General features: G+C 47.0%; 6 protein-coding genes across 9 annotated transcripts in view; 4 read left to right on the plus strand and 2 right to left on the minus strand.

The window, feature by feature from the left end:
- The window catches only part of GHITM (growth hormone inducible transmembrane protein), an 18,656-nt gene extending 9,913 nt beyond the window's left edge, over positions 1-8,743 (plus strand). For both annotated transcript variants that reach the window (XM_043596744.1, XM_043596745.1), the window contains exons 7-9: positions 5,036-5,224; positions 5,853-6,024; positions 7,299-8,743. In XM_043596744.1, coding sequence (XP_043452679.1) covers positions 5,036-5,224; positions 5,853-6,024; positions 7,299-7,383 — 446 coding nt within the window. In that variant the 3' untranslated portion in view covers positions 7,384-8,743. The remainder of the gene's footprint in view (positions 1-5,035; positions 5,225-5,852; positions 6,025-7,298) is intronic.
- Positions 8,744-16,990: 8,247 nt separating this feature from the next.
- Positions 16,991-26,065, plus strand: CD2H10orf99 (chromosome D2 C10orf99 homolog). Its single transcript, XM_043596746.1, has 3 exons — positions 16,991-17,929; positions 19,771-19,860; positions 25,113-26,065. The coding sequence occupies exons 1-3, from the start codon at positions 17,860-17,862 to the stop codon at positions 25,196-25,198; spliced, it is 246 nt and encodes an 81-aa protein (XP_043452681.1). The 5' UTR covers positions 16,991-17,859; the 3' UTR covers positions 25,199-26,065.
- Positions 26,066-33,940: 7,875 nt separating this feature from the next.
- Positions 33,941-56,260, plus strand: CDHR1 (cadherin related family member 1). The gene is made up of 17 exons (XM_043596747.1): positions 33,941-34,080; positions 34,682-34,777; positions 35,735-35,880; positions 36,858-36,908; positions 38,095-38,184; positions 39,390-39,476; positions 40,705-40,821; positions 41,911-42,054; positions 43,870-43,948; positions 45,280-45,380; positions 47,972-48,175; positions 48,673-48,825; positions 50,345-50,509; positions 51,004-51,071; positions 51,541-51,769; positions 52,902-53,159; positions 53,845-56,260. The coding sequence occupies exons 1-17, from the start codon at positions 34,026-34,028 to the stop codon at positions 54,379-54,381; spliced, it is 2,580 nt and encodes an 859-aa protein (XP_043452682.1). The 5' UTR covers positions 33,941-34,025; the 3' UTR covers positions 54,382-56,260.
- Positions 56,261-58,411: 2,151 nt separating this feature from the next.
- On the minus strand, positions 58,412-68,194 carry LRIT2 (leucine rich repeat, Ig-like and transmembrane domains 2). Of its 2 annotated transcripts, none has more exons than XM_043596752.1 (3): positions 68,083-68,194; positions 63,065-63,846; positions 58,412-61,334 (listed from the first exon to the last, which is right to left on the minus strand). In XM_043596752.1, coding segments are annotated over exons 1-3 (1,545 nt in total). In that variant the 5' UTR covers positions 68,085-68,194; the 3' UTR covers positions 58,412-60,573. The 2 variants fall into 2 exon arrangements, with proteins under 2 accessions (XP_043452687.1, XP_043452686.1); XM_043596751.1 differs by lacking the exon at positions 68,083-68,194 and adding an exon at positions 64,124-64,545.
- On the minus strand, positions 67,383-120,724 carry LRIT1 (leucine rich repeat, Ig-like and transmembrane domains 1). Of its 2 annotated transcripts, XM_043596749.1 has the most exons (5): positions 120,628-120,724; positions 88,156-88,296; positions 76,918-77,384; positions 72,300-72,605; positions 67,383-71,098 (listed from the first exon to the last, which is right to left on the minus strand). In XM_043596749.1, the coding sequence occupies exons 3-5, from the start codon at positions 77,357-77,359 to the stop codon at positions 70,134-70,136; spliced, it is 1,713 nt and encodes a 570-aa protein (XP_043452684.1). In that variant the 5' UTR covers positions 77,360-77,384; positions 88,156-88,296; positions 120,628-120,724; the 3' UTR covers positions 67,383-70,133. The 2 variants fall into 2 exon arrangements, with proteins under 2 accessions (XP_043452684.1, XP_043452683.1); XM_043596748.1 differs by lacking the exons at positions 88,156-88,296; positions 120,628-120,724 and adding an exon at positions 80,858-81,054.
- On the plus strand, positions 83,450-94,106 carry RGR (retinal G protein coupled receptor). Its single transcript, XM_043596753.1, has 7 exons — positions 83,450-83,576; positions 85,157-85,313; positions 86,442-86,563; positions 89,253-89,406; positions 90,818-90,935; positions 92,902-93,015; positions 93,459-94,106. The coding sequence occupies exons 1-7, from the start codon at positions 83,498-83,500 to the stop codon at positions 93,588-93,590; spliced, it is 876 nt and encodes a 291-aa protein (XP_043452688.1). The 5' UTR covers positions 83,450-83,497; the 3' UTR covers positions 93,591-94,106.
- Positions 120,725-121,896: the final 1,172 nt, after the last annotated feature.

Genomic DNA, 121,896 nt, shown 5'->3' on the forward strand with positions numbered 1-121,896 from the left:
TATTATGTGCTGTTTTTGTTTTGGTAAACAGACTTCACATGACTTCACAATCTCAGTTTTCAACTCTCTTCCATTAGGCCTGAGGTTATTCAACCATAGATTTTGTCTATGGAGTTTTACAGGACAAAGTCCTTGTGATGGAGGGAGGTGGTCCAGTATTTTCTAGTACCAATAACCTGCTTTAAAAAAATTTTTATCCAAAATATAATATGTATACTTCTAAAAATGTAGTATCTCTTGAGTGCTATCTGTAAATATTTAAGGATTACTCAGCTTCAGGACAACTGCATATCACAGTAGTATACAGAGCTTTTTGTTTTTAAGTATTAAGTGTATATCCTTTCATTAAAACACCAAAATCCTCACCATCTGAGTTTAGCATTTATGTTACAGTTACAATTCTCTGGATTATAGTATCTTGTCCAGTGAATGGACTTTTGCACCTGTTTCCATTTTAGACACTTGAGTTCCTTGAGAAAACTGGTTCAGCGTTTTTACCTCTGATAAGTAGTAAATATTTAGTGACTTACTGAATTAAAATAGTCATGTTGTTTCAATTTGAGCTTAGAATTAAGGGCTTTCTATCTGGGTTGCTTAGAAAACTCCTTTTAATCTGATACTGTAGTGTATAAATTACTTGAGGTATTTAATGTATTGGAGGGGACCCCCAACACTACCCATTTGTTCAGTATTTTTTTAGAAGGAGTCATAGGACTCAGCATATAGTTGTACTCAGAGCTAAGGACATCAAAAGGACACATGACAGAATCTGGAGAAATCCATCCACAGGCTTTCAGTGTGCTCCCTCCTTCCTTTGAGGGGACCTAGTAAGGATGTGTAAAGTGCAGTAACATACAGTGTTTCTGCCCAGGGAAGCCCGTTAGAGACTTGGTACCCACAGGCTTTAATAAGGGCTAATCATGTAGGCACCCTCCTAACAACTACCAAAATACAGATTCCAGAAGGAAAACAGACTTTCAGCATAACTCTTAACTGTTTGCACAAGTAGTCTAACCCTGCCAGAGAATGATTTAAGTGCCAAGTTCTTAAATTCCAGCCAAGGACCAGCCCTCCAAGCAAGTCTTTGTAGAGATAACCTTAGGCCTGCTATGCTAAACCTTCCCTGCACAGCATGAATGCCAATTTTTGCTTTATGCTTCATATATACCTACCTATTTTAAGCTATGCAGGCAGGCATTAGTATTCCTGTTTTGTGGATGAGGAAGCTAAGTTATGTGAGGTCAGTATGCCAGGAAGTGCTGTATTATTTCTTCAAGTCTAGCCCTGTATCCACTTTTTTTTTTTTTTAAGAGAGAGCATGAGCTGAGGAAGGCTAGAGAGAGGGGGAGAGAGAAAGGATCTGAAGCGGGCTCAGTGCTGATAGAGAGCCCAATGTGGGGCTTGAACTCATGAACCATGAGATGTTGACCTGAGCTGAAGTCAGATGCTTAACCAACTGAGCCACTCAGGCACCCATGTCCACTCTTTCATTCACTGGAATGATTGAGCTGAGAACTGAAGGAAGCTTAGGTGACCCAAGGGCACCCCCTCACAGTATTAAAGGGACATCAGAGTTGGCTTTTGACCAATATTAACATCCCAGTGCATTCCATTTTCATTTTTCATCCAGACGTTTAGCACTATGCAGATACAGCTGTGGTCTTCATCAGGACTAAGTGATACTATGCAGGAATTACTGAAATGATCATTGGAAAACTATTCTAATTGTGTTTTTCCCCCAGCTTTATCAGGATGTAATTACCACGTGATACTGTAAGTTTTCAGATGTACAACTGGTTGATTTATACATTTATATATTACGTAATGACTACCACCATAGCATTAGCTAACACCTCCATTCCGTATTTACTGTTTCTGTTTTGTGGTGAGAATACATTTAAGATCTGGTCTCTTAGCACCATTCAAGTAGATGATACAGTGATAGCTGTAATCACCATGTGTATATTAGGTCCTCAGATTTGTTAATCTTACAATTGGAAGTTTGTACCCTTTTACCAGTATCACCCCATTTCCCCTACCCCATTACCCCTGGTAACCACCACTCTATGCTCTGTTTCTCTGAGTTTGACTTTTTTAGATTGCACATAGAAGTGACATCATATGGTATTTGTTCTTCTCTTAGTTCACTTAGTATCATGCCCTCAGGGTCCATTCATGTTGTCAAAAATGGCAAGATCTCATTTTTTTTTATGGCTGAATACTACTCCATTGTGTATATACACCACGTCATCTTTATCCATTCACCCATCAAAGGACAATTTGGTTTTTGTATCTTGGAGATTATAAGTAATGCTGCAGTGAACATGGGAGTACAGACATCTTTATAAGATCCTGGTTTCCTATCTTTTGGTTATAAACCCCGAAGTGGGATTGCTAAATCATATGGTAATTATCGTTTTAATTTTTTAAGGAACCTGCATACAACTGGCTGTACCAGTTTGGTGAATGTTAGTTTTTGTTCACAATAATAATGGTGAGCTATCTTTGTTAGTTTTGTAATTAATAATGTCCTTAAGCAGCAGACATCTATTACCATTTAAGATTTTTATGAGAAAGTATCATTGAAAAATCTCTGAATAAACTTTTTTGTTTTGCTAAAGCTACAGGGAGGCTGGGCCACAGCTCCCCACACCATCAGATAACCAGCCCTTAGAGAACAGGCTCACGAAAGAGCCAGACCGTGGGGAACAGACCTTTGGAGGGACCTCCCTAAAGCTGACAAAAAGTCCTGGAGGACCAGACCCCCAAAGGCCTCAAACTTAGGGGCTACTGTTCTGAAAAGGCCAAGAATCAGGTGCCCACACTCTTTGAGGACCCAGATACTGAGGATAAGTCTCCCAGAGGGCTAGAACACAAAGAGCCTGATTGCCAAAGAGCTAGGCCACGAGAGTTGTATCTCTCAGAGGACCGTGGCATCTGGGATGAGACCTTGGCACGGCATGGTGGCCAGGATCTCTGGAAGACCAAGCCGCCAAGGGCCAGACCCCCCAGTGGTGCAGCTGCTCTAGAAAACAGTGTGGAGGTTCCTCAAAAAATTAAAAATAGATCTACCCTATGACCCACCAATAGCACTGCTAGGAATTTACCCAAGGGATACAGGAGTGCTGATGCATAGGGGCACTTGTACCCCAATGTTTATAGCAGCACTTTCAACAATAGCCAAATTATGGAAAGAGCCTAAATGTCCATCAGCTGACAAATGGGTAAAAAGAAATTGTGGTTTATATACACAATGGAATACTACGTGGCAATGAGAAAGAATGAAATATGGCCCTTGGTAGCAACGTGGATGGAACTGGAGAGTGTGATGCTAAGTGAAATAAGCCATACAGAGAAAGACAGATACCGTATGTTTTCACTCTTAGGTGGATCCTGAGAAACTTAACAGAAGTCTATGGGGGAGGGGAAGAAAAAAAAAGAAAAGAGGTAGGAGAGGGAGAGAGCCAAAGCATAAGAGACTCTTAAAAACTGAGAACAAACTGAGGGTTGAGGGGGGGGTGGGAGGGAGGGGAGGGTGGGTGATGGGTATTGAGGAGGGCACCTTTTGGGATGAGCACTGGGTGTTGTATGGAAACCAATTTGACAGTAAATTTCATATTAAAAAAAAAAAAAAAGAAAAGAACCTCCAATGAACCTAACCATGCAGAATGACAAAACCAAAGAAGTGTATCATTGCCGTTGAGGCCACTCGAGAAACTGTCTTTGACAGGGTCAGCCCACACAGGAGAGGACCATTTGAGGGGCAGGCCATGGAAAACAGGACCACCAGGCTAGACCCTGGGGAGCCAGGGGAGGATTGGGCTCCACAAGGGGGTGCTGTGAAAGCGTGATGAGGGAGGCAGGGCCTCATTCTTGCTCCCTGGTACCAGCTCTACCTCCTGCTCCTGGCCCCCTCCTATTCCTGGCCATTGGTGGCTAATGGGGTCAAGAGAACCTGGAGCAGAGAGCTGGCACCAGTATAGGGAGGGGGGCGGGGGGAAGGACACTTTTTCATCCTCTGCCTGTGGCTTAATGCAAATTTTGGGACAGGGAGTTAGTTACCTGGGGCAAGTAATGTGGGGAGCATGATGGAGAATAAAGGTTTTTTTGTGGATTCTGCACAAAATTTGCTAAAAATGTTGCTGTCAGTTGCAAAACTGATGGGAATCCTAATAGAAATGTCATAGAGGAATTTTTATTCAGTATTTTTCTTACAGCAAAAGCTATTTTTAGTTGTTCATTATCATGTGATAATATCTTATTACTTGATCTAGAAATGTTACTTTCACAAAAGAGACACACTGTTAAAATTATAGGATGAAGATAGCTCCTATTCTGAGTTAAACTCTGCACATTTAATGTGTAAGAAGAGGGCAGCTTGTTCTACTGAGCACTGAAATAATGCCTTATCTGAGATTTATTTTTTTTAATTAAGGTGTTCTTTTCACCTTTGCTGATTAAATTATTGGTGCCTTTCACTAATTTTCCTGAACTTGTTGATAAATATCTGACAACTAAAATTACTGTTTACAAACTGAGCTGACATTCCCTTCTACCCAAGGAAACAATGGTGTCTGTCCTTGAAGTTCCTGCATCTTAAGATTAGCATCATATATGCGTTCTCTAATTTTACTTTGTTCCCATTTGGCAGCAGCAGGTTTGACCTTGAGTTAGTCATTTTAAGCCTTTTTGTCTCAATTCTTACATATATATGAATTTTATGAAGAATACCAGTAGGCTCACACACAGATAATGAACCATGTAGAATTTGATAAAGTTATTAAAACGCCAAATTAATGTTTGTGTTTTTGAGTTGAGACTGTTTAACCAGGTATAGTGTTGTGATTTTGAATTTGGATAGCCACAAGTTTGGGGTGTGGAATTTGGAGGTAGTATCACCTAAATAAGGGAGAGATGTTGTAGTCCTGTTGTTTAACCATAAGGTACATGATGTTCAGATGGTGTGTTAGTTACAAGTGGTGTTTTCTTTCTGGTTCTTACTTAGTCAATACTTAACTACTTGCTCTTTCTCCAGGTGTAATGGGTGCAGTGGTGGCTCCACTGACAATGTTAGGGGGGCCTCTTCTCATCAGAGCTGCATGGTACACGGCAGGCATCGTGGGAGGCCTCTCCACTGTGGCCATGTGCGCACCTAGTGAGAAGTTTCTGAAGATGGGAGCGCCCCTGGGAGTGGGCCTGGGTGTCGTCTTTGTGTCATCACTGGGTGAGCTACTGCGCTTTGACATTCACTTCTTGGTATCCGAAAACCATTGATGTACTCAGCTATACTAATGGAGGGAACTTATTAAGAGTTATTAAAATTTTTTTAATGTTTATTTATTTTTGAGAGAGAGAGCATGAACAGGGGAGGGGCAGAGAGAGAGAGGGAAACACAGTATCTGAAGCAGGCTCCAGGCTCTGAGCTATCATCACAGAACCTGACATGGGGCTCGAACTTGTCAACTGTGAGATCATGACCTGAGCCAAAGTCAGATGCTCAACTGACTGAGCCACACAGGTGCCCCAAGAGTTATTTTAAAAAGTTTAAAAGACAAACACTAATTAGACTGCATTTTCTTATTTGGCATCATGGTAAACTATTTTGGGTTTCACATAATACATCTAAAATGGGAAAGTTCCTCTGGAGAACATGCAAGAGCCTTTCTGTAATGTGGGTAAGTGACCCATTACAGGCATAAGTATCATGGGTTTGGACTGAATATGCATATAATTACACGGTGCATATAGTCAGTCTTTTTCCTATCTGTGCAGTACACTAAAAGGTTTTTTTTAAAGAAATGTTAATCATAAATCCAGTTAGAGAAGAGTCCTTTTTTCTTTTTTCCTCCCAGGATCTATGTTTCTTCCACCCACCACTGTGGCTGGTGCCACTCTGTACTCAGTGGCAATTTATGGTGGATTAGTTCTTTTCAGCATGTTTCTTCTGTATGATACACAGAAAGTAATCAAGCGTGCAGAAATAGTGCCACCATATGGAGTCCAAAAATATGATCCCATCAATTCGTAAGTAGTCTTCATGTCTTGTCTCTGTTACACAGGACGTTTGTGTTACTATGGTCTGTTTTGTTTTATGGTTGTATTAGTTTCCTAGGGCTACCATAACAAATATTACAAACCGAATGGTTCAAACCATGGAAATTTACACTCTTGCAGTTCTAGAGGCTAGAAATCTGAAATCAAGGTGTCATCAGGCTTGATACTTTCTGAGGGCTCTAAGAGAATCCTCCCTGCCTCTCTTCTAGCTTCTTGTTTTGGCCAGCAATCCTTGACATTCCTTGTCTTATAGGTACATCACTCCAATCTCTCCCTCTGTCTTCACATGGCATTCTTCCCGTATGTCTCTCTCTGTCACCTCTTATAAGGACACCAGTCATTTTGGGTGGAGGCCCACCCCATTCCAGTATTAACCTCATCTTCCCTCCTATCTTGATTATATTTGCAAAGACCCTCTTCCCAAATAAGGCCACATTTACAGGTACAGGGATTAGGATGTCAACATATCTTGAATTCAACCCACAGTAATGGGTTTGTCAAATTTTACGATCTCTGTTGTTGTTTGATCTATTGTATCTTTTTAGTAAGCTATGTATCCACAGAACATTTGATTATATTGTAACTAAGTTTAATTTAGATATTCAGTTAAGTCCAAATATTTACCTACTTTTGTTAATTAGCTTTGTGGTGCGGTTGTTATATAACAACACTTTTTTTCTCTTTTCTTGGCCTCTCCACCAAAGTAGGTTATTTTATTTAAACAATTTTGTTGGGTTTCATGTTTTCTATCACATTTTTACAAGTAATTTGTTTTTTGTTTCTTTGAAGGTAAAATTTAATGTTTTTTTTTAAAAAAATGCTGCTGTAACAGATATATAACAGGTTTTGGTTGGTGGTGGGGGGTTTCCTTGAGGGGATGTTTAAAAATGCCAGACTTGTGTCTAACACATTTTTATGAAGGTGCTACTTTAGTTTTGTTTTAATTATTTCTTGGCCTATCTTACAGGGTGTTTCTGCAAGATACTACACTCATAAGAGAGGGTCAGAGGGTAGAATAATGATTTTTAAAACTGCCCTTTAACATTTCAAAGATTAATCTGCCAAGGAAAATCTTGACTGTTTTCAGAGCCTTCCTTAGTTGGCATCTTTTCTTTTTCTGATTTCCATTTCATATGCTGTACCTATGACAAATAGTATTGCTTTTCTTTTCTAGATTAAGAAATAGTTCTTTTAGAGTTATTAGAATTACATCATCTATAACAGGCCGTAATTTTCTTTTCCAGGATGCTGGGAATCTACATGGATACGTTAAATATATTTATGCGAGTTGCCAGTATTCTAGCAACTGGAAGCAACAGAAAGAAGTGAAGCAACTCAGCTTCTGACCTCTCCAGTACCTCGGATATCTTGTTTGTTTAATAGGGGCAGGTGTTCACGGAATAGTTTGTATAAGCAGCTTTCACTGATATGTAGAAGATAAGACTTGTCAGCAGGTTTCAGATGTTTGGTGATTTGATGCTTCAGGTCTAGCTTTCTCTTCTAAAGAATAAATTCAGTTGTTCTCTTCCAAATAAGCACACACATTTCCAGTTTCTCAAGTGTGAGTAATTCTAAAACGTTTTAATGAATGTGAAAACTAAGGTTTGTGTTGTGAGGATTTAACTGTTCTGTTTTTAAATTTATTTAAGTGAAAATTAGCAGATTTTGTTTTGCTGCATATTTTTTGAAATGCAGAAATATTAAGTAATGTCATAAGTGACGTAGAAGTTTGGTAAAGGGACCAGAGAGAAGCAAAGGATCACCTTCAGTCTTTCTTTGAATACTTAGCACTTGTGTCGGTGGTGAGCCAGTGAGAGGGGTCTGGCTCTTTGGAGACAAATTAATCATTGCTGTTTTCACATTCATCTGTTGAACTTAATCAAAAGCATTGAGCATAAACAAAGATCTAGGTGATTCATTCTCCCAATGTTCCTTTCTTTCTCAGTGCTATCTTTACAATGTAGAAGTGATCGTGTTTGGCTTTTCATTGTTTGACGTTGTTAGGACAGTTGAGAATGTTAATCATCTGGAGAATTCCTGACATGTAGTTAAATATGTTTAAGTTTTACTTTTAAACCTTACGGAGCAAAATATCCTTAAAACTCTTCTCAGGATGAAACATTCAAAGCATGAAATCTGTTGCATTTTCAAATATACAAACACAGTATTCCTAATTGCTGAATTTTCTTTTGCATATTTATTGAAATGTTTAAGAGAATATATGCTTGCCTTTCTTCATCTCTTCAGGCTTTGAAGCTTTTATTAGAAAAGCCTGTTTGTGGCTTACACTTAAGATTATGAAAGCAGTTTTTCTCTCAGGACTTGGTTTCTTGCATTCCTCTCAGACTAAGCACTAAAAACACAGGAGAGCATAGCTAGTCTTTCTTCATGAACTATATCAATCAAAACTATAGTGGGCAAAGTGTTTTGTTAGAGTTTCCCCCAGCAGACTTTTCCTTCTCTTCTGCATGGGCGATTACTTGACTGTTGTGATATTGATAAGTTTTTTTGATATAGAAGAGTTATTTTTGGAAGTTCTTAATGAATGAAATAAGTGTGTATGATTATTGAGATGATTGGTGTTTTTGACAAATATTTATTACAGTAATCCAGAAGTAACTATTCTAACCACCTCAAATTACATAGAATGCTTATTTCTGAATTAATAAATGTTCCAGCCAGGTGGTGATTGGTCTGTAATTTTTCCAGCTGAACCATACGCATACTATTTGGATAGAGGATTTGTTTCATGTGCTGTCTTACCCTAGTATGTAGAGTACAGGGTGATTATGACCACAACACTTATAGCCAGACTGCCTTTAATTGAACCCCACTTCTTCCACTTATTTCTTAAGTGACCTTGGGCAAATTACTTAATCTCTCTGTGCCCATTTTTGAAGATGGTAACAGAGCCTCCCTCGTAGGATTGAGGTTCTGAAATGTGTGGGCATTTAGCTCTATAAATGCTTCAGCTGCGGGTTAGGGGGTCAGGGTGGGTGTTGTCTTGAGAAAAATCTTAAGTGCCAAATTCTGTTTTTTCCCTTCTCTACTTTAGTTCCTATACACTGTCAGTGTGGTCTTAAAGGTCTTGTCTTCAGTCACATTTTAGAGTCCAAAGTTTATATCCCTATGTTATGATGGTATCACATAAAACAAAATGCTATAATTTCAACAATGGGTATCAGGCAGAAGTTTATTTAGAAAAATAAGGTATGTCTTTTTTTTTGTTTTTAGTTTATTTTTCAGTTTAGTTTATCACAGCACTTTTTCTGACTTTGCTAAGACAAGGAAGACTGCAGTATAAAACGTGAGTTATATAAAATGTGAATACTTACAAAATAAAATATTATAATAGATCTAAAGTGATTTAAAAAAAAAAAAAATCACTAGTTCCTAGACTCCATTAACATGCCATCAAGGTCTTTACTTCACATTCCTAACAGGGAAGAGTGAAGACCTGCACATGGATAGGCTTTAGGCAAAAAAGAAAAATATCTGTTCTTTATGTTCTAAAACATCCCCTGAAGCGTTACAGGATAACCGAGATATATAGTTAAAAAATAATCACACAGGTGGCACCTGGGTGTCTCAGTTAAGCATCTGACTCTTGATTTTGACTTAGATGATGATTTCACAGTGCGGGAGATAGCATGGAGCCTGCCTGGGATTCTCTCTGCCCCTCCCTGCTCCAAATAAATAAATATTAAAAATAATAATCACAAGGCACTTGGGTGACTCAAGTATGTTAGGCATCTGACTTCAGCTCTGGTCATGATCTCACAGTTTGTGAGTTCGAGTCCTGCATCAGGTGGACTTGAGCCCTGCTTTGGATGAGCCCCGCTTCTGTGTCTCTCTGTCTCTCTGTCCGTTGTCACTTGCGCCCTCTCTCAAAAATCAAAAAATAAAGGCCCTTTTGGTTTTTTAGAATGGTATCCTAAACATTCAGTCAGAAAACAGGAGTGTGGTGGGGTACCTGGTTAACTCAGTTGGTTGAGCATCCGACTCTTGATTTCAGCTCAGGTCACGATCTCACGGTTCATGGGCTTTCTACTGACAGCATGGAGCCTGCTTGGAATTCTCTGTCTGCCTCTCTCCCACTTGCGCGTACACTCACTCTCTTTCAAAATAAATTTTAAAGAAAAACTTAAAAAAAAAAAAAAAGAAAAATCATGTGTGTCAGGTACCATGGTGCCTGAACCCAGGGGAAACATGGTCCATTAGTGAACAAAGCTTTTTGTTTCTAAGGTGTGCCAGGAGGAAGTCTTCCAAGAGAAAACAATTGTTTCAGCACATAGTAAAGGGAGGGTGTTTGACACAGCCTGAGTATGTTGGAGGAAGAGTAGGAAAGCAGGGAAGGATGGCAAGAAATGGCAGTTCGCTAGAAGCCTGATTTCCTGCTCACAACAGGTGTGTGTTCTGCGCCAGGACCTCGAACCCTTGAATGTTTTCTACGTACTTGAAAATATTAGAACGTGGGAAGAAAGGCAGGCATGTTTCCTTTAAAATTGTTCATCTGGACAGAGGGTGTGTGCCCATGTTAAAGTTCTTGAAACTGAGTGATACCCAAGATTTGTATCATTCCAGTATGGCAGGAGGGTACAGATAACGCTGTTAATTGCCAATGATTCAATTGTATTATTATTGTATGCTAAGTCCTTTGCATAAATCATAAGATTGCTTTGGGCTAGGTACTTGATATCCCCATTTTCCAAGGAGTAAGCTGAAGCCCACAAAAGTTTGATATTTGCACAAGGTCATATGGCTGGCAAGAAGGGGTAGAGTCAAACATCTTAGTCAATCAAGCTGGAAAGTTCGATGGATGCCACAGGGCTGAAATCCTGTTTGAGAATCAAAAGCACTGTACAAATTAAATAGGTTGAGATTTTGCTAAAAATGCTTAGAGTGTTAGAATGTTAGTGTTTATAAAAAAAAAAAGGGGGGGGGCACCTGGGTGGCTCAGTCGGTTAAGCGTCCGACTTCGGCTCAGGTCATGATCTCACAGTTCGTGGGCTCTGTGCTGACAGCTTAGAGCCTGGAGCCTGTTTCAGATTCTGTGTCTCCCTCTCTCTCTGACCCTCCCCCGTTCATGCTCTATCTCTGTCTCAAAAATAAACATTTTAAAAAAATGAAAAAAAAAGTTAACGTTTATCAAAAGGGATTGGTTCCAGTATCTGAAGAATAAATGGTAATCATGTTTTACTTCCCCAGATCCTATTTGTTATATCTAGTACCATAAACTCCTTTACTCAATTGCTTGGTCAAACGATTTTTTTAAGGTCAATGTAATCAGTAAGATGGAGTTCTCCCTAAATACACTCAATTTACCTAGCAGTCAGAATGGAAGCCATTTTTCAGGAAAAGATGAAAGCTATCACCTTGGAAGACTTGGCCTTTTGTAAAGAAGTTCAGGAAACTGGAGAAAGTTTCCCCAGTATAACACTTAAAAATTGCAAAAGGAGCATATTGTGGCAGAAGCAAAGATGAAATCAATTAGGGAAGAGGGATTATATGGGCCATTCTAGCCAGTTAGCCTGAGGGCAGGTGTGCAGTCTGTCCCCCTCTGCCTCAGCATTTCATTCTGCCTCACTCATGGCTTGTATTTGTATTGCTTCCTCATTGGTGGGGTGTTCTCCTAAGGGGCCACCGAGTCTCATAGGTGGTGGGGGTACTGCAGCCTCACTGGATCTAGAAATAGAGAACTGATATTTTCTAGCAGGACCAAATTGCCATTCATGCTCACACATGAGCACACAAGTTTAGGAACAATTTTTGAAAATTTAAGACAAATGCTTTCCACTGAGTACTTTGTAAAAGTTGCCTAATCACCTGGATATGTCAGCTAGCCACCATCATACGTCTTTCCTTGTGTGTGAACCACCTGGGCTGCTCACCTGTATGCCCCAGAGTGGTTTTACATAGCGTCACCGAGCTTCGTGAAACAAGATTTACGTGATGACTTCATAGGAAGGGTGTTTGTTCTAGGTCTTAATTTTTATTTACTCATTAGTCATGTTGCCTCAATACCAAGAGCTTTGTTTTTTATACTTCATTTCTGAATTAATATGAATTTTTTGCAAAACTAAACGATCTTAAAATCAGTGGCATTTTAGAATTAAAAAACATTCCAGTAGTTGATCTTCCCATTTCTAATAATTCATTGTCCTATAAGAACGGGGAACTGAAGGATTATCTTTCCATAATTGTAGCGACTTTTACTGATGATTTAGAGGAAATCTTCCACAAGAAGATACAAATTAGCTCCACACCCAGTTACGTAAGTCATGCAGGTTGAATGGACTGATTTCCCAGCAATGCAAAAATGCTTCCAAAGCAGGACTAGTGGGAGTTGAGAAAGTGTTAGTGGTTTGATGTGATCTAACTTCATAAAGGAGAGTGAGGGATTTGATAGGTGCAGTTTGCTATTCTGAAGGAATTAACTCTACCAACTGTGGGGGGGGAACAAAGATGAATGAGAAACTTTCTGCCCTGGCGTCCTAGCTGGGCTTGAAAAATCTGTAAAACAGCATCTGATGGGCAGAAGCAGTGGGTAGTAGCCAGGAGAAATCTGCGAGTGAAAGAAGGCCGGTGGCCCTGCTGACCTTTGAGCAGTGAATGTTGGAGACAGAAGGTCTCCAGTGGGAAATTTAGGGCCCAAACACAAGTCACTCTTCTAGGAGCTTAAGTCAACAGAGCCCTCTATTAGGTACCATGTAGGTCAAAAGTGAGAAATAGCGACAAATAACCCAAGGTAATTGTAAAGTCATCTAGAAACTACAAAAACATTATCCAGACTAATTGCTACAGGAGTTCGGAGAAAGGGGGCAGTTGGGTGCATGCCCACAGGAATGTAGGTGTCCACACACACCAGCACAGAGCTTGGTGCCTGGAGGAGGCTCCTTGCTTGAGGGAAGGGGGATGTTTGGGCAGCCCCGACATGCAGCATTATGGGAGGTATCCTGCCCTACTTGATGGGAGCCCAGCCTTCTCTGCTTGCAAACCAAATGTGCTTGTGACTCTGCTGGTGTGCTCACAAATTGTCACCCTTACCATACTGGGTGCCTCAGGAAAGATGGGAGTATTGTCACCTACTTCATTGAAGTAGAAGAGTCATGTACAAAGAAGATGGGGAAATCATGACAAGACTTTCACAGGTGTTAATTCTGAGTAGGAAAAAAATGGCATTTGGTAGGAAAATGGGGTGTTGTGTATCTTTGCCAATATATTATAGCTGTCCCTAAGCAATTTTTTTTCAAAAGGAAAGTACTTCTGGAAAGAAAGTACATTGGAAAACCCTAAAAGAAGCTTCTCAGGTTTTAGGAACTTAGTGGAAAGACCCAGAAAGCAGAACATGTCTCCACACTGCGGCCTTTGGCACGTCTCCTTTCAGACGAGCTGGACCCAGAGCCTTCGAGGTCCCTGTAGCCCTGACACGCTGCGTCCACAACAACAGGCTTGAAGCTGACGCCAGGATGACAGCTCCGGCTGCACCTCGAACACCCGCCCTGTCCCGGTGATGCTAGATGGGGGGGTGAGAATACAGAAAGGTGACACCTCTCTTCTGGGAAGCCTGCTGCCAAACCTGCAAGGCGCAGAACAGACGCTGACAAACAGGATTCATCCCAACTCTGCGGTTCTCTCGGCTTTAAGCACTGGCAAAAGTGGACAACCTTGACATTGCCCTTCCTCCCGCCGCCCAATTCTCTCACAATTGTTTTCCCGGTCCTCACCCTCTTGGTCAAACTTCACATTTGTAATGGGCCTGCTCTCAGTCATTTAGACCTGAATTTCAGTGTCTTTTTCTTTTTTCTTTTTTTTTTTTTAATTTTACCTGAATCGAGGCAAGAAAAGACAACCATTGTTCCGCGTTAAAAAAGCGTCCTACATCCTTGAACACAAGTGGGAGGCTGGTATTGTTTTGGAGACCGGATGCTGTTGACAAAGGGAAGGAAAGCTATGTACCTGTCTTCTGGTAATGGTCCACCTAATCTAACAATTGTTTTCATGTAGCACGACACTTTAGCATTACCCTCTCGTCCAAAGAATCTGTTTCTCTCCAGCTTCAGCTACTCTTTTACTGAGAAACAGAGAAGTTGAGCAATTTGTCCAGGTTCGCACAGGCTAAGACATGGCAGAGCTCTGGTTAGAGCTTGGACCCCAAGGCTCTAGAGTATAGGGGAGGTAGGAAGACAGAAATTGTGGACAGGGGTTCTGAGTCCCCGGCTCCAGGCTGAAACCACAGGGCAGGTGTGAGGTGATGGGGGCAAAGGGCCCAGACCTCCAGACACACAGAGACAGAGACAGGAAAGCAGCCAAGGGATTATTCCTATCAGGTAGTGGCCTCACAGTTATTCCTGTACCCACATGAGTGGCCACAGGATAAAAAAGACCTTGCCTTCTAGTCTCCCTAAGGTGCCTTTGTGGTGTGGAAAAGGTGACATTCCAGCATGACTCCCACGGAAGAGCCCGAGGCCTGCTGACAGCCACTGTGGTGAGGTAGGGTAGCCCACAGTCCTGGCTACAGGGAGATAGCCCACCCCCAGAGAAAGGACGGTGGGAGGATGCACAGCATTGGTGAGAACCAAGGGGACCAGTGAGGGCAGGGGTAGAAGGAACACTGCCTGCATATACCAGTCTTATTCCAGTAGCAAGAGGCAGTGAGCTGGAGGCTTATGAGGAAGTTCGGGTTAATTGTAAAAAATAGAGGGAGCTATTGGTTTCTTGTACAATTTGGGGGTGGCAGGTAAGCTAAATAGTAACGTGGGTTATTTTCGACTACTTTTGAGCTCTCACGGAACCAACATTAGGAAAAAAACCTCAGCTTTGGAGTCAGGCCGAGCTGGTTCCAGGTGAGAAGTTGCCATGAGTGTTTTTGTGAGGGGAAAGGAAACCTCACTTTCCCTTGTTGCAAGATGAAAATTCAGTGCCTGCCTCCCTGGGGTTGGTGGGTGGGAGGATTAAATAAGACAGCTGAGGATCACAATGGTGTCTGGCTCCTTCCTCTATTGTAAACTGATCTGCAATTTGCTAAGCAAATAAAGGAGGGAGAGTCATTTCTGATCAATTACAGGATTCATAAAACACGTTTGGAAAAAAAGTGTGGCAACCAAGAATAAAGTGTGGGACACAGGCCAAAAATGTTCTACCTGTAAAGGGCGGGGACACTTCAGGCATTTTCCTAATTGACCTTAGAAATCACAAATTTGACTTGAAAATTTTTTTCTTCCTTGTAAATTTCCCTGAGTGTCGGATGTGTCTCCGGAGACTTCTCAGGAAGGCTTCCAAGTGTTTCAAAATCATCTTTAGATAATTTATTCAAAGCCTCAAATATTATTTTTTGTACCCAAACTGCATATGCTTAAAACTAACAGGTGTTCCTGTTAAAATGCTTCTCATTTTCACTTCTCACAACCCAACATGAGATTTCAAATATTCTAAAGAGCCAGAGGTGTTTCTTCCTTTTTTAAAGTAAGAAGTTGACAACTATCCTTGAAATGTTAAAAAAAAAAAAAAAAGCAGCTGAAAATTTGCGTACAGTGATGGTCTCTGGGGAGTGGGGTTTTGGGGGAAACTGATACTTTATACCCAGTGTTATCTAAATTAGTTCGGGCATAGATAGATTGCTTCGGCAATTTTTCATAAGCATTCAAAAATCAGGGTGGAATTCTGACATCTGAATCTATTCTTCCCGTTTAAACATATGTTCCCAGGAATAGCTGCAAATCTCTGAATCCTATGTGTGAGTGGCTAAGGAACAGAGCCCTGGAGACAGCCAGTTTTGCTGGCCCTTAGCTGTGTGGTAGGTACCCTTACAGCTCTGATCTGTGGTGAGAAAAAAGCTGTGTTGAGAACCTAACGTCTTTCTCTGACTCCGCGGCTGAGTGGTAGAGGGTCCTGAGAAATCCAAACAAACCTCCCTCTTCACTAGCCTGAGAGTCTAATTTCTGCACCACTGCTAAGCAGTTAGAGTTCAGATTTGGCCTAATCTCTGTCCCCTTTGGCAGATAGGTTGCTCTTTTCTCCTCTGATGACACTTTGCCAAAAGCAAACAGGAACCATGCCAATGCAAAGACTACCTATTACAACAGGTAATAGGTGAGTGGTAGCCAAACGTAAGCTGTTGACCAACTTGGTGGTGACCCCCCAAATGACCTCACATAAAAATAAAAGTGGCATTAGTCCTTGATGTAGACCATGGATACAATCCTAATTACAGGAAGCATCGTTGGGAAACCGCTGACTTTATGGACCTGTACCATGCCCTTTGAGAACAGTGTGCTGGCTGTCAAATGCAGGCTGAGGACAAGTCCCACCCTCTTCCTGGCCCTTTCCAAAAGTGGCTGCTCCAAAGGCTCTCCTAAGGCACCTGGAGTTGTCCCTGGTAGGCCCCCCGGGGTCTCCCTGACCATACCCTCTGCTATGGCCACTGCATGCTCAGCACAGCCTTCAGGATTCAGAGCACAGCTTGGAAAGGGAATCAGACAGGGGCTGGGCAGGTGCCTAACATGATATGACATGTGGTTCTTAAGCCCAGCAGCCCAACCAGTTTCTTTGTGTGGATGTGAATGCATGAAAGCTGACTTTAAAAAGATATCCCCAACTACTGATTTGCTTACCAAACTGTCCCAACACATGGTCTAAATTGTATCTCTAATCTCTAGCAAGAGAGGAGGGCCAGTGGAGCGCAACTGTTAGCCAGTCTCGGGCAGCAGGGAATGTCTCGATTGGCTGCCAGGAACCAGCAAGGTCCTGGGGGAGCTGAACCAGACACTGGCATCTTCCCATGTGCCCTTCAAAGCTGGAAACCAGATAGCCAGTTGGCTAGAAGGGCACACTCATTAAGGCAAAGGACAGATGGCCATGATACCACAAGGGCAAACACAAATTCTGAGTATCTGCATGGCTTGCCTCCACCAACGGAAGCTCCCTGAGGTCAGGCCCAGCGTCTTCCATGTCTCCCGGGCCAAGTGCATGGCCTGGCCCACAGAATACGTTCAGTGAATAGGTGACAAGCAGCCTTCTGCACCCACTGGCAGACTCTTCCCTATGGCCACCCTTGTAAGATGTTTGCTTCTCCACACATTTGCTCAGGCTGATCTTCTACCTGAAGTGCCCTTTCACTTCATCATAAACATCCATCAAGGTCCAGCTGCAGCCCCACCCCCTTAACAGCTATATGGATATCCACCAAGTTGCACATGGCCTCTCACACATGCCCTCACTCATGCTTGTGCCCATTTCACAGATGGGAAGCAGACTCAGAAGCATTCAGTGGCAAGTTCCAGGGTCACACTGCTGATAAATCCTGTGCAAAGCAAGAGCTCAAACCCACATCATCTGATTCCAGGCTCTCTGCTCCCTACATTTCACCAATTGCTTAGAAGTCCTCCCTGAGGTTCGCAAAGAGTTTTATGGTCCTCCTGCCCCATCTTAGGAATGAACAGGAAGATCTGTGTGTGATCGAATTATTACTGACACTAAAAGTTAACGTTCAACACTGGGAAGTGGCCCTTCCCTGGCAGGGGTTTGCCACTCTGACCACTGAAGCCAGCTCTGGGAGCTCCCGTGGCGGGGCATTTATAGCTCTGTGTGTTACAGTTCACTAAATACTCTCAACTTCTCGAAAAGCTGGTTTTTTCCTCTTGGGAGCGGCTGGCTCTACCCTTTATAAGAATTGCAAGCCTGCTGGTGCCCTGCCCATTGGGAAACACCTCACTCTGTCACTCTATAAATGTCTGAGGTGGCCCCAAGGGAGGACTTGTGCGGCACTGCTGTCTCCCCAGGACGTGAAGTTCCCACCACCCCACCATGAGGTTTCTAGCCCTCTCCAGATGGCTCTGCATCTTGCTCCTCTGCTTCTCCATCTTCTCCGTGGAAGGTAGGGCTGTCCCCCCAAAGTGCTGGTTCCCAAGCAGGGAATGCAGGGCCTGGGAAGGTTGGAATCAGAAAATGTTGGAGGGCAGGCCCCCAGCAGGCAGTCCTGGGCCTGGGAAGACAGGCTCTCACTCCTGAATCTGTAGCACCTCTGTATACAGTGGCGGCACCAAGGGGTGGCCTGGGAACTTTAGACCCCATGATCTCCATCTGTAGCTCCAGTTCCCCCAAACCTACACACCAGCTATGTGAAGGTGATGTTTACCATGCAAACATGCAACCTCCTGGCAAGATTCTTGCACCTAAATCCTACCTAGCTAGAAATTCTAGAGCCACTCTCTTGTACTCGTATCATGCCTGTAGTACGGTGAATTTTGTGGAGACTGTGTGCGTCTGAGCATCCCAGCAAACAGCTGCAACAGATGAGATGAGTACGGTGTGGTGGTGGTTGGGGGGGGGGGGAGGCATGTTTGTATGTGTTTAGAAGTGGGAGAGATGTTCCCTGTACCTCGGTGGATATGAATATTTAGCTCTCCTGCCTTTGTTTCATTCAGGTTAGCTATTTTGAGCTTTTTCTCTTGCCTAACTCTCTAGACACTGCCTACTTTTATTATTTTTTTAAGGCAATTATGGTTAAGAGACTCTTAAATACTGAGAACAAACTGAGGGTTGATGGGGGGTGGGGGGGAGGGGAAAGTAGGTGATGGGAATTGAGGAGGGCACCCCTTGGGATGAGCACGGGGTGCTGTATGGAAACCAATTTGACAATAAATTATATGTTAAAAAAAATAAAAAAATAAAAAAGTACCATCCCTATAAAAAAAAAAGCAATTATGGTTATTTTAACATTTATTGGAGTTGGGAGCATAGACAAATAAATAGATAGGGTTGAAAAACACCCATATCTTCATGACTCAGGAATATAGCCATGTTTAACATTTTATTTCTTTTCAATATTGCAGACAAGCATTTTTGGTAATTGATATATCTCTATATGTTAAACATTATATCTTTTTAAAATCACTATATTATTATATAATCACCAAAAATACTTACTGTTAAAATTATTCTGGAAGCATTTACACCAAAATGTCAACAGTCGTCATGTCTGAGCACTAGGATGATAGGAAGTATTTGTTTTCTGAACTTTCTGCAGTGAACATTGCTGCATATGTAATACAGAAAACAGTGATTAGAATTCCTCATAAACACAGTCCAAAGCAATGCAGTTTATCAGACCTTTATTTGGGGGCATGCTAGACGTTGCCACTGTTACCTTAATGAGAATTCAATGAATATGAATACCTTTCCCCATAAAGTTTCTAAAACATTTAGGAGTATTTCTGGCATATTCTCCAAATAGTATTATTTAAGTAATATTTTTAGGTATAACTTGCCATCAAGTGTGCTATGATGAATTTCATGCTTAGACATGTAGATGTTCATAATTTTGCACTATTTTAAGTATGTGGTAAGAGCATATGTGTATGTAAAACATTCCTTATATTTAAGATTATTTTCTTAGGCTAGATTGCCAAAGGGAGAATATCAGGTCAAAGGGCATAGATACTTTGAGTGAGGATGCTGTGTTTTGGACAGGGACATGAGGAAGAGAGTATCTGCCCACAATGACTTTGTTATTTCTGAAAAATAAATCACCTCCAGGCCCACACTTTCCCCAGGCCCTCCCACAGCCTGGCTCTTCCTGAGTTTCCTTCAATAAATATCTCTGACCTCTGTACCTTGGGAGCGGAGGCTGACTCAAGTCATTTGTACACAGATCCAACCTCATGGTGTCCCCAACACACTAAGGAAGGGCCTCTGCCCCTCTGTGTCTACCCTCAGGGAGAAGGCATTCTAGGCATCTTGCCAAGCCCCGGAAAGGCAAGCTTTGCTGTTCCCGAGTTCCTAGTCCTGTCCCGATGGCCCAGAAAGGTAAGCACCCTGTCCAGATGGTAAGAGGCTCTGGGGAGGCCATGGGACAGGCCATATATGTGGATCAGCCCTCACCTGTGCCTGGCACAGAGGGGCCACACCAGATGTGATCTTGGCCTCATGAAGCTTCCGCTCTAATGTGGAAAAATGCAAAATTAATCATTTTGAACTGAATACGTTCTGTCAAGAGAAGAACAACATGCAATTAGAAAACGGTACTGGGAACACCCCCGGCCTGGGTGGGAGGCATCAGAGGAGGCCGCATTTGAGACCTGAAGAAAGGCAGGGAGACAGAGGGGAGGGTTCAGGCAGGGGAAGCAGCAGGCATGGAGGCCTGAGATGGGCAGGAGGGAGCCACGGAAGACAGAGAGGCTGGTGAGTTGCAAGGTGTTCATGGAAGCTACTACCCAAGGTAGGGCTGGCCTCATGAGCTGCCACATGAGGAAAGGTGACCAGTGGGTGGATGGGACTCCCAGGCTCAGAACATCCCAGAGATGAGGGCAGGCAGCATGCGTCTCAGGAACCAGGCTGGAGGTGCAGAGCCAGGGTGAGGCCTGGAGGAGCAAGACTGCCCTCTCCCACGAGGCCCCCGGGGGCCCCGGCTGGTGAGAGAGACAGCCCCGAAGGAGGCTGCAGGTACCCAGCTCCCAGCACCAGCCCAGGCTGAGGGCCAGCTGGTGCATGGGAGTGGCCTGGGTGTGAAGTTAGCACTAGGAGACTTCTGCTGGCCTTGGGTAGGAGGGCCCCACAGCCTGGTGCATGCAGCCCCCCAGGGAAAGCTGCAGAGCCTAGAGCCAGCCAGGCCTGACACTAATCCAAGGCTCCTGCCCCCGATTCTCCACAGCTAAGGTCTGAGAAGGCCCCAGTCCTGCTGGCACCTCTGAGACCATGGCCTAGGGAGCCCATGACCAGAGCCAGGTCCTCCCACCCATCCCCCAATCCCACCAACTACCAAGAGTCCTGTGCACAAAGCAGGAGCTTGGGTATGAAGGACAGGGAGAGAGAGAGAGACAGCACTCCTTAGCCTCTGGCCACCTTTCCAGAGAGGCTGACAGCCCCTCCCTCCAGACTGGCATCACATCCAGCTGCGGTAAAAATAACCCGTTCTCACACCCTGCACCCAAGTGTGAAGCACCCGCCCAGGAAAGGTGAGAGGAAGTGCACTGACAGGCTGACTGCAGCTCTGCTCTCCTCTGAGGCCCCAGCCTGGTGAAGGAGGAGGAGTGTTTCCATGAAAGAAATAAGGCAAAGCCGAGGGAAGGGAGAGGTAAGAGTCCCTCCCTACTGAGTGAGTCCATCCCCAAACCCTTCCCCAGGATGGATGCACTCACAGGAAGCAAAACGACGTTAGGGATGTGCGTGCACATACACACACATGCACACACGCACACACAGATCCTAGGAAACACAGCCAGTTAACTCCTTGTGCCCAGTACAGGGCAGCTGTTTTGTTACTCACTCAACACTTTAGAATAATCGAGGTGCACGGATTCCATGTTGACTCTGGATTTCTTTCAGTGTACGTACATATTTTTAATTCCATTGCAGAAATTTGCAAACAACTTAGAACAAAAAGAGAAAAATAAAGCTTTTTATCGGGTCTTTATTGTACAATCTCATTTAAATCTTTGGAACCACATCAGGGAAGCATTGTCACCATTTTACAGTGTGGGAAACTGAGGCTCAGAAAGAATCTGAGGCAAAGCCAGGAGCCCGGATGTGTCTACCTCTTTCCACTACAACAAACTGCCTCCTCCATAGAGAGCAGGTCCCGCAGCATGCTTGTGAAGACATGCGCATTCCCAAGACCTCAGATTTCCCCAAAGCAAAGCGCCATCTGGGTTGGAATACCAGCTCCACCACCTGCTAGCTGTGTGCCCTTGAGCAGGTCGCCCAGCTCTGCTAAGCCTCAATCTCCTCATCTTGTGAAAGGGTATGATCCCAGACTCTACCTTGCCAGGCTATGGTAAGAAGACAGTGAAGTCATGACTATAGCCAGGCATTACCCGCATAAACATGCCTGCTGGGGAAGTCAGAACCCTGCCAGGGCGCCTGAAGCGGGAGGTCAGAAATTTCAACACTGAAAACCAAGGCCCGTGCCTTCTTGCCCGGGCTTGGTGGTTCCACCCACCATTTTCTGGGCCTGATCCTGGGGCCGGGTCATCAACAACAGAGCTGCTGAGCATGCCAAACTCTGGGAATGTGGCCTCTGTCCTCTGGCCCCCCGGTGTATAAGAGTGTCTGCCTACCTGTCCAAAGAGAAAATAACCAAGGGTGCCTGGAGGATGTCCCTGGGCTGACAATACCAGTTAGACCTACACATGACAGTGTGGGACTCTTCAATGTAAAGTGTCTTTCCTGAGCCTTGGTTCACACATAAGTGCAGTGCCAGGCCCGTGGGGATGACAGGACGTGGCAGGCACAGGATCTTGGGTCGGTTCGACAAAACCATCTCCAAAAGTCAGTGGGCTGAATTTACCACGTTTACCGATTTGCTAAACAAAGCTTTCTCCAAAGTATTTGAAAAGTTTGTGTCAATCTGTGTAGCAGCGTGTCATAGCAACATTTTTTTCGTGGAGTGTTCAGTTTGTTAACTCTTAGTGCTGGACAGGCATCAAGCTTAGGCGGGGGGCAGAATGACAGACCCCACCTAGGACCTCTGTCAGGCCATCCTCCTTCCAGGTGTCCTGAGGTTGTTGGTGAGGAAGCTCCTGGGCAAGACTGGGGAGGTCTTGTTTGAAGACCCCTGGAGCCTGAGAGTGTGCCTGCCCCTCCCACAGACTGCCTGGGACCTGAGAGCTCTGTTCCACCCTCCCTGTTTTGAAGACAAGCAAAATTACTTGACCCACAGTGGGAGATGGGGGAGAAGAGGCCCAGAGAGATTCCTCCCCCACCAGGGGGTTATCCTTGTCTTCAGAAAGGGGACCAGACTACCCATTGAGGACCACCAGCGTGATTACTTGAGGGTTTTGGCAACTTTGCATGACACCTGGGTTGACACAAGAGCCAGTACAATGGACCCTGGAAGGGAAGAGGTGAAGAGGGTGCCCCACCCATCCTATCCAGTGGACCAATCAGAGGGTCTCATATCTGTAGCCTTTCTCCTCCGGGGGTTATATCCATTAGCCGTAGCTGCGTAACTAAACACTCCCAACTTCAGTGGCCCAAACTACATGTATTCTCATTTTCCATGAATCTGCAGGTCAGCTGAATAGGCTCATTTATTCTTCCAAGGGTTGGATACACCATTCTGCTGACCTTGGCTGGGCTCTCTCACATGTTTGGGGGCCAGTGGTCTGTAAGTCTTGGAGGGTCTCAGTTAGGCAACTGGACCTTCTTCCACATGGTCTCTCATCCTCCAACAGGCCAGCCCAAACTTCTCCACAGAAGCTGCAGGGTTCCACCTATGTGAGTGAAAGCACCTAAGCACCTCAGAACTGGCCCACCTTTACCTCCACTGCATTCAGCTGGCCAAAGGAAGTCACTGGGGCAGCTCAGATTGAAGGAAAGGAGAAGCAGACCCCATATTTTGGTGGGAGGAGCTACAAAGTCACATTGCAAAAACAGGGTGGAGAATTGTGACTATGTGTGCAATAAGTCAACCACAGTATTTATTGTAGGAGCCAGAGAAGAGAGTCCTGGGGATCTGAGGAGGGTGGACAGAAGTTGCAAGAGTGTTCAGGAAACCATGGTCCCCCATCAGAAATTCTAGTGGAAAATTCTCATGACATTATATTAATAGAAAAAAGTACTTTACACTGTACCATGATAGTACCATGACTATCACTGTTGGAAGATGAAAGCACTTTCAAATAGGAAGAAAAAATACAAAGACAACTATACCAATGTTAGCACTTATTTATGATTGAGACATGAGGCTATGGATAAATTATAATTAAATTTATTTTTATAGCTGGTGGTTATATAGCAATTATTGTCTAACACTTACATCTGCTAACTCATTTAATCCTCACAATCTTAAGAGTTAGATAACATTACTACCCCCATTTTTACAGATGAGGAGCCAAAGCACAGAGAGGTTAAGTAACTTGTTGAAAGGCACACAGCTAGTAAGTAAGTGGTAGAGCTGGGGCTTTGAATCCGAATACTCTGGCTCCAGATTCTATGTTCTTTTTTTATTTTATTTTATTTTTTTAATGCTTATTTATTTCTGAGAGAGAAAGACAGAGTACGAGTGGGAGAGGGGCAGAGAGAGAGAGAGAGAGAGAGAGAGGGATACACAGAATTGGAAGCAGGATCCAGGCGATCCAGTGCTGACAGCACAGAACAGGACTCGAACCCACGAACTGTGAGATCGTGACCTGAGCCAGTTGGACACTTATCCAACTGAGCCAGCCAGGCGCCCCCAGATTCTATGTTCTTAACTATCATACCACATTGCATATAGTAATAATCTGGAAACAGAAGGGGGGAAAAAAAAGAATAGTCTCATCACAACAATTTAGTAATCTTCACATTCATTTGTGTTTCTTTTATTTTTTTTTCAAGCAACCATGTTCATCCAGTTTTATTTTTATTGTACCTCACTTTCTTACTTTTAAAATTAATGTTACATTGTGAGTATTTTTTTTCTCTTGCTACAGTCTTCATAATCACAGAATTTTCTCACGTTAAACATTTCCATCATGATGAGATACCATAAGATAACATACCTAACTTACCATTTCTCTACCATAGAATATTCAGATTGTTTCCAGAAGTTGTTTTTCTGGTATTCAAAACAAAACTATGAAGAACAGTTTAATGCATGCCGGTTCTTTTTTTCTTGTGGATTATTCCTCCCACAAGTGGGACTGGTTTGTCAAGATGCAAACATAGCTTTGAGACACATATTGCCTGCAACTCGAAGTCCAGAAGGAAATAGCCCGAGGAGTCTGAGGGCCTGCAAGTGACGTGGGCAGACCCTCCTACTGTGGCCATCAGAAACCAGACCCTTCAACTTTAGTGGACTCTTGTTGACAAAGCCAGTTTGGCACATAAGCCTCCTTCTCTCCATCTGATGCCAGTAAATCAGATTTCTCCCTGACAGGACTGAAATAACCTGAGCTGGTCATGTTTGCCATGAAAGCCCTTCCTTCTGGGTCTCCGGGAAGGAGATAAGATCTGATTCTTGCCTTGATTTTTAAAAACACTTTGAGCCTGGAAATGAACGTTAATTGTGTTCTCCCCTTTCTCCTCCCCCACTCTGCCTGGCTCTTGTCTTGTCTTACCTGTCCATTGCTCCTTCCCAGGGCGCCACGTGAGGATCTGCAGACAGTGCAAAGTCAAGCCAGGGTCCCGCACTTGGGTAGTACCTGGGGCTCTCCCGCAAGTGTAATGCTGCCCAAACAAGTCGGCACACAGGTTGAGACCCTCATGCCCAGTGCCTGAGGCACCCAGAAGTCTCAGGTTCTCTCAGGATGCTCCTCTTGAAGCTGGGGCTGAGGGCAGAGATGCCAAGAGCTTTGGCCCATGGAAGCTTCTGCCCATGAACCATAAGCCTCTTCTCTTAAAGACACAACATTTCTTCCCTGCTATGTTGGAATGTGCTCACGCTGCCTTTTAGAAAAGCCTGAACCAGAATTTTCTGAAAACCACAACCTGGATACAAAGGTCAAAACGCTGGAATGCCTGTCTTGCTGTGTGGCCTTGGACAAGTAACTTAGCCTCTCTAGGTGCATGTTGGCTTCAGAGATGTAAAGTTTAGAGACCGAAAAACCCTCTAAGGAAGACCATCAGTCACTGGCACCAATGGGTTTCACTATGCTTTTCAACCTTCCCGGCAGTGAGCTGGGATGTTGTGGGGCTTCACCTTGGTCAGCAAGGGCCCTGAGAAAGTTCCGGAATTCTAGATGCTAGTCCCACTCATGCCCCCCACTTTCCGAGTTATTCAGGCTCAGCCCACCTGGTCTCAGTCCCCTCCTGGCCTCTACAGTGTTGACAGTCAAGATTCCACTGTGACTTTTGACAGCTACAAACTCAGACAATTCTGATCCTGCTAGGGAGCAGGTAACAGGTCCCCAAGAGCAGTGACCAAGACTGCATCCTGAGGTACACACAGCCCTTAACCGTCCCACATCCGATGGCCTCTGAAGGAACCCCTTCCTAACTTCCTAATGTGAATCTGCTGGAAAGAACACTGAAACAAAACAAACAAAAAACCCCAAATAATAAATAAATAAATAAATAAATAAATAAATAAATACACAAAATGCACATGCAACATCCATGTTTAAGAAAGTCACTGATTAGGAGGCACCTGGGTGGCTCAATCGGTTAAGCGTCCGACTTGGGCTCAGGTCAGGATCTCAATGTTTGTGAGTTGGAGCCCCGCATTGAGCTCTCTGCTATCAGCACCGGGGCCTGCTTCGGATCTTCTGTCTCCCTCTCTTCTGCCCCTCTCCCTCTCTCTCTTTCTCTCTCTCAAAAGTAAATAAACATTTAAAGCAACAACAATGACAAAAAGGAAAGTCAGTGATTGGTGTCCCCGGGTGGCTCAGTTGGTTAAGCATCCAACTCTTGGTTTCAGCTCGTATCATGATCTCACGGTTCATGAGATCGAGCCCAGAATCGGGCTCTGCTCTGTCAGTGTGCAGCCTGCTTGGGATTCTCTCTCTCTCTGCCCCTCCCCTGCTCACATGCACTCTCTTTCTCAAAATAAATAAATAAAAGTTAAAAAAAAAAAAAGAAGTCAGTGATTGGGCCTGAGCCACAGCTTTCTGCTAGAGGAAACCCGTGCCCCAATGCCTCTCCTGAAGGCCACTCCTTCATCATGAGAAAATCTAACTAGGAGAAAGGGGGTGAGGACTACTGACAATAACAACGCTCTTGGTCTGAAACACCAGGACTCAAATCCCAGGCCTACCCAGAATTGTCTGTGTGACCTGGGCAAGTTGGTTCCCTTTTCTGTAAAATGGAGACCCCAGCACCCATCCAGAGGACTGAAAGGGCACGGTGAGTGATGGAAAGTACCCACAGAGGGCATGGCACACAGAGGAAAATGGTTCAGGGAAGTCCCTGCCTTCCCTGCCCTCACTGGGGACTATGCTTCTACCCACAATGAGCCGGGGTTGTGACTCAGAAGGAACAGATGGCCAGGTCTAAGAGGCTCATCTCTCCGGTAAAGCTCCCTTCTAATCTGATTCTCCCAGGAAGGTGAGAAGCCCTCCCCATGCCACCCCACAGTCTGTGTCTGAAAGTGCCAGGCCCACAGCTTCGAGGATCGATGGGTGGAAGTTCTCTGGCACAGGGCTCTGGGGACAGTGGTCCTAGGGCAAGCCAGAGTCCTTACCTTGTCCTAGGCCAGACCTTTCAATTCCATACAGAGGCTGCATTCATGGGCTGGTCCCTTCACTCACTCACCTGTTCCCAGGGTAGGCAGTTGTCCCATCATGCCAGCTTCTGAGGCTCAGACATGAACAAATGCAGTCCTCAAGGGCTGAGAAGCACCAGGGTGTGAGCCCCGGGGCATAAACAGAGGTCTGGGCACAGGAGGAAAAAGATGAGCTGATGCTTGGGCTGAATTATGGGAGCATTCCAGCTGAAGAAGGGATATGTGTGTGAGCGTGCAAGCATATGTGTGCATGCGTGCGTGCGTGCGTGTGTGTCTGGGATGAAGAAGAGGAGCAGCAAAGGCCAGGCAGAAGACTTGAGGGTTTGAGGAGAATTCACAGCAACTGCAGGAAATGCAGGGAAGAAGGGCTATTAGGAGGAGGTGGAATGAGCCGGAACTAAGGCAGGGCCGAGGAAGGCACACAAGAGGAATTTGAGGGGTTTCCGAGCTGCAGTGGTGTGGCCTTGTAGACTCAGTAGCTGGGGCTATGGAGACAAGTCCACGGTGAACATTCCTGTGCTGTGTCAGACCCTCACCGGGAACGCCCTTGGCGAGGTGAACCACTCAGCTACTAGCACTGTGACAGCTGACCGTTCAACATCCTTGTTCCCAATCCTACCCCTCTCCATCACCACCAAACTCCTGCCCCCTAACACACACACACACACACACACACACACACACACAAACAAAAGGTAAAGAAAACTGACATATAACTAAACACATGTACTTGAAAGTCAACAGGAAAAACAATTCAGAGGCCATGTGTCCGGCCACTGAACCAAGTCTAGCCTTCTGCTCAGGAAAGCACAAACCCCAGGAGCCTCAGCTTCTTTCTCAGGTAGGAAAGACCAGTCACTTAATGTACACAATTAAAAGAACACAGCAGACTGTTGGGGGAAAGAGGAGGCTGTCTCTGTGGGGCAGGAATGCAGTGCTCATGGCTCTGAGCCACTGGTGTGCAGGAGACCAGCCTTGGGTAGGAAGGGCAGTGACCCCATGGGACCTTCCAGGGATGCCAGCCCCTCAGAGCAGCCCAGACCAAAGGTGGGAGGCACAAAAGGGAGCTGAGGGCTCTGTTCCCACCCTCCCTGACTCTGGAAAGTAAGGGGAAGTAAGGGAAAGCCTGAGACTGGTTCCCAGAGATTCCTGTGCAGAGCTAGAGGCTGGCCAAAGGCCAAACTCTTTCCTTCCCACTCACCTGTGGGATGTCACCTCCAGAAGTTGCAACATCAGATTTTAAATTTGGTGGAAGAACTTCACTCTCAAAGGGTAGACTGAGCCTTCAGGGAAAGTCTGACAAATAAGGTGATTCAAGGCTACTGGTGATCCCATGAGGATTCCAAACATCCACAAGGGACTTCAATTTATAAAACTTTAATTCTTATTTTGCCCTTACTTGACTCCTTAAGAACCTAGACTGATTGACAGTTTACACTAGTGTCATTAGAGAAAGTGTGCGGTCCCCATGGCAACTAAAGGGGCTCACACTCTGATTAGGTGGGACATGTGGTATCGTTGACAGTGCACAAGCTTCCCAGATTTGGGTTCAAATGAGGGTTCTGTCATATGCCTGTTGTGTGACATTAGGGAGGTCAGGTGACCTCTCAGAGCCCCAGATTCCCCACCCGTAAAATGAGGCTGTCACAAAGGGCTGTTAGGGAGACTAAATGAGACAATGAGAAGCGCCTGGCTCTGAAATAGAAGCCAAGTGGTGGTCACAGGTCTGTTTCCAGCACATTAGATGGATCCAGGTGTCTCCCCGCTCCCTAACCCCACTCAAGATTAGGTCCCCCTGGACCCATTTCATCTCCAGCTATAATCGAACCTCTGGTTGGGCACCACAAGCACTTTACAGCCTCGTGGACTCACCCCTTCTGCTGATTCGTCTCTGAGCTTATTTTTGGGTAAACTGTCCAGAGTAGACCACTTTCTGGAGCCTTCCAGGGCCATGCCCTAACTGGTTAGTTCACACAGGATCCCACACATGACTCCCCTGACTGGCTCCGCAGCCATTTTCCCTGCCTTGGACGCATCGTAAAACTTCTAGGGTGTGAATGTGTCCAGGGCTCTGACCTGGTCTCCCAAGCAGTGGCTGCACCTTGTCTGTTTACTAGCAGCCTTGTAACAGGCGGACAGGTCCAGAGGCAACCGGCAGACTTGTTATCAACAGCCCAATCTCTGGAAATAGTCTTTGACTCATCTGCTGTTTAATCTGTCAAACTGCACTGCCCCTCAGGATTTGCAAAGTGTGAACCAAAAGGTGGGAAGTGTCAAATTACAAGATATCGAAACAGAAAAAAAAGTTCTGTTTCACATCAAAATGCAGCCATTTTGTTTGCTCAAATCAAGGTTTAAATATATTGTGGATGTGAACACGTATACATGTGCAGCGGTCTCCACCGCTGCCTGTTGTCTTTCACTCAGCCACTTCACACATTTCAGCCTTCTGCCTGGCTCAGCGGGCATTTCAGCTTATGCTGTACTGGGGCTACTCCAGTCTATCAACTTAAGGATGGATGGAGTGGGGAAGCACATGTCAAGGCATGAAGAGGATTAGTTGTTGACCATGACCAGGAACCAAGACTTATGTCATTGTCAGGTACCTCTTCATTCATTCATTCATTCAGCTGGTCAACAACTACCCATTGAGGACCTTCTACGTGACTGGTCCTGTGTAAATACTGAAGAAACCTATGCATGAAATGGTCTCTTCCTTAAGTGGTTCACAGCACTCTGGGGGAGACACCAAAGCAGACAGATTATAGTACTAAAGTCTTTTAAGGATCCTGTCAAGGTCTCAAGTAGGGACCAATTCTGCCTGGGGGCAGAAGATGCCAGAAAAAAAAAGGAAAACATTCCGGGGGAGAAGATATTATTGCTGTGTCACCTACCTAGACTCAACCATGAGGCAGACTGGATAGCAAGTGAGAGCACTGCAGGGTGAAAAACAGGCAACATCAGGGTTAGAGCTTCTGCCCACCTGTGTGGGTGTCGCAGTGACCAAGAGCCAGCATTGCAACCCAGGAGGTTGATTCAGTGGGTACCTGTACCAACTAGATGGGTACTGGGGAACAGGTGACAGCCCCAGACTCCTGCATAGTACCTCAGTTAGGGGAACAGGCAGGGCCTTAGACAGGGGAGGAATCCCAGCTCCATGTCAGAGGAGACAGAGACAGCCACCTTACACATGGCCTGCACACAGCAAGGGGACAAGTGAAGGGGATACATTTCAGAGTAGGTGGTGTCCCGGGCTCCCCAAGCCTGCTAACCCCAGAGCCCGCTGCTGTGGGAACGGACTCCCGACTTCCAGCCAGGTGGGTCCACCCTGGCCCACAACCACAGAGGACAGTCATCAGGACCTCCCCCGGGCTGGGATAAATAGGGCCTCACAGTCATGTCCAGAGAGAGTACATCCAGGCCTACTAGGATCCCTGGGCCCTATGCCTTCATGCTCAGTACCAAATTCCGCCCTGGACAAGGGCTTCCCTGTCATGAACAGTCATTGTTCTGGAATTCAGCAATAGGACCGAACAGCTCAGGATGCCCAGTAGGTGGACAGAGGTCAGTCTGCAAGATGGTCTTATCACAGACAGCTAGGGCAGAAGCAGGGTGCTAGGACCAGTCCTTTGCTCCTCCTACTTCAGGGTCCTTAGGAAGGTGAGCCCGAATAGCAGACAACTGCTCTTCACCACACCCTCAGCCCTGGGAGGAGCCTGGAGAGCTGCTTGCCCAACCTCTCTCGGTGTAGGTGTGCATGTGCTGGGCATGTGTGTTTATACAAGGAGATGGGAAAGGATTCACACATACAGGGTATACATGCATGTATATGCAAATGGGAACAGAACTTGGTGGGTGGGGCATCCGTGTAAACACGTGTGCATGGAAACAAGGCACCATGGGTTAGCCCATTCAGGTAGATCAGATGGGGGCAAAGAGGTTACAAAAGCCTGGGTTGGTGTGCTGGCAGAGAGCTAGAACATACTTGCATGCCCAGGCAGGCAGCTAACACCTGAATCCGCATTTACTGACAGCTGGACCAGCTGCTGTACATCTACCTGAGGAAATGCTGTCAGGACTTGACCTTGAGATGAAACGGATTTGGTATTTCACGGCAGGTGCCATGGTGAGGAGGCTGTAGAAGAGAGGGAGCTCGTCACCCTGCAGGGGTGATAGACATGTGGAAGACAAGGTGACGTGTGTCCGGGGCTGCCCAGGGTCTGCAGGTGAGGGTCAACCCCTCTGTCTCACAGCAGGTGAGCCCTTCCCAGCTCTGATAAACTGAGCCTTTCACATAGCCTCCAATTCCTCCGTACTAAAGGTCAAGATCAGGGTCCATGGTGAGAACCTCCATGAGGAACTGTTCTTTTCCCAAGTTCTCAAATGCTTTGAGGACAAGGGCAGATCTAATGTGACCAGCTTGTCCCAGTTCATCCCAGACCTTCTTAGTTTTACCACTGAATGTCCCACATCCCTGGAAACCCCCTCAGTCCCAGGCAAACCAGGACAGCTAGTCATTCTAGCAGATCTGAGCCTGTATAACTGAAGAGGGGGGTGGCCTCTTTAAGGAAAAAAATATATATGTAAACTACAAACACAAAATTAAGGCTATGGAAGGGACATGTGAGCAAGGGGCCCAGAGCTGAAGCATCAGTAGCTTCAAGGTCATCTTCCTCTGTTACAGAATGTTTCAACTTTTTTTGGAGCCAGCCGAAACTGGATGTGACCCTAGGCCCTGTCCTTTCCTGGCTGTGTGAGGTTGGGCAAGTGACTTGTCCTCTCTGTGCTTTACTTCTTCCTTTCTAAAGCAGGGGCAATCACACCAGAAGTTGTGTTGGTTACACAAGATAATATGGGTGAACACACACACACACACACACACACACACACACACACACAGCATAGGAGGGGATTCCTTCACTATCCCTCTCTGGTGCAAGTCTGTTGACTGAGTGAACTGAGGAGAAAGAAGTCAAGGCACCAGAACCACGTGATGAGGAGACAGGCAGACAGGACACGGAAAGCTGGTTTTTCTCAGCACACTGGCAAGATGTTTGCCCCAGGAAACCCTGGCTCTGCCTCCAGCACACTGGGTGATCTACAAAAAGCCCCAGTCCCCTCATCTGTATGTAGGACTTGTGGAATGGCCCACCTTGGCCTTGTCCCAGCATTTTGAGACAGAAAGATGCAGAAATACCTGTGCAATTTAAAGTGCATTTTCCAGCCAAGGGCCAAGCCTGAGGGGATTCAACAAGAGGAGTTCTGGTTAACTGGGCCTGAAAATATCCCAGTACTCTGGGACTACTGATTTATCTTCTTGTCCTGAATCCCTAACTCTTGCTACCTGTGGATCAAGGAGGTCTGGCCTTGGGGGTGGGGGATGTTCTGCTCCTGTGAAGGCCCCTGGGGAGAAATATTGAGACCCCAGCCATGGAGGCCTCTCCAGGAAGCACACAAAGGGGTCTCCTATTTCTGTAGATATACCCCTCCAAGGCCATCCTGGGGAGTGACAAAGCTTGGGCCTAACGTGACCTCCCTGTACCCCCCATGAATAGAAGGGGGACAGGCGGCTTCTCTAACTGAAGTCCAACGTCAGAGCAAGAGAATGAGGGTCCAGCCTAGGGAAATCTCTCAACAACAAGAAGGCTCCTGAGTTTCCCTGCTTTTCCTACTTATCAGCATCCAGGGCCCTCATAGCAGTGCCCTGCTTTGCCTAAATGTCCTTCAGGGATACGGGGCTCGCTACTCCTGGGGCCGTCCATACCTGTGTTGGCCAGCTGTGTTAGCAAGTCTGTCCAGGATGCGGCTTGATTCTGTCTTCACGCTGTTCACCCTTCCTTACAAGGCTTGAATGGGTCTGCTGTTTCTCCATGGTCACCCATGGGGACAGGGAGTGAGGCCAGCCTGCTGTCTGGTAACTTCTGCCTCCCACCTTAGTGGAGACTTGTATGCCCTCCGTGCTGCTTACCACATATATGGACCCCCACTAGTGTTCACACTAGTGACCCCACCCGCTGGGACAGCTGGCCTGGCCTGGCCTGGGGGAGAGGGCAGGAAAGATTTGAGATCCCAGAGAGGTGGGGGCTGATAACCCCTCCGCATCTGCCTCCCCTCCCTACCACAACCCTCCTCTTTGTTTTTCATCTCACCCCCACCCCAAGTCTTCAGGGGCACCATCCTAGGAATCCGTTTGCCCCTGGAGGGCAAACCCGCCCCCTAGTCGAGACACCACCTTTTCTTCCCTGCTCCTTCCTCCTCTTGGGAGGGAACCCTCTGGTCTCAGGCTGGGCTGTTCCTTGCCCGCCGCTGTTCTACAGCCTGGAACGCTCAGGTTCAGAGAGTGGCAAACCCCCTCAAAGTCACAGTGCAAGTTCAGGAAAAGGGATAACTCCAACAGAGCCCAGGCCCTCCAGAACTTGGGGACCGCGAGAAGCCCCAGCTTCCAGTGCCGTGCTCAGGGCAAAGACCTGGCCCCTTCCCCAGCTACAGAACCGGGGACCCCTTGGCGCCTGCGCTCCAGACCTGGGCGAGGGGGGCGTGGTAGGAAGAGGAGTTGGCAGTGACCACTCCCGGTCCGCCGGCGGCTGGAAACCGGTACCCAGAGCTTAGCGCGCACTAATTGGTCTCTTCTGGCGGCGGCGGGAGCGCTCCAGCTGCGCGGGGCCGAGCGGTGTCATCCGCTTAGCGCCCTCGCGCCACCCAGCGCGCCCGCCCCGCGCCCCTCCCGCCGCCGCCCCCACCGTCGTCTCTGCACTCCGCGCGGCCCGGGGAATGCTCCGCGCTCCCGCGCCCGGCCCGGCTGCGGCTCGCGACACTCTCTGCCCGCGGAGACATGAGGCGCGGCCCGCGGGCCGCCCTGGCCCTGGGGCTGCTGCGCCTCTGGCTGGGTGAGTGGGTGCGGGGCCCCGCGCCCGGGGTGGGGGGCGAGGCGTGGGTACTGGCACTGCCCGGGTGGGCGCCGAGACCGAGCTCCGGGCAGCTCACTTCCACAGTGGGACTCGGGCTGGGGGACCCGGCGGGGTGGGGTGATCCTTCCAGCTGCCCGGGCTCGGCAGGTCCTCTGGAGAACGCAGACTTGGGGCCAGGACCCCCGCTGCCCTCGGCTTTTTCAGAGCAGGGTGGGAGGTTTGGCGGCTTCTCTGAAGGCTGCTGGGGCAGGGGAAGGTGTCCCAGCTCCCAGTGTGACCTTGGCCAGGGCACCGTTCCTCTCTGGGCGCGGGTTCCCCGTCTGTCCCTTGATGGGTTGAGATTGGCCGCTGCCTGCGTTCTAAGTGTCCGCGATGGTGCGCGTCCCTGACAAGCCAGAGCAAACCCTGGGCGTGAGGGAGGTGGCGGTGGCGCTCTCCGGAGCTCCCCAGCCCCAGTCTGTAGGCGTGCTGCCATTGGGGAAGAGACTACCAGCCCGCCCAGACTGGGACCAGACGTGTGACCACACTGGTGCGAACCGGCCCTTCCGTGTGTCTGTTCTCCTGTGTGTTGTCTTCCTAGCCCAGGCCAATTTTGCCCCGCACTTCTTCGACAACGGGGTGGGCAGCACCAACGGAAACATGGCCCTGTTCAGCCTCCCGGAGGACACCCCTGTAGGTGAGGAGCCCTGGCACCAGCCCCCTGTTGGTCCCCCGGAGGGTGGCCCGCGTTCCCCTGGACACAAGGACTGAACCCGTGATTCCTCTGTGCCTATGGAGACACCCCGTGCCAGGCTGTGGGCCCTCCTGGGGCACCCTGTTTGTGCTCCGAACTCCCTAGGGCAGTTGCAGGAAAGGAGGTCACGGCTGTCATGGAGACCTAAGCCAGTCCAGTCCTAGAGGCCCAGCTGCAGGTCCAGAGACAGGGCTGCCCCAGACAGCAGGCAGTAGTTGGTAGCGTGATGATAACCCCTGGGGTTGGCCACAGCACTGCCCCTGACTCACTGCGTGACCTTGAGCAAATATACTTACCTCCCCGAGCCTCAGATCTTTAGGCTTTAAAGAGGCCTAAGAACATCCAACTTGCTGGGATACTCATGGGAAAGGGGGAAAAGCGGAAAGAGGAGATTCTCCCTTCTCTCTCTCTCTCTGTCAGGGCCGAGAACTCTGAGCAAAAGGATAGCAGTGTGAAAGAGGCACCTATTCAGAAATCCCCGAGGAGCTAATCCAGGCGTGGGGGCACAGTGCTGCACAGTCCTGCCTTAATGGCTTCTCCCTTTTCTCCCATTCGCCATACCCAGGGAACCCCAATCTTGGCTGCTGGCCCAGTCATCACTACCAGGCAGAGGCCCTGCAGTTAGGCACAGCAGACCTGAAGCTCCTGTGTCATCTGTATTATAGATTACAACCTGCACAGTGGCTGATACTCACCAACAGTTATGAAGAATTATCATAAAGAGTGGGGAGCAGCCAGCAGGGGTGAGGCCTGCAGCAAATTGTCACTTCAGGGCAGTGCCTTTGGCACTGAATTGAATATCCACTTTATAAACAGTTGAATCCTTGGTCCTGAATAGATGCCGCTTTTAGGAAGAGTTGGGTCCCAGATTCTAGTCTCCTCTTCTGTGTCTCTCTCCAGGTTCTCATGTATACACCCTAAACGGGACAGACCCTGAGGGAGACCCCATCTCCTACCACATCAGCTTTGACCCCAGCGCTAGAAGCATCTTTTCTGTTGACCCCAATTTTGGAAATATCACCTTGGTTGAAGAGCTGGACAGAGAGGTATGGGGAGGCATGAGAAGTGATGCCTGCCAGGTGTGCAGACAAACCTCGGTGGGCTAGAACGTTCCCTTGAGCTCATTCCTGGAGTGGTCTTGTAAGCCGCAGAAAACTGACAGCAGATCAGGACTGGAAAGAGTGTTTTGGTTTGGTTTTTAGTGTAAACTTTATGCCCAACATGGGCATGACCCTGAAACCAAGAGTCGCGTGCACTACTGACTGAGCCAGCCTGGAAAGAGTGGTTTAGAGAATGGGTCTGAGTTGGGTAAAACTCTACCCCTCCACCCCTCTGCATCGTTCTGAACCTACAGGTGCCAGGGCATGGGCTCCCTTTCTCTTTTGAGACCCCTCACCTGGCTGGTGGGCCTAGCTGACCGCATAACTGGACCTCCACCGTGGGGTTACTGCCAGCTACGGTCCAATGGCAGACTCCACCAGCCACAGGCCAGGGTAGAGAACAGAAAGGTTGGCCTCAGAGACTTCTGCAGGGACACAGAGGTGGAGGTATGACAGTGCACCCCTCCCTTGCATCCCTGGGGACTTAGTGACCTCAACATTCTTCCTCACTCAGGTCCCACCATGGACTCAGGAGTGCTTGAGACACTGCAGACCTGGGCTGTAGAATATGGAGAGGCATAGGAAGATAAGGGGAAGAAAGAAAAGAAAAGGGAAACATCAGCTCCCTGGAACTTCCACCACACTAGGTTAGCATCTGTCCTCAGTCTAGCAGGGGAGCATTCTCTCTTGGTGCCTCAATAATACTGAGGGTTTAGGAGAACCCCTGATGTGCCAAGACCTGAAACAAGGTCTCAAGCATGGCCAGAGGCAGCTTTTGGCCACCCTGCCTTGCACCAGGACTCCCTTGAAATGCCCAGGTCTGCTCTGGTTGGCTCAGTGGGGGCAGGGAGAGCTCCCCCCAGCCTCAGGGTCCCCAGATACATCAGATTCCCATACACTCACTTAATCTTTATGCTTTACAGAGAGAGGATGAGATTGAAGCCATCATCAGCATTTCTGACGGCCTGAATCTGGTAGGTGCCCCCGAGTTGCCCCCCCCACCCCCATCAGCACTAGCACCCTGGGCTTGACCACAGTTCCCCCTCCAGTCTCCTAGGGGCTCTCTGGCAATCCCAAGCCCACAAGACAGGGCTTCACCGAGTGAGGCCAGTGGGGAGGCTTTCCCATCTGCCTCTTCCAACCAGCTCCTGCCCATTCACCCAGGATTAACACCTGGGTACCCAGACTCTAGCTTCTCACTCACCTCCTTCCCCTCAGCCGTCACTTTCGCCCAGCCCTCACCAGTGCCTGCCAAGATGATCACAGGGGTTTCTCAGCTTCCAGGCTACCTGACCCCAGTCCATGTCTGAATTTCAGCCAGAGCTATCACTGTGAAATGTTAGACCTGGCCACAGCCCCACTCGGGAAGCACTAACAGTAGGCCACTACCCTCAGGATGAAATCCAAGCCCCAGTCTCGCATGCAGGGTCTCTCCATCAGGCACTGTCTGCCTCGCCCACCTTCTCTACCACATTCACCCTCCCAACCATCTAGCCATAAATCTGCTTATATTCTCTGAACTCTTTGCCTTTGCATGTGTTGTTCCTTCTTCCTGACATACTTTTCCACCTCTTTCCCTCTCACCTGACAAACTGTTGCAGAGTTTAAATCTCACTCCTGCTGAAGTGAAGTGAAGCCTCCCTGCTGTCCCCTACCACAGGCTGAGCTAGATGCCCTCTTTTCAGGGCCTCTGGGGACACCCTCCTATACCATGCACCCACAACCCCACAAAAAGGGGGGGGGGCATTTACCTAGGCCGTGGTGTACATGTTGCCTCGAGTCATGTAATGCATGGGCCCTGCCTACAGTACCTGGCATGCCACTGTTATCACCCTGAACAAGATCACCACCTTTCTTTTAAATATGAATTTTGCCCTGCCATCACATCCTGCAAAACACACACCATCAGACTGTGCCTTCTACCTCTGGGATGGAACACAGTGCTTGGGACCACGTGGTTGCTTAATAATATTTGTTACACGAATGAATAAAAGCAGGAAGGAAGGAGGGGAGGAAGAAGGGGAGGAAGGGAGAGAGGGGGAGGTGAAGAAGGAGAGACAATGGGCAGAGACATACACCTGGGGCATTAGAGACCACTGTCCCTTTATTGCCCAGAAAGTCTCAACTGCCCCAGTTCCTGTCCCTTTTGTCTCTTCTCAGGTGGCAGAAAAAGTCACCATCCTGGTGACTGATGCCAATGACGAGGCCCCCAGTTTCATTCAGGAGCCCTACGTTGTCCAGGTTCCTGAGGTAAGCAAGGGGCCCCGAGGCAAGGCCAATGCACTCCCACCCCAGATCCGTGGCCTGCCCTTTGGGCTGCCCTGTGACCTGACCAGGGGGACCCGGCCCCCGAGTGAAGAGCACCCATTGCTCCCTACCTTCTGGAGAACCCTTCCTCTACATGTCCCCCCACCTCTGTTGCCATCCCTCCCACATTTATTTTTATCCCAAGGAATGTCCATTAACCATTTTCCATTATAATCATAACGTACATTTATTGTCGGAATGTGAAATATGTAGAAAAGTAGAAAACAAAGTCTCAGAAATCACCCTCAATCCCTCTAGATTGAGACAACATTGTTAAATTTTGGTGTAGTTCTTCCCAGTCATTTTGTGCTTATTGGATTTATTTTGTTTGCTTTATTTACATCGCTGTGACTCTATTAAACATACACTTTCTGTATACTGTTTCTCACTTAATTTACAACATAAGCCTTTCCTCAGTAATTGTAAAGTGTAGGTAACTATCATTTTAATAGTTTCCATTTAGTGCACATTCCATCGTGTACCAAAGTATTCCTTTATGTTTGGATATTTAAGATGCTTTAAAGTTTTGTTGTCATAAGAAACATCAAATTCTGAACATAAAACGTCCATATAGATAATTAGAATGATTTCCTTAAGACATGGCCCAAGATTTGAAATGCCTAGGTTGAAAGCAGGAGAACCTGGGAAGTTCTGGCTGCCAGATTGCCTTTCCAGAATGGCATGTATTTGCTCTCTCTCCCCTAGGCTGTGGGAGAGGGTTTGTCTCCCCATCCCTCACCAACACTGGGGATTCTCCAATTTTTTTAATGTTTGCTAATTCAGTAGGAGGAAGATATTTCATTTTGGCTCTAAATGATATATATGTGATCCCTGGTAATGCTGAATGTCTCTATTTATTAACCATTTCCCCATTTCGTATTTAAGCCCTTTGTCTGTTTGGAGTCTTAGTTTTGGACGATGTTTGTTTGCTTCTCTTCTCCCCTTCCTTCTTTCCTGCGCTCACTTGGACTTTGGCCTGTCTTCTCCATGGGTGCTCCCTGGTTAATCATCACCTCTTCACCTCTTTTTAGCCCTTCATGCCCTAATTGCACCTTTCCATGGCTCCTTTACCCTCAGTCCCCTGAGCATTCTGTCACTGCCTCGGAACTGATCCTCACCACCCCCCCCCCGTCACTGTGACCCCTCAGGACATACCTACTGGGAGCAGTATCATTAAGGTCCATGCGGTAGACAAGGACACGGGTTCTGGAGGGAGTGTCACCTACTTCTTGCAGGTAAGGAGGGGCATACTGGTCATAACCAGAGGCCTGGACTAGAGAGGGACACCTGGATGGCCACCGCCTCCCTCACCAAAGCACTTAGGTCCGGGTCTCCACTATTCCCCAAAGATTGTCAGAGAAGTCACATCAGACTCACAGGGACATGAGAGGGGCCTGAGTGGGAGCCATCTTCCCCTGACTGGCCCACGCTGGCTCCCTCTGAGTTCCCCTGCCACCCTGTCCCTGGACCTCCGGGACCCTCAGCTCTCCACCCTCAACCTCTTCCCCAGGAGAGGCACTGGGCACACTGCACCCACACGGGGTGGAAGAAACCTGCCTGGGCCTAGAACTGTGGAGATCTGTCTAAGGAGGAGCAGAGATGTGACCCCCTCCCCCATCCCACCTCTATCCATCACCCCTCCACCCCACCAAAGGCAGAGACCCCTTCCTGAACCTCCTCCTTCTCCCTGGGTTCCACAGGAACCAGCTGCCCTCCACACAGCTGCCTCTTCTGTAACTGTTCCTCTTCTTTCCACATTTAGTCACTTGCTCTCACAATTGTCAAGGCAGTATACCTTGGTGGCTAACAACACCGGTACTTGAGAAATCCCCTGGGCTCCACATGTACTGGAGAGATCCCACTGCCTCCTCATGGGCCCTTCAGCCTGTTATCTAACCCTCCGAGCTCACTTTCCTCATGTGTAGAATTTGAAAGATGAAAGCACATCTTCATGGATTCTTGTGAGGACTAAATACGTGCACAGCTCTGATAAATAGCCTGTGACATACAGTAACCCTTCTTCCAGATTGAGGATCATCTCCTGTCCCCACCCACCTTCAACCCCCACCCCCACCCCAAGCTTCCTGGAACTGGCTCATTGTCACTTATTTGCTGGGGTTGAAAGATCCTGAAGGCCCTCTCCATCACAGTGGCTTCTGAGCCCCACTTCCTCTAGGTTACAGCGCTCTGCTGGCCATTTCTACCTGCTGGAACCTCCAGGCCAGAGCCTAGCTGGAAGCTGAGCAGCAAGAAGTGCTAAGGCGCTGCTGGAAGCATGCTGAGGGGCAGGAGGGGGACCCTAGGGGCCAGAAAGGCTGAGTACCCTGGAGGTTAACCTCAGCCCCAAGGCCAGAGTTCCTGTGACGAAGGCCAGTGAAGACACCCTTTCGGTAAAGCAAAACAGGCACTTCTGGGGTGGCCTGGGTCCCTCTCCGAGGACCAGCCTTCCCTTCACTCTTACAGAATATGCACGCCACCAAATTTGCCATGGACCGCCACAGCGGTGTGCTGCGCCTCCGGGCTGGGGCCACCCTGGACTACGAGAAGGCCCAGGCCCATTTTGTCACTGTGGTTGCCAAGGTAACAGGGCGGACTAGGGAGCATCTGGTTTTTCTTCAACCTTTGTCAGAGGAAGCTGCCCTTGGATTGGAAGAGTTGGGTCCTATGAGGGAGTGGGGGAGGTTTGGAGGGCCGAAGGTAGGATGGGGATGGGGTAGGGGTGCGGCTGCTCAAAACCTCTGTTGAGTGGACTCTGCCCAGACAGGGACATAGTCTCCAGGGAGGCTGGAGTCTTTGGGTTGCAGAGGGCATATTCCCTCCTGGAAGAGGGTGTATGCCCCATCAGGACTGACGAGCCAGGGTCCCCTCTGGAGGACTAGGTGGCCATGGCCTGGACACCCATGCTCCCTCACATCTCCCATGAACTGGCCTCTAGGCACCTCCCTCTCTCTGCCTGGGCTTGCTCACCTCACCTGTTCCTCTTTGTGTGATCAGTGACCCTTCATGAGCCTCGGTTTCCTCATCTGCCCACCCATGAGGCTTAACTGAGTTTCTCATACTTCTAAAGTGCATGGTGTGGGACCTGCAAGTCGGCAGGTGCTCAGCCAAAGTGGCTGCTCTGTCCCCTGAGGGCAGGAAACCCTAGCTGTCCCTCTAGACCCAGCATTTTCTTTTCCAGGAAAGGAAAGGCCCCTGCTGGTCACATATTGGCCACAGGCCATCCCACTGCAGCCTGCACCACCTGCCCAATACTCCACCGAGGGCTGGGCTCGCTGGGCACACACCTTCATTGTGTAGACTCAGGCACGGGCCCAAATCATGTCTTAGTAGGTCCTTAGGTGTTGGAGGCTTGGTTCCTGGTGGGAGGGGGAATTTGACTCTGACCCCCCTCCTCTTCTGCCATTTGTCGGACATGATTTCCCTGGAGAAAGAACTCTCTTTTCCAAAGGAACACTTTTGAGTGCCTAGTGCATACCAGGCACTGACTAAAGACCTCCATGCATCATCTGATTTAAATGATCCCCTTATGAGGGGGAATTATCTCCAGGTGATACAGGAGCAAACAGAAATCAGAGAGGGCAGCTGGTCCGGAGGCCAGTAAGAGACAGAAACCAGATTGTACCAGGAGTCCAGAGCCCAACCTCTCTTCACTCTCTGCTTCTTCCCCAGGATGGTGGAGGGAGGCTTCGAGGGGCTGATGTGGTGTTCTCAGCCACCACCACGGTCACAGTCAATGTGGAGGACGTGCAGGACATGGCCCCTGTCTTCGTGGGCACACCCTACTACGGCTATGTGTATGAGGACACCCTTCCGGTGGGTGGCTGTCCCCTCATCCCAGTGTCCCCTCCAGATGCCACTACCCCTGGATCCCTGTGATTGGCCCTGGGTCACCCTCTTCACATGGATGGCTCTGGACTGACTCAAGCTCAGCCCATGAACATGTCCTTTTGCCTGTGGGAGTGTAGGGGGGAAGAAGCAGGGGCAATGTGTAGAGCACCTGCCAGGAGCCAAGACTGTGCCATGCCATTTCTTCACTCATTCAAACTTACTCAAACCCGGCTGCAAAGGTTCAGCCCCTCAAAAAGGCTGAGAAGAGAGGCTGACAGGTGGCCCATGGCTGTGGTTTGGGTGGAGCCTTTTCTACACCTTGTGGGGGCAGTGGGGGGGGGGGGGTGAGATTCCTTTGTGCCTCCCCAACTCAAAGCCCATAGCTTCAGGTCCCTCAGACCAGTAGTTCTCCCACAGTTTGATGCCGAGCTCCCACAACCCTTGTCAAATGTCATCCACAGGTGTGGCTTGTCCCGCAAGCCAGGCTCCAAGGCCGGCGTCAGCTTCCTCCCCCTCAGAGCAGTCTTTGTCCCTGGTGTTTGGGCTACTATGCTTATCTTTGGGTCTCTTAGGAATGGCACTCCCCCTGGGCCTGGCACCTGATGCCCAGCATCCCCTCCACCCCTGAGCCCTCACCAGCCCCCCAGCACCCAGCCCATCTCCCCACTGTGCCCTTAGCCCTCTGCCTGAAATGTGCCTGCAGACCTAATACACCCCGCCTTTCTCAGGTCAGCCCAGACGCTGCTTTCCCTGACATCTTTGGTCGAGATGGGAGCTCCCCTTCTCTGGGGGATGCACACCCCTCCTTGGGGTACCTGCATGTATTTACATGCCCCCTCAGCTCAGCCAGACCATGAGCTACCTGTAGGCGGAGACCAGGTTGGGGCCAAACCCCATACAACCGCAGCTCAAGGACTCTGGAACTGAATTGCAGTCTGAATTTTTCCTCCCCAGGCTCTGAGTATTCTAGGATCTATGAGACAATGCAGATGCTCACTGAGGACCCCTCACGTGCTGGGCCCAAGCTAAGATACCGCTTCTCCCAAAGCTGGCAGCCGAGTAGTAGAGATAAGCACAGAGTAGAGGGAGAAATGCCGGGCGCCGAAGACAGGCCAGGGGGAGGCCAGCTGTCCTGCTGAAATCTAAGGGCAGACAGCGTTGCTCAGGGAGAGCAGGCGGCATGTGGCAGTCAGGAAGCAGCCATGAGTGTGGACAGGCCGAGGAGAAGTGCCTGAGGAGGAGGCTTAGAAGGGGGCGGCTGGCTGAGATGGAACAGGCTTGCTGGCTGTGGCATCGCTGCCCAAATCTGTCAAATGGCACCCCAGCCAGGGCCACAGGAGAGCATCCTGGTTTCTGGGCTTTGCATTGGACCCCTCTGTGCCCAGCTCCTCTCTCACCTGTCTCTGACCTCTCCCCACCATGTACCTCTGCAGGCAAAAGGTGAAGGAGGCAGGGAGGGTGAGGCTCGAGGGTAGGACAGTAGAAGCCAGACTTGAGTGTGGCATGTAGGAAAGAAAGGATAAGAGGAGGAGGCCCACTCAGGAGGCCTGAGTGTCCCTGGGCAGCCGTGTGCTAACCTATGTGGAGGGGAGAAACAGAGCTTGGGCTGTCTCTCCCTCCAGCCTGGGGAGGTCAGTGGGTGCTATGATCTCTCTGCAGAGCAGGTGTGGGGCCACACAGAGGCCTGGCCCTTTTCTTGGATGGCAGTGGGGCCTCCTCTCTTATTGGGGCAAGTATCTGGGGAGGGGGGAACCCTATCATCACCCAGCGACCTCAGGCAGCTGCTTCTGTTCCCTCAAGGGCTCGGAGGTACTGATGGTGGTTGCCATGGATGGAGATCGGGGCAAACCCAACCAAATTCTTTACAGCCTCTTGAATGGTGAGTCTGGGGAAGCTTTGGGGACAGGCCCATCACTGGGCTGTGGCTTCTACTCCCTGGGCGACCAGAGTGAGCTTTCCAGACCTCTCTGGTCCCTGTTTCCTCATCTATAGAACCAGAAGTACAAGATGCATGAGACGGGCTGGGTCCATCTAGGAGGTGATGAGTCTCCTTGGGCATGTGCTCCAGACCCTGCTTTATCACTCTGTCCAGCAACAAGGAGAAACATGGGGTTGGATTGGGGGACTGAGAGCAACACTGTGAGGCACCAACTCATGTCCCTTCACCCTAAGCACATGCTGATTAACAAGAGGGAGTGGCAACATTTCTTACACTTTTAAGTTACTGTGTTTTTTATTGTCATACTTTAAAACTTCTGGCCTAGAGCATATAGTTGAATTAAAAGAACTAAATGCAACGATGATATGGTATTTCCTACTACTAGCTCTGTATATGGATGAGCAGACTGAGGCTCAGAGAAGCTAAAGGGCCATGCCACATTCCCACTGGACTTGAACCTAAGTCTTCTGGCTCCAAGTCTGTGCTCTTTGCACAACTGAGCAGCAACGGAGCAGGTCAAGCCGGCCCAGGTGGGCTCTATAGCCCCTGGTAGCTGGTCCCTGCAGCACCAGGCCCCTTGGTGGGATCATCATGCCTGGTGCCTGATTGCAGACATGCATATGTCTCTCTGTTCTCACTCAGACACCATTGCCTTCCCAACCCTTTCCCTTAGGATATGCCTGGTGCACACACTCCTTCCAGCATGCCTGAACATGCCACCATCACACACAGGCTCCTTTCCCCAGGCACGTGGACCCTTGACTGCCTCTCGTCCCCTCCCCTCCACTTCTGCAGCCTTTACACAATTACCAAGCACCCCACCCCCACCCCCATCTCTTCTCTTCTCTCCGTCTTCTGATCTACCTCCTATAGCCTCTGGCCTCTTTCTTCCATCCCTCCCTTTCTCTCCTCTTTCTCCCCTTCCTTACTTCCCTTACTCTGTATCCGTTTCTTCCTTTCTCTTTCTATCACATACACACACGTGCATACACACAGCACAGAAGAGAAGGAAAGTTCTATGGAACCTGAAACCAGACTCAGAAGTGAGTTTAAGTCCCAGCTCTACACTCGCTGTGTAATCTTAGACAAGTTACTTAGCCCTTCTGAGATTCAGTTTCCTCATTGGCAAAATACAGATGATAGAATTAGGTCCTATAGAGACTTCAGTGAGGTAACGCCCGAGGATCACAGGGCCGGCTGCCTGGCATGGCTCCCCTGCGCCTTCCCTGGCCATGTGTGGAACTGCAGGACACATCTTTCCTCCTTGACAGGGAGTGACGGAGCCTTTGAAATTAATGAGACGTCTGGAGTCATCTCCGTCATGCAGAGTCCTGCCCAGCTCAGGAGGGAGGTGTATGAGCTGCATGTACAGGTACCCTCCCTCTAGCTTGGCCTTTCCTCCTGCCCTCCGGCCGTGGTGATGCAAACCAGTATCCCCACCACCAGCCCACCCTCCACCCAGGGAGGGAGCTAGATGTTGCTCCAAAGAGCACCCACGTCACATAGCCTGCGTGAAGGCTGCAGCAGACACACACAAAGTCTCTGGAAAGGGGAGACATGAATTCACAAGGAAGTAGGACTGAAGCAGCAATGCCTTGAGTATGGGTAAGACCCAGCAGGTGGACACTGGTGGAGGGCATCGCTGGTGGGAATGGGGGCGGAGTGCAGGCACTGTGGACTAGGAAGCCCCATGAGATGAGGCTGGAGGTGATGTGCACATGATGTACTGGGGAAGCAGCAAGGAGTCATGGGACAGCAGCAAAGTGTTTAGACCACATGTAGACAGAGAAAAAGGTTGGATCCCAGGCTGGAACTGGAGGAGCAAAGGCCCCAGATACGAAATATAGGTTTTTTTCCCCAGAACAGAGCCAGCTTTGTGGCATGTGGCCTGTGCAGTTACACAGGGACCACTGTTAGAAGAGTCCCATGCTGGGTGTAAGGCTCTGCTCTTGCTGTCTTGAAATTCTTAATAATTTTTTAACAAGGGGCCCCATATTTTCATTTTTCACTGCACATTATGTAGCTGGTCCTGCCCAAGAGCAGTAAAGAGCCATTGAAGGGTTTTGAGCAGGATCAGGGAAAAGCTCACTCTGGCTTCTTTAGACCAGGATGATTCTCAGATTTAGAGAGTCTGGCAAACAAAGATTTCCAGGACCTAGTCCTGGCAACGGGAAATTGGTGTGTCCTTGAGAAATGCAAGACTCTGCATGTTGTGAGCCCCCAGGTGATTCTAGTCCAGTCCCAGGAGAGGGTTTGAGAACACTGGTCCCAACTTGAGTTTGGAGGGAACTGGGTGAGAGGCAGGGAGGCAGAACCATTCGTCAAGGTGATAAATGGGGGGGTGGGGGGAGGGCCTGTGCAGATGAGGGGAGGTGGAGTGGCATAAGGAGACAAACTGCAACATATGGAGGAGGCAGACTCCACAGAATGTGACTGTAAGGAAAAGGAGCGACTGTAGTGACTGTCGGGAAAGGAGAAGGATGAGGGATCTGGGTGGTACCATGCTATCAGGGGTGCAGGAAAGGAGGCAAGTTGGGTAGGACAGACATGGGGCATTCTGCTGTCTCTGGGATGCTCAGATTGAAACACACAAACTTGTGTATACAGGTGTGGAACCTGGGGAGACAATGTCTGCATACAGGTGGCTGTAGAAGAATGGGTTTGGGGAATGGAGTCACCTAGAGGATGGCTGTGGGGACAGAGGAATCACTGGCCAGGAACATAGCTCTGGGAGCATCAGAGGCTGAGTGAGGCAGGAGCAGGTGAAAGAAACCTAGGAGAGATCAGAGAGGTGGACGGGAGCCTGCAGAAAGCAGAGTCCCATTAGCAGAGGGCTAGAACCCTCAGGAAGGCAAAAGAAAGTGGCAGTGCTACACGCAGCATGGAAATTAGTGTGAAGTGTCTCAGTTGGGGATGGGCTGAGAGCTGAGTGGGAATTAGGAAATGGAGACAGCAGGTGTAGGCTTCTGAGAAGGGAGTCATGGTAGCAGCTGGGGTGTGATGAGTGGTGTCCGGGGAGCATAGTGAGACTAGAGCATGCTTCTAGAACAAGGGAAGGGAGGTTCTTGATTGTCTCTGTCACATGGAGTGGTTCACACAGAGCCTGTGGATTCTCAGCCCTGGCTTTGCAGCCTGTATTAGTTATTTGTTGCTACATCTCCAAACCTCCCCTCTCTGCAGCCTCCACCCCTGGCCAAATGGACACCAGGACAGAATGTGGCAGAACTGGGGTTTGAACCCAGATCTGTCTGGCTATAAAGAAGGGCCACTATGGTGAGATGGAGAGACTGCTGATTAAGAAATCAGACACACCTGAGTTCTTCCTAGTCCAGTTCTGCCACTCACTAGTGTGTGGCCCCAGGTGACTGCTTCACCCCTCTGTGCCTCATCTGCGAAATAGGATTAGTAACAGCACTATATTGTTGCCTATGGCTGTTGTAACATTACCACAAGCTTAGTGTCTTAAAACAACACACATTCATATCTCACAATTGCTGTGGGTCAGGATTCCAGGCTCGGTGTAGTTGGGTCCTCAGATTCAAGGTCTCTTGTTGTAGCTGCCATCAAACTGTCAGCTGGGACTGGATTCTCATCTGAAGGCTTGACTGGGGTAGGATTGTCTTCCAGGCTTACATGGTTATTGGCAGGATGGAGTTCCTAGTGGGCTGTTGGCTAGAGGTGACGATTAGCTCCTTGAAACATGAGCCTCTACAACATAGCTGCTTGTTTAATCAGAGCCAGCAAGGGAGAGAGTCTGCTAGAAAACAGAAGTTACAGTCTTTGTGGTCTAATCACCAAGTATATCTCATCACCTTTGCCATGTGATATCAGAAGCAAGTTGCTAGGGCAGGCCATACTTAATGAGAGGGAATTACACAAAGGCATGAATACCTCAAGCTGCGAATCCATGGGGCCATTTGGAGTTGCCTGCCACACAGCAATAGCCACCTGTCCCTATCCCAGGTGACTGAGGTCAGCTCTGCAGGGATCCCAGCTGCCCAGGCCATGGTCCCAGTCACCATCAGGATCGTGGACCTCAACAACCATCCGCCTACGTTCTATGGAGAGAGTGGACCCCAGAACAGATTTGAGCTGTCTATGTATGAACACCCACCTCAGGGAGAGATCCTGCGGGGCCTTAAGATCACTGTCAACGACTCAGACCAGGTGTGTGGTCCTGCCCTCCACCCTGTCTTCCAAGAAGCCAAAGCTGAGAGAGTGCACCAGTCTTCACCGCTTATGTCCCAGGGGCCTTGCAGGTGTTAAAATGGATGAAATGATGGTGTAACCAAGAGACAGACGTGGGAGAGTAGCTAACCAAAGACCTTTAGGTTAGCCTAAAGACATTTACAATCAATTAAAAAGTAAAACCAGTCAAATAAAAGCCCCTCTATATCTGATCTTGTAGAAAGGCATTTGTGAATGCATCCTGTCACCTCCTATGCCCAGCAGAGGGCCAGGCTGTCAGTGTTTGGGACCTTGCTTAGTTATCATAGTCTGCTAAATCCTTCTGATCCTTAATGGCCTGACCTATAGAAAGAAATAATAATACTCACCTCCCAGGGCTAAGGGCATATGAAGGTTTCTTGCTTAGCATGACTATCTAATGAGTTTCTATTCTCATTCATCTTCCCTGTTTCCTCCCTCCAAACACTATTCCCCAGGGAGCCAATGCCAAATTCAACCTGCGGCTGGTGGGACCTGGGGGCATCTTCCGAGTGGTCCCACTGACAGTCCTGAATGAAGCCCAAGTCACTATCATTGTGGAGAACTCAGCTGCCATTGACTATGAAAAGTTCAAAGTGCTAACCTTCAAGGTAGGTGATACTTTGTACTGTCCTGAATGGGGGTAGGGGATGGTCCTAGGAGCTCATAGCAGCTCCTGGATTCATTCCTGAGGGGTCCTTGTCACCCTCTGCCCTTCCTGGCCCTCCAGTTTCCCTCAGCCCCTCTGCCCTTCTTGCTGACTGGGGGAGCAGGAGTGTGGGAGAAGAAGAAGGTGCAAGAGACCTCTCCACTGCTCACACAGACTCACCGCGTTCCTGGTTCTAAATTAGGACTGTCCCCAGGAATGCAAAGGTGTTCAATGTGCCCTGTTCATAGATTGAGAGAGAAAAACTATTTGATTATCAAGATAAACATATTCCTCATATGCATTTAACATCTGTCACCAACTCTGATAAAAATTTTAGCAGAAGATGAAAAAAAGACTCCTTTGTATCTGTGATTATTTAAAATTATACACATATATAACTAATGCATATTATATATAACTATGTAAATAATATATATTAATAAAAATGAAAAACAGATACCTCTTTGATATCTAAACTGTTATAATTATTTATAATTATACACACATAACTCTATAGCCAACATCATGCTTTGTGTTCTAAAACCAGTGTGTGAAGTCAGAAGCAAAACATGGATGCCTGCTACCACCACCATTATTTAGTACTATTCCTGGAGTAACATTATTCCTGAATAAAGAAAGGAAATAAAAGGTATGAGTATTAGAAAGGAAGGGACAAAATTATCATTATTTGTAGGTAGTGTTATTGTTTGCTTAAACAAATCTAAGAAATGTTTGAAAAACAGAAACACATCAAAGCTGCTAATGTGATTGATTACAAACTTAATACACAAAATTGAAGAGTGTTCCTACATATGAATAATAGCAAAGAGAATAATGGAATAAAAGTTTCTCCTTTATAATAACAACTAAAAGATAAAATTCCTAGGAATTAGGCAAACAGGAAATACACAGCACCTAAATGATAATGAACACAAGAATTAAACAAAGGGATATAAAGAAGGCAAGATATGTAAAGGTGCACCCTGTTTAAAAAATGCAAATTCTCATCAAGTGAATAAAGAATCCAATGTCGTTCCAACTAAGTCTTACCTGGAATTTCCTTTCAGATGGCGAGAAGGTTTGATATAATTACATGGGTTTTTATCTGGAGGAATAAATTTCTAAGAATAGTCAGGAAAACAGAAGGAAAGAATATGAGGCAGGAACTTCCCTAACAAATATTAAATTATATTATAAAACAAAGTAATTTTTGAACTTGAAACTAAAAAGGAATATGCAAATCAATGGGACAAAAGAAATTGGCCCAAATACAACTATAAGAACTTCAAGAAAGCAGGCTTTCAAGACAGTGGTCCTTAGAGGCGCCCCTACAGGTGATGTCAGGCATCGCAGGCTGGCGGCTGAGAGTAAGGCAGGGCCAGGCAGGTGGGTGCAGGACCAGTGCTGAGACAGGAAGGGGGGAAGGCTTTCTGCCCACTGACTGCCACCCAGACAGGTCCTTGTTTTCCTTCCTTTCCCAGCTCCTGGCCATTGAAGTGAACACTCCGGAGAAATTCAGCTCTACAGCAGATGTTGTGATCCAGCTCCTGGACACCAACGACAATGTCCCCAAGTTTACCTCCCACTACTACATTGCCAGGATCCCTGAGAATGCCCCAGGGGGCTCCAACGTGGTGGCTGTCACAGTGGGTTGGGGGACTGGCCCAGGGATTGGGTCTGGGGTGGGGAGTCCCTACTGAAGGAGGCCTGATGAAATCAGACAAACCGGGGTTCCAGTTTGAATTGCAAAGCCCAAACTCATTAACTGTGTCCTTGGACAAGCTCCCTGAACTCTCTGAGGCTCAGTTTCCACTCCTGTACAATGGGGACAACAATACCCAGGATTATAAGGAGGACATAGGCATAAACCCTCAGCTCAGGGCACAGGATTCATCTCCTTCTCTATCCTCATTTACAAAGAAGGGATACATGTCTTCCAGATCTAAACCTTTTGTTTCCTTCAATAGTTGGTTTCCTGGGCAGATAACTAGGGCTCCAGAGAAGACCTCCAGATCAGTTTCTCCCCAGTTGGATAAACCCCAGTTCCCTTGTGTTGCCATTGAAAGCAACCCTCAGGTATATTAGCTGCCAATACGCCCTGACAAAGAGCAGGTGCCACTTGGAGCTCTCTCTCTTCCAGGCTGTAGATCCAGACACAGGTCCGTGGGGTGAAGTCAAATACTCCATCTATGGGTCTGGGGCAGACCCGTAAGTACATCCAGAATGCTGAACAGGGCCTCGGGCAAGGGATTTGGGAGGCAGGGGGGCAGAGGGGATCTGTGCGGACGGCAGGAAAGGACAGGACCTGGGTTGGAGAAATGAGCAGGAGGGCCATGGGTGAAGGGAAGCAGTGGAGAGCCTGGGGCAGAAGTTCTGGGATCTGAGAGAAAAAGGGTCATCATGATGGCCTGGAGCTAGGGAGGGCAGGCCCTGGGAAGAGAGGGAAGTGCTGTGAGTCGGGTTAAGTTCAGGGTTAATAGGTGGATGAGTAGATGGGTGGGTCAGCACCCTCAGTCAGACGGCAAGGTGGAGGAGAGGAGCAAGTGGGAGAAGCTGCATAGTGCATCGAAGGCAGCTCATTCCTGCAGTCCACTCTGTGTGTGTGTGTGTGTGTGTGTGTGTGTGTGTGTGTGCACGCGCTTATGCACACACACGCCGAATTCCCTATGCCCGGCAGCTTCCTGATCCACCCATCCACCGGGATCATCTACACCCAGCCCTGGGCCAGCCTGGATGCTGAGGCCACTGCCAGGTACAACTTTTATGTGAAGGCAGAGGACATGGAGGGCAAATACAGTCTGGCCGAGGTGTTCGTCACTCTGCTGGATGTCAATGACCACTACCCTCAGTTTGGAAAGAGTTTCCAGGAGAAGACCATGGTGCTGGGGACCCCAGTGAAAATTGAGGTGAGCTTTGAAGGCAACTAAGGTTCCCTAAAAGCCTTGTTTTAGCTGTTGCAAGAGACACTGTGGTGTAAGAATTTATTTTAATTTATTTAATTTAAATAAACTTCAGGGGCACCTGGGTAGCTCAGTTGGTTAAGTGTCCAACTTTGGCTCATGTCATGATCTCATGGTTCATGAGTTCAAGCTCTGCATTGGGCTCTGCACTGACAGCTGAGAGTCTGGAACCTGCTTCGGATTCTGTGTCTCCCTCTGTCTCTGCCCCTCCCTTGCTCTCTCTCTCTCTCTCTCTCTCACTGTCTCAAGAGTAAAGTTTAAAAAGTAAAATAAACTTTATTGGCTTCCCCCTGTGAGCAGGGGATATTAAGGTACCTTATATATCCCCATCCCCACCTCAATCCAGAAATAACCTCTAAGAAAAAAGATATTATTGCCACTTTACAAAAGAATTGAGGCTCAGGCAGGTTTTTTTTTAAGTTTATTTATTTATTTTGAAAGAGAGAGAGCATGTGAGCATGATCAGGGGAGAGGCAGAGAGAGAGAGAGAGAGAGAGAGAGAGAGAGAGAGAGAGAGAATCCCAAGCAGGCTCCATACTGTCAGCTCAGAGCCAGACACGGGGCTTGCATTCATATACAGTGAGATCATGACCTGAGCCAAAATCCAGAGTCAGGCACTTAACTAACTGAGCCACCCAGGTGCCCCAAGGCTCAGGCAGCTTAACTGTTTGGCTTGCCTTTGTTCACACAGCTGGTCAGCCTGCTTTCAAAGCAATGCTATGCTGTACTGTCTTCCCAGTATGGAAAAAATTTGAACTCTGAAACCCAACATACTTGACTTTGAGCTTCCCCTTTTTTGATGTATCCATCCTTAGACAGGTCACCTATCATTCAAGCTTTTGTTTTTTAACAATACCTACTGCCCAGGCTTGATCTGAGAGTGGAATGTACTAATGCATGTAGAGGGCCCGGCACAGACCCTGAGTCACTCAGTACTTCCCCCAACTCCAGTCCACTCACAGTAGGGTTAGGACCATTTCCCGTCAACCCAGCAAGCCAAATAAGATACACTGGGTTAACCATGGCGCACAAGTATCATTCTCGAGTCCCAACTCTGTCTGTCCCTCCTCACATGCAGGCCACGGACCAGGATGCAGACGAGCCCAACAACCTGGTGGACTATTCCATCACCCACGCGGAGCCAACCAACGTGTTCGACATTGACACGCACACAGGGGAGATCCGTCTCAAGAACTCCATCCGCTCCCTTGATGCCCTGCACAACATTACACCTGGTGGGGACTTCACGTGGTCCCTAGAGGTGCAGGCCAAGGACCGTGGCTCCCCATCCTTCAGCACCACGGCCTTACTCAAGATTGACATCACAGACACAGAGGTGAGTACCAAGTCTGGGTCAGAAGAGGCTCAGAAGACCAGCTCAGGCCTTGCTGAAACACGGTTAGAGGAAGAAGGGACCATCTGCAGCCTTCCTCCAAAAGGCACTCAACGCTAGCAAAGGCTGCCTGTGCCATCAGACACATAAGCTTTGGAATCAAGTTGAAAGCCTAGTTTCAACACTTATTAACAGTGTGACTTTGGGCTTTGCCAAGCCTCCACTTCCTTTCCTACAAAATGGGAAGAGTGATGGTTCCTTCACATAGGGGTTAAAAGGCATAAGTAAAATCATTATGTGTAGTTCTCAGCTCAGTATCTGGCAGAAAGTCATCATTAAGGGGTTCCTGATATATTTGGGCAGATGAAGCCCTCCATAACTAAAGGTAAGCCATACCCTAATCTCTCAAGTAGAGAGTCCAGCTAATGTAGGAGTTTTAAATCTGAAAGAGGTTGTTTGCGTCATGCTCTCTCTCTGTGCATTTTTCTGGAGAGCTGTATGCATCGCATTTTCTCTGGGTGCATTTTTTCTGGAATGAAACCCCTGGTGTTCATCAGATTCTCAAGGGATGCTTGACCCCAGAAAGTTTACACACCATCAGGCTTAAGGGAGCTCATGACCCTTGCTCTGTCCTCCAGGGACCAGGAAGGAACAGCAGAATGCAGTTAGGGGGGCTTCTCTCTTCCAGATGCTCTCTCGGAGCCCCATGGCCGCCTTCCTGATGCAGACCAAAGACAACCCCATGAAGGCTGTGGGTGTCCTGGCTGGCATCATGGCCATCATTGTGGCCATAACCGTTCTCATCTCCACCGCCACCTTCTGGCGCAATAAGAAGTCTAACAAGGTCCTGCCAGTGCGGCGCGTGCTCCGTAAGCGGCCCAGCCCAGCACCCCGTGCCGTCCGCATCGAATGGCTCAAGTTCAGAAGGACCAAGGCTGCTGCCAAGTTTGTGCTCAAAGAGGATCCTCCCAATGAGAACTGCAACAACAACAGCCTAGGAAACACACTGCCCCCCAAAGCCCCAGCTCCCCCTCCACCACCCACAATGGCGCCCAACATGGGCACAGCCCACTGGACTGTGCCTACAGTCTCCGGCTCACTCACCCCTCAGCAACCCCAACGGTCACCAAAACCCAAGGTGGGAAGCCCCATCCAATCAGCTCTGGTCTCTGAGCTCAGGCAAAAGTTTGAGAAGAAGAGTGTGGGTAATAAGGCTTACTTCTAGCATGTGTCTTGTGGGCCCTAATTTCCCAACCCCAACTATCCCACTACTTGGGCCATGCTCCCCACTATCTGCTCCCTAGGGTCACCTGTGTTTTGTACAATGATGTAAGCCCCATATCCACGGCTCTGGACATGCTTTGGACAAGGGATTTCTCTGTTTATGGGATGCAACTGGCAAATACTTCCTCATCACCCAGATTGTTGGCACAGCTGTGATGCTCCCTGTTCCACAGAGACTGGGAATAGACAAAGAGCCAACTCTAAGGTGTCTACTACTCACCAACCTCAGACCTCACAGTCCCTCAGGTCCTCCTGGGGCATTAGCATCCTCAGTTGAGGAAGAGGGCCCTGGCCACATGTGACAAGGCCAACCAGAATCTGGATCCTGAAGCCTCCAGCTAAGAACAGGAGCAGGAAAAGGAGGTTCAGTTCTGGCTAAGGTTGTGATCAGTTGACCCTTGCAGGCTGTAGGAGAGCAAATGCATCAGGGCAGGGTGGTGATGCACTGAAAACTGATGCTGACTGTGGGGCTATTCCTCAAAGTCATTGGAAAGATGTAGGATGGTGTCTGAGTAAAGACCGTGGGCCCCTGCTGTACATGTGTGGGACCAGAGACACAAAGGTATGGGATGGCCCCAGCCAGAGCTGTCCCAGGCAGGCCCAGAAATGTCCAAGCTAGCACCACGGTGGTAGTCCTAGAGGCATCTGGAAGAGCCTCAAGACCCCTCCCCAGGGTGCTGCCCCTGCCCCCCACCACCCAGGAGCCCTTGAAAAGATAGTGCAGAGCTGAGATCTGGAGAGACTTTTGTTTTTATCCAGCTCTTTTGCTCATGTGGTATAACCTTGGGAAAAGCTGTTTAAATTCCCTGATCACTTCCTTCCTCATTTGTAAAATGAAGAAATTAAGTCCTGGCTGACTCACTCACAGGTCCAAGGTGAGGACTGAAATAAATATGTGGTGACAAGGGCTTTAACCAAGTGCAAAGCAGCACAAATGCAGAGTATTTTTCTGCAGGCCAGTTCTCTGGGCTGCAGCTCCTCCAGAAAGTATTAGGAGCCCTTCACGCCATTCTGCCAAGCACCCCCAGGAGGTCCTGTGCAGGGTTTGAGTACAGCCCCTGACCTGTGGCAGCCAGACCTGGATGATGTCATTGCCCTTGACTCAGGCTCCTCCCATCCAGTTATGTCCCACCACACCCCATGCAGCCCTGGCCAGCCAGTCAGAAAGGACCAAAGCCGGGCGGTACATCCGTTTTGCCAAAATGACAAAAACGAGCTTCCACAACAGGAGCAGTGCTGGAGGCCACACAGCTGGTTGGTAGCAGAGACCTGGTCTGAGGGCTCCTGACTCCTTGACATTTTCCTTTGGCCGGGCACACCTTGTCAACTTGTGACAACATCCCCCAGGAGAGAAGACACGCAAGCCTCTATGTTTAATGCAGAGAAGTTCCGCCCAACTTTAAGGAAAGCTGCTCTATGGGGAATCTAGACGTGTGCAGGGAGAGGGAAGTAGAGCAGTTCTTTGCATCTTGCTCCCCTCACTAACAACCGCTCTACAGTATCGTCAGTGATTTTATTTATACAGACTATATGCACATGTGGTTTTCCTGATTTCTGAGTCTGTGTTTTGAGGTGTTACTCAATTACGCTGGTGTGTAAGCTCCTTGCTGGGCTTTCTGCAGTCCCCAACCCAGAGTGTATTAAGAGGTGATTTCTAACAAGCTGGGAGTACAGACTGAACCAATAGGCATTTTGCAGCCTGTATTTCAGGAGAGGGCTGTGCTGGCTTATGTTTTCTCTCCACAGGGAATACACCATCTTTACATTTTGCATGCAATCAACCTCTTTTGTAAATGGTGAATAAAGTCTGTTAAGCAAGGGCCCAGCTGACCTCCTGTTCCCTGCTTACATGGACATTAGCTGACTCATAGAGACCAGTCTCCCTGGCAGCCAAGCTCGGCCTGCCTCCTGGCTCCTTCAGTGGGTGAATCCATCCAGCCTCTAACCCCCAGATCTGACTCTCTGGGGGGCTGCAAAAGTTTGTCCAAATGGCCATGCATATACCTCTAGTGGTAATACATTTACAGGGTTTGTCTATCTAATCATGCCCCATCGTGGGCCTGGAATGGGCTTTTGTCCTGAGCAGCAAAAGCTCCAGCAGGGCTGCTTGGAAAGGAATGGGCTCTGGAGCTAGAACTAATTTATCTCTCATTCCAGCCCAGAGAAGGCAGGGATTGGGCCTGGTGTGGACGTGAAGTCCTGGGAAGAAGTGTAGTCTCTGGGACAGCAGTCAGGAAAGCCTCTGGGCTAGAAGGTCAGGCCAGCATTCAGGCTCTGGGAGGCCATGGGCTCCTGGACAAATCCAAAGCTTGAACCAAGGTAGAAACAGTCTTGGAAACTGCACCTGTGGGCAACCTCCTGCACTGGGAAGTATGGGGAAAGTACCTAGTTGCTGGCAAGAGCCATACTGAGAATGAACAGGAAGGTGTGGCTAAACCTAAGGTTCCAGCAAATGTGGAGATACTGGAAGTGACCCCCAGCCAGTGGGAGTGAGCTGGGCCAAGTTCTACTGCATTAGGGAGTGATGGGGCCGAGGGATTACCTGCCCAGCCACAGGGGACAGACCTGGACTACAAGCCGGCACAATTTTAAGCCTCCAGCTAACGAACTGGGAGGCAAGGGGTGACAGATTAGGCAGGCCTTCCCACTTCTGGGTCCTAAAACACTAAGTGGACGTTCAGCAGATGTGTCTCCAAGGAATCTTCAGAACAGCGTGTGTTTTTCCTATGGTTGAGGTCAGACTTTTTAATTGTATGAAATAACATGGCGCTTTACAATCTGACAGCCCTGAGTCTGAATCCTGGCTCTGCCGCTTAAGTGTGACTTTGGGCAAGAGACGCAATATTGCAGACGCAATAGCTCTGTGACCTGTGCAGCTGAGCATCTGCGTTCTGAAGGAGTTAGGAACTGATAAGACTGTCCCTAAGAGAACCCGGGGGACTCTGTACTGAACAGCTGTCCCTCAGAACCCAGCTGGTAAAATGTGGCAAGAGCTGGGGCACAGCCAGAGTCTCCTGCTTCTATAAGGATTTCTACAATTCTGCTACTCTGAAGCCTGGAAGCTTTGAAAGAAGCCGGGGTCAGCCCACCTAGCACGGATGTTGGCATCTGTTGGCAATGGTAATGCTTCTCTGATAGTCTTCAAGGGCCCTGGCCATGGGAGGATGGATGGGGAGCATGGGGAAGATGCCATCGAGGAGTAAAGCTGCCAGGCTGCCATGTGGACACAGGGAGGGTCCCTTAGGAGAGTCACAGAAATAACTGGGTGGGGTGGGGGGTGGTGCTTTGAAGGGCCTAGTTTCCAGAATAAAGTGGTTATGACTTCACCAACCATAAATTGATTAATAAAGTAAGCGACTTTATTTTGTAGCAACAGGCTGGTGATGTTGGGGCCATCTGTGTGACATTATGAAATTGTGCTAATGCATGTTTTTAGCTGAACGAGGTCCAGCCATTTATTTATTTACCAATAATTTACTCAATCATTCTTTTAATAACACATGTTCTGAGCATACTGTCGGTGCCAGGCCGGGTATTAGGTGTACAGGCTCCAACATACCAGAAGAAAGGAAGAAAAAAGAAAAAGGACAAAATCCCTTCCTCAGGTTGACAATAGCAGAGGCCTGGGGCCAGCAAAGGCTTCATTCTAAAAGTAAGTCACCCTGCTTACAAATGACTTCTGATCCAAAGGCACTCACCTTAAAATTACTTGGCCTAAGCTCAAAATAGGTAATATTCCCAAGAGCATAACAAATGAATCTGAAACGATAGCATCTTTTAAACATTAAACAGAAAAGAACACTAGTTAAACATTAATTGAACAGAATGTGAAGGGTATTACCATAGATATCATATTATTACATATATATTTATACATATACACACACACATAATCCTAGTAAGATCTGATGTTCCAAATGGCCCAGTCTGTATATTGAGTCACGTTGAAAGAGAACACAGACGGACACGGATGCTTTCAATGGTGTTAATGTTTATTGTGATGACATTTATTGTGTGCCAGACATTGTTCTGAGAGCTTTCCATGTGAAAAGTCATTAATCATTGGGAAATACTACCCCTATGAGGTAGGTAGTATTATTATTCCCATTTTACAAATGGGGACAGTAACGCACAGAAAAAGAGAGTAACTTGCGTAACATCACAAAGCCGGTAAGAATTTAAGCCCAGGAAACTGAGTTCCATGGTCTGTGCCTTAACGTGTCCCCCTTCCGCTGTCACATCGCCTGATCGATCTGAATAATACGCATCTTTACCCTCGGAATTTTTAAAAGGTCTCTCTAAGGGTGTTAAACTAATCAGATTCCCAGAAATACTCTCTAGACCTTGTTCCCTCTGCCTAAATTTCCATGTTCATAGGAGTGGCTGAATGAACACTGGCCCTGCTCACTGAGGTACTCCTGACTCTCACTGCTGTATTATACTTGTCCTCCATGGCTCCTTCCCCCTTCCTGTCCCTTCTGTCCCGTGCCTGCAATGAAGATTTCTTTGCTAGGAGTGGAGGCCAGAACACCTACTGCTGCCTTCATGGTAGCCCCAGGCTCCTTCATAATTGCTGTACCCTCCAAGACCTGTGGACAGCTTCTGATGCTGTTGGAAGAAAACACACAGAGGCCAACAGGAGTACAAGCTCTTGCCTTTTGCTCTGACCACTTTTCTTCAAAATTTATCACGGGAAATTTCTCATGAACAAATTCTCTTCTGCATTACATGTATGAATGTGTTGTCTATATACATATGTATATATAACTATATATGCACATATATAATTTTAAAATATATGTTCTTAGGTGTGATAATGTCTTTGTAGTTATGTTTTTTGAAGGCTTGGAGGAAGTGATACTCGAAATGGACTTGGAAGAAAGAGTAAGAATTGGTGGGGAAGGTGGGAAGGAGGGAGGAAATATTTCTAGGGATGTCACAGGGAGGCCAGTTTATACTCAACAGTCTCCAGGGGATTTTCCTGTGGCTAGTGGAAAAGCTGCAAAAGACAGACGTGGGTTCAAACCCTGGGAAAGATTAGCAACAGCAGGCTGCCTGGAGGGACAATGAGCTATCTCTGGGGTTCATGGGGAACCCTCTACCCCACGTACACCCAGATAAGAGGAGACAATCAGCTCTCAGGGGTTTAACAGGAGAGCTTGAAACAATAGGGGAAGGGAGTAGGGGTTATGTCATCACTCATGTAGCAAACATTTGTTGTGCTCAGCACTGAGATGCTAGGGACACGGGGCTAAAAAAACAAGCCTGAAACTCAGGATGTCACAGACTAGGTACAAATCGGGATTCTGTAGCCTCCCTTTGTAAATGATGACAATAATAATAATTATATAGTCATATGATTTTTATATAGGTTCTATTCCTTCTGGGAATACAACTCTACTTTCTAACAATCACTGGAGCATGAGCCCTGGGCTACAGCCAGTTTCCTGTTCCTCAGTGCTGATGGCCCCAGGCTCTCACGAACACCAAAGGACTGGTCACAGGAGCACAGGCACCCGCAAATAGAGAGTCACATCACCCACCGGGTTCTCACTGCCCCAGAGGGCAGATCTTTGGAATATCAAACCTATGTGATCTCATTGGGAGTTATCCAGTAAGAGGAAGAATAATACTTTCTGAACAATGGAAGACACAAGAATATTGTAAAACAGACATTTAGAGGAAACAATGGCATTTGAGCTCCCGTCAGGGGGTGCCTCCACCAGCAGCTAGATGGGTACACAAGTAACTTTCTGGGCTTCAGCTTCTTCACCTGTAAAAAAAAAAAGGGGGGGGGGGCAGAATTCTACCTTTCTCCAGTAGGATAACACATGTGAAATGTTATGTGTAAATGTTACAGAGCTATATATATGGAAAGAGTAACATTTATTGATTTCCAGTCACCATGTATAATAAGATAACTATTTGGACAGGACAAAGCTCCATTGCCATCCCTTCTGTGAAGAATTGTGTCTACCTGATCATTGTGTCAAGTTCAGTGCCTGGAACAGAGTAGGTGCTCAATAAATACTATTGAATGAATGGGTCAAGCCAAGTAGAGTTGCCACAGAGGGTGGGTTTAGGGATTAAAGGACCATGATTCCCCCCACCCCCTGCCCCCAGCCTGAGCTGTTCAGCCCCTGTCTTCCTCTCCATCTTTCTCTTCATCCCCGTCATCGTCTCTGTGCTCCAGGCGGTCCTCACAGACAGCTATGTGCTCTCTATAGGAGCAGTCCCTGTGCTGTGGCACAGCACGGGGGCACCTGGGAGCCTTCCTGCGGTGAGGACAGCAGTGCAGCCCCCACTCCCTGCAGCTGCAGGGGGCCTGGGCTGCCCAGACGTAGGCTCCCACAGGCACCGCCAGCAACACAGCGCACAGGACCACTGTGATGTGCAGGAGGCGCTCCCGTCCCTCCAGCTCGCCATGGTCTCTGCCCGTCACAAAGACCACACACCGGCCCCTGCGTGGGGGCTGGCCCCCCAGGCTGAGGCATGCCTCATACTTTGTGCTGGGAAGGAGGTCATCCACGGCGTACGTGTTGATCCCGGGGCCGATGTGGACCACCTCCTTCTTGAGTGTTTCATCTGATGCAATGTAGAGGGTGAACCATTTCTCCTCAGGGGTGTCAACCACCGCAAACCACTCCAGCAGAATCCCATGCACTGTCTGCTTGACGACCCTCAGGTCAACATAGGCATTGCCATCTGAGGGGAAAAAGGCAGAATGGGGCACAGACAGGGTCTGGGCAGGCTGGACTTGGAGGGAGATGACAAGGGTGCTCCTGCCGATGGAGTTGGAGGCCACACAGGTGTAATTACCCCTGTCCACCAAATGGGCAGCAGGTATGACCAGCTCCGACAGAGCAGTATCTTCTGCAGTAGATGAGGTCAACACTGGGTGGGGAGAGAGCAAAACAGTTCCAATAGATATTTCTCTGACAGAAAGCTGGACAGCATTCAGCAATGCTAATTATTATTATTTTTCTGAGCTGAAGGTGACGATTTATTAAGCATATGTTTGGTGCCAGGTGTTTGCCTCTCAGCACCCCTGTAAGGTAAGTACCCCATTTTTACACATAACAAGTTGAGGATTGGAGTGATTAAGCAACTTGCCCCTTGTGAGAAATGATCAGAGACAGTGACTGATCTGGAACCTTGCTCTTCTGCCTACGGAGACCACATTGTCAACTTCACTAGCTGCTCCCACCACACTACCAGAAGCCTCACTGAGCCAACATCATGGTTTCTGGGAGATCTCTTGCCACCGTGTGATACTGTGAGCTTCAAGAAGGGTCTTTTTTGCCTGCCAGGTATAGAGAGGCTCAGAGTCTGGAGCCAAATGCCTGGGTTCTATCCCTTAAAAAGTATATGGTCCTGGACAAGTTGCTAAGATTCTCTTGGCTTCAATTTTCTCATCAGTAAAATGGGATGATAATAGTATCCTTTACGTAGGTTTGATACTAAGTGCTTAGTGCTAGCTGTTGTTATTACTGAGAGGATACATATAATATGGTACCAAAGAAACTGACTTCAAAGCATTAAAAAAGACATGCATGCATCTCACGGCTTTTAAAAAGGCTACAACAATAAATCCTACATTTCTCCTTCATTGGTATTTAACCTCAAGCCAATAAGGTGTGATCAAAATGATGGGGAAAAATCAACAGTTCAGTTAGTTAGGTATTTTTTAATCTTCCAGTGGTTTTTCACTATGCACAACAAATACATGGATAACTGACTATATTTCTCAAGTTTTACTCAGATATTTCTAGTTGTCTTCTAGACTTCAGGATATCCCTAGGGAAGCCACCCCTGGCCTGTGATATGTCCCAGTGCTGCAGGGTAGCATTAAAGGTGATTCCATCGAATGTATGAAAGCAGACCATAGAATTTCAGAAAATGAGAGGCAGGTTTGAATCCCAGTTGTGAGGCCCATGGAGGTCACTTCCTCATCCAGGGTCCCAGTAGTACAACTTTAAGCCGATAAGGTCTGAACAACACAGTGGTGGCAAGTGTAAAATTCAGTCTATATGTAGGAATTTCCAACCTTGCCCAATGGTAAGAATTAGTTGGGGAAAGAAAGAGGGGAGAAGAGGGAACTCTTGTTAATTTACATTATTCTTACGTCCTCCCCTGGACACAGTAAATCTGAATTTCCAGGGCAGGAGCCTGGAAATCTTATTTCAAACAAATACCCCAGATAAGTCTGCTCCAGCAAATTTAAGAAATAAGTGATAGTCTCTAGAATGAGTCCTAGTCAGAAATTCTATGATTTAAAAATACATAGTATCGTATTTTGCATCTAGAAGACTCTCAGAGAATATATTTGTTCATGTATAATTTTATAATATTTATAGAATATGTTAAGCCAGCTCCAATACATATATTTACATATATACATGTATATCCTATAGGGATCTGTATGCAATCACTTAAAATCATGCCAATAGTGGAACTATATCTTGGAAACTTTCCTGTTGTGGTGAGTATAATTTAAGGCTATCCCAATCTTCCCCACACCTTTATTTCATGATTGACCCAGTTTAGAACCTCTCTACTGAGGATAGGGTTGCAGTAGACCTCAGTCTTTCCCAAGACACATTGAGAGGGTCCATGTGGCTTACCATCAAATTCTCTCCACATGCTCAGAGGATAAGTCCATACAATGGTTGGTGAGGGACTGGCCTGTGCCAGGCATCTCAAGGTCACATTCTGTCCCATCTGGATGGTGACACTGGCATTGGAGGTTGAGATCTGTGGCTTCATGCAAACACTGAGCTCAGTTTCATGAAAAAGCTGCCCTGCTTTGGAGAGAGGGTGTTGGCACACCAGGTAGGAATTCACCAGGATGACCGGAATGCTGTTGGACTTTACAAATTGGACAAGTCCCCTCAGGCGACAGTCACATAGCCAGGGGTTGTCGTGCAGTGCCAGCACCAAACTGGAGTGAATCCTGGCTCCGCAGCCAGGCTGATGGGGTTTCTGGTAGGCCAGCCAGTTCGAGAAGACGCCCTTGGATACAACTGTAAGCCTATTGGAGGATAGGTCAAGGTAGGCCAGATTGACCAAGAACTGAAGAGCCAGCTCAGGGAGCACGTCAATCCTGTTGTGTTTGAGATCCAAGACCCTCAGAAGAGGGGTGGCTTGGAATGCTGTCCATGGCACTGAACGAAGTTTGTTCCCCTCCAGTCTCAGCTCTTTCAGTTCTGACAGGTGCTCCAGGGCTCCTAGGTGTATCACAGTGATGTTGTTAAAATTAAGCCAAAGGTATTCCAACGTGCTCATGTTGATGAAGGACCCTTGGGGTAGTTCGAATAAGGGTGAATTTTCAATTCTCAACCGCTTTAACTCTTCAGGAAGTTTCCTTGGGATCATTCCCAAAGAGGTAGACATGCACTGCAGAGCCCTGTACAAGAAACCACAAAATCTTTAAGATGAACATCAGGGAAGTGAGATCAGGTTTATTCTGGCACTAGATGTATGAATTAGAAGAAAAAAATATATATGCTATTCACTTGAAATAAAAGAGACCCATTTTGGTAAAAGTGCACAATTCTCCAAAGTTCAGCACCAACTAGAGATTTGCTGATTTCCTGCCAAATCTAGGCCTGTTCCCACTCCACAACTTCCCCAAATAAAACCCATCCCCTACAACCTTCTGGCATCTCGTTAGCACAGCGCACCTGCCGAAACTGTCCTCTGAGCAGGTACATCCTGGTAGACAGGATGGCTGAGCTGCATAAGAATCCAGAAAGACCAGAACTAGCAGGCAATAGTGAGAAACTGAAGCCATATTCCCCTGTAAGAAACTACCTTGCAAGTTTTGAGTAAGTATAGTCCAAGCTTCCGAGTGGCAAATCCTATTATTGGTAATCCATGGTGATGTAGGTCAGCACAGCAGTGGCAAAGTCCCTGGATGCTCTGAGGTCTATTATGGCCCAGATCACAAGCTCAATAAGAACTCATGAAGAGAGAGCTATGTGTCTTAACTAAGGTCACAAAATTTATCCTTTTTCTAGTTCTCAAGTCTAGAAAGCAAACTCTAAGCCAGTTGTCCTATTCAGCAATGATACTGTCTTCCCTCAGTTTCTTACAAAAAGATCCAAGAAACCAGCAAGTAATACTATCCTGAGCACTATGGTTCAAGTTATTTGGCCAGAATCCATCCAATACTTCATCACAATTGGCTCCTGAAAGCTAGAATTTTCAACAACTCTCTAGAAGTGAATGCATGGTAGGTAACAAAGATGTGACCACTCCCATCTCTGGCTTTCTCTCCACACCTGGCATGATGGATTCATTCCTCTACTGTATTAAGGCAGCTGTTCTTGCCACTTGGATGACCAGAGACAGAGAAGCATCATGATGCAGAGGTTAAACCACAAGATTGTGTTTTCTGATTAAACCAAAGTGTGTTTCTTATCCTGGATCCTGAATGCTGTGTATGCCACATGATAAAGGCTTACATTTTAAGGTGAGATATATGTGGTTTGGGGTACTTTGTCACTCTGTAATCATTCAACAAATATTGGCCATGTGCTCTAAACCACACAATTTCTAGGTGTCAGGAATTCACTGGTAGACAAAACTTCATAGACCCTGTGGGGTCTTCTCTCTAGCTTATGCTTCCTTGTCTTGAGATCTTTGGAAAGTCACTAAGCTCCATGAATCTCAGTTTCTCCCCTGAAAAATAGGGAAATTAATAAACACGTCATAACATTTCTAGAAAAATTTGATGTTATATAGAATAAAGTACCTAACATACAGTAGATATATTGATTCCCTTCCCACACCAACAGACTCTTGAAAAGCAGAAAAGTCTACTTCCCTATTACTTGGGGTATTTCCTGGTGAATATTGAAATTCCATGAGTTCCCTTAAGACTCATGATATACATCATACCCTACAAAAGGCCTCAAGGAAGAAAATCCGCTTAGCAGTTAACCAGTGAGGGGGGAAATGGGTCACCAACTAAGCTGATTACACTCCAGGCTTTCTATCCAAGCCAGATATATTTGCTTGAGTTTTTTGTCTAGCTCTACAATCTGGATAGATCTCTGAAGTTCCTCTCAAGGTAGAAATCAAAACAAAGAGAGTGAAATGGGTGCAAAACTTGTGCTAGACATGGAGATGTGCTGCCTAGAGCCCCTTCAAGGAATAAGTCGATGCTCAGCTGCAAGGATTGCTTGCATGAGGTCATACCCTTCCCAAAGCAAACCACATATAGCAACTGAGGGTGGGGTGCCCAAGGGCCCGGCCAGTTTGCCCTGATGGCAGACAATTCTGATTCTCACTCCAGAGAACTTGTACCAGGTTGGCCAAGATTTTTTCAAGCTTGCTTTTTGAAAAAAAAAATGTGATTCAATTCACTGCATCACAACCCACTAGTGAATTCTTTTCTCACCTCAAAATGTGGGGCCTAAAGAAATCTTCATCCCCCACAATTTCTTCCCTGTTCATCCCATGCTATCCTCTTCAAATGAATCCAGCTGAACCTAACTTTCCAGTGGTTTGATGAAAGCTTGAGAAGAGTATCCCCTGGCATGTCATTGCTGGACTCATGCAGGCCACTTCTGCACTGCTCCTTCTCCTCTCCTGACCCCTTCATCTCCTGGTTTCCTTATTTGGTATATGGGCAACTCTATGTTTTCAGTTAAGGTAAGAGACTGGGGCAATTAAAGCTGGGTTATGTCATTTACCTTAAATAACTAGTGGTTAAGTGGTGTTCCTAAAACTCAAGAGAATTAACCACAAGGGGAAGGAGTTTGAGAATATGACACCCTCATCTCCCTTTCAGTAGGATGTGTTCAGGAACTTGGCTGTTAGAATTATTAGTAGAGATAGTCATGAGAGAAGAGACATTCTGTTTATGAAATAATTAGATATAAATAGCCTCTGTGTGGTGGCTCCCTGGCTAGTCTTAATAGAACCTTAATAAGAGAGTTTTCTATCTATTCATTTGGAAAATGGCACCCTGATGTTAGTAGAACTTTGGGATGGCTCAGACAGAGAACTAGGTGACATATCCAGAAGCAGACATGCTGTTTTCCCTCTTTTCAAGCTAGTGCTCTCTCTCAGTCTTCCATCTGCTGCCAACCCCATCTGAGATGTCTTCCTGGCTACCCATGCTAATGGCATGTCTGTGATGGACATACAAATGACTACATTCCCAAGCTCCCTTGAATAGGTGGGCTTTCCAACTAAAATTCTGGTTAATGGCATTTTAGAGGAAATAATGTTTTAAAAGCCCCTACATGATTCTCCAGGTTCTCTTCTCCCTTGTTACAGCAAGTGTTAACATTCCAGGTGGTGGAGTCTTCATTAGCCTGGGCCCCTGAGTGAATAAATGGAGCAGAGCCTACCCTCCATCCACATTTACCACAGACTGAAGAGACTCTGTAAAGGCAGGGATAAACCTTTCTATATTAAGCCACTGAAATTTGGGAATTGTTAGCATAGCATAAGCCTAACCTATCCTGACTACAATACCTTTGCAATCAAATAACATGTTCAAGTACTCTTAAGTTTGTTTTTGTCTCCACTGGACTATATGATAGTTAAAGCAAACATTTCCAGCTCTAGGATCTTTAAAGGCACTGGTCACTGAGTAATTTCAATACCCTACATCAACTTTCTAGGATACAATTTCTGTTACTTGCCTTTTATACCTTGCAACTTACACATGCTACTTGAGATAAGTGGCATTGGACATACGCCCTGCTTAGGTTAAAAGAAATATAATTATGTTGTAGTTAGAAAAAGACATGATGGAGATGCCACAATCTCATTAAACCTCCAAACAAGGCTTCCAAGGACACCATGCTGTGGGACCACCCTGGTGTAGGTTGGTCTTCATCACTGGGAGACAAGAAATTATTTTCCCTGCCCTCTAAAAGGTTTTCAGGGACCAACTTATACTAATCAGACTCATATACCAAAAGATCAATATATAAACCAGACATCATTTTATTTTTTAGAGCGGGAATTAATTTTTTTCCAGTTACGTGAACATTTATGAGCATAATCCAGGATGGTTCCCCTCTACAAGAACAAACCAGGGAAGACAGAACACACAAAGGAAGACTGACAAGATGGAAATTGGGAGACTGACTATCTTTGGAGTCATTCCATCCAGACCCACTAAAGCAGGTCTTAATGAATTATTGAAAAGTTTGAATTCTCTTTCTCTCTCTCTCTCTCTCTCTCTCTCTCACACACACACACACACACACACGCACACACACACACACACATTCACATGATGTTGAATAAATACTAACAAATTCTTGCTTTCAAGTTCCTGAATTTTCTTCAAACAAGGTTTAATAAAACTGACTGGATGTTTATTGTCTTTGGGCCATTAATTTTTCAATCTTAATTGGCTCAGCCAATCATTTAGAGAAAACATCTTAATCATTTCAATAGATGGCTGCTTTCATCCACTTAATTTGTTCTGATTTGGGGAGTGCCTATCAATCTCATATAGCAAACAATCAGAATTGAGTCTTGGGTCTCAATAGCAGAAAAGTCTTAATGAATATACGTTGGGGTTTGGAAAGCTACCGCCTGAGAGCCAAATCCAGCCTGCCACTTGTTTTTGTAAATAACATTTTATTGGAACACATCCATGCCCATAACTTACATATTGTCTGTGGCTGCTTTCACACTCCATCAGAAGAGCTGAGTAGTAGTGACAGAGCCTAAAATATTTACTATCTGGCTTTCTTTACAGAATATGTTTGTTGACCCATGCTGTAGACAATGGTTTTGTCATCTTCCAACCAAATAATTTCTCTTACCAATGGCTATGGCCCATAAGTTATAGTCAGATGTACCCTCCGAGTGATGGGCAGAAAATATCCACATATGGAAATTCCATACTCATGTGTACTGGTGGTCTTATGGTTCCTACAGTTTTCAATGACTTGAAAAAATCCATTCCCATAATGAACTTGCTGTAGATCATGTTGTAGAGATCAACACTGAATAGTGACCTTCAGCTTGGCCAGAAAGTTATCAAAGACTTAGATCCTCCAAGAAAATTGATCACTACCCCCTACAAATCAGTCAACTCTTTGGGCTTCAGTTTTTTCATCTGTAAAATCAAGCAGCTCATACTCCATAATGGGTTGTTGTAAAAATCAAATAAGAGAAGGCAAGGAAATATGTTGTAAGGTCAGATGTTGTAAGGTCTTTTGTAAATGTGAGAGGGAGTACAGTAACTTTAGGCGATACCAGCAGGATAGTTCCCTGGGATTGCTTGCCGTACCCAAATTTTCTCCGTTGTTGTCTAGAGGCCTTGGCACCAAACACCCTGAATGCTCCCCTTATGAAAGCCTGGACTTGTAGACAAGACACAACATTGACCCTTCTGCTGGAAACATTCATCTTCACCTGTTCACAGAGGTGTCTCAGAGGCTTCCCAACTTGAAGCAAACTGAACAGGAATCCCACCTTGAAGTGGCCTACTGAGTAACTAGGAAAGCCCTGAGACACCCTCAGGAATGCAGGTAATGTCAGTAATCCTAACAAAGACTGCTACATGGGAACAGAGGTGAGCTGTGTGCCAGACAGCATTGGGTGTACTGTGTCGCCCACCACGGAGGGTCTCTCAGATTCCTCCAGCCTGACATCTGAGAGTAAATGAGCAGTGGTCTCTTGGGCATCATCCAAATCAAATTTATTGCAATTCACTGAGTTTATTGAAATCGAATGATTATCTCTAGGCAGAATGGCACCCAGAAAAAAAATGTTAGAATCCCTAAGTGTACACAGTGAGGGCACAGCGTGGGTCTGTGTGTGTGTGTGTGTGTGTGTGTGTGTGTGACTATACAAATTTGGCTAATGCATCAAGGGACTGCGTGTGTGAGTGCCTATGAGTTAGCATAAATGTAATCAAGATGCAGAAGAGGGGCATGGTAAGGACTGTCAACCCTGGAACCAACTGCCTGATCCTGACTCCAGAACTGCCACCTTCTAGTTGTGTGTACATTGTGGGCAATATAGTGGATTAGATCACTGCTCGGCAAACTATTTCCCGCCCCCCATCACCTCCCTGGCAGAGCTGTCCTTTGATGCCACATGAAAGTTGGGTTTGGCCATGGGACTTGGCTTTGGCAGAGAGAATATGGGCAGAAATGGCAATGTGCCAGCTCTACAGCCAAGCACTTAAGAGACATTGCCTATTTTTGTTCATTCCTCTGATATCATCTGACCTCTCCGAGAAAGACTGCCCCAAGTAGCCATTGACCCTTCATCCTGGGCCCCAAATAGAACTCATGAAGCAGAGACACCCTGGTCAACCCACAGACCTGTAGGTTGGGTGAAAATAGTGCCTGTTGCTGCATACCCCTGAGATTTTGCTTTTATTTGTTACATGGGAAAAACTGACTGATAGAAGCAAGTCGGTTAATCCCCGTTTCTTCTCCAGGAAAATGGGAGGGCCTTCTGCAAAGGGTTGTTATAAGAATTAAACAAGTCAGTGTATGTAAAGCACTTAGAACACTTCCTGGCACATAGTAAGTGCTTAATAAGTGTTAGCTGCTGTCACTGTGTGCACACGTATGAGTAAGCAGGAACCCAAGTGGGCAAGAGTGGGTGAGTGTGGGCTCAGGTGTCAGAGTGAGCAGGTGAGAGTGGAAGACAGAAAGTAGATGTGGCAGGTGTGTGGGCACCTGGAGGGGAGCACCCCCCTCAGCAGAAGTACTCATTGATCCGTCTGCCCCCCCTGCCCACCAAGACCTGAGAGTCCAGGCTGGAACGGGCCGAGAGGAGCCTGTCGGCCTCACTGAGGCTGTGCTGGGACAGCTCCTCAGAGCCATCCTCGCTGTGGCCCAGCCTCTCCAGGTTGACGTAGGCCTCGGCGGAGCCCCCAGAACGGCACTTCTGGCAGCGCCTTCGCAGAGCACCGCAGCAGACAAGCAGGGTGAGGGGCAGGGCGATGACAACAGCCACGCTGATCACCACCACATTGATGAGCCGCTGGGTGGCCTCGGCGTCTACCACCTCGTCCGTGGAGAAGATGACACACTGCTCCTTCTGGGGCACCAGGTCCCGCACACAGACACACGCCACGTACTTGGTCTTGGGCACCAGCCCACGGATGGTGATGCTGGTCTTTCCAGGCGGCACAACCACCCTCCGCATGCTGCGCTGCCCAAAGACAGCATAGAGGACACTGAAGGTAGTTATGCTCCCAGCCTGGGGGGCCTTCCACACCAAGGTCACACTCTGGTAAGTGTCTCCCACCACCTTGAGAGACCTCACCATCTGGGTCTCCTGGCGTCCCGCCTGCCCGTTCAAGCGTTCTCCTGGGATCCCCATCTGGAAGTGCTGGAGGGTCAGCTCCTCCTTCATGTTGGACACAGGGGGCCCAGTGGCCAGGACAGCAGGTCCAGGAATGTCAGGGACATGCCTGGCCACCATCTTGTTGTACGCGGCAGCTTCCGCCCCCTCACCTGTCCTTGCCCACAGTGCCCCTGGGCTCCCACCGTGTTCTGTGGAAGCTTGGGGCTCAGTGACGGCCAGGGAGATGACAGTCTCAGAGACTCCCAGGAAGTTCTTGGCCTGGCAGATGTAGTCTCCTGAGTCAAGGTGGGACACAGCAGGCAGGCCCAGCAGCGTCCAACTCGTGCCATCGCTGGCAACTTCCTGATGCACTGAGGGGAAAGAGGCATAAAGCAGGAAAATGAGTGGGCCCATCTGCCCCAAGCTTCCTCCTAGGGTCAAGTTCATGGCCCCTGGACTGTGCATACTCTTGTATACATAGGAGACCTTGTCATCCTGAGAAACCACTGGGAGTTACTCAACTTTTCTTAGACTAGCCAAGGGGATCAAGATCACCTGGGCTCAAATTTGGGGAGACCTAGGCTCAGGCTGAGTCTCAGGATGATCTGCCTTCTAAATCTGTATTCTTCAGGGCCCTGGAATCCTATAGAACGGACTCCTTAGGGAGGCAAGCTGTGCTCTGTGGGGGAAGGTGGGTCAGGGTGAACACGAGACAGAGCCCTAGGCGGAAGCACATTGCCACCCTGCCCAGACACACTGCCACCTCCATCAGAGTGTCTTCGACTTTGTGTTTTACATAATGAAGCTCCTTATACAATGTTTGTTTGTCAATTGATTTCAAACCCACAATCCCAGAGCAACACTCGCCAGCCTAGTTGAAGGAGACCCCGAAGGGAGCTGCGAGGACATGCGGTTTTCTGGTCATGCACTAAGAAACGATCACTCCTCAACCCCTTGCCTGCACGCAGGTAGGCTATGACTCTGGTAAACCCCACCATCCTGTACCAGAGATGAACCATCTCTGTCTACACAGCAAAAATAACATGGGAGGCTGTGTGCTGTAGGCCAAGCTTTTAGCATCTCAGATTCTGTTGACTTACAAAACAAAAAGGATAACCAGGTTGTTCTTTAAAGTTCAGTGACATTATGCACATAATGTACTCAACACCTAAGGACTTCAATAGATGGTAACTCATATTATTAATCACTCCTAGTGAAACTGGCTTAACATTCACAACTTGGAAACTTACTATAAATATCAAATACACTAAGAGTATCTTCCACCAAAATGGCAGCATTTTGTTCCTCCCAGGGTGGGCCCTGATCAGAGTGTCTTCTGGAATATGTAGGGCAGGTTGACAGCTATTGTCATCATGGAAGCCACTGTCCCATGTTCTGTCTGGGCAGAGCCTGTCTACCTCCACTCAGCCACAACAGGAGTAAACAGCCTCGCTCAGCTGACCTCCCTCTCCTCGGCAGACCTGACCTCCCACCAAAGATGCTGACATCCCCCCCCCCCACCCCCGCACTCAGTCTGCAATCTCAGCACCACAGTCCCTGTAGCTCACAAACCTGTGCCGTTGAGCGGATACCCGTTGGCTCTCCTCCAGCTCATCTCCGGCCCAGGGACCCCAGTGGCCCCACAACGTAGCAATACTGCACTGCCCAGAGGGGACCTGAGGCTGGCTACCCCTGGACGGATCTCCGGACTCTGGCACTTCCTCAGTTCCAGCTGGCTGAGGGCCACTCCGGCCAGGCTGCGCGGGCTGGCACACTTCAGCCTGGCCTCTATGAAAGCCAGGTTTGGGGCCCAGCCTTCCAGGAAACGGGCTAGGTCATAGAGGCGGCAGTCACATACCCAGGGGTTGTCCTGCAGCCCTGCAGGGATGAGAGGGTAAGAGGTGAGCTCTCGATATTCATATCCCCATGCCCAGCCCCCCTGCCCCGTCAGGGAGGACAAGGCATATCCTGAGCTCAGAGTCAGCAGACCTGGCCTCCAGGTCCAGCTCCTTGCCTCTCTAGCTGTGCAACCTTAAGGCTGGTTCTTCAACTTGAATGATAGCAGTACTTCCCTTTCAGGGTTGCTATAGGCATAAATAAAAACAAATCCTGTTAAGCATTTGGGTAAGCCATACAGCACACTGAGAAAATTGGCAATTACTGCTGCCATTCCTGGACTGACCCTTTCAGGCTACTGGTCAGGCAGCGAGGATTTCAGCAATACCTGCAATATGCCAAAATAAATTTCTCAAAATTCTTTGTGACCCCTGACCCTTGATCCCTGTCCTCTCAGTTCAGTGTGGAACTCTCAGCATCACCCCAGTAAGGAGGGTGGCTCTGACATTGGTCCCTTTGATACAAGCTCAAAAGGGGAGGAGTGAGGAGGCCAGGAAGTCAAATCCTATGTCATATCCCCAGCCCTCTTTACTTTAAAATTGGACTTATTTATAAAGATGACAGTAGGTCACTGCACCCACCCTTCTACATCCAAGAGCCTTCTACAGATACAGGCGTATCATGTGTCCTCATACCTAAAGCACGATTCCTTTTTACATGTTTGCATTTCTGAAATACGGAATGAATTCATTTCATGTGGTGTCTTTTTACCCCCAAAGATTGTTATTAAATTTGATAGTATGTCTAATAATCAAGGGCATATTATTTATTTGCATGCATATATTTGATTATTTATTTGCATGCATATATTTGATATATTTGGAAGGGGAAATGTAAGGTTTGAGGAGGTCGCATATACATCTGCTTGTACATGCGTGACTCTCAGGTCCTTCTGAACACCAGTTGGGAGGATACCAGTTCCTTCTTCTATCCATCCTCACTCCATCCCTCTCGTAACCGCTACCCTGTGTCACTGGTTAAATGCATTTAATGATACATCTGCACCCCAAGAATCATGAGCACCCAGCTCTGGTGGTGAGCTACCTGGCTTTCACCTCTTACAATTGAGCCCCCAAAGAATGAATGCAAATAGCAAAGTTAAATGACAGGGAAACTTTTACCCCTAAGACTGGCAGAAGTTAAATCTTCCAACCATTTAAATTATTAGCCTTATGAGGGAATAAATTTTCATCTATCTTCTTCCCTGCTATGTCCCCAGCACCTAGAACCAAGCTCCCACACTGATAGGCACTCAAGTAAACTGGCAGAGTGAACACCTGCATTTGTGGTCTCGCACAGCACAGGTGTGGGGTGAGAATTGGCCCAGCCACTTGGAGACTATTAGACTGATATTAAACTGTCTAATGTGCACACTCCATGACCTATTCCATTTTTCAGTTCTTATCCTAGAGAAACATTTGTCTACGTGCACAAGGATGCATTGTCAAGAATGTTCTCTGTATCATCATAGCTGTTAATAAAATAATGGAAACGATCTAAGGGGCCAATAAAGGGAGAATGGCTAAATTAACTGTAGTATAACTATACTATTAAAAATTATGCAGTAGTTTATAAATAATGAAGCTGATCCATTTGTAGCAACTTACAAAGATTTCCAAGACCTATTGTTGAGTGAAGAAGTTAGTGCTGGTTGATATAAACAATATGACATATACAATCTGAAACTTTATGTAAAACACAGATAAAATTTCTATGTGTATGTATGTTTATATATGTATGTGTATGTAAATGCATTATTTTTTATTTTATTTTTAATTTTTTTATTAAAAAATTTTTTTTAATGTTTATTCATTTTTGAAAGACAGAGAGAGACAGAGCACAAGCAGGGGTGGGGTGGTGAGAAAGAGGGACACAGAATCCAAAGCAGGCTCCAGGCTCTGACCTGTCAGCACTAGGGCCCGACATGGGGCTTGAACTCACGAACCACGAGATCATGACCTGAGCCGAAGTCGGATGCTCAACCGACTGAGACACCCAGGCGCCCCATAAATGTATTATTTTTAAGGAGGCTTCACACCCAGTGCAGAGCCCGGCGCAGGGCTTGAACTCACAACCCTGAGATCAAGACCTGAGTTGAGATCAAGAGTTGGACGCGTAACTGACTGAGCCACACAGGCACCCCTGCAAATGCATTCAAAAGAGAACATGCAAATGAACGTAACAGTGCTACCTGTTAGAAGGGGGAGAAGGATTCGGGATCAGAAGAGGGAACAAAAGGGTCTTTAGCTTTTTCTATAATATTTTAATTTTTTGTAATGTTTTTATTTATTTTTGAGACAGAAAGAGACAGAGCATGAGCAGAGGAGGGGCAGAGAGAGAGGGAGACCCAGAATCCGAAGCAGGCTCCAAGCTCTGAGGCTCCAGGACTGTGAGATCATGACCTGAGCTGAAGTTTGATGCTTAACCAACTGAGCCACCCAGGCACCCCAGCTTTTTCTGTAATATTTTAAATGTTTACATATAATCATGTGTGAGTTATGTAATTAAAATCAATGTTAATTTTCTGTAATGAATTATGCCACCTGTCACCCTCATGGCTAGGTATGAGCTTTAGGCAGGAAAAGAGATGGTTCACCTGTTAAGACATTGGTTCATTACAAACAAGAAGGAATCAAAGAGAGGGGGTCAGCTAGTATAACCATTCAACTCTGCTTTGGGCAACTGAGTCGCAGGGGGCCTTTTCCTGGCTGCATGACCTGGAAGATCGCTTGTACTTCATTTTCCTTATTTGTAATATTGGGTGAATACCTCTTGCCCTGGCTGCCTGACATGGTCATTGCAGTAAAGTTATCAGATATTTCATATATATGTATGAAATTTATATAGCATACATATATTGAAAAGGGCATTCAGTTAAATGTTATTTTCAAATAAACAATTTTTTTCCCTGTGAGTACTATCCTATATATTATCCTTTATCAGATGAGAAAGTCTGCAGAGAGCTGGAATGGGGCTTGCTGTTCCCTGCCCTGTTTGCAGGCAGTGAGGCTTCTAAATATTCCCTCGTTGAGAGACTCTCCTGGGCCTTGGGGCAAGAGCTGCCCCAAACCATTCTGAGACTGCTCCAGCCCCTGGTGCTGGACCCTATATGAGCCAAGGTATGTTCCAGGCACATGCTGCTAGGAGGGCTCTCTTCTGATACTATCCACCCACTCCCCACCACCCACCCTCTGCCACAACTCCCCATCCCCTCACAGGACAGAGGAAAGAGAATCAGTCTATCTGACATGAGCCTTGGGCCCAAACCGCTACTTACTAAATCTCAGGTTGTGTTTGTTCATCTGTAAAACAAAGGACATTATACTTGCACTATCTACCCCCTGGGATATGGTGAGGGTCAAGTTCTGTGAGGGAGCAAGAAATTTAGGGAAGCTTCAGTGCCACACTAATGCAGATGGCCAGTAAGGACTGACCAGTTAGCAAAGAGTTAGGACCACCTTCCATCCATGTATGTGTACCTAGTGCTTAGAGGAGACTGTCAAGGGGGTGGGGGTGTTCACATGTTTTGAAGATTGTTGGAAGTTGGGTTTCCTGGAAGCAGACTCTGAGATGAACATGTGCAGCATGTTCATTAAGGAGGAAAGGAAGGAAGGAAGGAAGGAAGGAAGGAAGGAAGGAAGGAAAGAAGGAAGAGGGAGACACAGAGTTGAGAAGTGGGCCTGGTGAATCCCTGGGGGACTCGGGAGCTGAAATAACCCATCAGAGTCATGCCAAGCAGCTGGGTCCTTAGACTCTCACCTGACAGGTCTTTGGATAGGGGCTGTGTCCGGAAAGGATGGGTGGCTTTGGGCAAGGCTGCTCTGCAGCTAAGGCTGTCCCTGACAGGGCTGGCAGCTGAAGGCCACTGCTGACAGTGCCCTCAAAACCTGGGCAGCCAGCTCTACCTTGACAGGGACCCAGGTGGCACACCACTGTGCCTGCCACATGTACCTACTGTGTGCTAAGAACTGTCTTTTACTTGCAACTCCAACCTTTTGAGATAGATGTTATTGCCATTCTCTCTTTACAGAAGGGGAACCAAGGCACAGAGAAGCTAAGCAATTTACCCCGGGGACACACAGCTAGTAAGAAGCAGCGCTGGGATTTGAACTGGCAGCAGCTTGAGCTCCAAACCTGCCAGTGTGTGCCTCTCACTCAGTCTTCACTCAGATCCAGAAGGCAGGCGTGATTTCTATTTTTCGGGTAAAGAATCAAGACTCAGAGAGGCTTAATAACTTGCCTAAGACCCGCAGGCTCCCCAAGCTAGCTCCAAGTGAAGGATACCGCCCCTTACCTAGCACCAGCCTGGTGTGGTGGCCGGGAAGGAAGGGCCCGGTCTGCAGGTGAGCCCAGGTGGCCAGCAGCTCCTGCGGGAGCCTCAGCAGCTGGTTGCTGGAGAGGTCGAGGAAGGTGAGGTTCCCCAGGAAGCGCGCGGCCTCGGGCGGCACGGCCGAAAGGCGGTTGGCCTGCAGGTCCAGCAGCCGCAGCTGGGGGGCGTCCCTGAGCGCCGCCCAGGGGAAGGCGGCCAAGCGGTTCCCGGGCAGGCGCAGCTCACGCAGGCGGCGCAGGCCCCTCAGCATGAGGCCGCTGAGCTCGCTGAGGGCGTTGTAGGGCAGCCACAGCTGCTCCAGGCGGCCCAGCGGCCTGAAGGCCTCTCCGGGCACCTTGCGAATGGCCGTCCGCTCCAGGCGCAGTCTGGAGGTGTCCGGAGGGACGGACGCGGGGGGCAGGGTCATGTCGGGGTCGCTGCACACCACCGTCCTGGTCACAGAAATGGGGGACATTTGAGCGAGGGTCCTGTCGGGTCCGCGATCCTACCCCGCTCCCTCCCGGACCTTCCTTCAGGAGGCTTCCCGGTCTGCACGGGAACCGGGACCACCAAACCCAGGCTCCAGGCTGAGGTGGGCCCTGGAGTGGCGCCGCGGACGAGCAGACTCCGGATTTCCCTTTGAGGGGTTCTTGCTTTGAGAGCCTTTCGCAGGGGTCCCAGAGGGCCATTTGGTCCTGTCCCTGGCTGAAGGACCTCTGTGTCCCCTTACAACTCACACCACCTACAGTGCATTAAGAATGAATGGTATTCATAAATCTTGAGATCATTTTGAGCATTGCATCACTGCATATATGTGTTAAAAGTGTTCCTTTGTTAAATTATACCTCAGTTTTTGTGATATTATTTATATGACATATATGTAATATCATATCATACAATTATATATATAACTTGGGCATCAGAAATGAAGCCATACACTCACTGGGTGCCTCAAGCCTCCCCTGACCCGGAGGGACCACGAGGTGATTAAGATGTTTAAGAGCTAGGACTTGGCCCCTGCAGTTGGATTCATATCTGGGCTCTCTGCTTGCTGGCTGTGTGTCCTTGAGTATATTATATAACTTCTATTTTCCTCAGTTTCCCACAACCTCCCACCACCTCCCCGAGGTGGTTTCAGGGTTTAAGTGAGGTCCTGCTGTGTACCAGTTCTGCAGACCTGTCATCTGGAGGAGTGCAATGCTATTTATTGACCACTATCAAAAATTCCTGCATCCCAGCGCTGCAAAGCTCCTTGCAGTGATCCCTCTGCCCAGACAGTGACCTCCTAAACTTTGTTCTATTAAGTTTGGCACTAAAACAGAGGATAGAGAGATAAAAAGAAGCAGGCCTTGCCATCCAAGAACCTACAGTTCAAGGCTGTGTTACGTGCCGTCTCGGAGAGAGCAGCACACCCACATAAGGTAAAAAGGAAAAGATTCTCAAGGAGATAAAACTTGGAGGCTAGACCAGAGGGACCCAGCCCTTGTGCAGCCTATTTCATCTAGAGGGCTTCTCCGCTCACACTGGAGCAGGTGGGGGCAGTGGTCACGTTTTGCTTTGCTAGGGGACCTTGTTCTTTTTGTACTGCTCACATCAGGACTTCCTGATGTAACACACACTCTGCCAGCATCCATCAGTTCAGCCTGAATACTCTATTCGGAGTTGACTGGCTGAACTTGACTTGCTTTTCCTTGTCAGTGGCACAGGGGCTCCCACCCACTCACATTCTTCAGGTATACATGGACGCCCCTACTGAGGGATGGGTGCTATGGAGATTCAGAAGAATATCAGACTCATAGCCCCTGTCCCTATACAATAGCTTACAATCCAGCTAAGGAAGATATCACTGGTGGCAGTGATATTTTCAATGATAATGGAAGTTTGACTGTTGCAAAGAGGAAGGTCTGGATGTAGGAGGGAGGAAGGCAGTTGACCAGAAACATGCCCTGAAATTTATCAAGGGAGGGATCAAAGAAACCACTAAGAAGCCAGCAGGAGCCAACAGCACATCTGGTGGGGCAAACTGGGCATAAAGAACATGGGAACACTTCTGTCCTGGTGCCCAGACTGGGCCCCCCAAGGAAACCCCAGTATCCACAAGTACCCACAAGTTCATGATCGTGGGAGCATGGAGCATAGGCAGGTCACCCAGGCTATCCTGATGTAAGGTTGGAACCCTCTGACAGTCCCTGGTTGGAGGTGGGCTGAGGAAGGCATCTGGGACGAGGAGGAAGCCTCCGTCTGACTTTGCTATCTGTGCTTGTGGCCATTGGGGACCTCAGGGCCTCCTATAGCCTTTCCTGGCATCGTTGCCCTCATAGGACGCTCCATGCAGATGGGCTGGTGCCTATCAGTCATGGGACTGTCAGGCAGGTGGAACTGATGGTAAGAGCTCTGGCTTCAGAGGAAAGATGGCTACTGGCTGACATTAGAGCCCTGGAAACTGACCTTGGAATTTTATTTTCTATCTTAAGGCTAACCTGGTATCACAAGCCCTCCCCTGGTCCCTGCCCATGACAGAATTACCAGTTGAGAAGAGATCTGGAAATGGAACCAAAGCTGTGGGTTCTAGGACCAGGTCTGTCACTGATGCTGTGTGATTCTCAGCCCTGTGCTTTCTGTAAGTAGCAGGAGAGGCTCTTCATCACCCTAGTCACACTGTCCTTGGCCAGAGGCTATTTCCTGGCTGGCTCAGGGCTTAGCCCTGGCTTTTTTTGAGGATAGAATCCTTACCTCTGATGATCCATATGAATTGGACCATCAGAGACTTGGGTCAAAAACGGAGTTCTTGTTTTTCAGACCACACAGGGTATCCTTTCATGGGGGGGGGGGGGTGACTCTCCATTCTTTCCATCCCCTCACACCCGATCAACCCAACACCCATTGCCAGGATCATTGTAAGTGTCACACTGATAACACTGCTGCCCTGATCAGAAATCATCAGTGGCTCCCAGCACCCATCTAAGACAAGGGAGAAAGGGAGAATGGAATTCTAAAATGTTAAAAAGATGGTAGGAAAGGCCCTGAGCCAAGGACTGAAATTCATAAACAAGTTGGGAAATGCGATGGTCACTAGTGGATAAGTTGAAGATGTCAGAGAAAAGATAGTCTAAAGACTGCCAAAGAGAAAAGGAGAGGAGGCCATGGTGGGAGAGCAAGGGTTCACAAATCACAGTGGCTTTGGAACATCCCATGGAAGGGAGGAGGAGAGGATGGAGGTGCTCTCAGAGCTCAGGTAGGGCTTGGGGAAAGTCAAAGAAACGGCTGAGGATATAGGGGTGCTTGCTTGCAATGGAATGGGCACTCCTGGGCTTTTGGAAAGCCCGTAGAAATATGTTGAGGCCGAGGCTCCTGGGGGATGGGCCAGAGGTGCCCCAAAGTGGGAAAAACATGAGGAGGCAGGTGGTCATATTCTGGGTGGGGTGGTAAGAAATACCTGGGCTGTACTGGGTAACCCCAGAAGCTAAGGCAAGAGAATGGAAGAGGCCTGGGAGAAAAGGGGCTAGGGAGATATAGAGAGAATGGTGGAATAGAATGGAAGGAAGAAAGGAAGCAAGGAAGGAAGGAAGGAAGGGGGAAAGGAGAGGAAAAGAAAGAGGTAACAGAGAGACTTCTCATGCCCTTTGGAGGGTTTCCCTCTACCAGGATCCTGGAGGAGGACTCAGGATGGATCTCCTGGAGTGGGCACACTGTGTCCCACCCCTGCCCCCACGTGTAAAGAAAGGGACTTGGTACTTCCCATGCCCTGCTGGCTGGAAGACAATGGAAAGCAGACCAGCCCCCTAGGACACTTGGGCCTCAAGGGCCTGGAAGATAGAGGTCTCACCCAGCCATGTTCTGAGGGCCCTGCATACAGCCCTCCCAACCCAGCCAAGCTGCTAGAGGGAAGCGGCGGGCTACCCATCCCACACACCTGGTGACATACCTGGCCTTGCTGCCATCACCCAGGACGTGGAGGCTGCAGCTGCATTGAGAGGGGCAGGAGCCGTGGGCTGGGGGGTGCCCCCAGAGGGCCAGGAGCCAGAGCATGCCCACTGCCACCCTCATGGCTCCTGGCTCCTCTGTAGCCCCGGCAGGGGCCTGTCCCTGGACTGCTCTGTCGTCCCAGCCCAGGAAGCCCAGCAGCTGCCCACTGGCTCATCAGCACCCCCCCCGCCCCCGCCTGAGGCCATGGGATAAACACAGACAGACTGGGGATTAGGGAGGGGAGCCCTGGCCATAGCACTCAGCCGCTTATTACTCCTGGAATCACCAGTCCTAAGGGAGAGGGTGGAGGATCCTCTTCCGTGGCAACAGCCCCAGACCCAGAGAGGCCAGGGTGTGGCAAGGTGGGGCAAGTGGGCAGCCACCCAGGGGCAAGTGGCTCCTGCACTGGCCAGCTTGGCTGTCCACCTGCGAAGTCGCCTCATGCCAGCTAGGCTGTGGGCTACATGGACCCTGCAGGGGTGCCTGGGCTCAGAGAGGATGAAGACAGACCTGGCCTCTGATGAAGGCCATTGGAAATTGTCTCCTGTGACACTGTTTTATAGGGGAAAAGCAATGAGATGAAGGTGATAAAGACACTAGAAAGAGACCAAGCTCAAGGACCAGGCCAGCCTGGGTTCAAATCCCAGCTCTTCCATTTATAGGCCGTGACCCTGGATAAGTTACACGGTCTCTCTTGATGTGTATCCTCCTCATTTGAAAAAGGGAAGTAATGTTACTCTAATCAGGGTGTTTATGAAAATTAAACCACCCAAGTTTCCCAGATTTTGATGGCCTGTGGTAATAGAAGCTCCCTCCTAAGTAGTAAGCCCACAATTTCACTGGCACTTAAAGTCACATGCTCTTAAAGGAATTGGAAAGATTCGGATACTTGATATGTTTGACCCCCAGGCTCTGCTCTCTGGTCCAGCATGCCCTACCTAGCTCCTTCAGCTTTTCCAGAAGGTTCCCTAGTGCCTGGTGCCTATAGACGTAGGCAGACCTAGACCAGTGAGGTGTGACCAAGGCAGATACTTAGGGCCCCAGTGCACACATGAAATGCCTAGCTCTGTGCCAGGCCAGTTTTGACAATCTTGGCTTCTAGGAAATGTTGGTTCCCATCTCTTCCTCTCTTCCAATCCATTGGTTTTCTCAATGCTTGCCACCTGTCCCTCCTCCTTCCCAAGCCAAAAAGGGTGACCATTCCCACATCTCTGCCTTTTCCTCCTTCTGTTGGAGATGCCTTCTCATCTCTGTTTGGCCTAACTGAGCTCTGGTCTTGATTCCTGGCCCTATCCTGCTTTCCCATCTCCCCTTAAGTCTTCTGCAGTCTTGCAGGCATGAAAAAAAAACTTGACACATGTATGAACCAGTAATGCAAGGTAGAAATTAGGAAAAGGGTAACCGTTTATCAAGAAAGTTTTCCAAGAGGATGTGGGCAAGCACTGTGAGGTGGTTAGGCTTGATTAGATGGAGGTGGGGTCCAACGGAGGAAAGGCATGGGAATAGAATGAGCCGCTAGACCCGGATCCCAGGGGATAGGAGACCAGGCTTCTGTTTCAGCTGAACTCACAAATTACCACATGACCTCAGGTCAATTCTAAACTGCTTTGAGCCTGTTCCCTCACATGACATGCAAAGGATGATGGTATCTAGTTCATGGAATTGCTGTAGGAGTCATCATAAGGTCAGTTAGCATAGTGCCTGGCTCTTAGTGGGGTCTCAACATTAACTATATTGCTGATAGAGCTCTGGACCTTGGTTTCTTTATCAGAAAAGGAGTTAAATCACTCTAGACTAGTGTTTCCAAATGTTACACCATTGGCCAGTGTAGCTTGATAACAGGACCTCATTGTAGAAGCCAAAGCTCTTAGTGGGGTCCTGGGCCACTAAGACAGCAGTCCCTCTGTCCCAAGCTAATGCCTTTGGGAGATTTTTATGCTCCTATAGCTTAAATGCCCTGTGGGAGTTGGGCAGTGCAGCCTGGAGGCCATATCCATGATGTATTTTTCTGAGACTTAGAAAGGATATTTCCATTGCAAAGAAGGAAACTGAGAAGACCCCAATGGTCCCACCCCAGTCCTGATAGCTGGTTAATGTCAGGTTCTGAAACACGACCTCAGTCTCTAGTCCCAGTTGGGATTCTTTCTGTGACAACGGCTGACCTGTCAAGCATCATCCTTTTCCCAGTTGCTTGTGAGCACACGCATGGAAGGACCTGGCTCCTGACCCAGTCTCAAGCACAGCTGCCACTCAAATCCCTTTTTCTGCTCCCCACCCTTCCCTTGGTTATGCAACTCTTTTCTAATTTGGCTCTCAGCCACACACCATTTGGATTCCGGGACTTTAATCCTGCCTGATTGGGCTGAAATGAATGAGACAGGCTTCCATTCCCGCTTCACAAAGGCTGCACTGTCCAACTGGTGAATGGGTTCCTTCTTTTGGGGCCAAAAGCACAGTTTAGGGCAGGGGGCAGCAAGAAGGAGCCCGAGGTCTAGCATAATCACCTGCTTGTGCCAGCACGTGAAATGGCCCTTTAAAAGGTGGAGCTTGGTTTTGGTGCGCCAGAGAAGAGCCAGGCTGGCAGGGAGAAGGGCCGAGCATGGCAGAATCTGGGTCCTTGCCCACCGGCTTCGGGGAGCTGGAGGTGCTGGCTGTGGGGATGGTGCTGCTGGTAGAAGGTGAGCCAGGAAGGACCTGGGGTGGAGCGGGCACCCAGTGGGCTCCCAGAACTCAGGTCACAGCCATGGAGCTGACAAGGAGAGGTCCCCAAACCCTGCTCCTCTGTGCCTCCACCCATGGGGCTTCTGATGGGTGCACCTGTAGGATGCAGGCCGCGGTCTGGGAGAGCAAGGCCCAGGGAGTGAGGGACATCGGCCCAGAACATGACCAAGAACCAGAATTCAGGCCTTTTCGTGTCCCACCGGCCGGGAAAAATTTTAATCCACTCCCCAGAAATCCTGCTAAGAATCTCATATAAGCTCAGGCCTCTGGTAGGCTCTGGAGACAGACAGCTCTGTCACCTCCTGTTTGTGTGACTATAACCCAGTTCAGCTGGGGTCTCTGACCCCAAGTGGGTGGTGGTGAAGGTTAGATGGGGTCATGGGTGTGAAGCGCTGGCCTAGATAGACACTCAGGATTTAAGTTCATTTGCCCCCATCCTCTCCAGCTCCACATTTCTCCCGCCATCTCTGTTCCCAGCCCTATGCATTTCCATTCCAGGGGCCACAAGGTGTCTGCCTCAGCCCAGAATCCCTGAGATGCTCCCTGAGGCCAGAGTTAGGACTGGAGATCATGGTGCTGGGTCAGTCCACGACTAAGTTATTAGGGAATGCGGCCCTTTTCACAGCAGATCCAGAGAAATAATCAGCCCATTTCCTCTGAGAGCTGATGATGGAGAGGGAGGGGCAGCCACCAGGCTGGTCCTGGAAGTTTGGGACACCACTGGCTGGGGACCCTGCCCCTTTTCCTCTCTTCTGGGAACCCTACAATCTAGCATCCCTCTCAGTCCTTAAATGGACCTGGAAATTTTACCACATTAAACCTTTGCACATGCTGTTCCCTTTTTCTAGAATGTTCTTCCACACCCTGCTCTCCTAGTAAACACTCGCAATTTTGAAGATAGGATTCTCCCAACTCCTCCCTTTCAGTGGGGAGGCAGGGTTCAGAGAGCAGCAAGTGGGTGAACAGGCTAAAACTAGAGATCTGGTCTGCCTGAGGTCACCCTCTCAGACTCACCTCATTGCCTGCTCCTCCAGGAAGCTCCCAGATCTCCCCTCAACCTACCTCTCCCAGGCTGTCCCTGACATTGCTCTTTGAACAGCCTCAGAGTGGCATTTTGGAATTAAACAGACCTGAGTCTGAGTCCGGCTCTGCCACTCACCAGCTGTGTGCTTAGGGCAGGTTAGTTAGTGTCCCTAAGCCTGCTTCCCAGCTGTACACGGGGAGGACAGCATCCAGGTGAAGACTGAATGGGAGGATCCACAGAAAGTGCTCGGCCTCATGCCCAGCCTACAAGTGTCAGCAGCTGTTGGTAACTGTGACTGTTCCAGCATGAATCATGCTGTACCTTATTGGTTTATTCCTTATCTTTGAGTTGGGGTGGGACAGGATGTACATCTTATGGCCTTTAGAGTCCGAGAGCCAGCGATGTCTGACGAGCTGCATCAGTAAGGTTGCTGAGGCTCCATCCACCCCAGGCCCCCTGTTCTGACCCCAGGCAGCCTCTCCAGCCCTGACGTCAGCCATCCCTTCTTTTCAGCTCTCACCGGCCTCTGCCTCAATAGCCTCACCATCCTCTCTTTCTGCAAGACCCCGGAGCTGCGGACCCCCACCCACCTGCTGGTGCTGAGCCTGGCTCTGGCGGACAGTGGGATCAGCCTGAATGCTCTCGTGGCAGCCACATCCAGCCTCCTCCGGTACCAGCCCCCCCTGCCCCAGTCCCTGAGCTCAGGGGCCCAGCCTGAGCTGGGTGTCGGACAGCCAGGACAGAGGCATTCTTCCCACCTATAGAACACTGCAGGGGAAAGGGTGGGCAGGCAGCATAAGGCTAAATCTGAGTTCCAGACTATCCCTGAAGAACCAGGGCTGATTTCTAGAGTTGCTCAAACCCCACCAACAGAGCTGGATGACTGTAGGGATTAAGAGCATGGACCCTATAACCAGGCTGCCCAGATTTGAGTCCTGGCTTCAGTATTTCTATCTCTTGGCTTCTTCTAGAAGTTGAATATTATTGCCTAACTCGTACAGCAGCTGGAAGTATTAACTTGTTATTATGTGGAAGTAACTTAAATGATGCATGGCACCTAGGAAGCCCTACCTAAGTGTTCGTAAAAGCAAACAGGATTTTGACAAGTGTCTAAAACCTTATGTGCAAACCATGATCTTTCAGTATGGTGTCAGGTGTTTCCAAGATTGTTTTCTTAAGCAAACTGAACATTCCTGCTCTGGTTTCAGGCGTTCAAATAGAGGCTGGAGCACACCTGAGTGTGACGCTCAGGGCTGACCAGTCTGTGGGGTCTGAATCAGTGACAATTCCTTATCCTGATCTTCGCCTGCTCCTTCCCAGGCTTAGGGAGGAGAGCAACAGAAGCTGTTTTGGTTGGTTGGCCCATGGAGCTAAGAGCTGGAGCCCTCAGCTCTACCCTCTGGCTTAGTCTTCATCTGCTGTCTGACCTTGGTTCAGTACCTTTTCCTCTCTGAGCCTCAGTTTTCCTATCTATAGAATAAAGGCATGGGCTTTCCTCCTGACTACGATGTTTCATTTCCCATGCTGGAGGCTTCTGGCCACACAGAGAGACCCTTGGGTCCTACTGAGGTGCATCAAAAGACACTGAGCCCAGGGTATTTGCACTGGGCTCCACCTATTCACCTTGGGGACTTGACCTCTGAGGCTGCTGTTTCCTCTAGGAAAAACAGATCATGAAGCCCTCTTCTGGGGAGCTGAGCCAACATTCAGGAAGGTGCCCTCCAAGCTTCTGAGGGGCAGGTGTGGGAGAAGGGCAGGGACAGAGGGAAGGGGTCACTGGTCCCAGTGTCTCCCACAGGCGCTGGCCCTATGGCTCCAACGGCTGCCAGGCTCATGGCTTCCAGGGCTTCGTGACGGCATTGGCCAGCATCTGCAGCAGTGCAGCCATCGCCTGGGGGCGCTATCACCACTACTGCTCGCGTACGTCTTTGGGTTCCTGGACTGAAGGGACATCTACACAGTGAGGGTGGTCAGGACAAAGGTCTACACTGTGTTACCCAGTCCAGGGGAGTGTGGGTGGGTGTCTGTCTGTGAGTGTGTGGTGTGGGCATTCAGGAAAGGAGGGAGGCTGGGAGAGTGGACTTGAAAGGAGCTGAGGCACCTGCTGGAAAAGCTGCCTGTGCCCTCAATGGAGCCTCAGGCAAGTCAGGAGTCCTCTCTGAACCTTAGTCTCCACTAAGAGCAGATTTTTGTAACCAACCTCCCAGTTTTTGGACATCAGATGAGATCATGGATACAGAAAATGCTCTTGCAGACAGGCCCTGTTGGGGGGCAGAGAGGCAGTGTGTGTGTGTGTGTGTGTGTGTGTAGCTGGGCATGTGTCCCTGCACCTCACACTTCCCTAGGGCCTCTGCCATGCCAGGGCGTCATGAAGCCTAGTCTGGCTCTGGATTTCCCAAACTGTATTGTCAAATATCACCTTCATAATTGGCCACATCCATGTACCACCTGCTCTGTTATTTACTCAATTTTTTTTTTCTTAAAAGTGATTCACTTTGAAAAATTTAAACACCTGCTTTAGTTTCATCCTCAACAATATCTGTGAAATGACAACTTTGATGTTCTTATAATTTTAGCACACAAAAAACATGTTCACCCACAGTCCATCTAGAATCCCACTCACCTCCAGGGATATGTGAACATACTTTGGGGAGCTGTGACTCAGCTAACCCTCATTGTAAACCCCCAACTTGCAGACTGGGAAGCGGAGGCTCAGGGAAGTTAAGTAGCTTTCCCAAAGTCACACAGCTAGTAGAGGCCGAGCTGGGATTGGGTATGGCCTGGATGCCTCCCGGGGGGGAGGGTCACTCCCTTTGTCTCCTGGGCCCCAAGTTCTGAGCTGTAGCTCTGCCTGGCATGGTGGCTACTGTGGTGTCCATGGCCAGCATGGCCCGAAGCATGGGGCATGGCCCCTTTGGAATCTGCAGATCTGCTCTCGCCACACACACATACCCCCCTGCCCTTGGCAAAGTCACACACCTCTCTCCAGGCCAAAAAATTGCCTTTGTTCTTATCATTTCTAGTGGCAGATTAGCCCCACCTGCCCCAGCTGACCATGGAGCTCCTCCCGGGCCACTCCTATCCCAGCCCAGCCCCCAAAGCTCCCTCGGGCCATCGTGTGTGCACATGCATACACATACATGCACTCACACATGTGCACATACACAATGCGTACCTTCTCAGACAGCAACAGGCTTCTCCACCTCAACATAGAGCAGTTAGTCCCTATCCAGGGGTCCCTAGAGCAAAGCCTTTCCTGTGCTGGAAGGCACCCTGGAGCACTATGGAAACAGGGAAGGCGAAAGGAGGGTGTTGGAACTTACCTACTCCATACTGGGTGACCCTGGGCATGTCACCTTGATCATCTGTTTCCAAAGCCAAAAAAGCGACACATGGGACATGGTACATATTAATTATTATGTCCACAGTTAGGGGGAGGGGCGTCTTAGCTCAGGCTGCCATGACAAAATACTATATACTGGATGCTTAAACAACAGAAGTATATTTCTCACCATTTCTGGATGCTGGGAGTCGGAGATCAGGGCACCAGCACAGTTGGGTTCCAGTGAGAGCCATCTTCCCGGATTGCAGACAGTTGCCTTCTTGCTGAGTCATCACATGGAGAAGAGAGATCATCTCTCTTTGTCTTCTCTCTTAAGGGAAACAATCCCATCATGGGGGCTCCACCCTCATGACCTAATTACCTTCCCAAGGCTCCACCTCCAAATACCATCTTCCGGGGATGAGGGCTTCCCCATATGAGTTTGGTGGGAACATTCAGTCCACAGCAGGGGATGACACTCAAGCAAATTTCATCTGGGGCTGTATCAATGGAAGTAAAGTGTCAAGATGAGGGTGGTTGTAGATCTGTTCTCTGCTGATCAAACCCCACCTGGACTCTTGCCTTCTGCCCTGGGGTCTTGTCTACAAAAGAACATGACAAATAAGCCGTATAAGGAGGCACCTGGGGAAGGCATTCTGAAGCTAGGTCCAGGAGGAAGCACTGGACGGGAAGGGCTGGATCAGGCTGCCACAGAGAAGGGACATGGAGGAGGTCAGGTCAGTGGGACTGGTCATGGCAAAATATGCTGCCAGGACCAAGTGCAGTTATTGGCACTGAGATAGGACCCTAAGCCCCAGGTCAAGTGCCCTCTTAGGGTATCTTGGAAGCAGAGACAGTGGCCTGCTTCTGAGTAACAGCTAAGCACGGTGATACATCCAGCCTTCTGCCTCCCTCCCTCATAACCCTCATCTGAACCACTACCTATGCTTCTTTACTAAGTTGGTTTTGGAAAACACACCTACTTCTTTGCTACTCCCTCCTTTTCTGTCCCCAAAAAAGATGGAAAAGAGAGTCTGCAAGGAGATAGATCTTCACCACCCATTATCTCTTTTATTCTCCATAACAATCCTCTGAGATAGGGATTATCATTCACATTTTGTGGAGGAGCAAATGGAGGCTCAGAGAAACTTTTAACTTGCCTGAGGCACTAAGCTATCGACCTTCAGAGCCAGGATTTAGGAATATTCTGTGTGATCATGAAGTCCATTGTTTTTCATTTTGCCTAGCTATTACCTCCTCTCAATCCTCCTCCTCTCTCCCATTCAGGCAGCCAACTGGCCTGGAATACGGCCATCTCCTTGGTGATCTGTGTGTGGCTGTCTTCTGCCTTCTGGGCAGCACTGCCCCTCCTGGGCTGGGGCCACTATGACTATGAGCCGCTGGGGACGTGCTGCACCCTGGACTACTCCAGGGGGGACAGGTGAGGTGGGAGGAGCAGCTACAAGTCTCCCTTCCTTGGGAACCTTTCTGTGAGTCCTTTCAACAACAGTGTCACAGCTGAAAATCCAAGTGGGGAAATGTCAACATTTGCCAGTCAATCTCAACTCCTTAGTTATGACATCCACTTGCAAGTGGACAATGGGACTGGGGAAAGTGCATTCTGAAGACTGACCAAGTGATGGGCATGTTATACAAGCTGGGGTGTAGAGTTGTCCCAAGAAGGGGCATTACCCAGTGAGCTGTTGACCTGTGTCAGTTACAACAGCAACTGAGCCCGTGACCCCTTTGCCATCTTCTTCATGGTTAGTTGTCCCAGCTCTGACCTGATCAGTTTCTAGGGTGAGCCGTGTCCTTTGTTCAATAGATTCAAAAATGTCTTTGCATTGGGAGGGACCTCCTTGGCATAGAGTTCAGTTCTCGGAATTTCCTGAGCATCTACTGTGAACAAACCCTTGGACCTAGTCCTAGGCGACAAAATTGATGCACGATGGCCTCCACCATCATGGAGCATATGTCTAGTACTGCCCCATCCACAAGGCTCTGGGGACACCAGGGCTTACACCCTTTAGGGGACACCTTGGGGAAGGGTCCAATGGGCTCCAGCCCCCCTCTTGCTTCTACTAGGGTCATGTCGCATTCATCTGCTTTCCATGTTTACTATGTTTACTCATGAAGCATCTGCCCCTGATGACAGTCTTTCCAGGTGAAATGTACTTGAGGACCCTAGGTCTGGCCCAAGTGTCTCTCCAGGGTGCTCCCTACAGATATCTCCCCAGCCAGTGTCCAGTCCTCTGGCAGCCTTTCCTCCTACCCCTCCTTAGTGGGCAGCACCCAGAATGGGTAACATTTCTCCCCTTCACAGAATGGGAATCTACCTCCTTGTGACTCCCACCTGTTCCTGGTCAGCCCTCCCACCTCCCCATGACCCTACCTAGGACACCAGGCTCTCCTGGCAATCCTTCAATGTTTTCTTCAATGACACAGCATCCAGTCTCTTTCTTATTTGTAGACCCCTTTCAAATCCCTCTGCCAGGAACACTCTTTGAATGATCCTTCCTCTTGGTCCATTGACGTATCTTCTATTTGGTAAACATATTTTCCATTTTCCATGCTTGGGGCACATAATGTGAACAAGACTGAGCACTTGAACTGCCCAACAGCAAGTTGAAGGAGGACTCTCCCTCATTTCAGCTCTCTGGCTCCTAGAGGCAAGTTCAAGGAGGGCCCAGTGGCTCCCTGTCTCTAAGGGGAGTCAACCTGGGACCCAAGAACAACCATACTCTGAGCACTTGTCTGATGAGAGCAGTTCCCTACCTGTGACTGTCTAGCACAACCACTGATGAGCCTTCCCTGAGAGATGGTCCTGACTCCTCTACCTACTCTGCCTGCAGAAACTTCACCAGCTTCCTCTTTACCATGGCCTTTTTCAACTTCTTTGTGCCTCTCTTCATCACATTCATATCCTATCGGCTCATGGAACAGAAACTCAGAAAGACTGGCCACCTCCAGGTAAGGACCAATTCCCAGAGCAAAAGAAATCTCTTTGTATCTCTCAGGGAACATGAGTGATGTGAGAGACAGTAGTGAGGGGTTTTCTGTGTTTTCAGTGATCAGGATAAAATTCAGCTTTCTCAGAGCTTTGCGGGGGTTAGAGCAGGAATGCACCCTCCCCATTGCTGGGCATCGTTAAAACCTGGGAGGAAGGGTCAGGACTGCTTGGACTCACCAGACCCCATAACCTTGAACTGGGTCACCCTGTTGGACACCATCCATGCTGTCACCTTTCGTTCTTTCCAAGGATTTGAGGGTTGGCACAAAGTTACATGTTTTTCAAAAGCTTCTTTTAAATTGCTCCCAAGATGTCTAATTTACCCACAACATAAAATCACACCCGCAAGCACATTTTTCCAAGAAAAATAATTCTTCAAAATAAGCTCTCCTGGCCATTTCTGAATCTCTACATTAATATTCCCTTTCCACAATTTTCTTTTGTCACCTGGACAACCTCTAGAGATGAGCCTTAACAAGCACTGAAATTTCAGAAAAAAAAATCTGATTCCTCTCAAAGGAAGGTTTTGTTATCACTATGTCACAGGGTGGAAAATTGAGGCTATGAGAGTCTGTTAAGTAAGTAGCCACAAGCTCCGTAACTAGTAATAACAGAGTTGGATCAAACCCGGGTCTGGGACTCCATGACCCAAGTGGTCATAGAGCGCACAAGAAACACTCAATCTTTGTTGAGACACTCAATCTGCCCTGATTTCTTTTTTTTCCCCTGTGAATTGGAAAAGGACTGTACAAATCGATTTTAGCCAGAGATCTAAGTTGCCCCCAGTCAGCAGGAGGAGGAGGAGGACTGAGGGGGGACCAGGATTCTGGCTCTGGGCTGTTGCTCCCCTGCCCTCACCTCCTCCAGGCTGTCCTTCACACTGCCCGCCCAAGCCCTGCCTGGGTGCTCAAAGTTGCCATGTTTATCCGAGGTTCAATGGGCCAAGAGACAGGGCTGCCACACCGATTTTCTTTTTTCTGGCTTGACTTGAAACCATCAGTTCAGGAAGCATCAGCAGAGGTCTCTATGCATGGGCCCAGGGACTTCAGCCAAGAGGAGAGCGGTTTCCAAGTGACACTGTCTCCGCCTCAGCCCCGCCCCAGGAGGACTGTTTCTCTTTTCTTTTTTCCTTTCCTTTCGTTCCTTTCCTTTCCTTTCGTTCCTTTTGTTTCCTTTCGTTTCCTTTCCTTCCCTTGCCCCCCCCCCCTTTTTTAATGGGGGGCAATTCAAGAGAAAAAATCTCTCCCAACTAACATATTTTTATTCCATGAAAAAAAAGTGTCCTCTTTCAACTTAAGTCACCTCCTTTCTTAAAGGGAGACGCGGTCAAAAAGAAAATAGGCACTGATATTGAGCTTCAGCTTTTTAACATCTGAGTGTGTGTGGGAAGCAGGCAACTTTCCTCCTGAAGTTCGATCGCAAGTCGTGCGCCTCCCTGTGGCCAGAGGTGGCAACACAGGCCCTGCTCCCTGGTTGTGTCTCACACCTTGGAAAGCCGCTTTGAACCCAGGACAGGTTGGCACACCAGGTGGCTGCAGCTGCTGATGGCTGATGGGAGCTGGTTCTGGGACTGAGGTATGGGGGCAGCTCATATGGGGAGCCTCCTTCACACATCCACACTCCCAGAGCCCGGGGTTCCTCAGAAGGAGTGCAGACCAGAAAGGAAACTCATTATCTGTCCCCTAGTCCCCTGCCTCCAGGTAAGTCAAGCATGATCAAGCCATTTTACAGACAAGGAAATGAGGTCAAGTAAGCTTAGATGACAGGCTTAGGGTCCCACAGCTTGCACGCCAGAGAGGTCCGTGTGGCCCCACAGCCTGATCACACGGCCCCGCCCTGCTGAGTGCCCGCCTGGTCCCTAGGCGTGTGGGGCTGCAGTCGCCTGAAGCAAGTCAATGCCTCCCTCCCATGACACTCTCTCCCCAGGTGAACACCACTCTGCCAGCCAGGACACTGCTGTTCGGTTGGGGCCCCTATGCCCTCCTGTACCTATATGCCACCATCGCGGATGTGAGCTCCGTCTCCCCCAAGCTGCAAATGGTACAGACACCTCCCGCACCCCAAGTTAGAACTCTCTCCATGTCTGTGTCTCTGTCATGCCTGATCTCTCCCTCCTGCTTTATGGCCTTCCGCTAGTCTCTTTCTCTCTTCCTTTGAACACTCATAATGCATCGGGAATTTGCTTGTCTCCTGGGTCACACGGGGCTGCTGCTTGACATTGCTTAGGCCTCATGTGAGATGATGGGGGCAGCCAGACTCTGGGACCAAGGCTGAGACCGGTGCTCGGGAAGGAGGGCGTTTGCATGCACCACCCGCCCTCTGGTCAAGATAGCCTTAGGAGTTGCAGAATTAAGCCATGGACAGAGGACCGGTGGCTGCAGTGGAGTGGGGGGAAGGGCGGGGCAGGGCCAGGGTCGCCACGTGGGACCAGGGAGAGGAGCCGAGGCTGTGAAGCTTCTTCCCTGAATTTTTCTGTCACGCAGGTGCCGGCCCTTGTTGCCAAAACGGTGCCCACGATCAATGCTATCAACTATGCCCTGGGCGGCGAGATGGTCCACAGGGGGATTTGGCAGTGCCTCTCACCTCAGGGAAGCGGGCTGGACCGAGCCCGGTGAGGTTCTCCGTGGAGCTGCTCAGACCCAGGCCCACCCCTGACACCCTGGACCGAGCCCGGTGTGACGAGGCTGCCCTGGGATCCTGCCCGGCAGCCTCAGAAGCTAAGCTCCACACACTTGCCCGCTGACTGCCCCGACGGCTCTGTTGGGCCTGGCCCTAGGTCGGACACCAGGGATTCAGAGAGCAACCAGGCCTCGTGGGAGGAGCTGGGACTTTGGAGCCAGCCAGACCCGAGTTTCCATCACAGCCCTCGAGACAGAGGCCGAGAGACCTTGGGAAAGTCACTCCCTCTGAACCGAGCTTCCTGACCTAGAACATAAGGCCTCCATGGGGCTGCTGTGAGGCTTAAGCAAGATAATGTATACGCACCATGCACACAGAAGCTCATCGAAACAGCTGTCGGGGCTCAGAGTCTTACATAGAAAGGGGTGAGAGCGCCAAGTCGCTTGTGGGAGGGCAACCCAGGCTGTCCGCGTTCAAATGCCGCTTATTAAATTGAGATCTGGTGCCAGTGACTGAGTCTGTCTGTGCATCTGCTTCCCAACTTGTAAGATGTGACGACAGAAATGGTGACTTCACCATGCAGAAAGCACCGGAACGTTACCTGGCACATTCAGGGCTCACTGAGAGTTAGCCGCCAGCACCTGCCAGTCAGAGACAGCTAGCTGCAGGTTACTTAGTTGCCAACATTACAATTCAAGACAATTCATTTAAAAGTCCAGATGTCCGAAGATGAGGCCCCACCAACCTGGAGGAGGCTCCATGGTGACAGTTTGTAGAGCTCAGGGCAGCTCTGTCCCAGTGCCCAGGGTTCGTTCCCTTCCACCAACTGTAGCTTTATATTCCCTGCAGAGCCTGCAGGCATCTGGGCCTGTGACAGTGATGCCAGGGTCCCCTCCGTGTATGTACATCTCCACCTCCAGCAGAGTCAGCATTTCAGGGACAAGGTGTGGCAGGTGCGCAGACCCGGGTGGAACCCGTTGTCTTAGAGGGAAGTGGAGAAGGTTGGCAGGGAGACAGTGGGCTCTACAGAAGGTCTGATGATGGAGAGCCAGCTGCCCCAGGCACCTCGGATGCAGGAAGGACGAAAGCTCCACCTCCGGATGCTGAGCAGGGAAGGGACAGGTTCCCGGGGTGGGGGTGGAGGGGTGGGGGATAGAGTGGTCATGAGAACAACATCTGGGGTCCCTGTGCACCAGGATGTGCCTCTCAGCTCTGCAGATGCAGGAGATCAGACCACATAAACATAACTCACAAGAAGTCTGCTCCAAACAGAGGCCAGTTCGGTCTGTTGTGAAACCAGGTGGAGTGGGTAGGGAAGCAGCCTGCCCACAGCACTGTTTCCTAGACCATGCCCTGTGCCCAGTGCTGTAGAGACAAGATGCCACTCAGTCTCATTCCAGCGACCAGTCGGCTCTGTCATCGGCCCCGGAGTGGGGACTGACAGGGGAAATCCTGGGGCCTGAGCTGTGCTCACACACAGGCTGAGCGGGTGGCCGCAAAAGTGATCATGTCCAGAGCCCAGAGATTCTGACCCTGCCCCCACAGCCCATGGATCCTTAAATTATCTTTACTGGGGACCCCCTCTTCACTCCACAATTATAGACTCTAACCTTGTAAGGTGGGACAAGGGAGCACAGAAGAGAAGGGAGGTGACTCCCAGACTCAGAGAGAGAAGGAAGACAAAGAGGCTGAGGGTGCCCAGCAAGACTGGCCAGTGTCCCCAAACAGATCCTGTCCCACCTGTGCTCAAAGAGCAGGGGAGGAATGCAGGTTGGATGGGCACAGTCAAGGACACCTGTAGCTCAAACCCTGCATCCCGAGCCTGTGTAGAGGGGGGAAGGTGGGCTCAGGGCCTCTCCACCCTGCACTGGGCTGGCGGGAGATGGCAGGGCTGAAGCAGCACCCCATGGGGAATGACCAAAGCCCCAAGTCCACCCACACCCCAGCCTCTCACTCACGGAATGGGTTTAGGGAGCTTTGTCACCTTTGAGTTTTTTTGCCCATGTCCCAGAGCACTTTCAGGGTCTCGAGTCCTGGTGGACCCTGTGTGCAGAGCCTGTCCTCTGCCCTCCTTGCCACCACCCTCCAGCATCCTGCCCTCAGGGACCAGAAGGACAAGGGAGGTGAGTCCTGCCTCACACCCATTTCCCTGCAAGCCCGTGGCACCGTCACTGGGAGAGGAATCAGAGCCAGGCCCAGAAGGCGGTCAGTGCCTTAAAAATGTTAGAGCACAGCCCCTAACGCCCTGGAACCTCCTGAGGCTCCTTTCACTCTGCCTGGCCCCCACCCAGGCCCATTCACAGCGCCCAGACTGCTGATTTTCTAGGGTGACCATGTGTCACTTTTACTATCAGGAAAACATACGAAGAAAGCAGTTACTTTTGTCTCCTTGAAGTGTTTGTTTCCTGGTCCCTTCCGGTCATTGATTTTGGTGAGAGTCCTTCCCCACCCCTTCGCTCTCCTGCCCCCTCAGGCTCCCGTTGAGCAGTGTCTGCCCCAGGTCTCTTTCCTCTGTTCACGTACATGGCCCCTGTTGCCACTAGTAGGGACAGTGCCCTGCTCCCCCCACACAGACACTATGGGCTTTGCGGGACATGCCAGCCTGGTCCCCCAACCCACACCATCCACCACTGGTGCCATCATGCTGTCCCCAAGTTCCTGCATGCCAGGGGAACCGGACTCCATGGTGGCAGGGAACCAAGGGCAAGGAGACATTGTGTCTGAGTCACTGTGCTGATGGAGTGATTTGGGCCTGAGATCCTTTCCAGTCACCTCAGCCCTCATATCTCTTCCTGGCCTTTGTGAGTAAAACCTGTGCTAATGTGGCTAAGATGTCAAAAGCAGAGATTAGGACCCCTCTGTGTCCAAGTAAGTGGAATCAGACACAGTAATAAGCATTCCCAACATCACCCAGAAGTTTTTCTCAGAATCTCTGCAAGTCTCTATGTCAAAACTAAACTCTTTTCCCTCATTCTAGACAAATCAAACATGTCCTCTGAGTGTCACTGTACACGTGGTTTAATCATGTGTTTCAACAGAATTGAAACGGGGAGCATTTCAGCCCCATTCCGTATTTTCCAAGTTTCTGTGGCTTGACTTGGTAACCCACGTGCCACCATTATTTTTAAAATGTAACCTACAGGGGAGGAGAGCCACATGCGTGCCCTCGTGTGTGGTGACAAGGCTCCAGCCCTGCCATCCCCTCCCTGGGTGGCCCTGGGTCAATCACGAGCCCTCTCTGGCCTATCCGTTCCAATCTTCTCAATTTGAGCAGGCTCTGACAAGGGCAGAAGATTTTCAGACACTATCCAAAGTCTCTTTTTCAAACAAGATCGTGTTATGGATCCTATGTTTTTGGTCCTCCCTAAAATTCATATGTTGAAGCCCCCCCAGCCCCCAACGTGACTATATCTGGAGATAGTCTTCACAGACATGATTAACTGAGGTCATAAGGGTGGGGCCCTGATCTAACAGGACTAGTGTCTTTGTAAGAAGAGATACCAGAGATTTTTCTCTCTCCTCTCTCCCCTGAGCATATGCATCAAGGAGGGGCCGTGTGAGGACACAGTGAGAAGATGGATGTCCGCATGGCTAGTGGGGAGCTCTCACCAGACACCAGCCCTGATGACACTTTGACCTTGGACCTCTACCTCCAGAACTATGAGACAATAAATTGCTGTTGCTTAAGCCTCTCGGCCAGTGGTATTTTGTTACAGCAGCCATAGCAGACTAATACAATGTTGCACCAAAGCTCATTGTTGGAAACAGATGACAGCAGAGGGGATGGAGTGCCTGGCTGGTGCCACTGCTCCCTAACACCCAGAGTACTCACCCAGTCTCACTTCTGCAGAACCTGGAATTGTATGAAACTCAATTTATAAGGCACAAAATTTGTTTTCTAAGATTATCTACCATTCTCAGATCCATTTATTTCAGAGTTGACTTTTGCAAAGGAACATAAGTACAGTAGAATAATATCCCCCAACCTGCCCCATCTGGGAAAGATGGCTCTGCCTCCTGACAAATGGACTTACATTAAAGTCACAAACAAAATAGCCAGTTATCTCTGAGGTATAGGAATGTACAGTCTCTGGTCTCCTCCCTCAAAGTCCCCACTGGGACCATTTTTTTTTCTGGGGAGGAGAGGGACTGTGTGCCCGATTTGATTAGCAAAAAAGGAAATATGACTATAGCCTAAACTATGGTCTATATTTTTGCTCAAAAGTAAGGGGATTTTTGCAAATTTTCTACAAATAGAAATAAATTCAATAGCAAGGTAACAGGCCTAATTTATGTGTATCTTTCTCCTGGCCATGGAATCGATAGGATTTCTGTTGTTTTCCCTGTTAGAGACACTCCTGGTTCAATTTGCTCAAATAGAAGCTTACTCTCCCTCCCACCAAACTGCCTCCAGTATTATTTTCCCTATCTCTGTAAATATCATTACTATCTGTCCTGTCATATAAGCTAAATGAAAGGAAAAGGAGGGCGGGGAAAAAAGCAAAGATCTGATATGCATAAATCCTGGGCAGGTTAGGACAGCGCAGTGCTTAGCTTCTACCACAAGGTGGCAGTGCTAACTCAATGATAAATTGATCCTGCGCGGCAGCCCTGGAGGTGCCTTTCTGAAGAGCCTGGGAGTTTCCTGGTGAGGCCACGTGGGTGAATTCTTGATTCCTGCAGGATCTCAGGCAAGCTTCCTTTTCTGCTCTTGGTACAGAAGCCTAATGTGTAGCTGTTTTCTACCTCTAATGATGATATGATTCCACATCTCTTCTTGAAGGAAAAGAAATTTCATGCCCGTTGGCCAGAGCGCGCGCGCCCAGATGGCCCTAGCAGAATTCCCCTTTTCTTTGCTTACAGAGCAGTGACTGGGGAGTCTAGCAAATGTAGACCTCCAAAGTCTTCCTGCACATAGGATTTGGTTAAGAGGTCTGGCTCGAGGTTTTGCCTCTGTCTTATCATAATTTCTCACAATAACTCACAATTTCTATGCCCAGAGAAGCAGCTCAAGCCTCAGCAAATGTGCTGTAAATGGCCATTGGTGATGGTAATGTTTCTAAGGTAACGAGTCCTGGAAAAGCCTTGCGTGAAGGCCAAAAGCACAATCCCTAAATGTTCTCTCTCCTCTGGGTTGAGGTAATTTGCTGTTTCCCCCTTAAGCTGTTCCCTGGCCCCGACACTGTCCACCTGTTCTTCCATCCAGCTGCTCCTACAATGGCCTCCATTGTCTCCCTGCAAGGGCTCCTCAGCCCAGCTGCCCTTCCCTCGCAGCTGTTGAAACGCATGCAAGTCCTTTGCTCTTCTAGGTGCAAGGCAGCAAGGCAGCTTGAAAAGCAGTAAAGTTTGAGTATTGGAGAGACCTAGGCATGAATCCAGGATTTGCCTTTTATTCAGTGTGTGACCAAGTTGGAGCAAGGTTCTTATGGCTAAATTGTTCCACTTCCACCAAAATGGACTCACCAGGGTGGCATAATTTAAAGCACATGGCACGCAGTGGATGGTCAACAAATATTAGATTCCCTCTGTCAGGGACCTTTCAGCTATTCCCTGCTATCCCCTGATTTTTCTTATTAGTCACTCAACAAAAGGGTACACTCAGGAAAATTATGATGACTGTGTGACGATTATATGCAACATGAATCAAACCTACTACCTCATTTAATTTCCCACACATCCTCAGAAACATAGGTCTCACACTTGTCTGCACATTTGAATCGTCTGGGGCTTGGTGATTCATCAAAGTGTGGTCCCTGGAACAGAGACATCAGTTTTACCCAAGTGCTTGTTAGAAATGTAGACTCTCAGGCCCCACCCCAGACCTCCTGAATCCAAATAAGCTTTTCAACAACCCCCCCCCCCCCAAGTGTAATTTGTGTGCAATTAGAGCTTGGGAAGCATGGTGGAGCTTTACAGACTGCGGATGTCTGGGTCTCTCCCACAGAGACAATGATGTAATCGGTCTGAAGAACTGGCTGGTCTTGAGACTTTTAAAAGCTCCCAGGTGATCCTAATGCGCAACCAGGATTAAGAACCACTGATGGGGGGAGGGTGTTATGGATATCCCATTTTACAAAGAGTGATTTAGCTGAGATTTACTCTGAGTCATCTCTGAGGCCATTCTCTCCTGTTTTATGTGCACATATAACATACTACACACATAGGCATATTAGTATATAAACACACGTAATATATACAAATATGCATATAATATATACACGCATGTACATGACATATGCACATTACCACGCTTGTGCATATGTAATATATACACATGCATATTGATATATGTGCACATATGTATATTAATATATACACACATTCGCACACATTTTTTTTCCTTCACCTCCATCTTGTCCTATAGCTTGCTCTCATCTTTCTGTTACTAATTCCCCAAATGCCAACGATCATAGACCTCAGCAGGAGATCCTCAGCCCAAGGCTTTTTGTTTTATTACCATGATATCGTTTATAAGATAATAGGGTCAGGTCTTATAAGTAATTGAGAAACTAAAGCATAAAAAGGTTAAACAAACTGCTTAAGTTCGTACAGTGCATGAGGAAGCTTCCTGGATCAGAGACTTTCAGATTTCAGTGCTGGCAGTGCATGTCAAGGTGGTAGAGAGCCTGGTTTCTGAAACCATAAGGTGCAAACCACTACCTGGGATCTTGTTAAGTGCAGACTTTTTGAGGAGGTCTGGGGTGGGGCCAAGATTCTGCATTTCTAACAAGCTCTCAAGTGAAGCTCTTGCTACTGAAGCTGTGCTGTGTTCGGCCAGAGCAGAGCACGATAACGTGATCCCAACTACCTGGCCTTCCCTTCCCAGCAGCTGACTGGAGTGGATGATTGAGACCCATGTTGAAAGGCATGCCAGTGACTGTGGAGATCCACTGACCTCCATGCCAGACCTCAGCCCACCACTGGGTGGTGCTCTGGCAATACCTTCCTAAGGGTTTCAGGTTGCTGAGCAGCTCTTGGATGTTGATTGACAAATGTTTATTGAGCCTAATTATAAGCCGGGACACAGTTTAAACAAGACAGGGTCCTCATGAGCAGCTTACATTCTAGCAACAATAAACAAGTAAGTGTGTAAGATAGATCATTACAAATTGTGATAGGCACTCTGTAGAAAATAAACAAGGGATAAGATAGGAAGGTACTGGTGAGTGAGTGGTCAGGAAAGACACCTCTGAGGAGGGATATTTGAACAAAGACTTAAAGGATGAGAATAAGGCACTCAGGTTGGGGGGGGGGGGCGGGGAGCATTCCAGGCAAAGGGAACAGCAAGTGGGATAGGGCTTGGCTGTTCAAGAAACAGAAAGATTTGTGAAGCTAAAGCAGATGGAATCAAGGAGAAGCAATAGGAATGCAGGGACCATGCATAGGAATGCAGGGAGGGGCCCAATGTAGGATGGGTGGAAGGTGGTTGATAGAAAGGATGGCTTAGGGTTTTGTTTAAGAACAACTTAAAGTCTTTGAAAGGTTTTAATCCTTGAAAGTAGGAAAGTGATGGTGGTAATGTTAAGAAGTGAACAGATACGATGTATGGTTTTGGAAGCAAATATAACAATTTGCTAGTGGCTTGAATAAGTCTATTAGTTTGAATTCTTTTGATTTTAGGTAACAATCAAACCCAATCTTAATTTTATTCAGAAAATAGGACCAACTTACAGACTTATAAAAATGAAAACTATGATGCAGGTGGGCTTAAGGCAAGCTTTGATCAGGCCTCTAGCCTTATTTTTCTGATTCTCAGTCCTGTTTCATCTGTCCCCCACCCTTTGTGTGTCCATTTATCCTTATGCTGACTCCATACATGTTTGCAAGAGCAAGACACATACATGGTTGTAAGATGGTTTTATTTGCATGGAGCAGGGGCAGGCATCATTTCCAACAACTGTAAAACAAAAATCTTGATCTTGGGATTGACTGGGAGATCAGAGCGTCGGCTTAATACCCCCACTGTACCTCCACTGCCAGTGGACTGATTAGCTTAGATGGGAGTTACTGGAAACAATCAGCATGGATAAGGGATGAAATTATCTTAGTTGTCTTGGACCAATGAAGGTATGGGTGTGATCAATCCTACCCAAATGGCATAGGTGCTACATAGTAAGGAAGAACCACATGGATTTTGAGGAGCAATTTATAACTTCTGTTGTTGTAAACCATATTGGGTTTGAAGGCATGGAAGAACATGCGAATGACACCTAAGTTTTTGGAGGTGTCATGCTAAGATGGGGAAAACCAACAGACTTGGAGGGGAAAAAAAAAACCAGATGCCTCTTAGATATTCAAGTATCTGAGTCCGGTGAACATTTGTAAACATGAGCAGGAACTAAAGGGAGTTGTCCTGGGTGGAGTCACTCATATCACATGACATCCCCTAGGTGTGGGACAGAGTGACAAACTTCAAGTCAGTGTTATAGTCTCTCCCTAACTCCTAGCCCAAAGATTAGCATGAAGAGATGGGTGGCCTACGATTCTGATGAGAGGTTTAGGGCTAGTGATTCTCCAAACCAAATAAAGCCATGGAACACCAGTATTCTGCTACTAAGGGGATAGATGGAGGACCTCAGTGAACAGGTGAATGAAAAAATTTAGAATGAAAAATCTTTTTCACATCTTTTATTTCTGTAATACTTCGAACAACCAGAGGAGGGAGATAGGAAGGGGATTGGAGCCCCAATTTTTAGATGAAAACAATGACATTCACACAGGTTAACTGATGACAGCAGATCTTATGTTTGAATCCCACCCTCTTGATTCTAAATTTAGCCTCTAAACTCTATAGATCCAAGTATCTATGATCAGATAAATTATTCTTGGAGATAAGAGATGTACCTGACTTCAGACAGCACATGCTTAGGTGTCTTTTTCAATGAGTTCTCTGTAAGGTGACTTAACAGGGTCACAGCAGATAAGATGGAAAGAACCCTGGGCTCCCAGTCAGACCAACATTCACCTTGGAGCTCTGCTGCTCCCTCTTGTCTGACCTTGGGTGAGTCATTGAATTTTACTGGTCTGCATTTTTATCTGTCTAATAACTGGTTTGAGTTAGGTTAGTTGTTTTCAAACTTTAAAAATAGTGTCTTTTTATTCTTTTTAAAGAAAAGCCATACTAGGAAGTGTAAGTAAATTAGAGAGATCCTAGCATAACTCGTCCCCTGACCACTTCCCCCAGGACCATCATCCTGAAAGTTCTAGCAACCGCTCTGTTTTGGTTTTCAGGAATCTGTGGGTTGCCTCCCTTTCTAGGTAAGTCCTGGGTTTTCCTAACTTCCCCAGCTTTAAAGCCTCCAGTCCTCCAAGAAAGCTGCGTCACAGTCCGTCTCCACAACTGGCCAGCGCTATAAGCAGCAGATGTTTCCTGTTCATAGCTCTGTTAGTGCGTGAGCTCCATGGAAGAAGTGCCCTGGTTGTTCTGCCTGCCTGTGTTTCAAAAGAGGCTTTTGTGGAAGCTCCAGCATGAGGGAGCTGAAGAAAGCATTGTTCATCAGTTGTTGATAGCAGGTGGATTTGCCAAACCCTTGCTCAAGTTAAACAGGAAATGATTAAAGTTTCCTGGAGTTGGGACAGGCAAGAATCATAAACACTCATAATCATGAGCAGCATTGCCTGATACTATACGATACTATACTATACTATGGGCTTTACATGTGGCATCCCATCTAATCCCCTGAACCATACTAGGATCACAATATTATGATCTTAAGTATTATTATCCTCATTGCATATATGAAAACTAAGGCTCTAAATGATTATGAAAACTGCTTCAGGGCACTATTAAAATGTGACACAATTTGGATAGAAATTCCCAGAACTGTCTAAATATAAACGCAAAATGGTTTTTCCAGGATACTCTAGGATTAAGAAATAAAGCCATAGCATCGCAAGTCAACATAAAGTTTTTCTCAGTGGTTACCTTCTTTGGGGGTTCAATCACTCGTCCTTCAACAATAGCCTGCTATTTATCAAGCATCCAGATTTACTCTGGAAGGGAAAGATAAGGAGGTGAATAAGACACAGTCCTTTCCCTCTAGATGCTCACAGCCTAGCAGAGAAACAAAGTAGTTCATACACACCACTTGTTACAAGTGCTATAATAGAGGTTAATTCAAAATGCCATGGTGTGTCAGCAGGAATGATGGAATTAAGGGCCACTGAAAATCTTCTCCTCCACAAAAGCAATGAGAACACTGGCAAAGAATTAGAAAATCAGTGTTTTCATAACCCTGGATTAACTAAAATCGTCCAACAATCCACGAAGTGTTTATTGAGGAAACTTCCCTGAATCTCATTTTCAATGGGAAATTATAAGGCATGAAAAGAAACAAGAAAGTATGTCCCATACCTAGGCAAGCAAGTGATCAATAGAAACTGAGAAAGCTCACATGTTGGACTTACTAGACAGACTTTTTTTTTTAGTTTTATTTTTTTTTTTGAGAGAGAGAAACAGAGCACGAGCAGGGGAGCAGCAGAGCAGGGGAGCAGGGGAGGGGCAGACAGAGAGGGAGACACAGAATCTGAAGCAGGCTCCAGACTCTGAGCTATCAGCATAGAGCCTGACACAGGGCTTGAACTCATGAACTGCGAGATCATGACCCCAGCCAAAGTCAGATGCTCAACCGACTGAGTCACCCAGGCACCCCACTAGACAAAGACTTTAAATCATATATTTCAAACATGTTCAAAGAACTAAAGGAAACTATGAGATTAATGTCTTTCCATGTATAGAATATCAATAAAGAAAAATTTATTGGGGCACCTGGGTGGCTCCGTCAGTTAAGCATCCGACTTTGGCTCAGGTCATGATCTCACAGTCCGTGAGTTTGAGCCCCGCGTGGGGCTCTGTGCTGACTGCTCAGAGCCTGGAGCCTGTTTCAGATTCTGTGTCTCCCTCTCTCTCTCTGCCCCTCCCCTGTTCATGCTCTGTGTCTCTCTGTCTCAAAAATAAATAAACGTTAAAAAAAAAAAGAAAAAAAATTATTTAAAAAGTTAAATAAAAAATTCTAATGTTGGAAAATACAGTAACTGACATGTCACTAGAGGGGCTCAACAACAAATTTGAGCAGGCAAAAAAAAAAATCAGTGAACTTGAAGATAGACCACTGGACATTTTGTACTGTAAATAATAGAAAGACAAAAGAATTAAGAAAATGAACAGAGCTTTAGAGACCTGTGGGACACCATCAAGAATATCAACATGTTCATAATGGGAGTTCCAGAAAGAGAGAGAGAGCGAGAGTGGGGGGGGGGGGGCAGGAAGAATATTTGAAGAAATGATGGCCAAAATTTTCACAACTTTGATGAAAAACATTAATCTACATATGATAATCTTTTAAAATTTTTTTCATGTTTATTTTTAGAGAGAGAGAGAGGGGAAGAGTGGGAGTGGGAGAGAGGCAGAGAGAGAGACAGAGAATCCAAACCAGGCTCCATGCTATCAGTGCAAAGCCCAACATGGGGCTTGATCTCACTAACAGTGAGATCATGACCTGAACCAAAGTCAGACACTCAGCCATCTGAGCCACCCAGGAGCCCCCATATCATCATCTTAATAGACATAGAATAAACATTTAACAAAAAGCCAAGATCTTCTTATGATAAAAATACTCAATGAACTAGTAATAGAAGGGAACTTCCTCAAACTGATAAAGTATATCTATGAAAACCCACAGTTAATATCTTAGTTAGTGGTGAAAGGATGAAATCTTTCCACCTAGGATCAGGAACAAAGCAAGGATGTTCACCCTCCCAACTTCTCTTCAACACTGTACTGGAAGGCAATTAGGCAGTTTAAAAGAAGTAAAATGCATCCAGATTAGAAAGGCAAAAGTAAAACTATCCTATTTGCAAATGACTGGATCTCATATATAAAAGTTCTAAGGGTGTCACACACATACACATACACACATACACACAAATAAAAACTATCAGAGGTAATAAACAAATACAGAAAGTTTGCAGAATACAAGATCAAAATAAAATTAGCAGTTGATTTTCTATATACTAACAGAAAATAATATGAAAATTAACTTAGGAAAATAACTCCAGTTATAGTAGTATCAGAAATTAAAAAAAAATGCTTAAGAATAAATTCGTTAAAGGAAGTATGAAATGTATACACTGAAAACTATAAAATATTGTTGAAATAAATTAAAGAGGTTCCTTTCTCTCTGCCTCTCCCCACTCATTCTCTCTCAAATAAATAAATAAATAAACAAACAAACAAATAAATAAATAACTTTAGAAAGAAATTAAAGAGGACGCAAGTAGATGGAAAGACAGGCAATAATCATGGATTAGAAAACTTAACATTGTTGAAGTGTCAATACTTTCCAAATTAGTCTACAGATTTGCTGCAATCCTTATCAAAATTCTGGCTGACTTTTTTTTTTTAATTTTTTTTTTCAACGTTTTTAATTTATTTTTGGGACAGAGAGAGACAGAGCATGAACGGGGGAGGGGCAGAGAGAGAGGGAGACACAGAATCGGAAACAGGCTCCAGGCTCCGAGCCATCAGCCCAGAGCCTGACGCGGGGCTCGAACTCATGGACTGTGAGATCATGACCTGGCTGAAGTCGGACGCTTTACCGACTGCGCCACCCAGGCGCCCCATGGCTGACTTTTTTTGCAGAAACTTATAATCTGATCCTAAAATTCATATGTAAATGCAAAAGACCCAGAACAACCAAAATGATCTTTAAAAAGAAAAATGTTCGGAGCACCGGGGTGGCTCATTCGGTTAAGTGACTGACTCTTGGTTTGGTCCCAGGTCATGATCTCAGGGTTTGTGAGGCTGAGCCCTGCATCAAGCTCTGCTCTGACAGCACAGAGCCTGCTTGGGATTCTCTCTTTCCCTCTTTCTGCCCCTCTGCCACTCTCTCTGTCTTTCAAAGTAAATAAATAAACTTAAAAAAAAAAAAAAAAACAATGTTAGAGGACTCATATTACCTGACTTCAAAACTTACTCTAGGGTGCCTAGGTGACTCAGGTCATGATCTCATGGCTCATGAATTTGAGCCCCTCATCAGGCTTGCTTCTGTCAGCACTAAGTCCCCATTTGGATCCCCTGTCCCCCTTCCCCCCTCTGCCCCTCTCCCACTCAAGCTCTCTCTCTCTCTTTCTCTCTCTCTCTCAAAAATAAATAAAACATTGAAAAAAAAAACTTACTCTAAAGTGACAGCAATCAAAACAGTGTGCTACTATCATAAGGGCAGACATATAGATCAATAAATACGATCAAGTCCAGAAAGAGATTTTTACATTTATGTATGATCAACTAGCTTTTATTTATTTATATTTTTACATCTGGGAAGTGTCGAACTTAGGTCATGTGATTGAAGTATGCTGTCCTGTTTAGTGATAGGTCGACCTCAGCTTAGAAAACCTCTAGGTTGAAAAACCTGAGCAGATTAAGGTGTTCATTTGGTCATGCGGCCACCACAGGTAGTCCTGGGCACCGAGTCTGAAGCCAAGTGAGCATGGTCATGGGGGCAAAGGGGGCAAAGGTTGGTGCACCTAATGACTTCTGCAAAGGTCATGAATTCTGCTGTCAGTGTCAAGTGGCCATTTGAATCTACATTTTTGATCAACTAATTTTCAATAATGATGTCAGGGTAATTCAAAAAGGAAAGAATAGTCAATAAATGGTTCTGGGACAACAGGATGTGCAAAAGAATGAAGATGGACTTCTACCATACTCCATCTACAAAAATCAACTCAAAAGAGGCCATTGACCTAATGTAATAGCTAAAACTATTAAAATCCTAGAAGAAAACATGGACATAAATCTTTGTGACCTTGGATTAAGTACTGTTTTTTTAGATAGGATACCAAAAGCATAAGCAAAAACAACAAAAAATTGACAAATTGGACTTCATAATTAAGAACTTTTGTGCTTCAAAGTATACTCTCAAGAAAGTAAAGTCGTCTTGCAGACTAGGATAAACATCTGCAAACCATATATCTTATAAGAGATTGGTATCCAGAATATATAAAGAACTCTCAGAATTCAACAATAGAAGGACAGAAAAAGCCAATTTTTTAAAACAGCAAAGAATTTTTATAGACATTTCTCCAAAGAAGATATACAAGTGGCAAATTATTCCATGAAAAAATGCTCAACCTCTTTAGTTATTAGATAAGTTAAAACCAAAACCATAATGAAATATCATTCCCCACCTACTAGGATGACTATAATAAAAAAGATTGACTATAGCAAGTGTTGACAGAGATGTGCAGAAATTGGAACTTTCATACATTCCTGGTGAGAATGCTAAATGGTGCAGCATGTTGACAAATAGTTTAGAAGTTCCTTAAAATATTAAACATATAGTTATCATGTGACCCAGCAATTCTACTCCTAAGTGTATACCCAAGAGAATTTAAACATATTTCTACATAAAATCTTGTACGTTAATGTTCACAGCAACATTATTCATAATAGCCAAAATGTGAAAACAACCCAAATGTCAATCAATTGATGAATGAATAATGTAGTGTATTCATACAATGAAATATGCTTCAGCCATAAAAAGGAATGAAGTACTGATATATGCTACAACATGGATGAATCTTGAGAACATTATGCTAAGTAGAAAAAGCCAGACACAAAAGACCATGTTATGTATTACTTCACATATAGGAAATGTCCCGAATAGACGAACACAGAGACACAGAAAGTAGATTAGTGGTTGCCTGACCTGGGGGGAAGCATGGAATGGTGGGTGACTGCTAATGGATACAGGGCTCTTCTGGGGATATTGTAACTGCTCTGGAATTAGATAGTGTTATTGATTGCACAGCTGTGTGAATATGCTAAAACCCACTGACTCCTACACTTTAAAAGGGTGAATTTTATGGTGTGTGAATTATATCTCAATATATGTCTTACCATACATCCTAGTTTTATGGTATGTGAATTCAAAGTGGTTGGGAGCTTAGAGGAGAGTTACAAGTTAAAGGGGGGATCCAGGAAGGCTTCCCTGGGGAAGGGACACAAGTTGTCCTTTTCCTAGCTCTCCAGTCCCTGAACATAACTGGTTCACAATCATGTCCCAAAGCAATGCCTCTCCAGAGCAGGAACGTGCCACTTTATACTCTTATACTCCTTCCTAGTGTCTTCCTTTCCTCTACAAAGGCTTCACATCATGTTCACACAATCCAAGCCCCATTCGTCCATCCATTTTTCAGTGCAAGTTTGTTCTACAAGTGAACACATTTTTTTCACAGTCATTTTTATTTTTTGACCTTTCAGTGTCTTTTTTTTTAGTTGAAGTATAGTTGACATACAATATTATGTTGGTTTCAGGTGTACAACACAGTGATTTGACATTTACATACGTTATGAATGATCACCATTATAAGTCTAGTTGCCAAAATTATTGCAATACTTTCTAGCCAAATTTATAGGAAAGGCATAGCCTAGCAAAACAGAAAACCTTTAGACAAACTGCACCCCTTCAGTCAAACACCATGGAAAAAAATATGGGCCCCTTCCCCACCCACACCAGGAAAAACTGAGAAGTGAGGCTATACTTTCACTCTTGTGAGGCTGTAACAATGTACTTTATTACCCCCCGCCAAGATGGTGTCAGGGAAGATCGGGTAGGGAAGAGGACTTTCTTTCTCAAATAAATCAACCCCAGAGTATCAGTGGAGAACATGTTAGGAGACTAAACGCCAGTCTCTACACAGCAGCAATGTAGAGCCTTCTCCTCACTTTGGACATCAACAGAGGCCAGAACGAAAACCTGTACTCCCACCTATAAATAATGAGGAGGTGTCACCATCCTCTGCTAAAGAAAGCCAGATAAAACAGATTTAAGTAAGATCCAGAGACTCCTAACATAATATAAAAACGACCAAGTTTCAGTTGAAAATTGCTCATCATACAAAGAACTGGGAAGATCTCAAATTGAATTTAAAAAGATAATCAATAGATGCTGATACCAAGATGAGAAGGAAGTTGGGATTATTAGACAAAGATTTTAAAGCACCAATGATAAAAATGTTTCAAGAAGCAATGACGAACATGCTTGAAACAATAAAAAATTAGGAAACTTCATCAAAGAAACAGAAGATATAAAGAAAAACCAAATGGAAATTTTAGAACTGAAAAATACAATAACTAAAATGAAAAGTTCAGTGGATCGGCTCAACAGCAGAGTGGAGGGAACAGAGGAAAAATTAATCAAAGGAGTTCAGGAGTGGCTACATTAATGTCAGATAATATAGATTTCAGAGCAAAGAAAATTACCAGAGTTAAAAGAATTTTATTTCATAAGAAAAGTATAAATTCCCCAAGAAGACACAGCATTCCTACACTTGTGCACCAAACAACAGAGCTATAAAATATGGCAAGCAAAAACTGATTAAACTGACAAGAAAGCTAAAAAAATACACAATTACAGCTGGAAACGTCAATGCCTCCCTGTCAATAATTGAGAAAACAATGAAATAGAGTATTAGCCAGGATATAGAAGAACTCAACACCACCGTCAAACAACGTATCTGGTCAACACGTATAGAATATCCCATCCACCAATGGCAGAATACATATTCTATTCAAGTGTCCACAGAACATATACCAAAGTAGACCATATCTTGGGCCATAAAGGAAGCCTTAACAAATTTAAAGTAATTAAAATCATATACAGTATGTCCTCTGACTACAATGGAATCAAATTAAAAATCAGTAACAGAAAGATAACAGGAAAATCTCCAAACACTTCGAAACTAAACAGAACACTTCTAAATGATCCATGAACCAAAAAGGAAGTCTTTTTTAATTTTTTAATTTTTAATTAATTAATTATTTATTTTTTAAATATGAAATTTATTGTCAAATTGGTTTCCATACAACACCCAGTCTTACGGGAAATTTTAAAAAGGCATGTAACCCAATACAACATATGAAAATGTGTGAGACACAGCTAAAGCAGTGCTGAGAGTGGAATTGAGAATATTAAATGCATTTATTAGAAAAGAAGAAGTATGGAGATTCCTCAAAAAATTAAAAATAGAACTAGCATATCATCCAGAAATTCTACTTCTGGGTATTTATTTAAATGACACTAAAACACTAACTCAAAAACATACCTGCACCCTTATGTTCATTGTAGCATTATTTACAATAGCCAAAGCATGGAAACAATCTAAGTGTCCATCATGGATGCATGAAGAAAATGTGGTATATGTACAATGGAATATTACCTAACCACAAAAAGAAGGAAATCTCGCCATTTACAACTCCATGGAGAAATCTTGAGGGTATTATGCTAAGCAAAACAAGTCAGACATAAAGACAAGTACCAATCTCAATCTCATTTATATGTGGAATCTTAACTTTTTTTTTTTTTTTTTAGAGAGAGAGAGAGAGCGCGTGTGAGCGAGAGAGCATACCATTGGAGGAGGGGAGCAGAGGGAGAGATAGAGAATCTTAAAGAGGCTCCAAGCTCAGTGTAGAGTCCCATGCAGGGCTCTATCCCACAACCCTGGGATCATGACCTGAGCCAAAATCAAAAGACAAATGCTCAACTAACTGAGCCACTCAGATGCCTCCCCTTATATGTGGAATCTTAAAAAACAAATTCTAAAAGAAAACAAACCAAGCTTGCAGATACTGAAAACAGACTGGGGTGTACCAGAGGCAGGGGAGAGGGGTGGGCAAAATGAGTGAAGGTGGTCAAAAGGTACAAACTTCCAGTTATAAAATGAGTAAGTTACAGGAAATTAATGTACAGCATGGTGACTATAGTTAAAAGTATTGTATTGTATATTTGAAAGTTGCTAAGAGAATAGATTTTAAAAGTTCTAGGCAGAAGAAAAAGGTCTGTAATTGTGTGTGGTGATGGATGTTAACTAGATTTATTGTGGTGATCATTTCATTGTATATACATATATCAAGTCATTACATTGTATATCTGAAATGAGTGTAATATTACATGTCAATTATATCTCAATTTAAAGAGAGAGGAAAGGTGTTAGCTCACTTATCTAAGCTCTCACTTCAAGAATCTACAAATAGAAGAGCAAAATAATCCCCAAATAAGCAGAAGGAAGGAAATAATAAAGATAAGAACCAAATCAATGAACTGAAACAGAAAAATAATATAAAAAATCAATAGAACAGTTTTAAAAAATTTTAATGTTTAATTTTGAGAGAGAGACAGACAGAGCATGCGTGTGGGAGGGTCAGAGAGAGAGGGAGACACAGAATCTGAAGCAGGCTCCAGACTCTGAGCAGTCAGCACAGAGCCCAACACAGGGCTCAAACTCATGAACAGTGAGATCATGACCTGAGCCGAAGTCAGTCGCTTAACCGACTGTGCCACCCAGGTGCCCCTAAAACAGATTTTTTATATCAATAAAATTAACAAAACTCTAATAAGAGTGACAAGAATAGGGGCGCCTGGGTGGCGCAGTCGGTTAAGCGTCCGACTTCAGCCAGGTCACGATCTCGCGGTCGGCGAGTTCGAGCCCCGCGTCGGGCTCTGGGCTGATGGCTCAGAGCCTGGAGCCTGTTTCCGATTCTGTGTCTCCCTCTCTCTCTGCCCCTCCCCCATTCATGCTCTGTCTCTCTGTCCCAAAAATAAATAAACGTTGAAAAAAAAAAAAAGAGTGACAAGAATAAAAAAATAAGGCACAAATTATCAATATCAGGGATGAAACAAGGATATCACTACAGACTGCAGATAGCAGCAGTAATATGTGAACACTACACACAACTCTATATAAACATAAATTTCACAACATAGATGGAATGGACCAATTCCTTAAAAAGCACGCCAACTACCACAACTCATCAAATATGAGACAGATAATAGCCCTACAACTATTAAGGGAATTGAATTTAGAATTTAAAATCTCCCAGAAACAACATCTTCAGACCCAGAGAATTCTACCAAATGTTTAAAGAAGAATTAACACCAATTCTATGCAATCTCTTTTAGACAATAGAAGAGAAGGGAAGACTTCTCTGTTCATTTTATGAAACTATCATTACCGTGATACCAAAACCAGACAAAGAAAAAACAAGAAAACTGTAGACCAATGTATCTCATTAATACAGATGTGAAAGCCCTTAGAATATCAGCAAATAGAAATCAACTATACATGAAAACAATTTTACATCATGATCCAAGAGGGATCCAGAGATACAAGGCTTGTTCAATATGGGGAAATCTGTCATTGTAATCCACCAGATTAGACTATTAAAGGATAAATATCATGCAATCTTATCAGCAGATGTAGACAAAAAACATTTGATAAAATTCAGCCCCCATTCATAATAAAAACTCTCAGAAAAATAAGAATAAAGGAGATCTTCCTTAACTTGATAAAGAGCATCTAAAAAACTTATAGCTAACGTACTTAAAGGCAAAAACACAAATGCTTTCTCCTCAAGATCATGAGCAAAGCAAGGATGTCTGCTTTCATAACCCTTATTCAATATAATGCTAGAAGTTCTAGCCAGAAAAAAAAATAAGTTCTAGCCAGTATAATAAGGGCAAGAGAAGGAAATAAACAGCATACAGGTTGGAAAGGAAGAAGTAAACGGCCTCTATTTGCAGATGATAAATTTTCTACATAGAAAATTCCAGCAAATGTACGAATATACTCTTAGAACTAACAAGTAAGTTCAAGCAAGACTAGAGGATAAAAGGAAAACATACAAAAATAAATTTTATTTCTATACATCAACAACTAGCATGTGAAATTAAAATACAATACCATTTACAATTGCTCAAAGACAATGAAATACCTAGGTGTAAATCTAACAAAACATATATAGGACTTACATGCTGAAAATTGTGCAATGATGATGAAAGAAATGGAAAAAAAAAAGATCTAAAAGGAGAAACACATCTTGTTCATGAATTGGAAGACTCAACACAGTAAAGATGTTCATTCTCCCCAAACTGATACATAGGTATAATGCAATTCTTATTAAAATCCTAGCAAAATTGCTTCTAGATATAGATTTTTAAAAATTTTATGTGGAAAGGCCTTAACATTTTTGAAAGGAAAGAATAAACTGGAAGAAATCCATTTACCCAATTTCAAGGCTTATTATAGAGCTACGGAAATCAAGTCTGTGTAGTATTGGCCGAAGTATAGTCACATAGATCAGTGGAATGGAACAGAAAACCCAAGAAAATACCCACGCTGATATGCCCAACTGACTTTTATTTTAAATGTTTATTTATTTTTGAGAGAGAGTGAGAAAGAAAGCGGAGGAGAGGCAGACCAAGAGGGGGACGGAGGATCTGGAGCAGGCTAGGCGCTGACAGCAGAAAGCTTGAACTCAAGAACCGTGAGAGCATGACCTGAGCCAAAGTCGGATGCTAACCCACTGAGCCACCCAGGCGCCCCTGCCCAGCTGATTTTTGATGAGGATGCAGAAGCATAAATTAATGGTGCAATCAGACGCCCTAGGCACAAACAAACAATAAATAAAAATAACGCTTAACCTAAGTGTCACTTTCATACAAAAATTAGCCTAAAATGGATCATGGACATGAAGATAAAATGTAAAACTGTAAATATCTTAGGGAAAAAAAAAACTTAGGAAAAAGTCTATAGGATGTAGAGCCAGGCAAAATGTTCTTAGACTCGACATAAAAAGGGCAATTTATAAAAGGAAAATCTTATAAGTTTGACTACATCAAAATAAAAGCATTTGCTCTGCAAAAGCCCCTGTTAAAAGGGATTTTGACAAGAACATATTTAACAGTTTCTATGAAGAGAAAGGGAGCTTCACTTTCAAGTCAATAGAGATTGTCATTTGGGACCCTTTCAAAACAACCAATTATGACTATCTCTATGACATTGCCATCCGACCCCCATCCCTCACTTCTGTCTTCGTGGTAATTAGGAGGTACTCACCTCATGCCTTGCTGAAGTCCAGACAAAGCAGTCCTTTAATCTGCCTATCTAGTGATCCCATCACAAATGGCTCAATGGAGTCTGGCACATCTTGTGGATGGTGTGATTTTCTACACAGTACACTCATTATAGGTGGATAGGACAAATGATCTAATTAACAAAGACAGCTACTTTCAACGCATTCTGTCCCAGACCCAGCTATATCTCTGTTAGGAGGAAAACACATCACATTTTCTATTTGAGAATCTTGGGATCTAAGTCTTCAATTTGGGCGTTGGAGGGAATAAGGAGAGGAATCGTGGCACCTGCTTTATCCAAATATTTCTACAAGGTGAAGATTTATTAAACACATATTGTTTTGAGCTCTTCATATTAAAGTTTTGAGTGAAAAGCACAGATGTGATGTGAAGGGTACAATACCTTCTTACCTTGGAACTCATTTATGCCATTTATACTATAAAGGAATCAAATGTTAATAATCACAGATACTTTGCTATAGAAAATACCTCTCCTGCCTTCCTTGTACACTGCCCTGAAAATGTTTCCAATACTTCCAAAGACAACTGTCTAGGGATCAGTCACAGAACATTTTCCTTCAACCTGGATATTAACCGAGCAAGCAGCAGCTTTGGAATTATACACCTGTGATCAGGCCAAATGTGGCAGAAGCATTTACCCTTGTCTCCTCAGAGGCAAAGAAACTCTGTTTTGCACATCAGCCTTTTTTTTTCCTTTGCTCTCTGTTCAGAGATCCAGCCCCACCCCATGAAAAGGCTGTCTATTTGATCAGAGAGACACAAAGTTGGCTTGTGCAAACCAAGTGTAAAAGACAGAAGAGCAATTTATTCTGGTTAATAAGCCGAGAGAAAACATGCAGAGGCCAATTGTATGGTGGGCACAAGAAGGGTTTCTTGTCTGGAGAGTGTATAGTGTGGCAGACACTGTCATTTGTTTGCCCATCCAACGGCCCTCTCCCTTTTTTATTGTGCAGAATAAAACCCTATTTGCTGCAGATATCAGGCAGGTGGCTGTGAGATTTAGGAGAACATTATGTGCTATCAGTCCTCCTGCATGAGAAAATTGCAATTCTCTATACAAATTTTGGGAGGCAGCCTTCAAGATCATTAAATGATTCTTGCCTACTGATATTTACACCCAAAAGAGTGTAGTCCTCTTTTGCACTGAATAGGGCTGCTGTGTGACCAACAGGATATTGTGGAAGTGCAGAATTTGAATCTTTCAAAGCTAAGTTATTAAAACACATCGTAGCTTTTATCTTGCCTTCTTGGATTCATTCAGAAGGAATCCAACTCTCATACAGTGAAAACATTCAAGCAATCCTATGATAAAGTCCATGGGACCAGGAACTGAGTCCTCCCGCCAATAGCCAGAATGAAATTACTGGCCATGTGAGTGAATAAACTTTGCCCAGATCCTCCAGCTCTGGCTGCAGACAACTGGAAGTCCAGCTGACGTCTTGCCTGCACTTTTATTAGAGACCCCAAGCCAGAACCATGCAGCCAAGTCTCTCCCAAATTGCTGGACCAAAGAAACTATGAGAGATACTATTGCATTAAGCCAATAAATTTCAGGGCAATTGGTTATGCAGTCATAGATAACTGACATACCAATCATGTTAATTCCCATTTCCCCTGGATGGTATAGAGGTAGCCGGAGAACCACAGACTAAAAACCAGACACGGAAATGAGAGCCTTTGACATTGCCTATGTCTTGTTCTGACAGCCTGGGCAGGTGGTGTGCTCATAAGCCTTATTTCTAGAACAATTTTGAAAGCCCTGATTTTTAGTATTTACCTAGTTCTATGGGGTAAATATTCCCATCATGGTTAAGCTCATGCTACCACCACAGTTGGGAACGGTTGTACACAGTTGGCTCTCTCAAGCCCCTGTGAGTCAGCTCTAGCAGTAGAGAAAGAATTTATTTCCAGGTCTCTTTCAGTCCAAAGCTCCAGCTCCTTATGGTCTGGATGCTGCTATTCCAAAAATTCAATAGTACTGCAGACCCTTGGTCTACCTGTGAAGAACTAAAGAGTATTTGATTAGGTCATAGTTTTGATTATTTATTATTATAGTGCTCTGATTGAAGCCAGGGGATGCTGGTCCCCCCATACGCACTTCCTCAGCCTTCAGGGGAGCTCCTCTTCATGCTAGAGGGAGCCAGCAAGTAGCTACATGCCTATTCAGTGGGAGAAACGTCATCCCTGAAGATGTGGATTGACAATGTCCTAGGACAGTGACCTAAACATCTTTTTTTTTTTTAAATGTTTATTATTTTTTGAGAGAGAGATAGAGAGAGGGAGAGAGGGGGGGAGGAGTAGAGAGAGAGGGAGACACAGAATTGGAAGCAGGCTCCAGGCTCTGAGCTGTCAGCACAGAGCCCAATGCGGGGCTCGAACCCACGACCCATGAGATCATGATCTGAGCCAAGTTGAACGCATAACCGACGTAGGCACCCCAAGGACAGTGACTTAAGAATGCCAGTGCTTAACAGCAACCTATCCATCTTCTGGCATGTGGTTAGGTCCCTAGTGAATAGAATGGGCTTCACAAACTAAGAATAGGAGCTCACCTTGAAGCCTGAGATACGGTCGTTCAGCAATACAAAGACTTAGAGAAGATCCTTTTGTGATAAGATAATAGTATGGTGGTTAAGTGTCAGCTTAGATTGTTTGCATTCACATTGTTTCCACTAGCTGTGTAATTTGGGGGCATTTACTTAATTTTATAAGCCTCACCTTTCCCATCTGTAAAATGGGAATAATAGGGCTGATTGTATACAATCATGAGTGTTATATGCTTGGCCTATGGAAAGTATTCAATAAAATCTGGCTATTAGTAGCATTATTATTATCATTACTGTGCAGTGATGCAGGTCACTGAAGGCAAAGTTGCAAAGTTTTGATAATAAAAAGGAGACACTCCCTAGCATGTCTCCATATTCCCCAAAGTAGAGCTGGAAAGACAGGATGGATTGGGCTTCCCTGCCCCACATCCTCCCCGTTGAAGTGTCAGTGACACTCCTCTGCAGAGGCAGCCCCACCCACATCCTGAAATATTTCCAGCTAGCACAGAAGGACATCATGTCCTCAACCACCAGCTGTGCCACAGTTGAGCCTCTTGTCAGGTGCCCACTGAATCCCAGGCCACCCCTCCTCTTGTCCTTGTCTATCTGACCTGGTTCCCAACTCACTTTTTCTGCTGGCACTTGCCTGGGGCTGGATCCCCACCTGGATCTTGTGGTCTTTGTCTATCGGTTAGGGGAAGAGGCTCTTATACCCTGAGATGACAGCTGAGCTCACTCCTATGTGGGTACCGACTGTCAGAAGGATGGCATTATCTGTTTAATGTGTCAGCTGTCACTGTGCCTCTCTCAGCCAGATGAGCACTTGCTACCCACCACTGTGGATCAGCAGCTGCTTTCTAGAGAGGCTCTCCAGTCTTGTGATAACCTAATCTGGCATCCTAATCTTCCTCACAATTCGATATTGCTGAAGTCCCTGTGGGTCTTGTATATGTCCTCACAAAGGACATCTAGACACAAAAGAAGCTTGTTGTAAGTAGACAGTACTGCTCTTCAGTTCCTGGGCCCTACCTCACACCAGATCACAGCCAGCTGTCTGATTTACGCACATGAGCCAGAAGGATTCAGAAGTGTTCCCATCTGTTAGAGCTACCACCTTCCATTCTGTACCACACCGGAGTGGAGGCAGTAAAACGTAGTCTCCCCCCTCCCCCTGCTTGCTGCACCTCAGGCAAGCCTATGTGCTGTTCTTGATTTTAGCACTTCTGATTGCTGTAGGAACACAGGAAATAGCAGCCATATGAGAAACTAAGTTTGATTTTCCAATAGTATAAAATTTCTATAACCAGCATTAGATTTGGGGGTCTGTACTATTACAGAGAAATTACTCAGTGGATGCTTGTTAAAAATGACCATGCAGAGGAGAGCCTGGGTGGCTCAGCTGGTTAAGTGCCTGACTCTTACTTTTGGCTCAGGTCATGATCTCACAGTTTGTGAGTTTAAGTCCTGCCTTGGGCTCTGCACTGGCAACAGAACCTGCTTGAGATTCTCTCTCTCCTTTTCTGTCTCTGCCTTTTCCCCACTTGTTCTCTCTGTCTCTCTCTGTCTCTCTGTCTCTCTGTCTCTCTCTCTCTCAATAAATAAATAAATAAATAAATAAATAAAATTTTAATGAAAGACAGAGTTTATTCAAGACTATGGGAACAGGAGAGAGACCATTGCAATATGAGAGACTAAACTCAATTCCAAATACAAACAGGAACAAGTGAGGATTTACTAAGAAACTTACTAAGAGAAACTTGGTTAGGTATCAAGAGTGGAGGAAGAGGAGGTTGATTAGATATCAAGGGTGGAGGAAGAAGAGTCTAATTAGATATGGGGGTGGTGGGTGGATTCTTTGGCAAAACTGGGCTCAGCAGGTGACGGATGAGAGCTAGTCAAGGAGAGGACCTAAAGAAGCCTGACTACAGTTGGTTAAGGAGGGAGTCTTTGCCAGTATCAGAACTCTCCAGAGAAACAGACCAATAGGATGTATGTATGTGGAGAGAGAGAAAGGAGGATGGGTGTGGAGGGGGTAGAAAGAGAAAGGAAAGGTGGGAAGGAAGAATGAAAGAAAGATTTATTTTAAGGAATCAACTCATTTAGTTGTGAAGTCTGCCCAGTCAGAAATCCATAGGGCAGACCAGCTGGCTGGAAACCCAGGCTGAATTTCTATGTTACAGTCCCAAGGCAGAATGTCTTCTCTGGAAACCTCAGATATTTGATATCTTAAGGCCTTCAATGGATGGGATGAGGCCTATTCACATTTTGGAGGGTAATCTACTTTACTTGAAGTCAATTGTCTGTAAATGGCAATCACACCTACCAAATACCTTCACATCTAGACTAACATTCAACCAGACAACTGGAACCATTGCTTTGCCATGTTGAATTAACTATCACAGGGCCCCAAGAAAGTATGTGGAAGCCCAGCTGACATGTTCAGTCCACTTTGACTTCTGAGGGGTGCTCACCAGTCTCCTGATCCCATTTTAAAAAATGTTTAATGTTCATTTTTGAAAGAGAGACAGAGTATGAATGGGGGAGGGACAGAGAGAGAGGGAGACACAGAACCCAAAGCAGGCTCCAGGTTCTGAGCTGTCATCACAGAGCCTGACGTGGGGCTTGAACTCAAGAAGTGGGAGATCATGACCTGAGCTGAAGTCAGACACTTTACTGACTGAGCCACCCAGGTGCCCCCTCCTGATCCCATTTTTAAGAGAAAACAATTCAGAGGACTCCTTCCCTCTATAACACCTCTCTTTATAACCTAGAGATAAAAATGAGGTAGAAAGTATTTTCTTCTTGGGGCGCCTGGGTGGCGCAGTCGGTTAAGCGTCCGACTTCAGCCAGGTCACGATCTTGCAGTCCGTGAGTTCGAGCCCCGCGTCAGGCTCTGGGCTGATGGCTCAGAGCCTGGAGCCTGTTTCTGATTCTGTGTCTCCCTCTCTCTCTGCCCCTTGCCTGTTCATGCTCTGTCTCTCTCTGTCCCAAAAATAAATAAACGTTGAAAAAAAAGAAAGTATTTTCTTCTTGACCTCAAATGAACATCTTATATCCAGAGACCCACTGGTCCAGGAACATCTGCAGCCATCACACTGACTATTGAGAAATGATGTTTGGCAAAAATGATAAGAATACCTGTAGAGGTATCACGAAGCTATTTGGAGGTAAGAACAAGGACAAATTAGGCCACACACCTAATAATCAGGGATGCCTGAAGTGGTAAATTCCACTTATCATTATGTTTGTGTCTTCTGACCCTCAAGAATGCACTATTAGACTCAGCAAGGAGGGGAAAACACAGATAAAAACTGCCACTATCCTGCCCCCACATAGGAAATTTTAAGAGAGCATCCTGCTATTCTGCTGAATTTGAATAACACTATCCCATGCAGTGAAAGCTATGCAGCTCAGAATCATTCATACCACTGGCTGCTTCACCAAGCACCCAGCTCCACTGGCAAGGGCTTTGCCTGGGTTTCCCAGGGAACTCCCTCTTGCCAGAGATTGTGTGTGGTCTTTGGAGAAGCAGGGGAGGAATATCCTTTTCCTACCTTCTGTAATGCATTCTCTTGCTGGAGTCTTAAGGCAAGGTGTTTGTCTCTAGAAGTCTCTTAGTTTTACTTACAACATCCTGTTCTCCTGGCACTTGGACATGAAAAACTAGGCTGAGAGACAAAGCTGAGAGATGCCCAGTTTGGCCTCCTCCCTGATGACCAAGTTCCTGATTGGATCAGCCTCCACCTGTGGGAATCCCTCCCCTCTCATTCACTCACCAGTGCATTTTGAAAACATATTTTGAGTGCCCATTATGCACCAGGCACTGCTTTAGGTGCTGGGGGTTCTACAGTAACCACACTATCTGCCATCCTGGAGTGCTCATTCTTTTTTTTTTTTTAATGTTTATTTACTTTTGAGAGAGAGAGAGAGAGAGAGAGAGAGAGAGCATGAGCAGGGGAGGGGGAGAGAGACAGGGAGACACAGAATCTGAATCAGACTCCTGGCTCTGAGCTCTCAGCATAGAGCCCAATGCAGGGGCTTGAACCGTGAGATCATGACCTGAGCCGAAGTCGGACGCTTAACCGACTGAGCCACCCAGGACACCTGGAGTGCCCATTCTTGCAAAGTGACCTCTGCTTCCATCAACCCAATGGTCAGATGTGTTCAAATAGACCTACTCCCAATTCAGACTCAAGATAGGCTCTTTTACCCCTGCTACTTTGTAGATAAGTAGGTAGATACATAATTTTTAATATTTTATAAGCATTTGTTAAATAGCATCTCATGGCAGATATTTAAAATTGTAAGAAAATAAGAAAATGCGGAAAAGTATAGAAAAGAAAAATAGTCTCTTCTATGTCCATACCCAGAGATAACAGTTGCTAACATACAGGTACATTTCCTTCCACTTTCTTTTCTCCCAGGATATGTAAAATTGGAAACATAGTACACATCCCTGTAATGGGAAGAACTGACCATTATGTCCCTTTCCTTCAGAAGGACTTGGGGGAACCAAAGGCTCTTGGCTGAGAATGAAATGAAGGCATAGTTGGAAGGGTCATTTCACTGCCCCTCTAGGGGTGACCAAGGAGGCCTCCTCCAATGCTTACCATGGCTTCTTTATTTTTTTAGGCTAGACCCAAGGAGAGGCAGGAAATGAACCAAATAGAACATCCCATAATAAGGCAGCGTACTGACTCCCAGGAAAAAGATAGGTGTGCTACTAATTACAAGACCGGTCAGGGAAGAGCTCTTTCCTCATTGTAGGTTTTGGGCACTGTCCCTGACAATTAGCATTGGTGTTTGTCCATGGAACGTGTGGG

This window comes from Prionailurus bengalensis, chromosome D2, assembly GCF_016509475.1.
Source record: "Prionailurus bengalensis isolate Pbe53 chromosome D2, Fcat_Pben_1.1_paternal_pri, whole genome shotgun sequence".
Classification (NCBI taxonomy): domain Eukaryota; kingdom Metazoa; phylum Chordata; class Mammalia; order Carnivora; family Felidae; genus Prionailurus; species Prionailurus bengalensis.

Bases quoted from the DNA above. Each gene is read 5' to 3' on its own strand.
- CDHR1 (XM_043596747.1), top strand. From the start codon at position 34,026: ATGAGGCGCGGCCCGCGGGCCGCCCTGGCCCTGGGGCTGCTGCGCCTC. The intron at 38,185-39,389 runs GTAAGCAAGGGG...GTGACCCCTCAG, and splicing joins ACGTTGTCCAGGTTCCTGAG to GACATACCTACTGGGAGCAG. The intron at 53,160-53,844 runs GTGAGTACCAAG...TCTCTCTTCCAG, and splicing joins TTGACATCACAGACACAGAG to ATGCTCTCTCGGAGCCCCAT.
- RGR (XM_043596753.1), top strand. From the start codon at position 83,498: ATGGCAGAATCTGGGTCCTTGCCCACCGGCTTCGGGGAGCTGGAGGTG. The intron at 85,314-86,441 runs GTACCAGCCCCC...TGTCTCCCACAG, and splicing joins GCCACATCCAGCCTCCTCCG to GCGCTGGCCCTATGGCTCCA. The intron at 89,407-90,817 runs GTGAGGTGGGAG...CTCTGCCTGCAG, and splicing joins GACTACTCCAGGGGGGACAG to AAACTTCACCAGCTTCCTCT.
- CD2H10orf99 (XM_043596746.1), top strand. From the start codon at position 17,860: ATGAGGTTTCTAGCCCTCTCCAGATGGCTCTGCATCTTGCTCCTCTGC. The intron at 17,930-19,770 runs GTAGGGCTGTCC...GTCTACCCTCAG, and splicing joins CTCCATCTTCTCCGTGGAAG to GGAGAAGGCATTCTAGGCAT. The intron at 19,861-25,112 runs GTAAGCACCCTG...GCTCCTTCCCAG, and splicing joins TGTCCCGATGGCCCAGAAAG to GGCGCCACGTGAGGATCTGC.
- LRIT2 (XM_043596751.1), bottom strand. From the start codon at position 64,233: ATGGCTTCAGTTTCTCACTATTGCCTGCTAGTTCTGGTCTTTCTGGAT. The intron at 63,847-64,123 runs GTGCGCTGTGCT...TTTCTTGTACAG, and splicing joins TCAGAGGACAGTTTCGGCAG to GGCTCTGCAGTGCATGTCTA. The intron at 61,335-63,064 runs GTAAGCCACATG...CTCCCCACCCAG, and splicing joins CATGTGGAGAGAATTTGATG to TGTTGACCTCATCTACTGCA.
- LRIT1 (XM_043596748.1), bottom strand. From the start codon at position 80,979: ATGAGGGTGGCAGTGGGCATGCTCTGGCTCCTGGCCCTCTGGGGGCAC. The intron at 72,606-76,917 runs GTAAGGGGCGGT...TCATCCCTGCAG, and splicing joins CCACACCAGGCTGGTGCTAG to GGCTGCAGGACAACCCCTGG. The intron at 71,099-72,299 runs GTTTGTGAGCTA...CTTTCCCCTCAG, and splicing joins GTATCCGCTCAACGGCACAG to TGCATCAGGAAGTTGCCAGC.